At 42.3% G+C, this 132,264-nt stretch overlaps 6 protein-coding genes, 1 long non-coding RNA gene and 1 other non-coding gene across 11 annotated transcripts; 4 read left to right on the forward strand and 4 right to left on the reverse strand.

Moving 5' to 3' along the window:
- Positions 1-7,827: 7,827 nt before the first annotated feature.
- LOC138967051 (actin-binding protein IPP-like) lies at positions 7,828-19,707 on the reverse strand. 3 transcript variants are annotated; one of them, XM_070339507.1, is made up of 8 exons: positions 19,501-19,707; positions 18,705-18,993; positions 15,577-15,705; positions 14,250-14,941; positions 12,083-12,281; positions 11,297-11,517; positions 10,095-10,443; positions 7,828-9,559 (listed from the first exon to the last, which is right to left on the reverse strand). In XM_070339507.1, the coding sequence occupies exons 2-7, from the start codon at positions 18,973-18,975 to the stop codon at positions 10,219-10,221; spliced, it is 1,737 nt and encodes a 578-aa protein (XP_070195608.1). In that variant the 5' UTR covers positions 18,976-18,993; positions 19,501-19,707; the 3' UTR covers positions 7,828-9,559; positions 10,095-10,218. The 3 variants fall into 3 exon arrangements, with proteins under 3 accessions (XP_070195608.1, XP_070195610.1, XP_070195609.1); XM_070339509.1 differs by having other exon boundaries at positions 7,832-9,559; positions 12,089-12,281; positions 19,501-19,705; XM_070339508.1 differs by lacking the exon at positions 7,828-9,559 and having other exon boundaries at positions 9,591-10,443.
- Positions 19,708-24,186: 4,479 nt separating this feature from the next.
- LOC138967052 (S-phase kinase-associated protein 2-like) lies at positions 24,187-58,059 on the forward strand. The gene is made up of 10 exons (XM_070339510.1): positions 24,187-24,280; positions 30,893-31,322; positions 32,894-33,044; positions 40,410-40,518; positions 41,473-41,587; positions 42,028-42,080; positions 44,624-44,758; positions 45,258-45,356; positions 50,857-50,984; positions 52,150-58,059. Exons 1-10 carry the CDS (start codon positions 24,195-24,197, stop codon positions 52,503-52,505), a joined length of 1,662 nt encoding a protein of 553 aa, XP_070195611.1. The 5' UTR covers positions 24,187-24,194; the 3' UTR covers positions 52,506-58,059.
- Positions 34,148-34,266, forward strand: LOC138967869 (5S ribosomal RNA). Its single transcript, XR_011456046.1, has one exon. It is a non-coding gene; the product is annotated as a 5S ribosomal RNA (ribosomal RNA).
- A 1,351-nt stretch (positions 58,060-59,410) lies between the features above and the next one.
- Positions 59,411-80,220, reverse strand: LOC138967061 (protein KRI1 homolog). Its single transcript, XM_070339519.1, has 18 exons — positions 80,093-80,220; positions 78,650-78,726; positions 77,996-78,095; positions 77,521-77,647; positions 76,416-76,514; positions 73,875-73,959; positions 73,581-73,670; positions 73,141-73,250; positions 72,376-72,490; positions 71,210-71,305; positions 70,619-70,789; positions 69,882-69,969; positions 67,365-67,489; positions 65,634-65,742; positions 64,836-64,990; positions 64,374-64,438; positions 64,059-64,154; positions 59,411-63,077 (listed from the first exon to the last, which is right to left on the reverse strand). The coding sequence occupies exons 1-18, from the start codon at positions 80,208-80,210 to the stop codon at positions 62,426-62,428; spliced, it is 2,478 nt and encodes an 825-aa protein (XP_070195620.1). The 5' UTR covers positions 80,211-80,220; the 3' UTR covers positions 59,411-62,425.
- A 230-nt stretch (positions 80,221-80,450) lies between these two features.
- On the forward strand, positions 80,451-92,489 carry LOC138967063 (GPI ethanolamine phosphate transferase 2-like). The gene is made up of 12 exons (XM_070339521.1): positions 80,451-80,802; positions 81,797-82,006; positions 82,365-82,553; positions 82,867-83,008; positions 83,489-83,695; positions 84,377-84,591; positions 85,651-85,917; positions 87,326-87,819; positions 88,223-88,417; positions 88,768-89,188; positions 90,637-90,818; positions 91,236-92,489. Exons 1-12 carry the CDS (start codon positions 80,464-80,466, stop codon positions 91,459-91,461), a joined length of 3,087 nt encoding a protein of 1,028 aa, XP_070195622.1. The 5' UTR covers positions 80,451-80,463; the 3' UTR covers positions 91,462-92,489.
- A 29-nt stretch (positions 92,490-92,518) lies between these two features.
- On the reverse strand, positions 92,519-103,293 carry LOC138967067 (uncharacterized oxidoreductase YjmC-like). Its single transcript, XM_070339547.1, has 11 exons — positions 102,982-103,293; positions 101,891-102,079; positions 100,975-101,036; positions 100,744-100,797; positions 99,728-99,826; positions 99,006-99,071; positions 98,259-98,328; positions 97,782-97,900; positions 96,950-97,045; positions 94,703-94,813; positions 92,519-94,362 (listed from the first exon to the last, which is right to left on the reverse strand). The coding sequence occupies exons 1-11, from the start codon at positions 103,289-103,291 to the stop codon at positions 94,315-94,317; spliced, it is 1,224 nt and encodes a 407-aa protein (XP_070195648.1). The 5' UTR covers positions 103,292-103,293; the 3' UTR covers positions 92,519-94,314.
- LOC138967072 (uncharacterized) lies at positions 95,079-96,236 on the reverse strand. Its single transcript, XR_011455835.1, has 2 exons — positions 95,336-96,236; positions 95,079-95,296 (listed from the first exon to the last, which is right to left on the reverse strand). It is a non-coding gene; the product is annotated as an uncharacterized lncRNA (long non-coding RNA).
- A 4,967-nt stretch (positions 103,294-108,260) lies between the features above and the next one.
- LOC138967053 (holocytochrome c-type synthase-like) lies at positions 108,261-117,477 on the forward strand. 2 transcript variants are annotated; one of them, XM_070339511.1, is made up of 7 exons: positions 108,261-108,411; positions 109,746-109,968; positions 110,506-110,653; positions 111,180-111,300; positions 112,795-112,881; positions 114,793-114,946; positions 116,521-117,477. In XM_070339511.1, the coding sequence occupies exons 2-7, from the start codon at positions 109,747-109,749 to the stop codon at positions 116,647-116,649; spliced, it is 861 nt and encodes a 286-aa protein (XP_070195612.1). In that variant the 5' UTR covers positions 108,261-108,411; position 109,746; the 3' UTR covers positions 116,650-117,477. The 2 variants fall into 2 exon arrangements, with proteins under 2 accessions (XP_070195612.1, XP_070195613.1); XM_070339512.1 differs by having other exon boundaries at positions 108,271-108,411; positions 109,741-109,968.
- Positions 117,478-132,264: the final 14,787 nt, after the last annotated feature.

Raw genomic sequence — 132,264 nt, forward strand, 5'->3', positions numbered from 1 at the left:
GATGAAAGTCAGTCTTTGCGTTTCTTCGACAGCAGGATTTAATGGAATCTGAAGTTTCTCCATTCCTCCTTAGTTTCATGGGAAAGGTCTGCCTTGCTGTTCTCGCGGTAACCAGATATGTGATTGTTGATCATCTCAGCGAATGACGTATATCGATGGACTGACAAAATTATGATATGGCGTATCTCACTCATGATAGTATTTGGGCTTTCTCGTGTCCATTGACAAAGAATGTCTAAGTCTTTCAAGAAGGGCAAACTCCTCCTGGCCTCATATTCAGCGGAAAGGTCTGACATTACGTTCTTGTAGTTATCGTGAATGTGTGTATTGATTACCTTTAACATCATTAAATATCAATGTCTTGTACTTGTCTTGGGTGTAAATTTGGGTAAACTGAAGGCGTATCCGCCTGCTAAAATTTTCTTTTCGGAACATGTATCGACAAGAGAGGACGTGCAAGGTACATGACTGCACATGGTAAACATCTACAGGCCTCCTCAGATCAACGGAAAGAGGTCTTACGATTTTCTGATTTTGCTTTGAATGTGAATGTTTCATATCTTGTGATTTCTGAGAACCCTTTTGCCTCCAGAGGCAGGAGGAATATTGACGTTCTGAGTGACTTACGAAGTACTTAATATATTTCACCAGGAGGGCTTTTGGTGTTTTGAGTGGATCACGAAATAGTGAGTATCATTCGGCCCACTTGAACTTAAAGAGGCCCTAGGAACAACGGTTGAACGAAGCCTGCCCATCAAAGGGTTGAAATATGCTGAAAGTGAAAATGGGCGTTGAAGGCCTGTGGGCCTACTTACATTGACGTGAGTCCTGCTATAGTTCAAGATGCCTGTATCTCGTAATCGCTTGGTGTAGCTGAATCTAGATTAGATTAGATCAACAGAGCACGCGTTTTACTTCACAAAATTAAATTAATGGGAATGTATAACTGATAATGCTGGAATAGTAAAAAAACAAAAAACACTCAAGGTTGTGTCAGCTAGAAGCTTGTTCCTATGCCAAAGTTTCAACGGTGATCGTCGCCGGGTGTAGCCTGTGCGAGTGCGGTGAACGCCTGGCGTTGTAGCGGAAGGTCCATTTTGGATGTCAAAATTCAATTTTCCGTGTTTACAATTAAACCGATGATACCTCTATAAACTTCCGTTTCAGAGGATTTCAAAATGTTTCAATGATGTTCGTGGGTTAAATAGTAAACGTTCGGTCTCGTTTGGAAAGTCCTTTTGCAATTTTAAAATTCAATTTAGTTGTTACTTTTTTGTTTCTTTAATACTGACAATACTTCTGGAATGCGTTACAAGGAAGAAATCCTCATTTATACAGATTATTTGGTGTTGTGCGTAGATGTCAATGGTTAAAACGAAACGTCTTCGTGAACTCCATGAGACAATAATTACTGATGATGCATGACCAGGAAGCTACTCCAGATACGGACCCTGCCCTGGGCTGTTTTTGTGTGCTTAAGTGGTTTGACGAAGGTTGCTTATGTGAAGGAATTAACGCCTATTCCTGTGTTACTTGCAATTCCTGTCAAGTCCTGTGAACTCATATTTGGGAGACACCGGTTGCAGAAGGCCAAGACTGGAACCCCGAGGTTGTCAACAAAACTTACACACAACACAGACTGCTCTGCAAGCAAACGTTTCGTCCACTGCAACCACGTGAAGGTGATAATTTGCCTGGTCAAAAAGAGAACCATTACTAAAAAAATAAACATAAAATATATCTACACATTAATAAGATAAATGTTTAAATGTAACGTAAACACTTGCTGAAAATCAAATAATCATGGTTTATTACTAACGTGAACAATGCAATGTAGACATTTGTTGAAATTTAAATAATTACAGTCTATTACTGACGTGAACTATATAACTGCACAAACACTGTCAAAAATCATATTCTGCAATCGCTGAGATTGACGAACCCAGTTCACAGACATTGATAGTCACGGTAGCCAAATAAAATCGGCGATGTCTTTTTGGCGTTTCAACATGCGATCCGACAATCACAGATTGGGCTACTTTACCTCTCAATTGTTAGAAGAAAGGAGTTCAATCAACGTTCGTACCAAAAAGAACATTTGTCTCTGGTGATGTATTTTTAAACAAAATACAAAAAAAATTAAAACAAGAAGAGCAAACGCTCGATCGAGTCACTTTCGCAGTTCTGAATATTATATGAGGCATCAGATGGACAGGAAGAAATTGCTATTCACAACACAATGCATACCTGAAGAATTCAAGACATACCTGTGACCTTGAAAAAGGTCAAAGGTCACCAAAGCAGACGTCAAAGTGTAGAGGTCACTGGGAGTCACGTTCACATAAAATTTGAGCCCGGTCACTTTTATAGTTTCCGAGAAAAGCCCAACGTTAAGTTGTGTGTTGCCGAACAGAAAAGGCTAGTTATCTCCCTTGTTTTTCTGATAACGTTCGTAAAAGGCTACAGATGTAAATACTTTGATGTAAAGAATAATCCTACAAAGTTTCAATCACATCCGATGAACTTTGTCAAAGATATAAAATGTCTAATTTTTCCTTTGACGCTGACCTGTGACCTTGAAAAAGGTCAAAGGTCAACGAAACCATCGTTAAAGTGTAGAGGTCATTGGAGGTCACGACTAAACAAAATATGAGCCCGATCGCTTTGATAGTTTCCGAGAAAAGTCCAACGTTAAGGTGGTGTCTACGGACGGCCGGCCGGCCGGACGGCCGGCCGGACAGACTAACACTGACCGATTACATAGAGTCACTTTTTCTCAAGTGACTCAATTAAAAATAAAACAGATAAGGAAATGTCTGTGTGACCTCAAACTTTTTTGTATAGCACCTCTCTCCCCTAGACCACAGCAGTTGTTATGTTTGTCAATATTTCTACAGTATCGACGTCAGCTTTAAAAATAGTCTCTGTTTTCACAGACAACCTAGGAAATTGAGTTCCCGTGGATAATACCAGAGGCTAATGACTGCATGAACCTTCTCCTTTTCGTCCCTCGGTGAAACGCTGGTGCCTCGCGATGCCATGTGTGATTGATGAGCACGTAAGGTCTTTTTGTGTCTTCGGGGATCGATCGGAAGCCACAATGAAACACTTGGGAATTACTGAAACTTGTGTAAAGAAATCAACCTCTGACCCGATCGTGCGTGCGTGCGTCCAGTGCATTGAACAAATACATACAAAAAGGGGAAGAGAAATGGGGGATGGAATGACGTAAAGAAGCGCAGGTCTGACCCAGTTTTTGTTCTAAAGGGGGTAGGGTGGGGGTTGCAATGAAATGCATCCCATGGAAATTGCCATAACTCGTTTAAAGGTACGGTCCTTCTCGTGAGAAGTGATCGTGTACATGGGATAAGAGCATCCATCCACTTGGGCATACACCAAATAATCAAGTCTGACTGCTTCGTGTGAAGAGTAGGATTTTGCACCGAATTAATATCACAGATTGATATAGGTGTCAATTTAAAATTAATTCAGCAAAAGATTGCCACTCTGCACAAAAAGCAGTCGTGCAGACTGTAAATGTTTGGGGTATGTGTCAAAGTATTAGGGTGCTGTTGTTGTAACTTGTAAGGGCCTGTACTCATTATTTGTGGAGATGTACACGAGGGCAGTACCTTTAAATAAGTGAGGTAGTGACCAACTTCTTGAAAACTGCAGAGAGTGCGAACCCTAATGTATTGAAAAATAGCATTTAACGAGGGCTACAATAAAACATTGTTCTGTTCCCGAAACGTGTGTACAGTATTCAAATTGTGACCCGGTTCTTCGTAAATGCGGAGGGTGAATGTATAATGCGGTCCAAAAAAAAATATTTAACTAGGGGCAAAAAGACTTTAGCCTCGGAGGTACTTTGGTTTATAATAGTCCTGGTCGTTTTGTTTTTGTGGAGTGTGTTATAAGTTCACATTGCTGAGCTCACGATTGCGTGGTAATCTTGTATTTGAATATGTTGCTTTCTTCACCCTGTACTTGAAGTGTGACTAAATATATAGTGTTTTTTGCTGTTTGAGAAATATACGTGTCTACCGTGTTTGGTCCAGAATTTAAGGCCTTGTTTACGCTCTGGAAAGTACCTGTTATGTGTATTAAGATTACGTATGAGCTTGTGTTGAACCAGTCTGGTATTGCTAGGGCCTTAATTTCTCAAGCAGGAGTCTAACTGCTTGAAAAGTTGTGTTACACACATTTTCTCGTGTGTTGTCATTGGTACAATGTGTTGTCATTGGCACAATGTGTTGTCATTGGCACAATTTGGTGTCATTGGTGCAGTAAATGTGCGTGTGTTGCGTTTGTCTCCATAGTGTTCTGGTGTCATTAACAAAATTGTTTTTGTATCTTGTTATGTTTGCATTACTGCTTTCATCATATTTGGAAATTTTGGAAATCATTACTCTCACGATGATTTTTTATAAATGTTCGGACACTCATTTTATTAATGAAGAGAGGACGTGGGATCATCTGTGATTAGCTGGTTTTCCTAAAACTACAGAGATGTTCTTATGTTTGTGTGTTACGATGGCAAATTAACGAATATATAGCTGGCTGGTTCATTCTTCGTTCGCATGTTCGGGTCGGTGGTTAGTTAAGGATTGGCTGGCTGAGGAAGCCATTCCGTAAAATAGTCATATCAGGTTTATTTTTCATATAGCATAGTTTGTACCATACAGTCAAAAACGATCTGTAAATTCAACAGTATTTTGTGATAGTATTAATTTGTTTGTTTGTTGGTTGGTTTGGTTCGCACTAAAAAAATAAACGATTGAAAGGGTTTCCACCTGAGATTGTATGCTATTCGAGAGTTATCTTTTCTTAGTGTTCGTGTGTCTAATGTGTTTTTTCCACTTTGAAAAGGTAGAAAGAAACGCAAACATTGTTGTAAAGATATTTCCAACTTCTTCTGTAAATAGGACTACAATGGGTTTATAATACCTTGTTATGTGTAGCAGTGTTTTTTGTTGTCATAATGCGTACACACGTTCACATTTTACGAAAACGTTTCATTCACGGTTTTTGATCATCATCTGGTAACTGTTCGAGTGAGTTTGAGTGCATTTACTGTTCGTACATGTGGCTAGGTTTACATAAAAGAACGTGGAACTAAGTTTAAGTGTTTTTTTCTGACTGCGTTTTACGATCGGATTTAACATACATTCCTTCCCGTGTAAACAATGTTGCTGACCATCTCCGATCCGTCGAGAATTTTACGTGGGATAATGTCATCCCTCCTCTTGGACGCATCCTAAAAAAAAAGTATTTAATTATGTTAATCAAACAAATAAATTAAAATTTCCCCAAACAAGAAGAGCAAACGCTCGATCGAGTCACTTTCGCAGTTCTGAATATTATATGAGGCATCAGATGGACAGGAAGAAATTGCTATTCACAACACAATACAGATGTAAATAATTTGATGTAAAGAATAATCCTATAAAGTTTGAATCAAATCCGATGAATAGTTTCAGAGATATGATATTTCAATTTTTTTTCTTCAAGACATACCTGTGACCTTGAAAAAGGTCAAAGGTCACCAAAGCAGACGTCAAAGTGTAGAGGTCACTGGGAGTCACGTTCACATAAAATTTGAGCCCGGTCACTTTTATAGTTTCCGAGAAAAGCCCAACGTTAAGTTGTGTGTTGCCGAACAGAAAAGGCTAGTTATCTCCCTTGTTTTTCTGATAACGTTCGTAAAAGGCTACAGATGTAAATACTTTGATGTAAAGAATAATCCTACAAAGTTTCAATCACATCCGATGAACTTTGTCAAAGATATAAAATGTGTAATTTTTCCTTTGACGCTGACCTGTGACCTTGAAAAAGGTCAAAGGTCAACGAAACCATCGTTAAAGTGTAGAGGTCATTGGAGGTCACGACTAAACAAAATATGAGCCGGATCGCTTTGATAGTTTCCGAGAAAAGTCCAACGTTAAGGTGGTGTCTACGGACGGCCGGCCGGACGGCCGGCCGGACAGACTAACACTGACCGATTACATAGAGTCACTTTTTCTCAAGTGACTCAAAAATGACCTTCTTCTTCATGTGTGGAGGAATGTTTTATGAATAAGTTTCGTAAAATGACACCAGTGTCAATCATCTGAAAATCGTCACTCTGAACAGGAAGCAGCCAGGGTTTTGGCCAGGTATGCGCCCAATTGGAAACCATCTTGGACACCCGGCCAGTACTGAAACTGGCCTTGGCAGGGAACGATTCAAGGGGGGGCAATCTCAGTCATCTCAAAGAGGGAAATCCAAACGTAATCCGCCTTGTTCGATTGTATGGGCTTGGACGATAGAGAAAAATAAGAAAAGCAAAAGCTGGAGTCAGTCTGGACGAAATTGCTATCAAGAACGCAGAATTGATTTTTTCTGAGTTTTTTTTTGTTGCCGTAAGCGCCATGTACTGAAGCACTGAATTTCTCATAACTGCTGTTCACAATGCGGCCGCAGTGAAACCAACAAGGGGCCTCACTCTGGAGAGTTTCCTGCTCCGATAAACATGGCGCATACGGCAAAAAAAAAACTCAGAAAAAATCAATTCTGCGTTCTTGATAGCAATTTCGTCCAGACTGACTCCAGCTTTTGCTTTTCTTATTTTTCTCTATCGTCCAAGCCCATACAATCGAACAAGGCGGATTACGTTTGGATTTCCCTCTTTGAGATGACTGAGATTGCCCCCCCCTTGAATCGTTCCCTGCCAAGGCCAGTTTCAGTACTGGCCGGGTGTCCAAGATGAATTGGAAACATGCTTATTCCATGTAAAAGCCCGAACATATGCGATACCGTGTGATGAATGATTTACGCGGGAAGGATGTTACTGTATATGCGTGTTGGTGAGTTTGCGTGCATTTCGATCAATTCATTAACTTGTCATGGTTCGATGAGTACTTATCCAAGGTGTATATAGGCTTGCCAGTTCAAGTATTGATTGTTCTTTCGCCGGCGTCGCTGTTCGTCGCCGTTATCGCTCAGTGCCGTGTGAAATGTTACGTGTATATATTATTCGTGGAATGCTTTCAATCATTGTTATTACGCGGCACGCGCCGGGATTGTTTACGCTTGTAACTTCTGCAGGCTGAAACTGTCACACGCTTACGTTGTCAGATTATAAATTACATGTGTTTCATCCTCACCATTGTCAGCGTCGGATGTAGTGGTTGATTGATATGAATAAAAACAATGGAAACGTCTCTGTTGGAGTTCAGTTATCTTTAAATCTGTGGTGGAGAATGAGAAAGTAACAAACAATAATGAGAGCGAATGATACTCTGTGTGTGTGTGTGTGTGTAGTGTGCCGGTGTGTGTCCCACGGTGTGTGTGTGTGTGTGCGTGTGTGTATGCCTTGCGTGAGTGCGTGTGTATGTTTGTGGCGTGCACGTAAAAGAGGGCAGCGGAGTTTATAAGGAAGCAAAAAGTCTTGAACTGAACAACTCTTCCAATAGTAAAGATCGTTTGGGTCTACACTTGGAGCAGGGGAGATAACTGCTTTACATGCTCCGTTTTCCGAATACTTCAATGCGCGCCCCTGAATTTGCGAAATCCTCTGCACACCAACCACTTTAATAGCACTTAAATCGACATTTTCTTGTGGCTTATTTGTCATTCCGATATGCGTGCATATTGAACTACACCCAATACACAACACCCACTTACATATTTGAAAGTATAGGCTTTTATCTGTCGCACAGAAATGTCTTCCCAGCTACATGGGACTAGCCGATATGACAAGACAACTTTCTCAATGTGCGTGTCACGTGTGTGTGTGTGTGTGTGCGAGTGAGTGAGGTGTTTGTGTGTGTGTCTGTGCATGTGACTGTGTGTAAGTGTGTGTGTCCGTCTGTGCATGTGACTGTGTGTGGGTGCGTGTGCATGTATGTGTGCCGTGCGTGTTTATTAAGTGTGCAAGAGAGGCAACAGACATAATTATTATGCCAATCACTACATGCAACGACTCTCCAATCAGTATGAAAAACGTTTTGTCAGCCACACAATTAATGAAAGGGAGATAACTGCTTTACGTGTTCTGTTCTCTCCACACTTTGATACATGCCCCTGAATTGGCGTAATACATCCAACCACTGATCACGCATTTAAAATACATATTTCTGAAATGCATATTCTCCACATATCCATTCAATCATTTTTCAGAGCTTCCAAACTTCCAAGTTCCTGTTGTCAAATTTGCTATGTTAATGTATCATTCATTATGAGAGAAGAGCGGGTTATATGCCCTGTTTGATTTGAAAGCTTTTTGCCAGGTTTGTAATTCTAGTTTGTTTGGTGGTGTTTTTTTTAAACGTGGCTCTTTTCACCTTCAGCTCATAAAAGGCGATGAATCCATACCAGAAAAAAAAAAATACATCCCTGCTGTAATTTCATTTCCATAAGAAATTTAACAACCACAAAATGTTTCAGAGAAAAAATAAAGAGCTGTAGATCAAAAGGAAAAAGTTAGAGGAGACGTTAAATGCAAAAGAAAGTATTTGGGATGCTATCAAATTTGTAGCATCCGTTTTCTGGATTTCAGTTTTTCAGCTACCCATTAAAATTACCTTTCATCCATCAAGCTCAAATTACAACACAAAAATGGAAACTTTTGCAAGAATTTGTTTTTCTCAAATATCCAGTTTTATTATCACCTATCATGTCCTTACTACCAAGAACATACGTCTCCAGTGGTAGTGTAGTTTGTATAAACCGTGCAATTCAAATTTTCCACAGAGTAAATGCTCACCAGAAGGTTGTTAAATATGGACAACACAAAATTAATATCCTACTCCTAGTTAAATTTCCTGTAAAATACAGGAATACAATTCGTTCATGCTCATGGGGCACAAATGTACGACATGAATTCACATGAACGCAGAAGAAGAAGAAGAAGACGAAGAAGATCGCCTCAATCAAATGTTGATACACTATGTGCCATAACATGCACAACACATACATAAAACATGTACATATGTACCAAACAAACAACTGATTTTCTATGTCAGGATAAATATCACAACATCTCTGCTTGGAAATGACTTGCCTTTTTGTTTAGTATTGAAAGTATCCAAGTTTTCAGTACTGTACAGCATAAAGACATCAACCAACTGTTTCACTGATAACAGCAGGAATGGCATAAAATACATGCCATTAGCTGGCAAGCAACCTGACAGTTTACAAAATAATGCACATTCCCTTCATCATGCCAGCTCATACATACACACACATTGTGTGTAGTTTACTCACTTTTCAGTAAGAAACTTGGTCTTTTAGCCTTGATATCCGAGTATTAGGCAAGTTCAAATGTAGCTCTAAAGACACATGAGAACCTCTTATAAAAAAAATATATGCATGAAACACGCATGTCGGTGTAACCAGTCTGGTTTAACAGGGGTTAGACTCTCTTGTAATGAAAAACAAGGAAATCCCTTCTTTCTAGGGGGAGTTCGGGGGCATGCTCCCCTGAATTTTTTTTAAATGGTACATTAAAATCTGTGCAATCTGGTGCATGCTGAGACTAAAATTCTACTCGTTTGGATCAGGTAAAGAAGACATTCTCCTCACTCTCCCCCCCCCCCCCCCCCCACCACCAAAAAAAACCCACAAAAAACACTTTCACACAACAATGGTAACATTGTAATGGTGCATACTAACGTAATGAACCATGTAACCACACTCCAATACTGGCAATAGTATGATCCAAGTGACGCCCCAATGCACTGAAGCTCAAAATGACAATTAGTTATCAGGAGTTTTCAGTCAGCACAATTTAACTCTCAAGCCTCCAGTGTTCTGTTCCATCTTCACTTCTCTCCGTATCATTCAGTCAACAAGTTATAGATACTGTGATGAAATGGGACGCGGAAAAATAGATTACCCCAGCGGAATTTGTAAGTTGTAATCCGCGGATTCGCGGAAAAGTCCCACCCCTGGTTTAAAGAGAGCAAGTTCGGAAGACACCCACAACTTACAAGCCATGGGCACAGGTGTTAGAGCCTGAAGCTCCTTCTGAGATTAATTTATCTATCCAGACATATACACGTTTGCATGTATCCTGTCAGGTATGGAGGCAGCAGGATGAGGAAGGCATCCACATTTGACAAGCAACAGCTTTATGCATAAAAGCCGGAAGCTCTTTCATCTCAGAGATTCTTGCATGTTTCTGTCTGTGTCACTTGATGATTTAATCAATTGTGATTGCACAATCTTCACAGATGTTCAGAAAACAAAGGCAGCCGCCTCACATCGGCCAGTCTGTAACTTAGGCTGGAATGACCAGGAGCCTGTCTGAGGGTTGTAGCACTCAACCGTGTCAAGAGTCAGCGGAGCGGCACACTGGCCTGCATGGCTGCGACCGCCAATCACGTACAGCATGCCGCTCACCACCACACAGGAAGGACCTGCTCGACTCACTGTCATGGGTGGCAGCTCTGTCCACTTGTCCTGGAAAAAAATGTAGAAGAAATTTTTGAAAGCACATTTTACACTTGCAGCCATTAAAAAAATAATGTTTCACAGCGCTGGAAGTCCAAAAAATGGTGCACTGGCCTTTGGCTAGTGCTTCTCAAAATTTACTAGCCAGAGAGCAAATTTTACTCGCCAAACCAACCATTTGTTTCAGCAACTTTACTCGCATTTGGCAAGTAGATTAACATTTCTACTCGCCAGTTACATGTTTGTACTCGCCATGGCGACAATAACACTCGCCACTTTCAGGCCTGTTTCAATCTGATATTTGAGCAGGCTATGCCATATCATTCTTTTAACTTCAAGTTACAGTGCCATCACTGTAATGTTTCAGTACTTCACTAAATTTGTACAATGACTCTCGCGATACTGTACATTCTTCACAAAAACCTCTCACCTTGAAGTCTGTCTGCAAATAAGAATTTCTTGTGGCATGCTAGATATCGGGATCTACAGTAAGTCTTCCAACTGTACCCTTTCTGGTACTTGAATAAGTTCTGAAACTGGAATAGGGGTAACAAAACTAAAAAACAATTCAGTTTGCAGAAACAGAGGCTTATCATTTCTCACTATAACCCCTGCACCGACTTTTCAAGACTCCAAATGCCAGAGAGTAAGTTTTGAAGGGCCTGGTATAGTGGTAGACAAGGATAACTCGTCTGATCATGTGTACTCTGACAAACTCCACATTCCTTGCAACTCACACAAAACTACCCCTACAATCTCCCACAGATTTGAATAGCTATTGACCACTTTTTTTAAAAGAATTTTTTTTTTTTTTTTAAATCTGCCAGAGGAATGACATCAGTAGTCACCCAAAAATTCGTACCTCTTCAATGGAATATCTTTCAGCTGATGACAGGGCTCCATCATATTCGTTCCAGCCACCAACAACGTAGATATAACTCTCAAGTCCGGCTACACCAACGTGAGCCCTGCGTTCACTCATGGAGCATAAAGTCTGCCATTCCTGTGTGACTGGGTTGAAACTCTCCAATGTTTTCATCTCCATGCCCATTGCATTCAACCCTCCAACCACGTAGACTAGACCTGAAAAATGAATCACGAATCACTGTTAGTAAAGATACAAAAAATAAATCACAAATCACTGTTTTGACGTTACTAAAGGAATAAATCCATTCAGAATTTCAAAGTCTATATGTCCAAGAACAGTCGTTCTTAACTTACAGGTTGTCTTCAAAATGGAAGCAACTTTACAACGTGCTTAAGAGTGAATCTGAAAAATGGTTGCAAAACTATTGGAGCTTTGATCGAGCAACTCGGCCTCAAATGCTAGATTTCAGGGAAATAAAACTATGAATTCACGCCCAACCCATCATGCACAAACTTGATGTATCAGTCTAACCCAACTTCACACACCCACACACACACAACACATGAAAAGCACTGGAGTAATATTCTGAAGAGTAAGCTGACACATCCCAGGGTTTCAAGGACTGACTCCAAGACCTTTCTACTGGATGTAATGTAAAATAATTACAAAACTTTTAGTCAATACTTGACTTAACAGTAAATGTGAAAACCAATGCCACTTTCTACAATATTCAGCCAGAAGGCTATGTGTACTCATCGAGAATAGTTCACCATGATATACCTTTACCTTCGTGTTGCACAACCCCCATAGCAAAGCGAGGTGTAGGCATGTGACCCAGCATACTCCAAGTGTTTGTTTCTGGATCATAGCGCTCAAACGTATTGCCGATTTCAGCCCCAATCCAGCCACCAAAGGCATAAAGGTAATTCCCATGTGCGCACAGACCTAACCCATACCTAGGAAGCACCATATTCTGTACCTGAAAATAAAAATGGCTGTTAATAAATCATTCTTTCTTTATTTGGTGTTTAACGTCGTTTTCAACCATTCAAGGTTATACCGCGACGGAGGGAAGGGGGGGAGATGGGATAGAGCCACTTGTTAATTGTTTCTTGTTCACAAAAGCACTAATCAAAAAATTGCTCCAGGGGCTTGCAACGTAGTACAATATATTACCTTACTGGGAGAATGCAAGTTTCCAGTACAAAGGACTTAACATTTCTTACATACTGCTTGACTAAAATCTTTACAAACATTGACTATATTCTATACAAGAAACACTTAACAAGGGTAAAAGGAGAAACAGAATCCTGTAGGGTCTGGGTGGCCGAGTGGTAAACGCACTTGCCTCGGAAGCGAGAGGTTGCGAGTTCGACCCTGGGTCAGGGCGTTAGCAATTTTCTCCCCCCATTCCTAACCTAGGTGGTGGGTTCAAGTGCTAGTCTTTCGGATGAGACGAAAAACCGAGGTCCCGTGTACACCACATTGGGGTGTGCACGTTAAAGATCCCATGATTGACAAAAGGGTCTTTCCTGGCAAAATTGTATAGACATATATAAAAATGTCCATCAAATACCCGTGTGACTTGGAATAATAGGCCGTGAAAAGTATATACTCGCCTAACACGCTTGAGATTTACTGGCCGATGTGAATGCGTGATATATTGTGTAAAAAATTCCATCTCACACGGCATATTGTAAACGCCATGAGCCTCCCCTCTGGGAGGGTATGTGCGTAGAAATACTCACTATAATAATAATAATAATCCGTTAGTCGCCTCTTACGACATGCTGGGGAGCATCGGGTAAATTCTTCCCCCTAACCCGCGGGGGGTTTAATAAATTATGAAAGTATCGTCATATCCAGTATCAAATAACAAACATGCTTTTTGATCCATTCATCTTTACCTTAACAAAATGTCTGATAGAATTCTGACTGGGGAAAAAAGGCATTATGCAGCCCCTACCACTCCGTAAGACAGTTTCAGATATATATGTAATTCAGTCTTTGTGAGGGATTCTATTTAGAGAAGATTAATATGCTGTGCTTCAGTTTAATAGCATTCGGACTACACAGTTCGGATGACATGGGTCGTGTACAACCCATACTTTCCAAAGAAGGATTCAAAGTAAAAAGCAGGGGTCGTACACGACCCACGCCATCCGAATAGGGATACATAAACGTGTTGCCGCCTCTTTAAAAAGTATGGGTCGTACACGACTCACACCATCCGAATAAGGATAAACAACGTAAAATTCCTTACGTAATTCCATATGGGTCGTCCACGACCCACATGATGCACATCATCCGGACTGTGTAGTTCAAATAACGTCATCATTTATTTGTTTGTTTACAAAGATAATCTTTCAAAAGTTGGGCAAGGGGAAGCAGGCATGGGAATTGAAAAAAGTAAAAAAGGCTGAAAATTTGTAAGTAATGGCAAAGTCGACGGCGCGAAGAGCCTAGCCCTGCTAGGGGAGTTCGGGGGCATGTCCCCCCGGATTTTTTTTTCTCCAAAGAACCCAATTTGTGCAATTTGGTGTCCTCTAAACTCCAAGTTTGCCATTAAATTCAGTTTTTAGAACCATTTTTGCTTCCCCCATTTATTTTTTCGGCAGACACTTTTGCTTTTTCAGCGGAACACAAAATAAATGCGGCGGAAATTTGCCTTTCGGCGGACAATTCCCATGCCTGGGGAAGGTCTCAATTAAAATCTCAAAATAGTTGCAGAGATAAACAGACGATTTTGTCCATGAAGCACGGTGAAGGTTAAAAGAATTACTCCCTGTGTGCCATTCTAGGTTGTGATACAGTCTTTAGTGAACAGATCACTTTCACAGACATACTGTTTGGGAAACAGAGTTTCTGACAAAACAAAACTCTGGCACTCATAAATAAAACAGGAAATACGTTGAGGTTGAGCAACATGACGAAGTTGATATTTTACCTGTGACCACGTGTTTGTGACAGGATCATAGCGTTCCACAGTGTCATAGATCATACAGTCACTCTCGCCACCAGCCACGTATATACATCTGTTAAGAACAGCCACACCGTGACTACTGCGCGCATACTTCATGGTCGACACTTGGTGCCAGTGCTGGTAAAAGGTGTCATACTTTTCCACTGATGCTAATGTCTGCGTGTCTGTCCACCTGTATCCTCGTGTGCGGCAGTAGCCTCCCAGAACAAACACATACTTCCTCGCAGATTTGCGAGGGTGCAGCAAGTAAGGGCGCAAGTGCAAAAGTTTTAGCTCTGCCCCTAATTTTTGATCCAATCGAGACTCATGAACTATCTGAGTAACAGCCTCTCGCAAGTTTTCATCATCAATATCTTCGACCATGGAATCAACATCTTTTTGGCAGATCAGTGGAAACCGCACCGGGTTTAACACGTCTGTCGCATGTCCAACACGACCTTGAACATCATGCTGAAGCCAGATCAATGCTGCTTTGAGAACCTGAGCCTCCGAGTCCACTTTGAGTAGCTCACTGTGAAGGATGTGAATTAGATGTCTCCATTCCAATCTTTGGAATTCTGGCTCTGAGATCACCTGCAAGAAGTGATTCTCCATGAACCTTTCGGCTGCTTCTTGCACATCTTGTAGCTGGTGGAGTTCTGCCAGCAAGTAGATTCCTGAAAAACAACCACAGGTATTCATTTATTTTATTTTTTGTATGTTATGTCAGTGCTTCTAGATAAAGCCACCACATAAGTATGGGTAGAGCAGTGAAAAAGTCCACTGATCACATATTTTAAGCAAATTCATCTTTTACATACAGTTGCCTGCAATATGGCTATCTCTACAACACATTTTTTCATTCATCCAGAGATTGCGCCAGCTTAAAAAAAAAAAATTTAAGTATGGCATATGGGACAGGGAAAAATTGTGTGAAGGAGCAATATGTTTGCGAACTGACTTTTGAAAGTCGGAAAAATTTTTTGTTAAAGAGCTGTTTTCATTGCCAGAGATGCAATGAGTACAGAACAGCAGCTGCATGTGTATTTGATTTGTCTGAAAGCCAAGGTATGCATTTTTCCACCCACGATTACCATTGGAGAGAATAAGAGGGACACTATTTTTGCATACTTTTGCTTTACATGTCCTAATGAGCAAATTTGTGTCAGTGAATTTTCAAATGGGTCAAATAAGCATAAATCTTCTGTAAACATGATCACTGTTCATCCAGATGACACATGTTCAAATATATTTCATTCCCAAGCTTTCTGCAAGTACACAGAAATATAAAGAGTAACATGAAAGTTCTCACCAATACTGTTATCAGGAGAAAGTTGCTGTATCAAGAACTGCCTGCAGATGGTAACTACTGGCAACAGTTGTAGCATGTCTGCAGCTGCCAGGATTTCTTGACAAGTTTCTCCACATACTTGAATGTGCCCTGTGAAAATATATACAACCCATCAACAAAAGATAACATTCAAGGCACTAGTGCTGGTATTATACTGGCATGCACAGTAAATTCCATGTAAGGCTAAGGAACTCCCTTAAGCTTGTCCTTAACTGGGTGAAGTCGACTACGCAAAGCTGGCCGCACAAGGCTATGTTTTCAATTAAAAAAACCTTTGCGAAGTCTTCACGCAGTCAACTTTGGGCTGAATTGGGGACCGCTTTTAAAGTTTCTGTCCTTACACTTAAGTGTGGGCTTGTACGAATGTGTGTGTGCCTACCTGCCTGCCTCCATTACTCACTAAATTACTGCCTATGCTCACGCATGTGTGGGCGTGCACTTATAAAGTTCTGTTTTTTTCTTTCTTTCGTTTGATCTACACCTCGGAAGTGAGGCCAGCTATGAAATCTCTCTCAGTTTCCCCTTTCTTATCTAACCCACCTAAAAAGATACTACATATTTCCATTACTTTGATCAGATTACATATTACACGACGTAGCAACAAATATTTCCCACACACGATAAAAAGACACAAATCATGCAAGACAGTTGTCTGCCTATATAATCTTTCTGTGCAGTCAATATGTTAGGCGCGTTTGATCGATCTGCGCGATCGCGCTGCGCGTTTGGTGGATCAATCAAACGCGCACACATCGATCGATGTGTGCGCATTTGATCGATGCAAAGAATAGGCTACAAAGAATACAAGAATCGTTAAAACGCGCAGCTCTTATACTTGCGCATTTGGACGATCTGTCACAAAGTAAGTCCCTACCACACACACACATCGCACGCCGGAAGTGAAAAGTTTCAAATACAGGAATGTTCCGAAATATACCCCAACAACGTTTTTGATTTGTTTGTTGTCAGGCCTCTCAATCTTTCAAACAGTCTCTCTCTCTCTCTCTCTCTCTCTCTCTCTCTCTCTCTCTCTCTCTCTCTCTCTCTCTCTCTCTCTCTCTCTCTCTCTCTCTCTCTCTCTCTCTCTCTCTCTCTCTCTCTCTCTCTCTCTCTCTCTCTCTCTCTCTCTCTCTCTTATGATCTTATTCTTATATTACTATTATTGCGTGTGTCTGCGTTTCATCATAAAAAGTTTGTTCCTATGTATTCCCATTTCGATTATAACCATTTTGCTTAGATCAGGACTAGATGGAAGAAAGGTCCTACGGACCTAATGCTATCTTTCCTGTAATAAAGTTCTATGTTTCAATGTTTCTCTCTCTCTCTCTCTTAGTCTCTCAGTCTCTCTCTCTCTCTCTCTCTGTCTCTCTCTTTTAGTCTATCTCTCTCTTCTCTCTTTCTCTCTATCGCTCTCTCTTCTCTCTCTCTGTCTCTCTCTCTCTCTCTTAGTCTCTCTCTCTCTCTCTCTCTCTCTCTCTCTCTCTCTCTCTCTCTCTCTGTCTCTCTCTCTCTCTTAGTCGCTCAGTCTCTCAGGATCTCTCTCTCTCTCTCTCTTAGTCTCAGTCTCTCTCTCTCTCTCTCTCTTCTCTGTCTCTCTGCTCTCTGTCTCTCTCTCTCTTCTCTCTCTCTCTCTCACACACTTTCTCTCTCTCTCTCTCAGTCTCTCTCTTAGTCTCTCAGTCTCTCCCCCCAATCAGTCCCTCCTTCCTCATCTCTGTCCATTCCTCTGACATCTCATGAAAACAGCTGAACTTTTAAATCATTTGCTATTAAAGGACAATTAAACACTCAATGAGCTAATACATGTGAAATGGATGATCAGGTGCAACCTCGATGCATATATACCTGTGATGTGATGTCTTTGAGGTAGTCTAAGTGTTTGGTACAATATAATCCCATTTTTATATTTAGTCAAGTTTTGACTAAATATTTTAACATCGAGGGGGAATCGAAACGAGGGTCGTGGTGTATGTGCGTGTGTCTGTGTGTCTGTGTGTCTGTGTGTGTGTGTGTGTGTGTGTGTGTGTAGAGCGATTCAGACTAAACTACTGGACCGATCTTTATGAAATTTGACATGAGAGTTCCTGGGTATGAAATCCCCGAACGTTTTTTTCATCTTTTTGATAAATGTCTTTGATGTCGTCATATCCGGCTTTTCGTGAAAGTTGAGGCGGCACTGTCACGCCCTCATTTTTCAACCAAATTGGTTGAAATTTTGGTCAAGTAATCTTCGACGAAGCCCGGACTTCGGTATTGCATTTCAGCTTGGTGGCTTAAAAATTAATTAATGACTTTGGTCATTAAAAATCTGAAAATTGTAAAAAAAAATAAAAATTTATAAAACGATCCAAATTTACGTTTATCTTATTCTCCATCATTTGCTGATTCCAAAAACATATAAATATGTTATATTCGGATTAAAAACAAGCTCTGAAAATTAAATATATAAAAATTATTATCAAAATTAAATTGTCCAAATCAATTTAAAAACACTTTCATCTTATTCCTTGTCGGTTCCTGATTCCAAAAACATATAGATATGATATGTTTGAATTAAAAACACGCTCAGAAAGTTAAAACAAAGAGAGGTACAGAAACGCGTGCTATCCTTCTTAGCGCAACTACTACCCCGCTCTTCTTGTCAATTTCACTGCCTTTGCCATGAGCGGTGGACTGACGATGCTACGAGTATACGGTCTTGCTGAAAAATGGCATTGCGTTCAATTTCATTCTGTGAGTTCGACAGCTACTTGACTAAATATTGTATTTTCGCCTTACGCGAGTTGTTTCTTCTTTTTTAAAATGTCTTACAGATTGTTGTTTAGACACTTATAGCTAGGCCTACTTCCGGTCATAACTTCCGGTCATTGCCAGCAGACGTGTGTGTGCGTAGTATGGTGATTTGTGAGACGGATCGTCCAAATGCGCAAGTATATAAGAGCTGCGCGTTTTAACGATTCTTGTATTCTTTGTATTGATCAAACGCGCACACATCGATCGATGTGTGCGCGTTTGATCGATCCACCAAACGCGCAGCGCGATCGCGCGATCGCGCAGATCGATCAAACGCGCCTAACAAATACACTCACCAGAATACACAAATTTAATGAGATGCTCAAAAGTTGTGGGAGAAACATCGTGAAGAGTAATGCTCTCAGTTTTGGCTTCAGTCAGGCCACACATGAACATGGCTCGGAAGTATGGACTGGCAGCAGACAGCACCAGCCTGTGTGCAGGAAACTCCCGCTGACCCACTGCCAACCGCACATCACAGAAGCCATCTTCCTCCCACAGCCCTCTCAGACTGTTTAACAAAGAGGATGGATATTCCTGTGCCACGCTTTTTTTCACTGCCTCCATGTCCCGAGCAGGTTTTCACTGAAAACAGACCAGGAAATACACAATGAAACTACATATGGACATGACATGTACCCACACTTTATTCTCACCCAGGAGAGAAGAAAACATTATTCATTTATTGGTAATATTACTTCCACTCAACCAGATACAGTGAGTGATACATACTACTTGCTACCAGGGAGGGGAGGGGCCAGGTTTGGCAGTCCCGAAAACGAGAACCAGCACTAACATGCAACTACCTGTCAAAATAGAGGGGTTTTTCAGCCTGTGCTGACAGTTACCTCGGATAGTACAGTCGGTAGTGCTGTAGTCTGTAAACCATGGTCCTTGTGTTAGGGATTCACAGTAAAACTAAAGTAATGCTGTTTATATGCACAAGCTAGAGTACGAGTTCAACACAAGAAACTTGGCAGTGTAAGAGTTGGACCGACAACGTTTCGATCGGATCATGCATGTTGGTGCACAGTCACCGCTGCACTTTGAGCGATTTACAAGAAAGCAGCATCAGTAAAGTTCTACACTTACCCGTCCAGAATGGTGGTCGGGTGACGTCTGCTCAAAAATCACAAGTTGTGGAAGTTACTTCCCCTGATGAGCCTTCTGCAACTATATCTCCTTTCCCGTTGCAAATGCTCATATTTCTTTTGTCTTTTCTTTTCATAATTACTACTTCATTTTGCGTTGGTAAATTGCAACATTTTACGTTCTTCCTTCGCTACCCCCAAAAAATAGAAATCTGACAATAACTTGCGCAAAAGCCACAGACGCCTTTAGCTGATAACCAAACAGGTGCGCCCAGGACAGGAACAGAATCTGCATGATACCAATACTGGTTTTACCTAAATGAGAATGTGTTGGACAATGACAATAACAATTCTTTATTTTTCGATGGTAACAAGAATAAGCATAGATATGCTTTTTTGCATCTGGCCCTCGCCCTAAAGAGAGACTAATCTACTACTGCAACTACTACTAAAAACTCATTACATGAATACATAATCATTGAGAGAGAAAAGAATAAAGAACAAGACGCGTAACTTAGTCGAAATTACTACATTTAGTCAAGCTGTGGAACTCACGGAATTAAACTGAACGCACTGCATTTTTTCACAATGACCGTAGTCTGCCGCTAGTGCAAAACGCAGTGAAACTGACGAGCCTGTTTAGCGCGGTAGTGGTTTCGCTGTGCTGCATAGCATGCTTTTCTGTACCTCAGTCTCTTCGTTTTAACTCTCTGCGCGTGTTTTTAATCCAAACATATCATATCTATATGTTTTTGGAATCAGGAACCGACAAGGAATAAGATGAAATTGTTTTTAAATCAATTTCGGAAATTTAATTTTAATCATAATTTTCATATTTTTAATTTTCAGAGCTTGTTTTTAATCCGAATATAACATATTTATATGTTTTTGGAATCAAATAATGATGAAGAATAAGATGAACGTAAATTTGGATCGTTTTATAAAAACATAATATTAATTACAATTTTTAGATTTTTAATGACCAAAGTCATTAATTAATTGTTAAGCCACCAAGCTGAAATGCAATACGAAAGTCCGGCCTTCGTCGAAGATTGCTTTACAAAAATTTCAATCAATTTGATTGAAAAATGAGGGTGTAACAGTGCCGCCTTAACTTTTACAAAAAGCCGGATATGACGTCATCAAAGACATTTAACGAAAACAATAGAAAAAAAAACGTCCGGGGATATTATACCCAGGAACTCTCATGTAAAATTTCATAACGATCGGTCCAGTAGTTTACTCTGAATCGCTCTACACACATTCACACACACACAAACACACACACACACACACACACACACACACACACACACACACACACACACACACACACACACACACACATACATACACCACGACCCTCGTCTCGATTCCAAAACTTGACTAAATGTAAACAAGTCGCGTAAGGCGAAAATACTACATTTAGTCAAGCTCAGTCGAACTCACAGAATGAAACTGAACGCATTGCATTTTTTCCACAAGAACGTACACTCGTAGCATCGTCTGTCCACCGCTCGTGGAAAAGGCAGTGAAATTAACAATCCAGAAAAGCGCGGTAGCGGTTGCGCTGAGGAGGAAAGCATGATTTTCTATATCTTTATTCTTTTTAACTCTCTGAACGTGTTTTTAATCCAAACATATCGTTTTATTAAAAAAATAATTTTAATTACAATTTTCAGATTTTTAATGACCAAAGTCATTAATTAATTTGTAAGCCTCCAAGCTGAAATGCAACACCAAAGTCCGACCTTTGTCGAAGATTGCTTGGCCAAAATTTCAATCAATTTGACTTGAAAAATGAGGGTGTGACAGTGCCGCCTCAACTTTTACAAACCGCCCTGATATGGCCCTTCGTGGTCGGCTGGGCGTTAAGCAAGCAAACAAACAAACAAACAAACAAACTTTTACAAAATTCCGGATATGACGTCATCAAAGACATTTATCGAAAAAATGGAAAAAAAACGTCTGGGGATATCATACCCAGGAACTCTCATGAAATATTTCAGAAAGATCGGTCCAGTAGTTTACTCTGAATCGCTCTACACACATTCACACACTGCACACACACACACACACACACACACACACACACACACACATACACCACGACCCTCGTCTCGATTCCCCCCTCTATGTTAAAACATTTAGTCAAAACTTGACTAAAGTGTAAAAAGGAAACAAAAACAAAACAAACACAACAACAACGTAAGTTTAAGAACATGAAGCGCATTATATAGAAACTGACATTGTAATTTAAAATGAAGTGTTCTTCTTCTTCTTGTCGTTCGCTAAGGCCAAAAAAACAACAGGTGTGGTTACGGTAACATAGCCAAAAAAAATAGGGTAGGTAGGTAGGCAATCACTTTTTTTTTTTTTTAACTTTTTTTTCTAATGTGTACAAATTAAACCTACTTGACAGGGAAATAAGTGTGCGACTCGGGCGCTTTCGCTTTCATTGCGTTTTTTGTACTGGGGTTTTTTTTTTTTTTTTTGACAAATGTAATAAAAAGTTATAGGATCGGCCCCTAAAAATAGGGTAGGTCGGGTTACCGTAACCACACCTATTTTTTTTTTAGGCCTAAATGAAGTGTTCAAGACTAGGTGCAAAGCAATACTGAAGAGCAAAATGATAAATGCAAATTCAGCATACTTTACGATACATTAGCTCAGCAAGACCCCCCGCGGGTTAGGGGGAAGAATTTACCCGATGCTCCCCAGCATGTCGTAAGAGGCGACTAACGGATTCTGTTTCTCCTTTTACCCTTGTTAAGTGTTTCTTGTATAGAATATAGTCAATGTTTGTAAAGATTTTAGTCAAGCAGTATGTAAGAAATGTTAAGTCCTTTGTACTGGAAACTTGCATTCTCCCAGTAAGGTCATATATTGTACTACGTTGCAAGCCCCTGGAGCAATTTTTTTATTAGTGATTTTGTGAACAAGAAACAATTAACAAGTGGCTCTATCCCATCCCCCCCTTTCCCCGTCGCGTCCCCTTGAACGGTTGAAAACGACGTTAAACACCAAATAAAGAAAGAAAGAAAGCTCAGCGGAAACTTGCGAAAAAAGACCTTGTTTTGGACCGTTCAGCCCGAACACATTGCACAAGCCACATGGAAAAACCATTATGCACGTGCAAGCACTGCTGTTTATGTGTGAGATGCTGTCACTTGCTTGGCTTTTTGAGAAGACATACCACCAGTATTAGGCATTATCTGACAATGCCTCCACGACGAAAATTGAACGAGTTTGAGAGGGGACGAGCTGTTGCATGGTTCCAAGATGGTGTCCCCAAGCGAGAAGTGGCCAGGCGACTTCACGTGTCCATCCCGGACATTGTCAGACTGATTCAACGTTTCACAGCCACTGGGAGGGTCCAGGAAAAACCTGGGCGACCAAAGAAGACAACTCCACGTGAAGATCGTCTCATTGAATGACTAGCCTTGCAAACAAGAACAGTCTCTTCCGGCATTATTCGAAGGCAGCTGAGGGTGGCTACTAACACTGACCAACATCAGCCAGCAGACCATACTGAATCGCCTTCATGGGTTTAACCGGCTCCGTTCCGGCGGCTCGTCGCCCAGCTGTACGGCCACGCTTAACTTTCACTGAGCCCATAGGGCAGCACACCGCGCCCTCTGCAGACGTCACGTGAGGTGGACACGTCAGCAATGGTCCCAGGTCCTGTTCCGTGATGAATTACGCTTCACCCTGAACCGCCAAGGGGAACGCTACATTGACGCCACTGTCCAAGAAAAGGTGGCCTTTGGTGGAGGTTCTGTAATGGTCTGGGGGGCCTTCACTGAGATAGCCCGTGAGGTGGAGAGACAGATAGACAGACAGAGGCAGTGAGTGAGGGGAGAGAGACAGTGAGAGACTGACTCCGTCTCAGTGAGAGAGAGGCTAGAAAGACTGACTGAGACAGTGGAAGAGAACAGAGATCAGTTTATCTTCCAAGGGTAATCGAGTCGAAATAACTGAGCATTTTCATACTTGTTTGCATCAAACCCTCACACAAAATAGAAAAACACAAAAAATAACCATCTTTATTGATATTCGGCCGAACCAAAACATAACACACATAACCAGCGTTACTAATATTGAGGCTAACACATGATCATTGCCGGAGCGGTGATGAACATAATTATGTGTGTGCCGGCGGCAAAAACAACAACCACAACATCAACAACAACTACAACAACAAACAACAACAACAACGACAACAACAACAACAACAACAACAACAACAACAACAACAACAACAATATAACATATTAGAAGAAATCCGGCGAGAGTAATTAATTCATAATATCATCAAAGTTTATTATTTGTTTCTGGTAATGTGCTTGGCAATGGCTATAGTTGATTCTCAAAAGAGTTCCGACATTTCTTTATTTTGGAAGGTAACACTCAAGAGGAAGCACAGATACGCGGCTTTTTAGCATCTCGACCCTCGCCCGGAGATATATTGAGAGAGAGAGAGAGAGAGAGAGAGAGAGAGAGAGAGAGAAAGAGAAAGAAAGAAAGAGATAGAGAGACCAGGGACCTATAGTATATTAGGTCTATGGAGAGACTGAGTGAAGACCGCGAGCGCCCAAATACAAATCCGACTGGGTATTTATAGAGTCGTTCCGGTTCACCTCTTTTCTCGTTTTGCGCGAGATTTCAAGCGCCTGCAGTGAGAATGGCGACTCGATGGCGCAAAATATGAAGATGGGGAAAATCAAAGGTTCCAGAAGACTTTCTAAGGAAACTCGGAAGGAAAATCTTCCTTATTATGGGTACTGCATACTCTTTACTGATATTCTAGCTGACTTTAAGGCCAATCTATACTTGATTTGCTTATTTGAATGTGATTTAAATTTTTGTGTGGTCGGTCAGCGCACTTGCTTTATTCCGGTTGCGCCATGATTGTTGACTTGCGTTAGCCAACTTCTGTGCACTTTTAAGGCTGGTGGTGGTGGTGGACCTTGATTATTTGAGGAAATTTGTTGGATGGACAACATCCATCATGATTTATTTTAATGAATTTTGCACTGATCGCCCCAGGCTGCGTCCCAATGCGTCGTTTGGGCATCGAATGGAAGCGTCACCAATTCGTCATGTGTTGTTTCTTGGTCACTTTTTGCACTTGATTCCTGAATGATTTAGATTTTTGGTCCCACACCAAAAAAAAAAAAAAGAACGGTCTCGAGAGATATGCACGACTTGATATTTTTCAACTTGAGTAATCTAGCTGATGCTGTACCTAACAGTATACTGTATAGAGACAAAGTGTTGCTCGCCCCGCCAACCCCAGGATTTTCCCTCTTTCTTCTTGCTGCGATGCCCGCAGAACCCCTCCGCGTGGTGGTGCCCCAAGACACCTTGTACGTAGGGTGCTAACAAGAGTTTGTTATTCTTGTCTGTCTGTGTTCTTGAGAGTTTTCAATTCTTTCTTTATTCAACAAAATAAATAGACCTTTTCGGTATCTGAGCAGCTCTCGCGAGACACGCTCTTTGTTATGCTTTGAACATCGCGAGAACTTCGAACTTTGGCTTGTGCAGCTCGCACGAGATCGCTGTACCGCATGCTTTGCTATGCTCTGAAGTTTGCGAGAGATTACGAGAGCTTGGAATACCGATAGGGTCTGTATCGTTTTGTGTTTGCGTTAGTTGAATGTTTATGGACGCATTCGCTCCGGGTTCCATGTACAGAAACGGACACTGCAGTAACAGTTGAAGAGATAATGGCTTCACTTTATTGTTTGGCTTCTAGGACATCTTGGCGGTAACATCGTACAACACTGCGCATGTCTCGCGCGTACATTCACACACATAATAGTGACGTAGTTCACAGTCTATTAATATGTATCATGTGACGATCACATGATAGCAATATCGACACATCCCCTTTTCTTTACATAAACAAGTCCAAAGACTTTTACTGTCCAAACTTCACGGGAAACTGAATTCTCTGCACATAAAATTCTCATTCTCACCATAGTCCAATAGGCTGAGATTATTTTTACGCCTAGATTAATTTCACACATTCACACTGACTGGACATCTTGACTAGAGCATCATTTCACAACTCCAATAATAACAACACATTCTCTCTCTGGACAATGAAACTTTACTGGACAATAATTCAACGCCTTGAATTAAATTTATCACATTCGCTCACAACGCGGGACATAAACAATACCACCAAATGTTTACTTTCTTCACTGTCTATCTTTTCTCTTCAAACAAAACACACAAACAACAAATACTGAACTGTCTCCTACAGTCTTCAGTCTTTAGGTTTTGACATAGTCATTCAGGTAAGCTGGTGGTTTAACCTGACGTCCACGAGAAGTGGTTTGACTTTGACCTGTGTCTGTTTTACCTGCGGTTTGTGACTTCATGAACTTGACTTTGATGTGTTCAGTTTTCTTTTCATTTGGCTGAATCTTCACAGGTGTTTTATTTTCAGGTGTGTTTGTCGCACTCACAGGAGTACTGACTTTGGTCACCTGAGTCTGACTATCAGCTACTGCTCTGTAGTTTTTCACTGCTTGGTCATTTAGCTGTCTCTGCCTATCAAGGTCTGTTTTTCGAGTGATTGTCTCCCTTGGACCAGTGTTGGTCAGTGTTTCTCCAGTTGTTCTGATTTGACGCCTGTTGCGTCTGTATGCTTTACCATTTTCTGTGTGCAGTTTGTAAGACCTGACATCTACCTGTTGCTCTACTTTTGCTTTTGTCCAAGTTTTGCCTAACTTCACCCTCACGGTTTGACCTGGCTGTAGGGTTTCTAGTTCTGCTGTACCTTTGTTATAGCACTTTGTCTGTTTTTCTTTTCTTTTGATCAGATTGCCAGTCACGTTTGTGCACGTCTGCGGTTTTAGCAGAGTTTTGGCTGTAGGAATTCTGGTTTTGGTTCTTCTGCTGAACAGTCTTTGCACTGGAGAGGTTTTCATCACCTCCGATGGTATGTTCCTTAACTCTAGTAGAGCCAAGTATGGATCTGTTTTGCTTTCTACAGCTTTCATGATCAGAGTTTTTGCTTGTTTGACCGCATTTTCTGCCTTTCCGTTGGATTGCGGATAATATGGCGAACTGGTTATGTGTTCGAATCCCCAAGCCTCAGCGAAATCTCTGTATTTGTCTGAGCTATACGGCGGACCGTTATCAGAGATGATCTTATCAGGGATTCCATGTCTGGCTAAATGGGCTTTTGTCTTGTAGATGACTTCTTCTGCTGTTTTGTTCTCAAGGCGATCGACTTCAAAGAAATCAGAGTAGTAGTCTACCACTACCAGGTACGACTTCTCTTGAAAGTCAAAGAGATCACACCCTAGCGTTTCCCAGGGCCTTTCAGGTATTGGGTGGGAAATCATGGGCTCTTTCTGTTGGTTGCTTTGGTGTGTCTGACAAGTTGCACATTTGCTCACCAACTTTTCTATGTCTGCGTTCATTCCTGGCCAATAGACCAGTTCTCTTGCCCTTCTCATGCAACCCTGAATCCCAGTATGAGCCTGATGGAGCAAGTGTAGGACTTTCTCCCTCATTTCTGTTGGTACAATGATCCTTTCTGCCTTGAAACAAAGACCGTTCTGAGTCGATACTTCCTCTCTGAATGGAAAGTAAGGTTGAAGACCTAGCGGTAAGCTTTGTCTCGACTCAGGCCAACCTTCTTGTGTTATTTGCATCAGCCGACACAAATCTTTATCACGTTTTGTTGCCTCTTTCAACTCTTCGAGTCGCCCTTCAGACACGGACACATGCGCGGCCATGTCAATGCACTCGATTTCCTGCTCTATTTCTGTCTGGAAAATCTGTTCGCTCTTCATTTTCCCTGCTTTGTGTGACCTGACCACAGCTCTGCTGAGCGTGTCAGCGAGATACATCTCTGTACCTTTCTTGTACACCACAGTGTAGTCAAACTTTTGCGTTCTCAGCAACATGCGTTGCAGACGTTTTGGCGCTGCCAACAAGGTTTTGTTGTGAATGGGAATCAACGGCTTGTGATCCGACTCCACCTCAACATGTCTACCATACACATAGCGCTCGAAACGTTCCAGCCCGAAGAGAATCGCAAGCATTTCCTTCTCTATTTGCGCATAGTTGCGTTCAGTTTGGGTCAGCGCTCGCGACGCGAACTGTACCGGTTGTCCATCTGACAACAAACACGCCCCCAGACCGAACTCAGACGCATCACACTGAAGAGTAGTTTTCGCACCAGGGTCAAAAAATCGCAAAACCGGTGGTTCAGTCAACATGCGCTTGATCTCATCAAACGCTTTCCCGTGCAGGTTCTCATCCCAGCGGAAATGCACGTCTTTTTTCACCAGCTCACGCAGAGGCGCTGCGACCTCCGACAGACGTGGTGCAAACTTCTGGAGATACCCTACCATCCCCAGAAGTCTCTGAACCGCCGCTTTGTCTTCTGGCTGCGGAAACGACTTGATTGCATCGACTTTCTTCATGTCACACTTCAACCCGTCCTTTGAGATCACGTGACCCAGATACGAGACCTCAGTTTTCCTGTACTCGACCTTCTCTTTGTTCAGTTTGATGTTCTTCTCGCGACATCTCTGCAAGAACAACCGAACGTTCTGGTCATGGTCTTTTGCTGCTTCTTTCTCTGTGTCTCCCGACCCCCACACAATGACATCATCATGAACTGCGAACACGCCCGGCAGTCCGTTCAGCGCATCATCGACACGGCGCTGAAATTCCTCTGGACATACCGACGCACCGAACGGCATTCTAGTCCAGCGAAATTTTCCGAAAGGGGTTTCAAACGTTGTCAAGAGACTGCTTTCGTCGTCCAGGACAACGTGCCAGAAGCCATTGCGCATGTCGAAATGCGAGAAAATCTTTGCGCCTACCATCGACTCTAACGCGTCATCAATGCTCTTCATGGGGTAATCATTTCTTTTCAATGCCTTGTTCAAGGGTTTTGGATCTATGCACAACCTAGCCTGACCATTGGGCTTCAACGTCACAACTACGCTGCTAATCCAATCAGTTGGTGTGTTCACTGGAACGAGGACCCCTAACTCAAGCAGACGATCAATTTCTGCTTTGACCTTCTCTTTGACAGCTATGGGCCACTGACGACATGGAAGCTTCACTGGAGGAACCGATGGGTCTGTTTCAAACGTTAGCTTTCCGTCCAGAGCCCCAACCTCCCCTTTGAATACGTCATCAAACCCTGTGAGAACATGCTTATCCCCTGTGCCTATGGCTGAAATGTTCTCGACATTGACCGTGATCAACTGCATGTGTTGGCTTGCTCTACAGCCCAAGATATCCTTCACTTTGGCGTTCACTACCACAAAGCGCACTTTGTAGCTTTTGCCGTTCTTTGGATTGACCACAGGCAGAATACGCTCACCTAGAGGAGTTACTGGTCTTTTGTCATACATCAACAAGCGTTTGTTGCTTTTGGTCAGCTTTGTCAACGCTACGTCTCCCGTCACAGTCTTGTACGTCTCTACGGACAAACTGTTGATAGTGGCTCCACTGTCAAGTTGCAACGATGTCGTCACTCTGTCATGTCCAACAAGCATTTTTGCATGCACAGATTTATCAACATCATCAACAGACAAAACATGTTCATCATCATTTTCACTCATCGTCAGAACAAAATGACCATCATCATCATCACTCTCTTCATCAGACATTTCATGCACTTGCCTATCTGAGCTTTGTTTGCACTGACGAGCAAAATGGTTTTTCTTTTTGCAACGATTGCAAGTCTTGCCATATGCGAAACAGTGTTCCTTGCCTTTCTTGTGCGATTTGCCACAATACACACACGCTTTCACACCACTGTCTCTTTCGCCCATACCTCTACCATCATGACGATCATGCTTCGACTTCGGGGTAGCACCCTTGTCCTTCTGACTGTTTGTCTTTTTTCTCACATGCACACCGACACGATGTAGGGCTTCATCACCAGCCATACTCTTGGCCTGCTGGGCTGCTGCCTCACTCACTCTGCAGATCTCAATGCACTTTTTCAAAGTTAGACCTGACTCTTGCAAGAGTTTTTCCCGAACCGTGTCATCTGACAGTCCAATAACGACTTGATCGCGTAGCATCCTTTCTTCGAATGTCTTGAAGTTACAGGAGCTAGCTAGTTGTCGGAGTGCTCCGATGTACGTGTCGATCGTTTCCCCCTTCTCTTGCTTTCGCTGGTGAAACTTGTAAGTCTCGTAGACTTCTGATGTCTCCCCCACACAGTAGGCTTCGAACAAGGGAATTATCTTCGTAATTTTGTCCTTGTCGTCTGCAGCCTCGAAAGGCAAACCTTCGAACACGTCCCTTGCACCATCACTGAGACAAGTCTTGAATACTGCGGCTCGATACTTCTCATCCTGAGAATCAAGACGCGATGCTAGTTCGTATGTCTCCCACGACCGCTTGAACTTGCGCCAAGTCGCCTCCAAACCTTGTGCTGAAAGCTCAAGTCTCTGAGGTAACGGAACTTTGACGGTTACCGACCTCGGCTGCGCTGCTACTCCGTCTTCTGCCATGATGATTCTGACACCATGTATCGTTTTGTGTTTGCGTTAGTTGAATGTTTATGGACGCATTCGCTCCGGGTTCCATGTACAGAAACGGACACTGCAGTAACAGTTGAAGAGATAATGGCTTCACTTTATTGTTTGGCTTCTAGGACATCTTGGCGGTAACATCGTACAACACTGCGCATGTCTCGCGCGTACATTCACACACATAATAGTGACGTAGTTCACAGTCTATTAATATGTATCATGTGACGATCACATGATAGCAATATCGACACAGGGTCTATTGCAACAAGGTATTACGGCCCATCAAACTCCAACATGCCACTCTCCTCACGGGCGGCTATCAGCATTCATTCGCCAGCCTAATTTTGTTAACGGTCTTACTTTTATTTTTAATGTGCTTTCTATTTTTCGCGGTTTTTTTGTAACATCAGTTGCTTTAATTTATTTTAAAGCAAGTTCTCCTCATAATACTTTAATAGAGATCTATGCTGGTTTAGAATCAAAAGCAAAAGTATAGAAACAGCCTGGCCGCAGTGCGAATGGAACATCGAAAGTGCATCAAAGACAGGAGCCTTGTTCTCATGTCACTGTAGTATACTGTATAGAACATGGCTTCGTTTTTGCAGGCAACAGAAGTTTGCGGTGTGTGTATAGGTTGGAAACTTAATAATACAACCGAGAGTTGCTTTGCATTTTGCAAGAATTTTCACTGGCCAGTCTGGAGACGTGCTACTGCTAGCCGGTTTCTACCAACCCTGCAGAATTTTTACTCACACCTGTCGGTCGGTCAGCCAATTTGGCTATCCCAGCATGTATACCTGTCAAGAGAGAATTATTATATTTATGTATCTATTATTTGTTTATATTTGTCTATTTTTGTTCCAGTAATAGACGGACCAGCACAGGCCACCCGACAGCTTCCACCTCCCATCAATTATCAGAAAGCATGGCCGACAGCTTTCTGGATGACTCTTCCATGGCCATGTCAAGTTTCTCCACTGACGCTGCAAGTGCAATGTCTGCATCCTTTCGACAAAGCAGGGGACCATGGAACCTCAACTCACTTTGCGAGGAAAATGGCATCACTCCTCTCCCAACTGAGGACGAACCAGATGGCCACGCTCTATTCTCAACAGCCCCAACTGTGGTTGCGCCAGTAGTGGGGCCACAAATTGCTCGATCATCTTCTTTTTCAGTGTACACCACATTATCAAGTTCTACTATCAGTATCACAACTAACAGCACCACTACTCAGCTGCCTCATGTCACACCATCGCTTCAGAGAAGGGAGTCGCCAGTTTTGGATGTTCCCTTGGTATGTGACAAGTGCATCTGTGCTGTTGTGTTCCTTTTGGTTTTCTCCTTTGTATTACAGTGGAACTTTGAGACAGCCAAAAATCTTTTTTTAAATCAAGTCTTCGAAAGCTCCCTTTTATAATGGAGGTAAATTTGCAAAGGTTTTGAACAGAAAATCGCAAAAAGCAAGGTCTTAAACGGACCAGCCCCCGTAGCGCAGTGGTTAGCGGGCCGGGAGGTCATGGGTTCGAATCCCATCAGGGCCATGTGGGTTTTTCGGGCTACGGCCGGCTCCTACCCAGAGTGGAAGTGCTATGGTTCCAATGGGAAGGTTAGGATCACACAGCCGAGTGTCATTCACATTCACTTAACGAATGCGACTTTGAGGGTGCTCAGGTTCTGTACACCTGACCAACACCGCAGGTGCGGCAGTTCTCGGGCCTCTGGTTGACACCAGGATATATTATGACAGTAAGCGTAGAGTGCTGTCTTAATATCACGTAGTCTCAAGCCAAATTGGAAATCCAAAGCATCATTATAATCATCCTCATCTCATTAATCATCCAAAATTATAAATTGTCCTTGCTCTTGTGGTCCTTCATGCCCGGAGCTCTCATGGTGACCTAGGTCTCAGTGTTCCTGTTCGATCCTTTCCTGAATAGTAGTTCTGCTGTCAGTCTTCAACGTGTGACGTTCTGGGGGGTCGACGGAGGGACGTAGTGGCGGTCTGCTCTCTGGAGGGGACGCTCACTCAGTCTGGCTCCGCGACACAGTCAATGTTGTTAGTAGGGGGCATAGTAGGTAGTGGGCTGCGTCCGTTAGCTCGGAACAGACCCACTACTAAACACCGTCGAAGTGACTCGGCAGAAGTGCAGTGTCATCTTCCGAGGGTAGCCTACCGCAGCGACCCGACATCCCCCCCTGGAGCGTCTGTAAAATCGACAAGTCTGGCTGCGGAACGCAATTCAGATGTGGACTGAGCAGGGACGGGGCGGTGTGAGAGCACAGGTGTAAGGACAAAGAAAGAAAAAGTCTTAAACGGGGGGATGGGGGGGGGGGGGGTCTCAGAGGGGGGGTTCCACTGTAATACTATTATAAATGTATTCATACATTACATTTTCATTGTCAGTTGTTATTGTTACGGCAAGTCAACAACTCACTGTTTCAGCTGTAGTGTCAAAAAAATGGTCCGACGTTTCAAAAAGCAGTAGTGTACATTAAAATCTGTTCTGACAGGAAATTCTTTTCTTACTATGTACAGGTCTGTGACTGAGTATGAGATTAGAAATATTAAGCAGAAGAAGGACTGTTCGATTATGCTGGACTGACTTCACAGTTTTCCGGTTGAATTGGCAGACTTTAATGTATGAGTATGTGTGTATGTTTTTCCTCTTTTAATTTTATAGAACTTCTATGCTGCAGAGGTAAGTAGAACTGATGTCAGGAAAAGCGGGCTGCTGTAATTCTTATACGACCTTGCTTAAAATTCTGATTTTGATCTCTTGTGCATGAACATTCTTCATCTTTTTCTTTAAAATATGAAACTGAGAATGTTGAAATTCGAACTGAGAAATGAAGTGTGCTTCACAGGCGCCGAGAGTTCTCGTCAACAGTCAGCGAGAAAACTGTCCCAGAAACCATGCACAGTCAGAAACCGACCCCTCTTCCATCTTCTTTGGTATGCTGACGCCACCTCGCAAAGATGACTTGCGTCCAAATCATCATTTTGTCACAGGTCCAGGTAAGAACAGATACTGGTGGGCTGGGGGCTTCTGCAGAGAGCAGAGTCGGTCTTTTAAGTCCCGGAAAGATTGAAGATTCACACGTTGTAGCATACAGATACTTGCACATACATGTCAATATAACACTTACCTCGACAGTACTATTCTTGCACATTATCTATTATAGGCCGAAAAAATTGGACAAAACGCTGAGTGGGTACAATTATCTCCCATAACCATGCGCCACCGTGGATCCCAAGCACTGTCCGAGTGCTTCCCCCTTACAGGATGTAGGTGGCGCGTCCTCTTTCTTTTTTCGCGCGTGTCAGACCGGCTGTGTTTCTGCTACGCTCCCGGATTATTTTGGACTAAGAGGCTCCTTTTCTGTGTGGACTATCACCTGTTGGATTATTGTGTGTTATTCCACTTCTGGCTTGAGGCTACGTTGTGTTTCCTTCAACTTGTGCCTCCGTTTTTGTGTGGCGGACTCGGCGTGCCTCCCGTCCTACTTCGTGGTGACCGGTCGTCTGCTTCTCGTTTCGCCGCATTCACTTGAGTATTGACCTAAATTTTCTTTGAATTTTGTTAATTCTCGGTCTTAAGGGTACGTACAGGGCGAGGTAGGATGTCTCGTCCTGTTTTGGGCTCTGGTTCTACGGAACCAGAGTCTGCCGGGGGCAACCCTTCTCCGGGCGCCCAGCGTCATGTTTTACGCACGGAGAAGGGGATCTTTCGGCGCTCCGACTCTCCCTCCCCAAACGCTTTGCGTTTGCGGCGAGGGAGGGCGGAGAAAGCCTGTTTGAGCAAGCTCAATGCGAGCTTGCTCAAACAGGCTGGGCTTGAGCCTGGGACTTCGGGCGGGGCTGCGCCGTCGAAGGTTCGGGGAAGGTCGAGGGGAAAGAAAAAGCTTCTTTCTCCTTCTCCTTCAGTGGAACAGGCTTCCCCCCCTTCGACGCCGTTGTCCGGCCCTCGGTCTCAGGCTTCAGCTCCTCCCGGTTTCAAGCCTGGGGGGAAGGTTTCCTTCTCCCCCCTGGCTCGAATCCGGGGGCAGGTCGATTCCCAACCCTCTTTGGGGGTTGGTGAATCCGATCTAGGGGCTACTGGAGAGACTCAGGTTTTGACAGCCAACGGCCATACCACGTTGAAAACACCGGTTCTCGTCCGACCACCGAAGTTAAGCAACGTCGGGCCCGGTTAGTACTTGGATGGGTGACCGCCTGGGAACACCGGGTGCAGTTGGCATTAAAATCTTTCTTTTTCCGGTGCCTCTCCTGTGCCCTCCTCGGTTTCCACCGCTGTGGAAGCCAGGAGGGACACGGGTCCTCCTCTGAACTCCCTCGCTGGGTCGTCTGCTGCTGTTTTGACAGTAGTTTCGGCCTCCTGGGGGGGGAGATCGGAGGAGATGACGGGGTCTCTGAATTCCCTCCCCGCTGGGGTTGGGATGCGAATTGACCCCGTTCAGGGCGGTCCTGTGGGGGCAGGGGTTTCAGGCTTCGTGCCTACGACCACTGCTACTACGGTTCCCTCTGACGTCCGTGTGACTGGTGGCTGTCCCTCTTGAAACGCTCCGGCCGACTAGTTACTGGACGTGGAGGTGTTCGACAGAACGTGGTACTTCTGTCGAATGGTCAGGGCGACGGGAACATTGTTTCTGTTGCTCAGACCGACACCTCCGACCGGACCGTCTTGACCCCACGCCATTCCTTAGCGTCTGGTGTTCGGGTGACGGATGGTCCGGACCAAGGGTCCGGAACGTTCCAGGCTTACGGGTCGGGATCGAACCGGACCCACGGGTCCCGACTGGACTTGACCTCCGGGTTTGGTCCGGACGGGACCCATGGTACGGGACCGTACGTGCGGGACAGTACCTCTGGCCCTTGCCGGACCCCCCGGACCTACGGGTCCGGATGGTACGGTACGGGACCAGTGTTTCGGTCGGGACCGGACCACCCGACCACCTCTGTTGGTCTGGGTGGTCTGGCACCGAACCGGAACACACCGGACCTACGGGTCCGGAGGGTACGGTACCGGACCAGTGGTCCGGTCGGGACCGGACCACTCGACCAACTCTGTTGGTCCGGGTGGTCTGGCACCGAACCGGACCATGCCGGACCTACGGGTCCGGATGGTACGGTATGTCCACGTCCGGACCGAGCCACCCGAACACTTCTGTGGGTACGGATGGTTCGGTACCGAACGGGAACGGGACCTCCGGATGGTACGGGACCGGACCGAATCTACGGGTTCGGATGGTCCGGTACCGGACCACCCGACCACCTCTGTTGGTCCGGATGGTCTGTCACCGAACCGGACCATACCGGACCTACGGGTCCGGATGGTACGGTAGGTCCACGTCCGGACCGAACACTTCAGTGGGTACGGATGGTTCGGTGCCGTACGGGACCTCCGGATGGTATGGGACCGGACCACAGGACCGGAACACCGGACCACCCTACCGGATCGGTCCGGACCACCCGACCACCTCTGTTGGTCCGGATGGTCTGGCACCGAACCGGACCTACGGGTCCGGATGGTACGGTATGTCCACGTCCGGACCGAGCCACCCGAACACTTCTGTGGGTACGGGTGGTTCGGTGCCGAACGGGACCTCCGGATGGTGCGGGACCGGACCGGACCTACGGGTCCGGATGGTCCGGTGCTGGACCGGTGGTCCGGTCCGGACCGGACCACCCGACCACCTCTGTTGGTCCGGATGGTCTGGCACCGAACCGGACCATACCGGACTTACGGGTCCGGATGGTACGGTGTGTCCGGACCGAGCCACCCGAACACTTCTGTGGGTACGGATGGTTCGGTACCGAACGGGACCTCCGGATGGTACGGGACCGGACCGGAACACCAGACCGGAACACCGGACCACCCTACCGGACCGGTCCGGACCACCCGACCACCTCTGTTGGTCCGGATGGTCTGGCACCGAACCGGACCTACGGGTCCGGATGGTACGGTACGTCCACGCCCGGACCGAACCACCCGAACACTTCTGTGCGTAGGATGGTTCGGTGCCGAACAGGACCTCCGGATGGTACCGGACCTACGGGTCCGGACCTACGGGTCCGGATGGTCCGGTGCGGGACCACCCGACCACTTCTGTTGGTCTGGATGGTCTGGCACCGAACCGGACCATACCGGACCACCGGACCTACGGGTCCGGATGGTACGGTATGTCCACGTCCGGACCTAACCACCCGAACACTTCTGTGGGTACGATGGTTCGGTGCTGAACGGGACCTCCGGATGGTACGGCACCGGACCGGACCACCCTACCGGACCGGATCGGCACCCCCGACCGGACCGGACCATTTCTTTTCTGATCAGACCCGATGGGTTCCTGTTCAGTCTATAAATGGCGGGGGTTCGTTGGCTGGGCTGACCCAACAGTCGCAGGGTTGTTGTTTTTCTCCCCCTTCGGCTGCTGGAGACGTTTCGTCTTTGGGGCAGGGGTCTTCGCGGCCTCTTGCTTCTGTGGGCGTTTCTTCACAGCCTGCTTCATCGCTTTCGGCTCTTCCCCCTCAAGCTCCCTACACTCCTGCTTTTGAGGAGTTGTCGGGAAGTGAAGAGGAGAGTGAGTCGGAGGACGATAGGGAGGAGGATCAGGGTCGCCCTGAGGTTAACACTGAACCTCTACCCTTGCCGGTTTCTGATGGAACTTCCGAAGCTATGCTTCGTACTTTCCAACAGTACATGACAGACATCACGCGGCGTCTTGACGTCACGGATGCCTCTCTTAAGCGTCTGTCGTCTAGTGTTGACACACAGGACGTGGACCCGGGGTCTGAGGACGAGAGGCAGGAGGCTCGTCCTCGCACAGCTAGAAGGACGTTTGAACAGTTTCAGGACGTCCTTCCCTGAGACGCCCTCTCGTCCTTTGAGTCCGCTTCGGCCCGGGCGCGGGAGGCTCACGCCGCGTCTGCCGGCGGCTCGTTTTATGAACGATCCGGCCGCCGGCAATTCGCGTTCCACCCTAGTCTAAGTGCCACGGTGGAAGCGGCAGCACATCGCCTGAGGAGTACAGATTCACGTGCAAACGCGACCTATGTTCCTCGGGAGGACGCGGGTTCAGTGCCATGCTTTCCTTCGGGAGGCGCACCTCCACTGTTTCCTCGTGTCCAATCTGTTTCGTCCCTCCCTTTTCCCTTTGACTCTCGAACTCTCCCTTTCCAGACTTCGAGTGTTTAGGGTGGGGCTGACGGTGATGTGTTCGTTGGGGAGGTGCCTTCGGTCAAGAAGGTGGAACTGAGCTCTGCTTCGTTCCACAATCTTGAGGCCACCGTTTCTTCCACAGTCGAGGCCCAATCACAGGCCTTGACATGGATGAGCACGCTGTCCACACTGTTGGACCCTCCCAATCGGGCAGAGTCCGATTCCACTCGGGTCCTTGACACGGTTCGAGTGGATCGGGCTTTGCATGCCGTGCGATCGTGCGTGACGTCTGCGGCAGAATTGGCCATTGGAACACGGGTCCACTTTATTGGCCCTGTTCCGTGATCATTTTCTGCCTACTTCTATAGTGCCTCCGGATATGAGGAAGAGTCTGAGGAACACGTTTCCTCAGCCTTCTTCCCTCTTTCATCCGGACACTGTTCGTTCTGTGGTGGAGTCCACACGCCAGAGGAACACTGATTCTCTGATGGTTGGCCTCGCTGCTTCGGCGACGGCGGCGGGGAGTAAGAGAAGTGCTACAGTCACCTCCAGCTCCCAGCCTCAGAAGAAGAAGAAGAAGCCAGTTTCACTGCCTCCTTCTTCCTCCTCTTAGACGCCTGTTGCGTTCCCAAGCAAGACGAAGGGTGCTCAGACAGGTAAGGGGAAGCAGCACCACCAGGGGGGGTGGTCGCAAGCCTGCGCCTGCCCGCCAGCAGAATTTTCAGTGAGTCCCGGCCCTACGTTGACGCCCCCTCAAGTTGCCCCTCTTTCGTCCGGCGGTTCCCTTTTTTCGGGCCCGCGGCATGTGGGGCAGACTGGTCTCCAACCAGTTTTTCTTGAGGGTGGTGTGGTCGGGGTTTTCTCTACCGCTGTCGTCACAACCTCCATTGTCCGCTCTACCTTGGACGTTCCCCCCTCCTCGAGAGCCTGCCAGATGGCAGGCTCTTCAGGACGAGGGAACTCGTTGGTCGAGAAGAAGGCGGTCTACCCCCTTTCTCAGCCTTCTCTGGGGTTCTGCTCCCGCCTGTTCACCGTCCCCAAAAAGGACGGCCGGTTCAGGCCGGTGTTGGACCTCTCCACCTTGAACTTGTACCTTCACAGGTGCAAGTTCAAGATGGAAACCCCTTCGTCGGTCCGGTTGGCCATCCGGCCAAACGATTGGGCCATGTCTGGGACCTCCAGGATGCTTACTTCCACATCCTGGTGGCCCCGGGGTACCGACATCTGCTCCGGTTCGTTTGGGAGGGCACGGTGTTCGAGTTTCGGGCCCTCCCATTCGGCCTGTCCTTGGCCCCTCTGATTTTCAACGGGGACAACAACACCACATGCTTAGCTTACCTTCGCCACCAGGGGGGCACCAATTCTCGGTCCCTCTCCCTGTTGGCGGAGGAGATTCTGCTCTGGTGCCAGACCAATCAGGTCCGGATGTCAGTCCAGTTCGTTCCGGGGAAACTGAACGCCCTGGCCGACATTCTCAGTCGGGGCGATCAGGTTCTCTCCACAGAATGGACCATCGCTCACAACGTTCTACAGCGTCTGTGGGCAAGGTGGGACCGTCCTCTGATCGATCTGTTCGTAACTCGATTCAGCGCTCGGCTTCCCAGGTACGTCAGCCCCTTTCGAGACATGAATGCGTTCCACTTGGACGCATTCACTCTCTTGTGGAGGCTCCTCGATGCTTACGCCTATCCCCCGACATCTCTGATTCCGAGGGTGCTGGCAAAATATCTGCAGGAACGACCAAGACTGATTTTGGTCGCGCCTTACTGGCCAACAGCTCCGTGGTTTCCAGATCTTCGCGGTCTCACCCACGTAGACCCTCTACCTCTGGATCTGGACGGGGGAGGTCTGCTCCAGCCTCGATCATGCCTCCCTCATCCACGTCCAGAGAGTCTGTGCTTGACCGCATGGCTCTTGTGCGCTCCAAACTGCTTGCACTAGGATTGCACAAGAGTTCAGTAGAGTTTTCCTTGAACGCTAAGAGGCGATCAACTAATCAGCTCTACGACTTACGCTGGAGAGCTTGGGCCACCTTCGCCTTGTCCAAGGGGATAAAGCCGCTTTATCCCTCAACACAGGACTTGGCCAACTTCCTGGTGGAAGTGTATCAAAAGAAGAGTCTTTCTTCTAAGACTCTTCTTGGATACAGATCTGCCATCGCTTCCACGATTGCGGCCGCTACTGGTCGCAGAACTGAACACTTGATCAGGTCCTCCCTCATCGCTAATGTCCTTTCGGGTATTAGCAATGCAGCGGTGTCTAAACCTCGGGTTTCATTTCCCAAGGGGGATGTCTTTCTGGTCCTCAAACTCCTGCGTAGCAATGAGTTTGAACCCCTGGCAGGCATCAGTATCAAGTTGCTGATTTTTAAGACTAATTGTTCCTCATCGCTTTAGCCACTTGCCGTAGACTCAGTGGTATTCAAGCTTTGAGTGGCCTGGACTTTGACATTGAGTTCACCACACAGCAGTGGTTGCTAGCATGGTCACGTCAGTCTAAGGTATGTTTCTTGGGTATATTTTCTTTTACGGTAGTACTGTTCGAAAATTGCCTGGGTATCTTAATCCTTGGATTTAAGTGATTTTGATTAAGGAGTTTAATACTCTACATATCACCCTCACACCACTCTGGTATTCTGTGCAAGAATAGTACTGTCGAGGTAAGTGTTATATTGACTGTAAGGCTTCTTTTTAAGCCTACTGTCTATATGATACTTACCGAGACAGTACTATTAGAGTTTCCCTCCCGCCTCCCCTCTTGATATGTTATGGGCTTTTTGAGGGTCTGCAGCTCATAAAGAAAGAGGACGCGCCACCTACATCCTGTAAGGGGGAAGCACTCGGACAGTGCTTGGGATCCACGGTGGCGCATGGTTATGGGAGATAATTGTACCCACTCAGCGTTTTGTCCAATTTTTTCGGCCTATAATAGATAATGTGCAAGAATAGTACTGTCTCGGTAAGTATCATATAGACAGTAGGCTTAAAAAGAAGCCTTACAATTTTGAGGATGTCTAAATAATTTTGATCAACATGCTAAACAATTTTCTGTCCGCCCTAAAAAGTATCTGTTTTGGGTTGATGTGGTTTTTTTTCTCTTATGTTTTTTAAACAAAGTTTTGTTTGTAAACGGAATGGGTATCATAGTTTCATGATGGCAAAACAGTTGTTACGGCTTATCCTAAGCTCTACCTAATCATATCTTGTTATGTTTTCTTTCAGATTACTTTGAGCACATATCAGAAGAAGTGATACTGCATATATTTAGTTTCCTGACTCGGCCATCCTTAGCAAGGTGCATGAGAGTTTGCAAGAAATGGCACAGAGTGGGGTAAGTATGATAACCCTCACACCATTTCTGTACAGCACAGCTGGTTCTGATAAGATGTTAGAAAAAATGTCTGTTGATGTTCCTTTGTGCATAATGATGGAAAGTTGTTGCTTGAATATTTTATTTATTTACGAGGATTTATATCGCGCACGTATCTCACCACATAAGGCGACTCAAGGCGCATGTTACCTATTAATGCCGTGTGAGATGGAATTTTTTACACAATATATCACGCATTCACATCGGCCAGTAGATCAACAGCCTATAGGCGCTGCATCCACCTTTCACGGCCTATTATACCAGGTCACACGGGTATTTTGGTGGACATTTTTTTTATCTACGCCTATACAATTTTGACAGGAAAGACCCTTTTGTGAATCGTGGGATCTTTAACGTGCATACCCCAATGTAGTGTACACAAATACAGGTTCTTCCATGTTCCAGATCATGTTCACAAAATGTATTCTACATATATTGCTTCTAAAGTTTCACAGTTTGTATGATGTAAAATAATACTTGTAAACCTTGTGCTTGTACTTAAGTTGTAGTTGTGGATAAGATGTCCAGTTTGATAATCCTGTCAGCAGATCAGTATGTCCATGATTTCAAATAATGACGAGTGTGTCAGTACTTGATTGAAAAAAAGAAAAAAAGTGTGTCAATTGAATGAATGTGTCAGGTTTGTACTGTTAAAAAAAACAAAATTTAAAAATAGATTGAAGACGTGATACTGCTGAATAATTCCACAGTCCCTTGAAACAGACTCAGACATGTAGACCTAAAGCATTTGAACTTTACCTTGCCATAAATATAATGTTGAATGAGAGCTTGCTTAGTTTTATGTATGCTTTTTTCTGTCAATCTTTTCGGGAATGTCTATCTATTTATTCAGCTGTATGTTTTTGCATCTTTGGCGGTAAAGATATTTAAAATGTGTTGTTTTTTTAAATTCAGGAGCGACGAGTCACTTTGGAGGCGGGTGGACTTGGCGCAGAAAACAGTCAAACCCAGATCCCTTGGTCAGTTAGTGAGAAGAGGAACCACACACCTAAGATTGGCCAAAGCAGAGGTAAGTAAACCTGCGACTGTTCAAACATTCTAGTCTAAATCTGTCCTTTCTGTACACGCTGGTCAAAGTGCTTTTAGTTATGCGCTATAGAAATCTCCTTAATAAATAAATAAATAAATAAAGCTGTTGGACGTTTGGGATTATATGTGAACCATCTTTTCAAACCCATAGCTAAAACAAATTAAGACAGTTCACCGTGCAATAGTCAAGATTTTCGTTTGTGCTCCATCGATTTCATTTTGATATGATAAGAAAATGTTTGTTCATAATACATAAATATGGACAATTTTCCCTTTGGGCACTATAATGCATTGCTTTTGAAACAAAAACAATGATTAGATGAAGAGTGACTATTGTGATGTTTTAGGTAAGACTAAGAGAGCCACTGTCCTAGTTCATCCTTTTGAATTTATTTCACATTGCGTTGTCGTTTTGTGCAGATGAAGGGGCGCAGAATCAAAGATATTTACGGCAGACCTGAAGAAGGACCAAGGTAATTTTCGTATTCATCAGACATGGGATTCTTCCGTAAAATTACGGAATTCCGTAAATTTTTAGGCTCCAGGGATCATTCTTGAGATTTGTGCAAATCCGCTGAGAAAATTTTGGGGTATATGTAGGTATAGACCCAAGTTTTTCGGCCGGTCCGCTGATCGTGACGCTCCATTCCATACTATTCTTGAACGGTTGGTTCCTAAAACGGTCAGACTGTTGCTGGTCGATCTGTATGGGAACGCGCTCTGTGTCTTTGTCTCCTACAGTCACCGTTTCAACGTAGCTATCGGGGATTCAGTATAAGCATACCGTATGAGAATGATTCGGCGCCATTTTTACATCGCTTCGAGCCACTTGCCAAAATGATGAGGAAGCTAAAGCGAGACGAAACCGTTCTATCCCGGGAAATTGACCAGCAGAAGTACAAGAAAAATCTCTGGAGATTCGACTGGCTCGATGAAGTTGTATCATTGAGCTGGAAATACGAGAAAGGCCAGAAGACACAAGACGTGAAACTGAAAGTTGGCGATGCTTTTGCTAAAATCAACTTGCCGGGAAAAGCTCAGTGCACTTTGTGCAACGATGTTAATGTTATCAACTACGGTGCCAATGGTAAGACTGCCCTCAAAAGCCACTTGAAAAGCAACAAGCACCTGACTATCCTGAAAACCCAGTCGTGTAATCAGTCACTGGGGTCGTTTGGCACCGACAAGGTCAGAACATTGAAACCACACCGTCACACGCCACCACCCCCCCCCCCCCCATCCCCGCCTCTCTCTCTCTCTCTCTCTCTCTCTCTCTCTCTCTCTCTCTCTCTCTCTCTCTCTCTCTCTTTCTTTCTCCTCCTTATTTTGAGTCTTAGCGTAAAATTAATTTGAGAAACATGGGAAGGAAGAGAAAGGGGGGGGGGGGGGGGGGGCTATGATTAAGCTGAAATATGCATTTCAGGGCCATTTTTGTGTGTCTAAAACACTAAAAACCTTCAGCTTCTGGGGGCTTCGCCCCCACTAGACCCCAACCTTTTTTTTTCCTTAATTATCACTTTTTCTGAATCCCATGTCTGATTCATTGTTATGCCAGTGTGTAGTTAAAAAGGGCCGAAAACCAATAGCTTCTGCTTGACATGGGTTGGTTATGCACCTGAGTGACTTCATTTATTCCACTGTGAAATGAAGACAGTAGAGCAGATTGTAGAAGCACACATAGTTTTAGTACAGTGGAACCCCCTAGTTTTCCAGATTTCTCATTTAGCTTCTGTAAAAAAAAAAAAAAATTTTTTACATGTTTTTATTTCTTTTTGGTACACGACATCAACATCAGACAGCAACATCAAATAGCATCAACCATACAAAACTATGCATCTTCCAACAACAACAAAATTAATTAAAAAAAAAAGAATTAATTTAAAAATAAAAAAATTTAAACCGGGAAAACACACTAAAGCATACAATCACACAGCCCATATTCAATACATTTCTAAATTATGTAAACAAGCTCTTCGTCTCCTTTTTACATTTAGTCAAGTTTTGACTAAATGTTTTAACGTAGAGGGGGGAATCGAGACGAGGGTTGTGATGTATGTGTGTGTGTGTCTGTCTGTGTGTGTGTGTGTGTAGAGCGATTCAGACCAAACTACTGGACCGATCTTTATGAAATTTGACATGAGAGTTCCTGGGAATGATATCCCCGGACGTTTTTTTCTTTTTTTCGATAAATACCTTTGATGATGTCATATCCGGCTTTTTGTAAAAGTTGAGGCGGCACTGTCACACCCTCATTTTTCAATCAAATTGATTGAAATTTTGGCCCAGCAATCTTCGACGAAGGCCGGACTTCGGTATTGCATTTCAGCTTGGTGGCTTAAAAATTAATTAATGACTTTGGTCATTAAAAATCTGAAAATTGTAAAAAAAAAAAAAATTTTTTTAAACGATCCAAATTTACGTTTATCTTATTCTTTATCATTTTCTGATTCCAAAAACATATAAATATGTTATATTCGGATTAAAAACAAGCTCTGAAAATTAAAAATATAAAAATTATTATTAAAATAAAATTTCCAAAATCGATTTAAAAACAATTTCATCTTATTCCTTGTCGGTTCCTGATTCCAAAAACATATAGATGTGATATGTTTGGATTAAAAACACGCTCAGAAAGTTAAAAACAATAGAGATAAAGAAAAGCGCAACTACTTCCCCGCTCTTCTTGTCAATTTCACTGCCTGTGCATCGAGCGGTGGACTGACGATGCTACGAGTATACGCTCTTGCTGTAAAAATGCAGTTAGTTCAGTTTCATTCTGTTAGTTCGACAGCTTGACTAAATGTTGTAATTTCGCCTTACGCGACTTGTTTATGTTTCTATTTGATTATTTTGTAAAACTACTCTTCTGTAAATATTGCTCCCTTTTTAGGCTCCCTTCTTTTTGAGACCTGATTTCTCAGGGTTTTAAAAGGGGGTTTCCACTGTAATGTTCTCTTGTACCCAAATATCTTTGATAGAATTATTGTCACCAGTGAAGTGTTGCTTCTGATTCCAGGATGAGTCGCCTTCAGTACCTTGACCTGAGTATGGCCTCAATCAACAAGGAAATGCTGGCCGACATCTTCGCTCACTGCAAGCAGCTACGCAAAGTCAGCCTGGAAAACGTCCCTGTCAACGATACCGTCTTCCAGTGAGCATCACGTTTTGTGGCTGTTTAACATTGCAGGAAAATTGGCTGGTTTATGTTTTCAGAAATTGATGAAAAGCATTATGAGAGGAAGCTTCAGTAACAAATGTATTTGAAAATGGAGTTGTGCGACATTTTTATATATTTGCTCATTTACAATTACATGAAGACTCGAACAAATCAGATCACAAGCATACGTCCACCATGGCTTGAGGGCAGTTCTGTACAATGGAAACTTCAATTGATCATGGTAACCTCTCTGAAAAAAATTGTAGACCTTCCTTTCTTCATTTGAATGACTTTGCTTATGCCAGTTATGGAAACTACGTGATGGAGGAAACTTCAAACTTCAGTTATTCAAATAATAAAACCTTCCTGAAAAAAATTGAAGCACCTTCATTTCTTCGTTTGGACCGCTTTGTTAATGGAAATATTTTGCAAATGTATATTTGACTGCTGCAACTCTACCCTTTAAACATGTATTTTGTTTATTTTTGTCCAGCTTGCTGTCGGAAAACACTCACCTTGACACCCTGAACCTAGTCATGTGTCAAGGTGTGACCGCCAGTGGACTGATGCCTCTCTTTGCTCACTGCAGAATGTAAGTACAGTGTTCCCCATCTTTACAATATTGTTAAGTATGATACCTGTAGAAGAAGAAATGCTTGAAAGTTGAGAGACAGCTACCGGCTTTAACTTGTGATGAACGTTAAGGCCTTCCTTAATTGAGCCCAAAGTTAACTTTGCTTATACTTCGCAAAGTCATTTTACTAAAAATTAAGTTTAAAAAACAAAAGATCTGTACTCACCGATACAAGAATTAAGTGCCAAAGCTTTGTGCAGTAAGCTTCGTGTAGTAGACTCTACGAAGTCGACTTCACCCAATTAATATCAGGCTTTTCGGGGACTGATGCATTGAAGTACAAAAATTGGCTAAATCAATATCATACGAATTCAGAATGTAATCATGTATATGGGTCATTCTCAGAAATGGTGGTACAGTGAGAGTGAGAGGGGTGACACATTTGAAATCATGAAAAAGTAAATTAAAATTATTTCTACCAAGACTTTTTTCATCTGAATCTATTCCTGAGACATTAAAGCATTGTTGTATGTTTATAAAAATGGTTTCTATACGTTGGTGTTGTTTTTGTGTGCTTTTCAATTGCGAAGTTCGGCCGTTTCCGGATCGCCGAAGCGTTACACGACTTTCGTGATCAACGATATGTTCAGTCTCATGGCTAAATGCAAACATGCAAACACCAACAAATTACTGCAATCGACAGTCAGGACTTCAGTATTGGACGTAGCAACACATCTTTGCAAAAACTCACGCTGAATTTGAAGTTAGGGGCTTCGAACAAACAATTTTGAATGTCGTAACGCATCGTTTCCAGACTCGACGCCCGAACATCGGACAGCAATGTGCTCCATGACTTTGCCACATCACGGCTATTTTTAGCTCTTTGGCGCGCAGGAAGTTCGAACAAGAAAATAGTCCTTTGAATCACAGCCAAATATTCACAGAAAACACCAGAATCATATCATTTGCTGAAACTCATGGCGTCGTTTCCTGACCTACGTCACGACTGAAGATGGTTTTTACTAAATTGTCGAGCCTGCAAAGCTTTGTCACAAACTTACACACCGCGGTTGGCGACAATGTAGCGTCGGAAAGATATCGAGTGCAACAGTTTCTCAACGCGCGAAGTTTAGCGGCAACAAAGTAGCCAAGAAGTTCTCGTATCTTCTGATCGTCGATGTTCGACATTCAACAAGTACTTAAAATGGGTAATCTGAACGCAACAGGAACTTTCAACAAATACAGCAAACTCTGACGAATTGTGTTTTGTGTAGTTATTTTGGGTCAGACAGGTTTTGCCGGCAAGAAAGGCCAAACAGTGCAGATTCATGTCTGTCGCACAGGAACCGAAAGTGGTTCAAGCATTTCGTTTCTGTGTTACAACATTCACCTTAGTCAGTTCCAAATGTCATTTTTTTACCAATATTAGTTGAAGTCCTTACCTTTCATAACTAGAATGCGTTGGGTAGAACACAAAAATACTGCAGAACTGATAAAAAATGCACAAAGGATTGAAGGCTTAGGTGGTTTAAAGTTGGAATTTGGTTTCCATGTTACAACATTCATCACGTAAATACAACACTTTAAAACGTCTCTTATTCAGCAACCAATTACTCTTTTTGTCTAATTTTTGCATTATTATGTATAGCAAACAATAGACTTCATAGTAAAAACAATTATTTTGTATTTCTTGACACTTTATTTTTTACTTTGTATGTAACACTTTGTACCACCATTTCTGAGAATGACCCATATATATACATGGGTGTTACTCTTCCGGCTTTTGCCGGATTTCCGGTTTTTGAAAAAATCTGAAGCCGGAAATTCCGGTTTTCGTTTTTAAAAAAAAAAAAAACAAGCTTCGTTTCGCTAAGTTGAAATAACGAGCAGCGGTTCCGATCCGACTTTTGACACCGGTTCGCGTGCTTTCTCGGTTCGCTCCCTTGGATTTGCCGCCATCTTGCTTATTATGATTTGGTTTCGTCGGTGTCCAGAAACTTTCTTTCAAACTTGAGCATTTTGCTCGATCAAAATGCCTTACATCAGTGATGATGTCGATCCTTCTAAACTTGAAAAACTAGAGGAAGGTGTTACAAACAAGTGGAGGTGGGAATGGTTGTTGGAAAAAAAAACGGTGATGGTGAGGAATATCGAACCTGGCTGAAGAAGCTAGATTTGCCTGGAACGAGTTTCTGCATCTTTTGCTCCAAGACAGTGAAGCCTTGTTTCTTGTCAGACATTTTTCGAATGCTCTAGAATTTTTTTTGAATTATTGACGGTGATTTTGCTTGGTTGATTTGGACAGTAAAGTATCCCATTTGTATTATTTTTGTGGACTTTTTTTGTTTCTGCTTCTTTTCTTCTTGTATGGTTTCTGACTGTGAGAATGCTGGAAATGGCCACTATATGCTTTCATTTTGGCAAATTTGCTTCAGCTTCAGGGGGGCGTTGCCCCCCTGAACCCCCCAACGGGGCGCTGCCCCTGTGCCCCGCCGGGGCCTCAGCGGCCCCTGGACCCCTGCCTTTCAGGTTTTTTGATTTTTCCCATGTATATATACTCTGATAATTACTCATTGCTTCTGAAGAAACTCTACAGAGATGCACCGTACTTTTCGGACTATAAGGCGCTGCCGTGTATAAGGCGCACCCCCTACTTTTAAAAATAAAACTGAAAAAATCCTAGAATAAGGCGATGCCATGGATAAGGCGATGGTGTCGTGCATAAGGCGACGGCACAAAAGAAAAAAAAGAAGAAAAAAACATCGTACGTAGGGAAAAACAACATCAATGATCAAACATGGCGACCGCTCAAAATCAGCACGAAACACTGTTTCAAACAGAAAGTCAGGGAAGAAGATCAGCGGTACCTCAATCGTCACTCGTTGTCGTCGTCGTCACTCTCATTCCCAGAAAATCCAGAGAAATCTGAACCCTCAGAGTCTGAACAAAAGAAGTTCATGAAAGCCGCTGCTGACATGGCACCCGAGCGGTCCCCACCCGTCGAAGTCGAGGCTCCAGCTGTGTCCTCATCTTCCGGTTCGGTATCGTCGTCTGCTACAGCGTTGTCGGCTTGACCGTCTGCTTGGATGATGCCAGCTTTCCTGAAGCCGTTGACGATCGTTCGTGTCGACACCTCCCATGCCTTCACAACCCAGGTGCACACCTCTGCGATGGTAGCACGTCGAAGTCGTCCCGTTTTTGTGAAGGAGTGATCGCCTTCACTCATCCATGCTTCCCACAAGCCACGAAGATGGGTCTTGAAGGGACGATTGCAGGAGATGTCGAGGGGTTGGAGATGCTTGGTTGTTCCTCCTGGGATGATGACTGGCACAGAGTTCAGTTTGCCGACTGCTTCCTTCACGTTTTTTGTGATGTGTGCTCGCATGCTGTCCATCACCAACACAGACTTGGTCCTGCGGAAGAATCCGCCTGGACGTTTGCTGTAACACTGCCTCGGCGATCAACATTGCTTGAATTGTGTTCACTTAACACTATTGTGACTAGCACTGCCACGGCGTTTACGTCCTGCCTGCCCAAGCTTGCCACCAAGAAACTTCCCAAAAATCAGTAACTGTAAAGAAATCTGTCTAGCAAGCTTGAATTAAGTCCAATCACCACCAAATTTTGTGTACTAATTCAAAAATGGATGCCCAGTTCAGTCGTGCTATTTATAAGTTTGTCACGCGATTTGTTTTAGCAAAGGGGGATGAAAGGGGGGTGAAAGGGGGATAATTTGTGTTTTTTAACGGTTTTTTTGTGTGTGTTTTATTTTCTACTGCTTTTTGAGTCACTTGAGAAAAAGTGACTCTATGTAATCGGTCAGTGTTAGTGTGTCCGGCCGGCCGGCCGGCCGGCCGTCCGTAGACACCACCTTAACGTTGGACTTTTCTCGGAAACTATCAAAGCGATCGGGCTCATATTTTGTTTAGTCGTGACCTCCAATGACCTCTACACTTTAACGATGGTTTCGTTGACCTTTGACCTTTTTCAAGGTCACAGGTCAGCGTCAAAGGAAAAATTAGACATTTTATATCTTTTCTCGGAAACTATCAAAGCGATCGGGCTCATATTTTGTTTAGTCGTGACCTCCAATGACCTCTACACTTTAACGATGGTTTCGTTGACCTTTGACCTTTTTCAAGGTCACAGGTCAGCGTCAAAGGAAAAATTAGACATTTTATATCTTTGACAAAGTTCATCGGATGTGATTGAAACTTTGTAGGATTATTCTTTACATCAAAGTATTTACATCTGTAGCCTTTTACGAACGTTATCAGAAAAACAAGGGAGATAACTAGCCTTTTCTGTTCGGCAACACACAACTTAACGTTGGGCTTTTCTCGGAAACTATAAAAGTGACCGGGCTCAAATTTTATGTGAACGTGACTCATTGTGTTGTGAATAGCAATTTCTTCCTGTCCATCTGATGCCTCATATAATATTCAGAACTGCGAAAGTGACTCGATCGAGCGTTTGCTCTTCTTGTTTTAAAAGTTATTTTTTAACAAAGTATCATAAATAATGTTATAACCAAACAAGGTGTAAAACCTATGAATTAGCTGAAATATTGTTAACATTGTACACAGAAATAAGGAGACAGTACAAAGAAAAAAACAAGCAAATCACGCATTCACTCACAGCATCCTGACTAAAATGAAACAAAACTGTTGATCTAACACTCACCAAATGATGTCTAGGTAATCCATATTGAATATAAGTCACATTTTCACAACAAAGTACCAACTGTACACCTATGAACAATTCCAAAAGGATTCGAAGGCTCCAGCCATCCATTGTTATCAGTGCTGCCACGCCCCCATAGCTCCTGCACGATTCCGAGATACATGTTCGTCTAGCAGTATCACCGCCAACCACGTGTAGTTTGCCGACTCGTACTAGCAACAACGGGACTGTTTCTTCCTCACTTTCACTGCTTGTATCGCTTTCGTGAGGCGAAAACGATACGTCCGAATCATGCTCTACGGGATCCTCTAGGTCCAACATCCGGAGAATCTCCTCCCGAGACAAGGCTCGCCTTTGATTCATTTTTTTCCCTCAAAAACGCACACAAATCAGGCGGATTTGCAAATGGCAGAAGGGGACGCCAAGTGTATCAAGGGAAACAACTCAATTTATTTGCAAGCTTCAAAAACCGGGAAGCAATCACGAGTCGTGTACCCTCTATGGCTGGTACTGAAAAATGCGCGTCCCGTCCATGGGCGTGTCAGCGCTGGTACTGATTTATCAGTGTCCCGTCGCGAAAGTGTTAAATGGTTGTTAGTTGCTCATTGATTTCAAGTTCACAGTGCTCGTGAAACCTATTTTATCCGAGAATAAGGCGATGTCGTGTATAAGGTGACCCCACAATTTTAAGTGGAAAAAACCCAAAAAAGTATCGCCTTATAGTCCGAAAAGTACGGTAAGTGGTTGGCTAAACTCTCAGTGAACATCGAAGTGGAGAATGTCAAGTCTATTGAGCGTTCATTTAATAACTGTTGATGTATTTTGCTGACCACAGGTTGACACAGCTGAACCTGGCATGGACAGGAATGGACCGTTCGTGTGTAGCGTACGTGTGTGGTGCCGTGCCACCGTCCATGCGGCTTCTGAATCTCAGTGGCTGTCGAGAGGCCATCTCAGATGAAGGTGAGTAGGTATTGTTTTCATTTGTAAGACATTCTGGTTCAATGCATGGAAGCAGAAAACCAGGAATGGGAAATGTACTCGTTTTTCATGTTTAAAAAAAGATAGGGGGGGAAAAAACAAGTAAATGACAGATACATTTACCGCTACGGTTGTCACCGTACTGCACCCCAGTACTCCCAGATCACTTTTCTCAGTTCTCATCCCTAGAAAACACATGGATGCATGTGGCTTTTATAAGAATTTCAGCAGTTGTCAAGGATAATGACCCAAAACGTGACTTACGACCGAGCTTTTTGGGATAATTTACGACTTTTGCGCATATTTCGAGCAGACGAAAACACAACATGGCGGCTCTCGCTCCTCCAACTATTGCGAGAAGAAATAAAAAGGAAATCTCGCGCGCGCGAGATCCTGATACATCCGGTTTTTTTCTGCACGCTATCTTGTCACGACGACTGTCTTGTTGACAAACGAAGATTCGCGAAAGAAAAGCGCCGACTCTTGAGTAGAGAGCTAATAAAGTAATCGCTAATCGAGCGAAGTGGCAATCCGCGGCGACTTCCTTGGGAGTCGGGAATACGAAAATCCTGTGTGTCATCAAGGATAATAAGGACTCGGTGTTATCTAGATGGTGAGAAGGATAGCGAAGCGAAAGTACGCAAAGAGAGGAGCCTGTACGAAGACCTCAACGATCGTGGTCAAGTTTAGCGATGCAAGGCGACGAATCACTCATATGAGCGGAAAGATGATTCGGGAGAAAAGTCATTATGCTTTCTATCGAGTTAGGACATTCGGATTTTATTGGTTGCGCCACAATGTCAAATGTGCTTCACTCAGCGGGGAGCGAGCATTACGCCATGAGCAAATTTTCTTTGAAATTTGAGTTCAAGTTGTTCTGCTGTAATGTGTTTGTGTGTGTGTGTGTTTTGATATGACAGTAAACTGCAACTGTGTGTTTGTGTGTAAACATGACAGTACATACACTGCAACCAAATTCATGACCGACCGGCCAAAAACTCAAACCCCCCTTTTAAGACCCCCCCCTTTTTACGACCTAATTTTCAAGGTTTTTCCAAAGTCGTAAACAGGGGGTTCTACTGTAATAATTTCAAAGCTCAACTCAGTTATTTTGTTATCATTTAGAACATAAATTCTTCTTCTACAGATGTGGAGACGCTGTGCACAAGATGCCCGCACCTGTATGAACTGGACCTCAGCGACTCCTTACGCTTGACCGACCTCAGCATCGACATCATCCGCCAGAACCTCCGCGAACTTCGACGCCTCTCGCTCAGTCGCTGTTACAGTATCCTTCCCAGCAGCATCGCTATGCTTCGCTCAATTCCCAGGCTATCTTCGCTCAACATCATTGGCATGCTGTCAAAAGAACCTATCGAAGAGCTGCAGGAAATCCTTCCCAAGATCCTCCTGAACAAGATACCGTTTTCCACCATCGCTCGGCCAACCTGTGGGCCGAGACGAACGAGCATTTGGGAGCAGCGCGTACGAGAAACGTTGTAGCTCGTAGCTTGAAAGAGAGATTTGTGTGAGGTTGTGAGCAGGTGATTGACAAGTTTTTGTCTCAGCATTTTAAACAGTATTTATTGTGTGTGTGTCTGTCTTGGTTTGTTTGGTGGTTGATGGATTTATGTGAAACTGACTATAAAATCAGGTGTGCATTTTTGATGAGTGGTGCTTTTTTGACTCACATGCGTAGCAAAAGTGAGTCTATGTACTCACCCGAGTCGTCCGTCCGTCCGTCCGTCCGTCCGTCCGGACGTCCGTCCGGAAAACTTTAACGTTGGATATTTCTTGGACACTATTCAGTCTATCAGTACCAAATTTGGCAAGATGGTGTATGATGACAAGGCCCCAAAAAACATACATAGCATCTTGACCTTGCTTCAAGGTCAAGGTCGCAGGGGCCATAAATGTTGCCTAAAAAACAGCTATTTTTCACATTTTTCCCATTTTCTCTGAAGTTTTTGAGATTGAATACCTCACCTATATATGATATATAGGGCAAAGTAAGCCCCATCTTTTGATACCAGTTTGGTTTACCTTGCTTCAAGGTCAAGGTCACAGGAGCTCTTCAAAGTTGGATTGTATACATATTTTGAAGTGACCTTGACCCTGAACTATGGAAGATAACTGTTTCAAACTTAAAAATTATGTGGGGCACATGTTATGCTTTCATCATGAGACACATTTGGTCACATATGATCAAGGTCAAGGTCACTTTGACCCTTATGAAATGTGACCAAAATAAGGTAGTGAACCACTAAAAGTGACCATATCTCATGGTAGAAAGAGCCAATAAGCACCATTGTACTTCCTATGTCTTGAATTAACAGCTTTGTGTTGCATGACCTTGGATGACCTTGACCTTGGGTCAAGGTCACATGTATTTTGGTAGGAAAAATGTGTAAAGCATGTGAGTCGTATGGGCTTTGCCCTTCTTGTTCAGTCTTTACATGTTTCAAGAGAACAACCCTCTTACCCTCTTTGTGTGACTTTGAAGAAGTTCTGTGTTCTGCCTTATTTTGTGAATGTACATTTTTGGCTTTTACACTCAAACAAACTGCCGTGTCTGTCGCTTGATTTCAGTCACATATGTTTGTTTATTTAGCACACTGTTGTAAATGACACATCATCCAGCCTTGATGAGGGGCTGCACTGTTCACTACATTTGCTCAATTGATTGAATTGCCATGAAGTTGAAGGGACCAAACTGCTTACTCTGATCTCAAAAGATTACAGTAAGATTTATTTCTTTTTGTCAATTTTTTCCTGTGAACATGTTTGACGTTACTTAATGTCTATTTGTGAACTTTTGTTTCATTCCCTTTCTGATTCATAATTTATGAATAGTGGCAGAGTGAGAGTGGGGGCACCACACCCAGGTCCCAAACACCTAAGAAATTCTCAGAGCTGCACCAAACGCAAGAGAATGATTATTGTGGGTTTCCAATAGATGATAATACTACTGTGAGGTTAATTTAGATCAGTGTCAACTGCCAGCCCCAGTAATCAAATGTATTGTTGACTGCACATTTTTGTGTGTGTGTGTGTGACTTGCAATAGTGTCATTTCCAGTTGGCGCTTCACTTAGGCACAGCAAACTCACGGAATTTTTTATATTAGTCTCATCTTTGTTTGGAATATGATTGTGAATGCAATTATACAAAGGAAAGTCTGGCTTTGAAAACTATGTATGTGTCATTTAATGTGCATTTCATTCCAGTTTTATGTTTACTGTGTTCTCTGCTTTACCATTTTTTTAAAAGGTTTCTCAGTTTTGATCAAAGTTTTATTTGTGTGTAACAGAGCAGGGCAATTGTTCTCAGGCGATACCAAAGAGGAAATCAATGTTGTTTTTTTAACCATCATGTCATTTTACCAAGAATGCAGTTTTAAGGATGATGGCTTGGCTTGTATCTTTTGTAGGTTATCACTGAAGAAGAGAAACCACTTTGCTTTGCAAATGTTCAAATCAGGTCCCTAATGGTAATCTGAAAAGCTCACATTTCAACACCAAAACATGATTGCAAGCAACAATATATTTAGAATGAAATGAATCATGTGGTGCTGTATACTCTAAAAATTGTTATCATGCATGAACAAAATTGTCTGAAAAGCCTTGACCATGTAGAAAAGAACCAGTGAATTCTTCAAATGTCTTTTCTGTCAGTTAATACACAATGAAATAGAGCCAGATGAGCATAATTTGCAAGCATGTATCTGAATGTTCATGTTGGTGATTGTTACATTTGTATTTTATTGATAAGTTCTTTGTAAAGAAAAGAAAATAATTTAAACAAACTCGTAAGATGGTTTGTTTGTGGTTCAAGTGCAAACACAAGTTTTAACCATATCTAGATTTGGATCGGCTGCTCTGTTATAGGGGCACTTTTAATTAATCCTGATGGTTTTAGACAGTTTTCATGAGGTTATCCATAGCTATAATTCACAAAGTCTTGTCGTTAGAATAAGTGTTTTACTTTTAGTGTTCAGCTTTTAGACTTTGAACTGAAGTTAGGTTTTGGATGCTGTTCATTTTTCACTTGAACTGAATGATTTGTAATGTTGATAAGTGTCAATAACCCTAATTGGTAATAACATTGATATTTGATCTGACTTTCAATGTTGGGACCATGACAATAATGTATGATAATGAATTTTTCAGGCATGTTTGTGTGGCAAGCAAATTGAAAGGCAAAGTCCTTCCTGTGTCTGGAATGTTGAGCCCAATCGTTTACACGGAAAAGACTGTCATTCGGCTCACCATCTCATTTTGGGTCAGGTAGAAGGTCATCCACCCCCCGCGGGTTAGGGGGAAGAATTTACCCGATGCTCCCCAGCATGTCGTAAGAGGCGACTAACGGATTCTGTTTCTCCTTTTACCCTTGTTAAGTGTTTCTTGTATAGAATATAGTCAATGTTTGTAAAGATTTTAGTCAAGCCGTATGTAAGAAATGTTAAGTCCTTTGTACTGGAAACTTGCATTCTCCCAGTAAGGTCATATATTGTACTACGTTGCAAGCCCCTGGATTAAGTCCTTTGTACTGGAAACTTGCATTCTCCCAGTAAGGTAATATATTGTACTATGTTGCAAGCCCCTGGAGCAATTTTTTGATTAGTGCTTTTGTGAACAAGAAACAATTAACAAGTGGCTCTATCCCATCTCCCCCCCTTTCCCCGTCGCGATATAACCTTCGTGGTTGAAAACGACGTTAAACACCAAATAAAGAAAGAAAGAAAGCAATTTTTTGATTAGTGCTTTTGTGAACAAGAAACAATTAACAAGTGGCTCTATCCCATCTCCCCCCTTTCCCCGTCGCGATATAACCTTCGTGGTTGAAAACAACGTTAAACACCAAATAAAGAAAGAAAGAAAGCAATTTTTTGATTAGTGCTTTTGTGAACAAGAAATAATTAACATGTGGCTCTATCCCATCTCCCCCCTTTCCCCGTCGCGATATAACCTTCGTGGTTGAAAACGACGTTAAACACCAAATAAAGAAAGAAAGAAAGCAATTTTTTGATTAGTGCTTTTGTGAACAAGAAACAAGTGGCTCTATCCCATCTCCCCCCTTTCCGCGTCGCGATATAACCTTGAACGGTTGAAAACGACGTTAAACACCAAATAAAGAAAGAAAGAAAGAGGTCATCTCACCACGGAGACACATACCAAAAATCAACATCCTGGCTACTTTCTGTGCAGAGTGGGGTTTTGTTTTATAAATTAATTTATCAAAAGCCACAAAATTGATTCAGCAAAAAATTCCAACTCAGTACAGGAAGCAGCCTGGTATGTGTCCAAATGGACGGATCTCCTTAATCTTATCCAATGTAAAAGCCTGGGGAGTTCAGAGATGGTAGAACTTTTTTTTTTAACGGGGTGGACTGTGCCGTTAAAGTTCATGGGGAAAAAAAGACATGTCATATTTGACCCCGCTTTTTGGTTTGAACAATTTGAATTGTGTCACCACATACTAAGAAAGTTTTTTAAAAAAGTTGTGAATCTAACAGTTAGAGTTAGTTTTCAGGTTGGAGTTTGTGTTAAACTTTAAGATGTTATTTTTTCAATTCAGCCTAATGAGAGTAATGATAGTGTTAATAATCCTGATTGTAATGTCGATTTGATTTTGATCCATGATAATGATCACGGTGTTAAGAGCAGTGACTGTTGTGCTGAATGCAGGCAAGTAATTAAGGTTACCTGTTACTGCTGTTCATAGAGGCTTTCCTGCCAGAATTTTTTGGCATCTAATTTTTTTTACCGCCTGAAACATGGCTTAATCAGATTTCTTTAAAGTTCGAACGTTGTCTGTTTTACTTGTAATATGTACCCCGTACTATGTATCATAGTTTTAAGCACTCCGGTACAGTGTATTGTGAGAGAAGTTGTGTAGTTGTAATCCCTCTCAGTGGTATTGCTTTGCAAAGGGAATCAAGAGGTACTCTTTGTCACTTGTGCTTACATGTGGGCACAGTGATTTGTCAAAACTGATAATACAATATCAAATTAAATGCAAATTGCAATAGTTTTATTTGCCTTCATTGCATTGTTCCATCATAAAATCAGACCAAAACATAGTTAAGACTGTACTACACTTCATCATTAGCTAGCTATGAGGCAGGTGCTTGTTAGTCTTCTAGAGCTTGCTGCTTGTGTGTGATTAGACATGTTAGTGTTAATATTATCAGTCTTGATTTTTAGTGTTAATATTATCTGTCTTGATTTTTAGTGTTAATATTATCAGTCTTTATTTATTATTTTTTTAAAGCTTGAGTGCCAGTGAGAGTCACTGCAGCAGATTTGTGAATGAGGTGGGTAGTGTAGAGTGTTATTATTGAGAGCTTACTGGTACTTTGGAAATGAAGCCTGTCTCCAGTGGAGAGTGAATTAACATTCATGGACTGATCAAGCAAGCCAACAGTAAAGGAATATGAGGCCCCAAAACATATGATGTGCTTACACTCACTGACTCAGACTCTTGTGTAACTTGTAAGCCTCATTTAACGGGTATTGATTCCACGTGCTTGGCATGCAAACTTAACATGTCTTGATCATTACTGGTGAAAACTTGAAGGGTCTGTTGTGGATAATACCAACTTGTCCATTAGATTTTCCATTTTAATGTAATATTTTAATGAACGATAAAGAGTTGTTATTGTTAAAGGGAATTATGCAATTTGTGTGCGAGAACATTTCATTCCGAGGATTGTGGATGGTCACTGTTGCTATGTATGAGAGGATGTCTTCTGTTCCACAACTATCACAGTGGACTCGTGTATAGAAAGAACATAATTCTCTCAGAACTCGGTGTTCACGTACTTGCAGCAGAATCTATTCCTCAAGCTTTAGTTGGGCTGTCAGTGTCAGTTTTGCTTCATACTTTTCTCAGACCCTGGAAACCAGGCAAGCAGTACCTGTTGTTTTTTGTCACCAGCTTAGTGCAGGGGCTTACTGGAAACTTGCATTCTCCCAGTAAGGTCATATATTGTACTACGTTGCAAGCCCCTGGAGCAATTTTTTGATTAGTGCAATTAACAAGTGGCTCTATCCCATCCCCCCCCCCCCCCCCCCCCCCGGTCGCGATATAACCTTTGTGGTTGAAAACGACGTTAAACACCAAATAAAGAAAGAAAGTGCAGGGGCTAAAATAGGACTCTAAGCCTGAGAGACATCTGGCTAAAGGAAATCATGACCAGACTAGAACAGCCACCCTCAAGGGTGCATTATGGCATTGGATTACTGGATGCCTAAATACATGCTTAAACGAAAAAGCTAACTGCTTTGTCAAATACTTGTTCATGTCGCAATTTCAACTTTTCCAGAATTATTGTCAAATGCTCGGTCATGTCACAATTTCAACTTTTCCAGGATTATTTTCAAATGCTCGGTCATGTCACAATTTTAACTTTTCCAAGATTATTGCGCTCACAGGACTGCTAGTGGTAATGCTTGCATTCCTGTTAAATTCTTGAGCATTAGTCTTTATAACCATATTCCTGAAAATGATTCCAGTTTTATTTTTTCTCATTTTTTGTATGTTTACCTTTTTGTGTATTGTCTGTCTGAAGTAGAACTCAAAAAAGCCATAATCATGTATTCTCTTTGTGTAAAGTATGGTTATGTTTGTCTCTTATATATCTCTGAGTAACTGAAAATGTGAATGTGTGAACCTCATGAGAGGCGATACTTCAACAACCAAAAAAGCAGCATAAATAGTTGATACTTGAACTGAGTGTCTCAAACATTAAAAAAAAAAAGTGTTTCAAAATAAAACATGAAAAAGTTCTGAGTTGCTTTTAAATTAGTTTGAGTGTGTGTGTGTGTGTGGTTGTGTGTGTGTGTGGTTGAGTGTGTGTGTGGTTGAGTGTGTGTGTGGTTGTGTGTGTGTGGTTGAGTGTGTGTCTGTGGTTGAGTGGTTGTGTGTGTGTGTGGTTGAGTGTGTGTTTGTGTGTGTGCTTGAGTGTAAGTGTGTGTGTGTTTGTGTGTGTGCTTGAGTGTAAGTGTGTGTGGTTGAGTGTGTGTGGTTGTGTGTGTGTGGTTGAGTGTGTGTGGTTGAGTGTGGTTGTGTGTGTGTGGTTGAGTGTGTGTGTGGTTGAGTGTGTGTGGTTGAGTGTGTGTGTGTGTGTGTGTGTGTGGTTGAGTGTGTGTGTGGTTGAGTGTGTGTGTGGTTGAGTGTGTGTGTGGTTGTGTGTGTGTGTGCCTGCACTGCACGTGTATGCATGCGTGTTTGTTAGCAACTTCCCTGTAGTTTTTTTGACTGTGTCATAATGATTTTAACAACAAACTGTCTACTGATATTTACAACTCTTGTGAGGTTTCAATAGTATCTCTGCAGTAGTTCAACACACACTTTCAACAGGTTCAACAAAATGCAAGCATCCACATTAAACTTTAAACTCAAGAGTAGGACACCAAGCTTTCTTTATTCATAACAGCTTGCCTTTAAACATGTGCAGTTTCAGTCACACCAAATCTTTATCACATTTATAGTAAGAGTTAACTTGAAATGCTTCATCACCAGGCAGACTGCACATATTCTCTCACATTCAATCTAGCTAAAAACAACTTTCAAACTACACACATTCACAAAATGCAATTCCGCATTATTTCCCAGGAGTATGCCCCTAATGGTTTTACCATGAGGGCGTAAAACAAAACTTATCCAACATTATTCATAGGAACATCATATTGTGCATTTTAAGAATTACAGCATACCACATTATATTCAAGTTATAACCTCTAGCAACGTTGTTAATGTACTTCTCATTCTTCACCCAAAATCAGTAAGATTAACAACTGACATGACATTTTTTTTTAAATTACTACAGTGGTACCTGCCATGAAAGGACACCCTTGGGACCAGCCAAAAGTGTCCCTCCATTGCAGGTGTCCTGTCATGACAGGTATATTTTGGTAGAGATAATAGACAAATGGACAACATAAAGTGTCCTTTAAAGGGAGGTGTCCTCTCATCGGAGGGGCCACACATTACAGGTTCCACTGTACAACTTTCCACCTCCCCATCCCAAAATTCAAAGCTTACCCATCAACACCTATTGCAGATTTACTGAGGATTATGTTGCAGCTCAATCTGCTCATTGTGCATTACAAACAGTCATTCCATCAAAATCAAATATCTGCTGCCCTTCCAGAGTGTAGTTTACTTTCCTTAAGTCTTAATCATTTCAAAAGTTTATCACCAGAGTCAGTAAGTACAGTGGAACCCCCCTTTTAAGACCTCCACAAATGTGAGAAAATCACGTCCTAAAGAGGAGGGAGTCTTAAAATGGGGCTACATTTACAGAGGTCATGAACAGAAAGTCTGAAAAAACAGGGTCTTAAATTTAGGGGTCTTAAAAGGGGGGTTCAATCGGGAGGTCGTGAGTTCGAATCCCGGTCGCTGCCGCCTGGTGGGTTAAGAGTGGAGATTTTTCCGATCTCTCAGGTCAACTTATGTGCAGACCTGCTAGTGACTTAACCCCCTTCGTGTGTACACGCAAGCACAAGACCAAGTGCACACGGAAAAGATCCTGTAATCCATGTCAGAGCTCGGTGGGTTATAGAAACACGAAAATACCCAGCATGCCTCCCCCGAAATTGGCGTATGCTGCCCGAATGGCGGGGTAAAAACGGTCATACACGTACAAATCCACTCGTACTAAAAACATGAGTGAACGTGGGAGTCTAAGCCCATGAATGAAGAAAAAGAAGAAAAAAAAGGGGGGTTCCACTGTATATGTCTGGTTCAAGAAGAAAAGTGACACGGTCATGCAACAGTCTTCTGTTTACTCCTGCTTGTCAGTGTTCTGCTTGATCCTTTATGTGTCTGGTTCAAGAAGAAAAGTGACACGGTCATGCAACAGTCTTCTGTTTACTCCTGCTTGTCAGTGTTCTGCTTGATCCTTTATGTGTCTGGTTCAAGAAGAAAAGTGACACGGTCATGCAACAGTCATCTGTTTACTCCTGCTTGTCAGTGTTCTGCTTGATCCTTTATGTGTCTGGTTCAAGAAGAAAAGTGACACGGTCATGCAACAGTCTTCTGTTTACTCCTGCTTGTCAGTGTTCTGCTTGATCCTTTATGTGTCTGGTTCAAGAAGAAAAGTGACACGGTCATGCAACAGTCATCTGTTTACTCCTGCTTGTCAGTGTTCTGCTTGATCCTTTATGTGTCTGGTTCAAGAAGAAAAGTGACACGGTCATGCAACAGTCATCTGTTTACTCCTGCTTGTCAGTGTTCTGCTTGATCCTTTATGTGTCTGGTTCAAGAAGAAAAGTGACACGGTCATGCAACAGTCATCTGTTTACTCCTGCTTGTCAGTGTTCTGCATGATCCTTTATGTGTCTGGTTCAAGAAGAAAAGTGACACGGTCATGCAACAGTCATCTGTTTACTCCTGCTTGTCAGTGTTCTGCTTGATCCTTTATGTGTCTGGTTCAAGAAGAAAAGTGACACGGTCATGCAACAGTCATCTGTTTACTCCTGCTTGTCAGTGTTCTGCATGATCCTTTATGTGTCTGTTTCAAGAAGAAAAGTGACACGGTCATGCAACAGTCATCTGTTTACTCCTGCTTGTCAGTGTTCTGCTTGATCCTTTATGTGTCTGGTTCAAGAAGAAAAGTGACACGGTCATGCAACAGTCATCTGTTTACTCCTGCTTGTCAGTGTTCTGCTTGATCCTTTATGTGTCTGGTTCAAGAAGAAAAGTGACACGGTCATGCAACAGTCATCTGTTTACTCCTGCTTGTCAGTGTTCTGCTTGATCCTTTATGTGTCTGGTTCAAGAAGAAAAGTGACACGGTCATGCAACAGTCATCTGTTTACTCCTGCTTGTCAGTGTTCTGCTTGATCCTTTATGTGTCTGGTTCAAGAAGAAAAGTGACACGGTCATGCAACAGTCTTCTGTTTACTCCTGCTTGTCAGTGTTCTGCTTGATCCTTTATGTGTCTGGTTCAAGAAGAAAAGTGACACGGTCATGCAACAGTCATCTGTTTACTCCTGCTTGTCAGTGTTCTGCTTGATCCTTTATGTGTCTGGTTCAAGAAGAAAAGTGACACGGTCATGCAACTGTCATCTGTTTACTCCTGCTTGTCAGTGTTCTGCTTGATCCTTTATGTGTCTGGTTCAAGAAGAAAAGTGACACGGTCATGCAACAGTCTTCTGTTTACTCCTGCTTGTCAGTGTTCTGCATGATCCTTTATGTGTCTGGTTCAAGAAGAAAAATGACACGGTCATGCAACAGTCATCTGTTTACTCCTGCTTGTCAGTGTTCTGCTTGATCCTTTATGTGTCTGGTTCAAGAAGAAAAGTGACACGGTCATGCAACAGTCATCTGTTTACTCCTGCTTGTCAGTGTTCTGCTTGATCCTTTATGTGTCTGTTTCAAGAAGAAAAGTGACACGGTCATGCAACAGTCATCTGTTTACTCCTGCTTGTCAGTGTTCTGCATGATCCTGTGCTTTGTGTACTTGAATTTCCTTGGGTCGACGCCTAACGCTATGAGCCTCGACTCGCTGATCATGTCGCCTGCCTGATAGCCCTTATTCTTTGGTTTGCCGTCCCCTTTCTTCTTCATCTTCTTTCCTTTTCCTCTCTTTTTCACCACCTGCGAAGGCTGGGAACTGACACCCTGTGGGTTCTTCTTTTTCTTTTTCTTCTTTTTTATTTCACTGTTTGTTTTTTCTTCCAGTTCTGACGTCTGACTTGATTCTGGTTCTGATTTTCGTTTACCTTTTTTCACTTTGATTTTCTTGGGACTGGGCTCCGACAGTTCACTTTCACTTGAGAGTTTCGCCTTCTTTTTCTTTTTGTTTGGCGATACTTCAGATTCTGTTGACTCGGCAACCACAGGCTGCTTTTCTTTTCTTTTCTTCTTTTTCTTTTTGGGAGACTGGCCAGAGTTTGAGTCTGGAACACTGCGGCTGTTTTTGTTTTTCTTGGGAGATTGTTCTATTTCAGTCTCTTCTAAGCTGACATCCACTTCTTCGTCCATTTTGTGCTTCTTTCCCTTTTTCTTGGAAATGACTTGGTTGTCCTCCTCCTCTTCTGCTTCTTCTTCTTCTTCAGTTTCATCACTGCAAAATACGTGTGAAAACTGTCATGAAATACTACTCCAGCAAGATATATGAATACAAAAAAATCCTCAACGCACACTTGAAATCTTCTATTTGGCGTGCACTGGCAGAATGCACACAAGAAATATTGCCCAAAATACACTGTGAGGAGATTGTCACAGATCTAATATTTTCTAAAACAACGAACTGAAACCACAAATCCAAAAACAGATCGACTACTTTCTTTCTTTATTTGGTGTTTAACGTCGTTTTCAACCATTCAAGGTTATATCGCGACGGGGAAAGGGGGGAGATGGGATAGGGGAAAGGGGGGAGATGGGATAGGGGAAAGGGGGGAGATGGGATAGAGCCACTTGTCAATTGTTTCTTGTTCACAAAAGCACTAATCAAAAATGTGCTCCAGGGGCTTGCAACGTAGTACAATGTATTACCTTACTGGGAGAATGCAAGTTTCCAGTACAAAGGACTTAACATTTCTTACATACTGCTTGACTAAAATCTTTACAAACATTGACTATATTCTATACAAGAAACACTTAACAAGGGTAAAAGGAGAAACAGAATCCGTTAGTCGCCTCTTACGACATGCTGGGGAGCATCGGGTAAATTCTTTCTCGTCCCAACCAATATATGGGACTCCCCCTAACCCGCAGGGGGCAGATAGACTACTAACGTTCCAAAAATCAGAATCAAAATACAAGAAAGGTATGTTATTGGAACTTAAAAGAACTTGACTGTGCACTTAAAAGACCGCTGGGTTGAAGATCAGGGTACGTAACGTTTTGATGTGTCATAAATATAACGTTCCAATAACATACCTTTCTTCTTTTTTAACTGAAACCACACACACACACACACACACAAACACACACACACACACACACACACACACACACACACACACACACACACACACACACACAAACACACACGCACACACTTCTGACTAATGACAGACTACAATCAATCTGCTGAACTCACATGGGTTCCATTAGAGAGGGCAGAATTTTCTGCTTTTTCCTCTGCATCCTAGCCTGCTTGTATTTGCGCACTTCGTACAATTCATCGTCTTCATTCCTGCACAGAAAAGAACAAAACCACTGATAAACAAAGCAAAAACGGTTGAGCTTACAGAGGTTTGGGGAGTTTATTTCCCCCAGTTCTCTCCCCCCCCCCCCCCCCCCCCCCCCCCCTACTGAACATTTATTCATTAGCCTGCAATTCACCATGTTTTTACGACACAATTTTATCACTCTCTCATCATGTCGAGAAACAAACATAAAAAGGTATTCTTACCTAAACTGTGTGATTTTCTTCAGGGCGGCCCAGGCATTCAGTTCCTTCTCTGGACACCTCAGAATCTGAAAAGAAAGGTCACTGTTGTCATACTTCTGCAACTTCCATTTTGAATGTTGAACTTTGTTAGGAAAGACATCTTTCCCGTTCTCTTTACAAATGACTTGAAACCTTTATAACTCCATGAAAGATAGTCTTTTTACCCCGTGTTTCTGACCACACTTATGTGTGTCTGTGTAAATATTTATGGTGTGTGTGTGTGTGTGTGTGTGTGTGTGTGTGTGTGTGTGTGTGTGATTGTGTGTGTGTGTGTGTGTGTGTGTGTGTGTGTGTGTGTGTGTGTGTGTGTGTGTGTGTGTGTGTGTGTGTGTGTGTGTGTGTGTGTGTGTGTGTGTGTGTGAGTAAGTGTGCTGCATGCGTGAGTGCCAGTGCGCGTGCATGTTTATGTCCGTGTTGACTAACCTCTTCCACACTCAATCCGTAATCGTTGGGGACAGTTTTGCGATATCTGAAGCGACACTTGACGTCACCGGCGATGATGTCCTCACAGTCCAGCTTGAAGTACTCATCCAGGTAGTCGCCAAAGGGGTGGTCACTTCCCTCATACTTCTTGCACACTGTCAGGAGCATGAGAAAACAAGAATCAGTTCCATCATCATCATTCAACAATCATTCAACAATTCATAAATCATCATTTAACAATCTGATGTTAATAAAACAAATAATAAGATCCATTATTATGTCACTTATGCTCTCATATTGAGTATTATCATGAGCATACAGGGTTTTGCTCCTCACTGAGTTCAACTATAAGAGCAAGCAGAAGCATTCTGATTTTAATTCAAACATAAAGTGTACATATAAGTTTTTAACATCAGTAAGTAAATGCATAAACAGAAAAACTCACACAGGCTCTTTTTCTATCATGAAAGCAAAAAAATCACAATGGAAAAATTCACAATCATATAACAGGATGGCATATTTCACTTGTTTACCTTGTTAACAGAAAACATCAAACATTGGGACTTTAATAGTATCAAATCACCGACATGTTAACGCCTGAAATTGATTGTTAAAAAAATTCTGCAGATAACTTCTTGACATAGACCACTTTCCTTCCCCCCTCAAAACCCATACTTACCCCAAGTTGTTCAACTGACAGAACCCAACCAATAATTAATTAACTGGTAAAATAAATGCAGAACAACTTTGCCCTCCACAATTACAGTTAGTTCTGTTTTGGAAAACTTCAGAACATACCATCATCGAAAGCTGGCCTCTTCTTCTCCATCAGTTGCTTGAATTTAGATTTCTTCTTTTTCTTGCCTGATGTGTAGGAGGCTTGTGCCGGGTCCCAGTCAGCATCCATCTGTGATGTGCAAAATGGGGATACATTTCAAGAGGTTATACACAGAAAATTTGAGAAAGCAGGGTCTTAAAAGGGAGGGAGTCTTGAATACATGAATTTGCCTGTCAAATGGTTGTGTGATGTGTCTAGTGTGTTGGCGAAGTGTTTTGTGCTTGTCACCTCTCGCTTTCAGCCCTCACCGCTGGCTAGCACCGTCCTTTTCAGGACAACGCGAAAAGAGAGCAGCTTGCGTCAGCCTCTCCTGCCAGTACATAACCTCTCCACAGCAAGCCCTCTGTAGTGCCTCCATCGTGGCGACAGGCGTGAACTGGGTACCGAAAGGCCCCAGGCTGAACTACAAGGACTCGGAGGAGGTTGGCCCCTAGATGTGTGGCATGCAGGCCCACCGGCGTGTGGATACGCCCTGGTGCCCACGAACCAACCCCCAACTATGGGTTAAATAGCCGGGCAGGACAGGCTCGTCAACCCTGGAAGGCAGCTGTCCTAGCAGAAGATCACTCCAAAATTAAAACGAGGGCAGAGGAGGCTCACTATCCCTGCAAGGAAACTCCTCTAGGAGAAGGACCACTCCAAATTTAAACCCACGTAGTCCCCCGAAGACGGAAGACATCGGCCATTAGGCGGGGAGCAGACCGGATGTCTACGCTTACTACGACGAATACATGAATTCTGAAAATAACTCTGTCAGGCCGTGAAAAGTAGGATATGCGCCAAAATGGCTGCGATCTGCTGGCCGATGTGAATGCGTGATGTATTGGGTAAAAAAATTCCATCTCACACGGCATAAATAAATCCCTGCGCCTTGAATATGTGCGCGATATAAATTGCATAAAATAAAAATAAAAAATTAAAAACATAAATCCCTGCGCTTAGAACTGTACCCACGGAATACGCGCGATATAAGCCTCATATTGATTGATTGATTGATTGATTGAGGTCTGTATGGGTTGTGGGAGAGTGACCATTTCTTGTAACTTGTCCACAAACCCGACAGAGTTATTTAAAAAAGACACGTCTATTCGGGGGTGTTCCAGTGTATTAAAACAAGGACCACAAGACCTCATAAACTTATTAATCTATTTTTTTGCAGATACAAGTGACTACATACCTTCTGACAATATATTCCACTGTAAAGCAGAACAGGAAGGTGGGTTATACGATAATGTTTACCCCTCTGTGAATTTACTATCACAGGGAAAGCCTGTGTCTCTTTGTCTGCCTGTTTCATTTATCTGTAAAGGTTTCCTTGGGTTTGGTTTGACAATACATTCACTGAAAAACACACCAGAGACAGTAAAAAGATTCTACTTCACTCACAATCTCAACAGACAGAGAGAGAAAGAGAAAGAGAGAGAGAGAGAGAGAGAGAGAGAGAGAGAGAGAGAGAGAGAGAGAGAGAGAGAGAGAGAGAGAGAGAGAGAGAGAGAGAGAGAGAGAGAGAGAGAGAATTTGTTTTGATATTGTCATCCTAATCTTGACTATTATGAGTGGACTATTTGCGCCTCGATATTTTATTTATGTTCTTACGTTTTATGTTGTTTATTGTAATGCTGTATACACCACACCTGAGTTTCTCCTCGTTGAGATAACAAAGTTCTGTCTATGTCTATACACATACTTACGTTAAAGTCTGCATCCTCATTACCATCGGCAGAGGTACTCGCTCCTTGCTCTGAGTTGCCAGCTTGCTGTTCTTCATGACTGGCCCCCTGGCTGCTTGAAGGACCTGTCCATTTGTCCCAGTCCTCTGTAACAACAGTAAATGCACATCCATAATTGTGACCCTCCAGCACGGAATGAGTCGCATGTCACCTTTGCATGATTTTTACATTTTTACATTTTCTTAAAGAGTGTTTTATGCTCTATCCAGTGGTGAAACCTGTTTTAGAAAAGAGCGAAAACTTTTGGAGTTATAAGCCTGTGACTAAGGTCACACTGATACCTGACACCTCCCGGGCGTATATTAGGCCTAGCCCAGAACCGCGTGAGGTGACATCCGACTCGTTCCGTGGTGGATGGTCACAATTGTGGACTGGGTGGCCGAGTGGTAACGCACTTGCGCTCGGAAGCAAGAGGTTGCGAGTTCGACCCTGGGTCAGGGCATTAGCAATTTTCTCCCCCCTTTCCTAACCTAGGTGGTGGGTTCAAGTGCTAGTCTTTCGGATGAGACGAAAAACCGAGGTCCCTTCGTGTACACTACATTGGGGTGTGCACGCTAAAGATCCCACGATTGACAAAAGGGTCTTTCTTGGCAAAATTGTATAGGCATAGATAAAAAATGTCCACCAAAATACCCGTGTGACTTGGAATAATAGGCCGTGAAAAGTAGGATATGCGCCGAAATGGCTGCGATCTGCTGGCCGATGTGAATGCGTGATGTATTGTGTAAAAAAATTCCATCTCACACGGCATAAATAAATCCCTGCGCCTTGAATATGTGCGCGATATAAATTGCATAAAATAAAAATAAAAAAATAAATCCCTGCGCTTAGAACTGTACCCACGGAATACGCGCGATATAAGCCTCATATTGATTGATTGATTGAATTGTACTGTTCAACCTGCCACAGCGACCAATAATGACCACCTGTCCTCTTCAACCACCCCCACTCCCAAGGATCACCAATGATGTTTTCTATATGATTTACCTTTCTACAGCGACCACCTGTCTGTATTAAGCACTTAAGTGGGTCCCTTGGACAGGTTGGAGTGTATCTTCAAAGAAAAATAAGAAGGAAAGGCATCTCAAAGTTCTGTAAGTTAATGTTCTACTAAAACCTATTTGTATCGTTGCTGTAAATGTCTCATGACACACACCAAATGTACACATATGCACACACAGAGGTAAACTCATGGGTGAAAGCTATGAAAATCAAATTGACTGAAAATTTTTTGAGGCAGGGGTCCAGGGGCCGCCCAGGCCCTGGCGGGGTACGGGGTAGGGCCGAAAACGAATTTTTGCATTATACATTGTGATTTTGTGGCCTTTCCTGGCAAAAAAATACACTTTTTGTCACTATCATGCAGGTCAAAAAAAGACCTTCAGATTCTAATGATATGGTAAAAAGGGTAAACAAAATCAAAACAATTCACAGAAGTAATCATTTTTCTTTTGTATCTTTTCACACTTGCATCTTCCAACACAACGACACAATTGATAACAATTAACATTGACAACAGCCAATTACTAAATGAAATAGAAACTGAACAACTGAACAACTGAAATAAAAGTTCGAAATATTTAATTATAAGAAGCAAACATTGCCAGACAGGCATTGAAATAAATGATGAAACAGAATGTCACACATGCAAACAGCATGATGTAGCACTGCACAAAGTAGCAACTAAGCAGTAGCATCTCTTATAGTGCAAAGTTCTCAAGGAAAAGCACTTGAGTTTCAAGCACCAAACTTATCACACACAGTTTTAGTTTCATGAACTCCAACCAGTCCCATCGCCATTTGTTGGCTAGACCAGCATCAATAAGATCTGTCCATGCGTTTTCCGTCAAAACCGGTATCTTTGTCGCAGAAATCGTGTCACCACTTCATAATGCCTGCCAAAACGCGAGAACTTTTTTTTTATCGTGATGCAGAGCAAATCCGAAAGCGAAGAAATCTCACCTACGGGGTTTACCGCATAGCAGTTCAAAAACGCGTTCCGATTAAAAATTAAAATTTTTTTTTTTTTTTTTTGAATAAAAATTGCGGATTGACGGAATTTCCGTCAGACTTATTTTCAGATTGACGGATTTCAGTCAATTGACGGGCTACTTTCACCCATGTAAACTTAGTTCATAATACATAGGCTACATTTACGTTAGTCAAAAAGTGCTACAATCGGAAAGAGACAATCAGAAGTCATTTGGACCAATGTTGTTTAGTTTTAAATGCACATAAAAATAAAACTGAGCTAAAGATGACAGTGACATTAAAGTGCCTCCGTCTCAAGCCTTTTTTTCAACCAGACCAACCATAAAATGGCATGGTCTAATTAAAATTTGAACGAAGTTGCTCAGTAAAAATAATGCAAGCAAAGGAGACACACAAAAATCTACAAGAACATATCAATCTGACTACTATCTCATACGATTTCAGGAGTGCTTTTATGCACAGATTGAATTCACAAAAAAGCCTTACCTTCATCACCGAAATCATCATCATCATCATCCTCAAACTGTGGCTTTTCAAGTTCTTCACCCTCATAGAAATCATCACCAAACTGATCCTGAACAAAAAATGACAAAGGGCACTGTGAATGACTTGAAAGCAAGAGAGAGAAAGTTTGGTACAAAAACTCTAACTTGTTGCAAACATTAACAATTATTATGCTTTTCAAAACATGACCTATACTATGTCCATAAACTTCAGCTGCGATTCAAAATTAAACCTCCTATCGATATAACCACTATACCATGGCTTCATGCCCTCATACATAGTATAATTCTACTGCACACGTCTATGCAGTCAAAGCTATTAACCATGACAATGTTTCAAATTAGCTCAACCAACCAGTTTCAGGAACCCCCCATTTGAGGAACCTCCTTTTTAGGATAAGCCCTCTTTCAAAGCCTTTTTTCCTGATAACCCAGAAGGGCTGGAAGGGTGGAGAGTCACCATACAGTGATTCCCCCCACTCCCCTTTTAAGAAACCCTGATTTGAGGCCCCCCCCCCCTTTTTTTTTAAGACTACCTGATTTAAGATTCAACTTATCAAGACCCTGTTTTCTCAGATTTTCTGTTAATAACCTCTGAAAATCCAACCTTTTCAAGTCCAGATTTTCTAAGAATTTTGGAGGTCTTAAAAGGGGGGTTCCATTGCAGCACACAGAAAAACATTCTAGAAAAGTGGAAACAGCTTCAACCCTTCATCTAACCTGCATCATCTTTTCATGAGCGGCGGGATCAAACTCCTCCTCCATGTCCTTGGCAGAGAAGACAACGTCAGGGTTCCCCGTCACCTGCTTCAGCTGGTCCAGCTTGTCCAGTATCTCCTTCCTCTTCAGATTCTTCAGCTGTCGAATCTCTTCCAGCTTGCTGTCTTTCTCCTGTAAAAACATACACAATACAATGTAATGTTGTTCCAAGTATCTCCTTCCTCTTCAGGTTCTTCAGCTGTCGAATCTCTTCCAGCTTGCTGTCTTTCTCCTGTAAAAACATGTGTAAAAACTGTGTGGGAGATCGGACAAAAACATTCAGAACAAAATATGAAATGATTCCAGTCTGCAGAGGGTCTCTTTTCAAGTGCTTCTATCTCCCCCAGCCAACTGTACTTCTCCTGCAAAAAAGCAACTACAAAACAAAATACATGTATGCAATGTGGATCTAGTCTGTCAAGAATCTCTTTCCTTTTCAGTTTGTCGGCTACTGAATCTCCTCTCGCTTTCAGGCAGATCAGCCGTGCCAGGAATCAGCACATATATTGTTTAGTACCCATTATATTTTTTTTAAAAAAGATCAAAACTAACCATCTGTTTTCTCTCTTTTATCTCCTGTCGTTTGCTTGCCCTCTTGTTCTCCTTCTGTCGCACTGTGTTTCCTGGATTACGCTCATATGTCTTCACCTGAAAACAAAAACAGGCAGGTAAGTTCAGTGGAACACCCCCCCCCCCCCTTTTAAGATCCCGTAATTTAATTAAGACTCTCTCCCTTTTAAGACTTTGTTTTTTTTGGGTATTATTTTTTTTTTGGGGGGGGGGGGGGGGGGGGGCGGGGATGTAGCTCAGTCGGTAGCGCGCTGGATTTGTATCCAGTTGGCCGCTGTCAGCGTGAGTTCATCCCCACGTTCGGCGAGAGATTTATTTCTCAGAGTCAACTTTGTGTGCAGACTCTCCTCGGTGTCCGAACACCCCCCGTGTGTGCACGCAAGCACAAGACCAAGTGCGCACGAAAAAGATCCTGTAATCCATGTCAGAGTTCGGTGGGTTATAGAAACACGAAAATACCCAGCATGCTTCCTCCGAAAACGGCGTATGGCTGCCTAAATGGCGGGGTAAAAAAACGGTCATACACGTAAAATTCCACTCGTGCAAAAAACACGAGTGTACGTGGGAGTTTCAGCCCACGAACGCAGAAGAAGAAGAAGAAGAAGACGTTGTTTTCCCAAACCTCTGTAAATGTATCCCCATTTTAAGACCCCCTTCTTTGTGAGACCTGAATTGATCAGATTTGAGTAGGTCTTAAAAGGGAGGTTCCACTGTACACATTAAAGAACAAAGTAAATACACCTGACCAGAGACACTTTGTTTGAATGGTGTACACAATAAGTATTGATCTGCTTCAGAACATAAATTCTGTTTAATTAGCACACTTATGTGTGACATTTAACTGGATTTTTTTTTACACATCCCCCCTCCCCATACCCTCCCCCGCACCCCCCCCTACCCAAACCTCACCTTAATAGACAAAAAACATGTAGTTTACTTAACTTTATTCACACATAGGGTTTTGAATGATGGCAAAACCCTTACACACACACTGATCAGCTCACGACACATTCATTATCAATGCTGAACCCTCACCCCCTTGGCAATAGTCTGTATTAGTATCAATTAGTTATTTACAAAAGCACAGTTAAAATTAATTCCCGCCTCCAATCCTACATTTACACACAATCACACCACGCACAACATACAAAATCGTTGTCAGGTTCTTCAAAGCGGAAGTTGTATTTGTTTTCAAACTCCTCCTGCTGTTCAATGGCCTCTTCATCATCGTGAAGCTCAGCCATCTGCTGTTCATACCAGTCCCTGCAATGAGGGTAATAGATGCTCTTAAAATCGCTTTTGCAACATGCTCAACATTCTAGAAATTGACTGAACCCTCATAATATCATGAGCTTTAATCTTTGAGAGGAAGCACTGGTGACTGTTCAAGATAAACGATATATGAGAGAGAGAGAGAGAGAGAGAGAGAGAGAGAGAGAGAGAGAGAGAGAGAGAGAGTTGTGTGTGTGTTGTGTGCAAGCATGCATGCGAATGTGTGTGTATATATATGTATTATATGTATGTGTGTGTGTGCGTGTGAGTGTGCGTGTGAGTGCCTGTGTGTGCTAGTGTGTGTGTTCATGTAGGCTTGGATCTGTGTGTGGACATGTAATTATTATGTATGTGTGCGTGTTCATGGATTCAAGATATTACAGAATTTGACCATTTTCAGGATTCCATATCCGTACAGGGAGAATTAAGTAAAAATTGTGCTGGCAGGTGTAGCACATCATTGTGCTTTCACAATGAAATTATGTCAACTGTGTAAAGCAATACTGATATTATCTTTTCTTGACATACGCAAATTCCATAAAAATGTTAGTTTATCCGCTACTGAAAAAGATATTTAACCTAATGTATAAGTGAAAAATACATCCACTTCAAGACATTGTGCAAAAACACACCATACTTACTCATCTTCAGGTTTTGTTTTGCTGCGGAATCCTTGCCCCAAGACAATGTTCCACAACTCTTTATCATCTTCATTCACGTCTGGACGAGAGTATATTTCTCTCAGTGGAGCCTACAAAAACAGCTCTACCATATTAACCTGTGATCAGTGTATCTTATGATATTGCATATAAATAACAATCAAAGCAAGTAGTGTTTCATTCACCTGTTGCAGCACACGTACCAGACAAAATATTTAACCTGAGAGCAAATACAGAATAGACTCAATAGAGAAAGGTGTATGTACAAAGCATGATACTATGCCTGAAGTACTAAAAACCTGGCATAACATTTAAACAAGGTCTGGTGAATTTACTGTTTTAGCAGCATCTTTTGTTTGGAGTCCAGACTTTCCAATTCGGGTTTCAGAAACATGATTTAAATCAAGAAAATGTATACAAACCAGTTCTTGTGCGATGTCTTTATCTTTTTGAAGGTCTGCCTTGTCTTTTTCTCCCCTCAGGAACTGAATGTACTCCTCCTCTTCTTCTTCCTGCAAAACAAGAATGCATCAGATAAAAATTTTTTATTCCATTTCAAAAACTGATTGGAAAAAAAGAGTTGCATTTTCTTTTCAGAGATCAAGATTGAAATATACATTACAATGGACAAACACACGGATAGATGGACAAACAGAAATATACACACACATGCTCACATACCAACACACACAATCTCTCTCACTGGCACATGTTACCTGTTGTCTTCTTGTCTTAACCCGTGTTTTCAGGAGGTCTACTTCTTCTTCGTCAGAGCTGACATCTGCTAGTACACCTGTGATGCTGCACACAGAAACACATCAATCAAAATCTTGAAACAAAGGGCAAACATGTTAGCATACTATCAGACAGCAAAGCAACAACAAAACAAAGGACTTTTTGCTATAAATACATCAATTTCTTCAAACTGAAAAATAAAATAAAATAAAAGTGGGTGTGGGTCTGGTAGCTCAGATAGTAAAGCATTGGCTTTGTCATCCTCGGGTCACTGAATCGAATCCAGGCCAAGACAGACCAACTTTAAGTGATGGATCTGAGACAGTATCCATGTCCCACCCCTCTGTCTTAGATGTGTCACAGAAAAGACCTCAATCATTCTGCCGAAGAGCATATGGGTAACTCTTGTTGCTGTTGGCATTCCACTGAGCAGAAGTGATCCAAATTTCCCAGCAATGGGATAATAAAGTATCAAATAAATAAAAAAATGGAGTAATGGAGGTCTAATTACCCCACTTGAGATAGCCAAAAGGTTCAAGGAACATTAAAGGCACAGTGCAGCTCACAGCCTTCGTTTTGCGTTTTTGTTGCAGCTGAGTGCATTTACAGTTCAAAAATCTTCCTATGGTAGTAAAACAAACCCAAAACTACCCAACGACGACATCTGTGAAGCTCGACAGTTTCTTGTTCATGCGAGTGCATAAATTAACCTAGTTATTACGTGGTGTTTGGTCGGAGTTCGATTCAACTGAGTGATTCCGGCTTCCATTTTGTTATACACAAACTCATGATGACGTCTGACATAGTTAGCTAGTGACGTGTCTTTTTGTGCATGATGTGGTGATTTACCTGATCTAAATTTAGATCCAAAAATAGGTCAAGACCAGCCGGGTCCGAGTACGAAATTAATTCGTAAAAAAATTGCAGTTCTTGACTCTTTGGGTGCAAGTCAATGAAACTTGGTAGTTCTTCTAACGGATAGCTGCCTGAGGTATGACTAAAAGCCCCAGGGGCTCCGTGCACCTGGATTTGACAAGTTCAGTACCTTTAAAAACCATCAACTAACAGGGTTTAACCTGGGAGAAAAAGGCGATGGGACATTTGTCCCCCTCAACCAAATTCCGATGGGACATAGTCAAAGGCAAGAAACGCCAAAGAGGCCTGTACGCATTTTTCACCAATGATACAAAATGGTGCAATATATATGGTGCCCAATTAGCTCCTATATCGTATTATCCATGTGTGTGTGTGTGTGTGTGTGTGTGTGTGTGTGTGTGTGTGTGTGTGTGTGTGTGTTTGTGTGTGTGTGTGTTTGTGTGTGTGTGTAATCCAATGTAAAGTGTACATTTTGTGGCGTAGTGGTACGTAATCTCAATGCGCCCTTTGACGCACTGAAGGGAATTGTGATGGGACATTTTCAGATTTAATGCGCCAATGGCATACCTGTCAAGTCCTACGCATTCTGCGTAATTCTTACGGATTTTCGGTATTTTTTGGGTCCTACGTCGTATACCTCAAACCATACGCATTTTCAGCATTAAAAAAAAAAAAAAAAAAAAAAATTTTTTTTTTTTTTTTTTGCTGGCATGGACTGCCGTTCATTCATTTCTGAGGAGGAGCTTGCACCAGCCACACAACAGAAGTTCTGGCATGATGTGCGCCAGTTCTACATGGCCTGTGTGAGGAAAATGTTGAATAAATTTCCATTTGACAGTGAAACCCTGCAACACCTTCAAGTGCTGGATCACAGTCTGGGAGCTGACACACTGACTGCCTTCTTACAGGTCAAAATTAACTCTGATGCATGCTGCCATGATTTTAAGGTGACTGGCAGCATGATTGACAAAGCAAAGATTTGCACAGATGAATACAACAAAGAACACAAGTGACAAGTGACAAAAAAAATGAACGAACAAGAGTGCAGTGTAAATGTATTACATGTAGTGGTAAATAAAGAGCAGTTTGTGTAGAAAGGAATTTATGTGTTTTACTTTTAGTTTGCGAAAAACAATCTGATTGGTTTAGTGTGTATGCGTGAGAAGTTGAATTTGTGCGTTTAACCACATCCTGATCCACGCATTAACTATGGTTTTTGATCCCCAACTATGGTTTCTTATGCCATTTACTATGGTCAGAGGCCAAAAGTACTTGACAGGTATGCAATGGCGCAGGGCGCACTAGTAAATGAAACCCTGAACAAACCACCGCCTGGGACACTCACTGGAAAGAAGATTTAATGCACAACTAGTCGAACATTGAGACAGAGATAAACTGGTGGCAGGGTTAGGGATGAAAAATGGTGACATCCAGTGATACCATATAGCTGGCAAGAGGAGTGAAAACATTGCTGGGAGGCATACGAATAAAGGAAAGAGGATTAGGAGGATTCATGCTCCTGCTCTACATGCCGGTTAAGTTTGCTGGACAAGCCTTCTTCCCCTGGTTGTAAACTAGACAAGAATGAAAAATCTCTGATCTCAAAAAACAAACAAAAAAAAGGATAAGAAGTGGAATGCGCTCACCTCTTTTTAATAGCATCCTGTTCCTCATTGTAGCTTGGACCCTGCATTTTTTTCTGCATCTCTTCATCCTCCTCGTCATCGTCACTCTCACTCAGAATCCTTCAAAATCACAGACATGGAAAGACATATATATGATCACTCATATTGCTAAGACAAAATGATGTCAAGGAATAAGTTTGTGAATTGAAAAGTACCGTATTTTCCGGGTTACAAGGCTCTACAGCGCATAAGGCGCACCCCCTTCTTTTAAAAAAAATTGTAATCCAGTCACCCATTGGGCGCAGGGGGCCGATAGGGCGCACCAAAATTGAAAAATATCGAAGAATGAAAATAAGCCGCACATCAAAGGAAGAACACAGAGTGGAAATATGTGTGCTCTGTGTGTGCGGTGAGATCAAAGGCAGGTCCATTGTGATAGCTGGGTTGCCTTGTTTATAGACACTGAGCTTCTTCCCAGGGGTCAATGACCCAGTTTTAGCTATGAGAGGTGGTTCCCCTGTCATATCTTCTTCTTCTTCTTCTTCTGCGTTCGTGGGCTGAAACTCCCATGTACACTCGTGTTTTTTGCACGAGTGGAATTTTACGTGTATGACCGTTTTTTACCCCGCCATTTAGGCAGCCATACGCCGTTTTCGGAGGAGTGTCATATCTGAGAGAGGAAACACTTCCTGCACCAGGGTCAGTGACCGAGTTTAACCTACGGGGCGGTCTCTTTGATGTCTTGAGAGGAAACTTGGCCAGGGTAGTATCTAGTAGCTGAAACATGCATTATCACAAGTGGTTTGACTGGTACTCGGGCGGTCTCTTTGATTTTTTTCGTATTTCATACATGGATTAGGCGCTTCGTTATACAAGGCGCAGGGGTCAAACTCGAGGAAAAAAGTCGCGCCTTATGACCCGGAAAATACGGTACTTCAAAACTGCTAAACAAATAATGAAAAATACATGTGCGCAAAGTTAGCACATACACGAACACTCTTTTTTCTCTCTCTCTCTTTCAGCCTGATGAAATTTCTTATAGCATCTCCAGAACTAAAAGCTCATTTGAGTCATAAAGCATAAATATGGAGCATCTTCCAGAGGTTTATAGAACAAGCATACTTACCCTCCCTTTTCTGTGATCAGTTTTCTTTCAAAGTCCTTCATGTACATAGGTTTGTCCTCTTTCTTTTTCTGCTTCTTTGATGATGGCCCCTCCGATGTGTCACCTTTGCTGTCTTCCTCCTTGTCGCCTGAGTGAACAGAGACAAACATCTGATGTCATACAAAGAAACAACACACATGAAATGAATTTCAACTTGTAACCCCAAGAAAGAAAACAAAAGCAAAATAACATAAAATTTCAGAAAATATACAAAGAAGCTGGACTAGCTTTGCACTGCATTACTTGGCAATGACATGTAAACTGCGCTACTCCTCAGCATGTAAAGCTGATGAAAACAAGTGGGAAAATGTTTGCCAGCCCACCACTACATGTTTCGTTTCTGGCTGTTTTGCCACATTATTTGCTAACATAAAACAAAAAACATAGTTCCATGATTTAAGAAAAAAATGGAAAATCCTTAACAGCAAAATCTTACTGTCATAAAACTTGACATCCTTCTGATAAATGCGAGGGTCGTTGCTCCGCACTGCAGCCAACACCCGATACCAGCTTTTGTCCACAGTTCCAGTGAGAGCCTTGAAACAAATTGAAGCACAAAATTAACAGAACATTTTAAAGTGAAGTATATATTTATCAAAAAGGGGAAATGAAATGCAGAATAAATACATTTATTATACAAATATTTACATGTTATTTTGTTAACATTCAATCTTCTTTTATATTTTGTGTTTTTCTGTAAGTGTAACTTACGTGTTCTTGTTTCTTTAAACATTGATATTGTTGTTTTCCATTCCAATGCACAATGCTACCTGAATTCTAATGTAGCAATCTCTTCATTTTTACTTTGTTTTTGTTTTTTCATGGAAAGAGAAATAAATTAAATAATTGCTACAGATATAATTATGACTATGAAAAATGGACTTCATTGCCAAACCTAATAGTTGCACTTACACCATTATACTTGAAGTCTAAGAGATCATGACACAAGTAACTAAACACTTTAACGTTGAACAAAATAAACCTCACTTTCCATAAAAAGTAACTGCATCCCTCTTCTTGCTGATAGCTTGTTCATTTCTACCCTCCTCAGTTCAATCAAAACCACACCCAATTTAATTTCAAAACATACCTCTGCATCTTCATCCTCATCCTCCTCAGAGCTGCTGGAATCATTCAGGTCAATTTCTTCTCCATACTTCGTTTTCACTATTAAACAAAAGTTTTAATAATAAAATTAGGATAGGAAGAAGGGAAAATGGGAAGCATTTCCTTTAGAGAGTAGGTTAAAGGCATGTTGTTTGTGTAGTAAAGCCTGCATTAGGCCAAAAAAGAGAATATCTACTTCAGTGGTTGTGACCTTTAACACTAGGCCGTAGCCGGAGAACCTGCGAGTCAGTTACGGAGCCCCCAGTATCGGGGACCGGCACTCTCCACAAGCTACCTTTATTTGTTGAGGTCCGATGGGTCGTTCATTTAAGATTTTCTTCTAAAGTTCAATTCAAAGAACTGTGGTCTTTGCTTTTTGGAGAAATATTAATGGAGATCAGTTTTAGACTAAGAAAGACTTGTATTTCGGCAACAGCGCGATCACTGATGAGCGACTGACCCGTAGAGAGAAATGCGGTTTGCTGGGGTGTAAGATACATAGGTCGGAGTGACTCATGAATGCAAAACATATTTATGCTTTGCCATACCTGAAACAAATTTGTTGTTTTTTGTTTGTTTCCATGTAAATAATTTATTCACTGCATTTTGTTAACTAAGATTGCTCAGTTCACCCTAGCCTTGGGACCACCGACCAGTGATTCACGTTGCTTGGTTCACGGACAAATCTGTTCAGTGATCAATACCAAATCAGTGACTCACTGACTTGTGAGCTTTGTTGTTGCCATCTCAGTTGGATCACTGAAATGCTTTGGAATAAATAAGAATAGAGAAAAAGAAAGGACAGTTAAGAAGAAAAAACTGAAACAAATGAAAGAAATTAAAAAGAATTTTTTTTAAAATCATGAATGACATGATGGTAGGGCTTGAACCAACGACCTCACAAACCGTAGCACAGTTCGCTAACAACTGATACCTGCCAGGATAGGGAAAACTAGGAAGGTCTATATTTTGTGAGATACCAGAGACTGCATGCCGGTTCTCGAGCCTGGGGGCTCCGTAAGTAGTAACCGACTTGCCGGTTCCCACGCCACTTCGTAAACACAATAAATATAATGCAGGAAAATAAAATTGAAGAAGACATTCTTCTTCCTTGACCTCCTGGCCTGTCAGATTTGTGTTCATCTGAAATTGATGGGCATGACTTCTAAGTTCTAACCTAACAGTGAGAGATAAGAAGACCCAACGCGATAAAATTAGTGAATGTATCAATCCATCACATACACGAACTCTAAAGCGACCACAGCTGAACACGACTGGAATTTCTGCTACTGTAAACTTCAGCTGTGTACACATGCTGATGCTGACACATTACAACTTCAACTTGTTCAAGGTTTGCAATCTTTGCTCTTTATTTTGATCTGCTGTGTATCGGACAGAAGAACCCCAACCAACATAATTTACGTACATTTCTGAAGTTCCTCGTTTTGTCTCCACGTGGAATATTTCTTTGCATAGTCTCTGTTTATTTCTAACTTGATATCCTCTTCGTCATCTGACTCAATCAGAGACTTTTTGGAAGCCATGCTGCCGGAAGTGTGGTGTCACAAACTGCGCTGTTTAGAAACTCGAACCAAATGCGTACCACACAGTTTAAAGAAAGCACAATTTCTTAGTTAGTACTGAATTAATTTTGTAATCATCATGCTTTAAACATGAGAAATACGTTGTACATTGGGTATCCAATACAAAATATTGCAGTTTTATTATCATCATAATAAAACGTTTCCTGTTTCGTTTAAATACCAATCCTAAAATGTCCGCGGCCATGAAGACAAAATGAAAGTGCATAGCAGAAGTTTGTTGAACATTTACTGCTTAGCAGTTACACTTTTCAGCTATTCCTTGTTTCTGAAATGTTACTTCCCAGTGAAACAAGGACTGAGTGGCAATACTTCCCCAACAGATGTTACACCTGAACCAGTTTCAGGTCGAAATGGTGTGCCGAAGCCAAGCTACAGCCGATTAGTGTTGATGGTGATTGACGCGCTGCGGACAGACTTTGTGCTCGGAGAGAGAAATGACATGCCTTTCACACAGCGGCTACTGTATGATGGCCGAGGTGTCTCCTTCGCTGCAAAAACCCACCTTCCCACAGTCACTCTGCCTAGAATAAAGGTACTGAAATAAGGGCGAGATCTGAATTTGAGACCATATAATCATAATGAAAATACTAAAATAGTCTACCATTTACAACCTTTTGCCAGAAAGTTACAACAGTATTTCTTACAGTGTAATCACAAAGGATTTACCAGAGTACTATTGCGACATCCCCAGTTTTCCATGATGAGCACACAAAAGAGTGGGTAGGCTATACTGCGCTGCATGTATGTGGGTAAAATAAAATCATGAGTTGATCGACTGGTCAAGGTCAAGGTCAGCTCGAAGGCACCCTGACACCGGTCCCAAGATCCACCAGGGGGCACTCTACCAGACTACAGGTCCCCCAGCCCCGCACTGACTCCCACAGAACGTTGTTCTTTCCGTCAGCGATCTGCCGCTGGAATAACATCCCCAAAGAGGCCTGCATGGCTCAGAGGAACCAGCTAGACCATTAGCACCCCCTGTCAAAGTTCACCACCCACCCACCCACCCCGCCCCCTACATTACATTCCCCCCTCTCCAGACCCATAAGAAATCAGTAGTAATATAAATGTATTAGAATTAATCTATTGCTTTTGTTCCATATTGTTCGTCCTGTTTTACCGGGGCCCAGTTGCTACCCTAGGTAGCTCTGTGTGGTAGGCTTGCCCCACAGCCCAGGGCCTGAAACTGGGCACTAGGGCGAATCACAAAAAGCAGTAGCTTGCCTACAAACCCACCCCTGTTTTGATTTTCATAGGCACACTATCTTCTTTATCTTTCACTCCAGGGATCTTAGGTGCACCAACAAGTGAGGATAATTGCCCTGTATAAGGATTCCCTCAATTCGAAGAAGTAGACGTGGGTGGGTGATTTGCTATTGGCAAAAGCTTTACACTCCAAGTGTATACAGGATCGATAGGTCTGTATACACTCCGACAAAGTAGATTTGTTCAACAAATATTAAGATCATTTGTGTCTAACGTACATGTGCTTGATGTGACTCTTTATGAGTAAAATTGTGTTGCAGGCCATCACATCTGGAAGCATCCCAGGTTTTGTGGATGTGGTGCTTAACTTTGGCTCACCTGCACTGACCGATGATAACCTGGTAACACAGCTGGTGTTAGCAGGCAAAACATTGACTTTCTTTGGTGATGACACATGGCTCAACCTTTTCCCGGATCACTTTGAAAGGGCAGATGGAACTACTTCATTTTATGTTGCAGATTATACTGAGGTAAAGTAATCCTATCCTAGCTTTCCACTGGGAAAAAGCGACCCGAATTTCCTTCAATGGGACAATAAAGTAATATGTTTTGCAACATCATGTGTCACAGTTTAGTTTTGGTCTTGAAGTCTAAATTTAGTTTTGTCTCATTGACGATTTAAAAAAAACGAACAAGGTTGATGATACTGTTTGTCGATTTGTATCTCATATTACTTACTCCTTTGATTGATTTTGATTACAATCATAAAGATTAATGATACTGTTTGTGTCTGTATGTAATACTACTTCGTCCTTTGATTTCCTTCTTTGCAGTCATGAATTAATCTTTGCTTTGTTCTGTGCATCACATACTTTCTTTTTCCCTCAGGTTGACAACAATGTAACACGACACCTGAGCAAGGAGCTGTCAAGCGAGGACTGGGACGTTATGATACTTCACTACCTGGGGCTGGATCACATTGGACACCTGTATGGTCCAGTCAGTGACCTTGTTCCCCCCAAACTCCACGAGATGGATGCTGTTGTCAGGCAAATTTACACCGCTATGAAATCTTGGGTACAAAATAGTTTATTTTCATGGCTTGTTGACTCCTCCGAAAGCGGTGTATGGCTACCTAAATGGTGGGGTAAAAACAGTCATACACATAAAAACCCACTCGTGCAAATAAAACATGAGTGTACGTGGTCATGGGAGTTTCTGCCCATGAACAAAGAAGAAATGGCTTGTTGACTTGTTAACTGGTGTATTTCATCAGCAGACAGAGATGAAATTTGTGTTAGACTTATAAAGCAATTAGCAAGGTCAGCATACAATATTTTTTGTTCAATGAATATTTTGTTTTTATCCGATTTCCACATTTTTCTCACAGAACAGTGATCCACCAAGCGTGCTTGTGATCTGTGGTGACCACGGCATGAGTGACCAGGGGGGTCATGGGGGTGCCTCACCAGGGGAGATAAACGTTCCAATCATCATCCTCAGCCCTCACGCCCTGTTTCAGCAACAGAAAAGTGTGTGAAAAATGTGAAAACAGTTGCGCTTACTTTGTTACATGTGTTAAATGTGATAATGTAGATGAACACTGAAAAATAGAATGCGATAGAATACCAGATTTTTGGCTTCAAAAGATGCTAACAATTTTTACTGAATTTTGAACAACTGAAAGGATGGTTTAAGCTGGGTATTGAACTTCAGAGTGATCATTGCGATTTTGAATTGTGCATGATCATCCCTGATACAATTGTTAGATTTACTGCTCTCTGTATTTTTTCTTGAACCAAAGAATCAATCTGTTACCTCTGATTTAAAAAAAACCAAACTTTTCCTGAATTTATTTGTGAAATGACACACACTAGGTACAAGGAACAATAGGATGAGAAAATAAAAATAGAAAATGTGTGGGTTTTTGTTATTACAAAAAATGGTTGCTAGATGAGTAAAATACTGTTTTGAATTTCTGAAAGACTGTATTTCACAATGATTATTTGTAGCTAGAACTCGAGGACTCCAACAGATAGACTTGTGTCCAACACTGTCAGCTTTGATGGGTCTGCCCATGCCAAAAAACAACTTGGGGAGAGTGGAGGTGGCAGCCTTACCTGAGAGTACACCTCTGGTTGACAAAGTGAGATTCCTGCAACTGAATGCAGCTCAGATTGCAGAAATTCTCAAGGAAAATGTGGACAATATTGAAGAAGGTATGTAAAATGCAGCCTGCTGTTGAAGTGGTTGTTAACGTTAAACAGGGTAACAAAGAACGCAGGAAGAATTCCAGTACAGGTGCTCTTATGGATAGTTTTATTTGCATTTGAGATTTTTCTGTTCTTACAACAACATGTTTACATAACTCTGGGAAGGAAAGTGAACATGATGTTTCTGATAATAATGAATAAACTACACCCTTTCGGAGTCTCAGGCGAGAGCAAATCTCGCGTCACGAGAAAATCCGCGCATTGCATGCTGGGATTGCAAATTGTACCAAACACGAGGTCTTCAGAAGAGGTACATTGCCGATTGCGTTCAAGTTTTCCCTCGTAAGCTCTTATCTCTTTGATATTTCTGTGGTTTTTGTCCCACAATAGTTTCATGATTTAAGCGGAATGGATCTCGAGTGTGTTTGGTACAACGGAGCGCCTCCTGCCGCCAAAAATGTGACTAGCCGCTCATGCGCACTCGAAACTCCGAAGGGGTGTATTTAAATTACATTGATAGTTCGTAAAGCTAGTTTTACATTTACTGCCATTTTTTATTCCACATCACAGGATTTTTGTTGATACTATACAACTGTTTTGATGTGGGTTTTTCAGCCCTTTATTTGTTATTTTGTTCTGTGTCGGTACTCTGAATGAACATGATTGTCTAGAAAATTGCTGTTGCAGATCAAGCTTATGTCCTTCATCAAGATGCACTTGCTGTACATGCTTCGTGGATGTCATTACGAAATTCATCCACTGCTGCATCATGGGAAGCTGTGGGCGCCAGGGTGTTGATGGGATACCAGGATGCGGTGGAGAGAATGTCGCATCGTATCAGTCAGACTTCCACCAGTTATGACATGTATGGCATTGTTGTTGCCATTGGTTTTCTTTGCATGGTGAGGGAAGTTGGGTTGTGAATGCAGCCAGCTGTTATTTTCTTCTACATCCTTATTCTTCTTATTTTTCCTATTATGCATGCCCCCTTTCCAGCCCCTCGCTCTGTTCACTTACCCGCCCCCCGCCCCTCTCCTGCAGCACTCACACACACACACTCTCACATTTGCTTGGCATAAGTTATTATGTTCATATGTTTTGGTCTTCTTTCTTTGTAAGGTTACAGGGCTGTACCTCAAAATGTGTTCAGTCATTTCGGTTGTTTTGTACTGGTTGTTCATTGCAGTTGGCAGCTTCATGTAATCTAAAGCGTTATTCGGTCAAGATCCAGTATGGGTGGCCGAGTGGTAACGCACTTGCGCTCGGAAGCGAGAGGTTGCGAGTTCGACCCTGGGTCAGGGCGTTAGCAATTTTCTCCCCCCTTTCCTAAACCTAGGTGGTGGGTTCAAGTGCTAGTCTTTCGGATGATACGAAAAACCGAGGTCCCTTCGTGTACACTACATTGGGGTGTGCACGTTAAAGATCCCACGATTGACAAAAGGGTCTTTCCTGGCAAAATTGTATAGGCATAAATAAAAATGTCCACCAAAATACCCGTGTGACTTGGAATAATAAGCCGTGAAAAGTAGGATATGCGCCGAAATGGCTGCGATCTGCTGGCCGATGTGAATGCGTGATGTATTGTGTAAAAAAAATTCCATCTCACACGGCATAAATAAATCGCATAAAAAAATATAAAAAATAAAAATAAATAAATAAATCCCTGCGCTTAGAACTGTACCCACGGAATATGCGCGATATAAGCCTCATATTGATTGATTGATTGATTGATTGATAGAACATCAGACATTTTAGGCATACGCCATGTGTAAGTTATGTCAGTCAGTGAAGTAAATTTTCCATTTGTATGTAATATTGTAATGGACAATAAAGTGCTGATATTGTTATTGTTATTGTAATTGTAATTCATGTAAAAACTAAGATTTTTTCCTAAATGTTGTTTTGGTTATAATTCCAGATCTTCTGTCTGTGAATTTAAGCTCTGCATTTTTCTTTTACAGAACTTGCTAATTCAAAGTCTGGCATACATAAACAAGGAAGATCCAGCCATTATTCATCTTACAACTGGATGGGTTTGGGTGATTCTTCTACTCATGGTGGCCATCTTGAGTCATGTGACCCTCTGTACAAGTCAGCACAGCAGCGACATCATGTGCAGTACATCAATAACCAGTCTTGCTGTGCAGCTGGCTGTGTTTGGAATTCTCATTATCAACTGTGTCCTGGGTGGCTTGCTTGGGTCCTTGGTGGTGAGGAATGCCTTTAAGGTATGTTATAGCTGTTGGTCTTTCTTCTGTCAGTCTGTCTATCTGAGCGTCTGTCTGAGCCTCTGTCTGTCGATGACTGTCTGACTGTAGGGTAGGAAAGGGGATAACAAAAAGTTGTTGAATCAAGAGAGAGTAGAGATGTAACATGCAGTCTTTTGAATATTTTGGCTCAGTTCTTAGCATGCCATCATCAAATCATTACATGTAGTTGAAACGCCTGTGTGGAGAAACAGTGAAGCCTTCTGTGTTTGAGGCACAGTGGGTGTTACTAATTCCTACAAAACTATGTCTGTATATGTTTTGGAACTTTAAGGCTGAAGCAAGATTGAATTACTTCATTTGAGTGAGTCGCTTTTTCGGTCAAGCTCCAGTATGACAGAACATACAGACTTTTAAGGCATACGCCATGTGCAAGTTATGTCAGTTACTATAAGAGTAATCCAGCCATTTTGCAATCAATTCATTCATTTGTCCCAAAGTTTCACAGGGTTAATTTAGAATATCACCACTATCTACTACAGTAAAACCTGTCAAATAAGGACACCCTTGGGACCAGACAAAAGTGTCCTTATTCTGCAGGTGTCCTTATTAGACAGGTGCAAGTAAACGCGACAACGTCAAGTTGAGAGAGAGAGAGAGAGAGTACTGCACATGTACATGTACATTTATAAGAAAAACAGAAGCTGTTTAGATTAAATAGAGAAACATTTAATATTGACTGTTGTAAAACAAGTTTAAAAACTTGTGATAATGCATGTTTCAGCTACTAGGTACTGCCCTGCCTTTGATCTGGCCGCACACACAGATTTCCACTCTGTTAAACTCGGTCACTGACCGGTCACTGACCCCGATGCAGGAAGTGTTTCCTCTCTCAGATATGACAGGGGAACCACCTCTCATGGCAAAAACTGGGTCATTTTGGTGTGCCATATCGGCCCCCTGCGTCCAATGTGTGACTGGATTACAATTTATTTTAAAAAGAAGGGGGTGCGTCTTAGATAACGAAGCGCCTTGTCACCCGGAAAGTACGGTATATGACTTATTATGGACCCAAAATACGTGTCCGCGTCCGTAATGCCGAGGTGGCCGTAACGTACAGGTGTTTTACAGTGTAAAGCAGTCCGTGCCGAGACTGACTGTCCATATTCTGCGAGTGTCCGCTAAGTCCAGTGACCGTATTTGACAGTTTTCACTGTATCTAAATAATGATGTAAGTACAATGGAACCCCCTTTAAGACCCTCCAATTTTAAAACTTCCCCCATTTTAAGACCTTGCGTTTTCAGTCTTTTTGTTCATAACCCCTGTTTTTAGACATCCTCCTTTTTAAGACCAGATTTTTGGAGGTCTTAAAAGGGGGGTTCCACTGTATTATGTCTGACTTGCCTTGTTTGGCTTACTCTGCTGCAGGGTGACAGAAAGCCTATGACCATGCTGGAGGTGGGTCTGGTGGGATGCACCGTTTTCCACTCTCTCTCCCTCCTCTCCAGCAGTTTTGTGGAGGAGGAACATCAGACCTGGTACTTTTTCTCCTCCTCCCTCCACACCCTCCTCCTCCTCCACCCCCTCTCCATCCTCATGACTCGATTAGGTCAGCCAAGGTCAACAGAGTGCGCAGGCGCTTCAGCGGAAAATCGCACGGAACGAACCTCCGACAGATTTCAGGTTTCTTCTTCAGACAATAACTTTACAAAAATTAGAAGCAAGATCAGGAATGAAGAAGGTGATATGTCACAAGTAGTAAACACACCTGTGGAACGTTCAAAGCAGATGAGTGCAGAAGAGTGTGTGAAGATGGTAGCGAGTTTGGTTGGGATTCTGTTCTTGATCCGAATCCTGCGACGCTGGAACCAAACTGGAAACAAGTGGTTGGATGTTCCGGATGTTGGAGACTGGCTTGTAAGGTGAGGAATATGCACTTTTTGTAGTCGTTAAGATTACAGGTAAAACTGCTGCTTGATCATGGCAGATCAAAGTACTCTCTAAAGGAAAGCTATCAGTGCGAAAGAAGTTTATTGAAACTGTGCATAATGAGGCTGGTTTAGCTGAATCATTGATGAGAGAAACCAAACCAAAAACATTGTAGACAAGCAAAAGCAAGTAAACTTCCCCAGTACAAATAATTACTGTGACAGTTGTGATTATCCATGAGATCAAATCAAACTTTCTGTGAATATTTTCTTGTATTGGAAAAATGGTCACCACATCGAAGCTGTAACATTTGATTAAAATAGGGGTAAAGAAGTTTTACTTTCAGTTCATTTGCGAAGTGGTTTCAATTTAAATTTGATTATGTGTGTACTGCAGGCCAGAAAACAAGAGCTATCTATCTGTGATAGTCTTATTGTCCCTGCTGTGCCTATGGACCACTCGCCTTCGGACTTTGCCAGGGATCATTGGCCGACTAACGTTTGCTGGAATGCTTATATCCACCTACCTGTCCAAGGCAACCTCTGGTGCTCTAATTCTGCCGTCCATCATAACAGATTTTGTTTCCTCACAGTGAGTTTGGAGTGTCACTGTGTGTGAGTCTCTATGACTGTCCATCTGTCTGTCTGCGTGCCCATCTACCTGTTTATATCTGTCTCAGTGTCTGCCTCTATCTTTCTGTCCTACTGTGTGTGTGTGTGTGTGTGTGTGTGTGTGCGTGCGTGCGTGCATGCATGCGTGCGTGTGTGCGTGTGTGTGTGTGTCCCTGCATACAAGCATAAGTGTGTGCGAGTGAAAGTGCATCTTCAAGTTTGTTCACTTTCACCAAAATGCTGCAGAAACACAATGATCTAAGGAGTCTCTCCATTGAAAGCACACACCCATATTGTATACAGTACCTTCATTATGTTCTTGTGTTTCAGAGGAGTGCTGGAAGCCAGGATTGCCTATTTCTTCATCGCAGGACTTCTGGTCTGCAGTCTCAAGTACTCACCCACCAACACCACAGACAACTTTCCAGCTCCTCAAAAACGCACTGACAACTTCTATACAGATTGTATCAGAAGTGATTCTCAGTCAACCATTTCAAGCAAGGATCAACAAGATTTGAGTCATCCAGCCAATCAGATTGTAGACAGACACAAAGGTTTGTGGGAAGGAGTCCAGGTGGCGTGGTTGTCGGTGATGTGTCTGCTGCTTCGTCCTCACAACGTTGTGCAAGTGGCGATGGTGTCCATGGTGGAGATGTTAACTTGTCACTTTGTGTTGCCGTTTGTGAAGCTGTCTCCTCAGTGCCTGGTGCTTTACTGTCTGATGATGGGTCAGGCTTCTTTTTACTTTCAGGTAAATCTTTCTTTCTTTTTGTGCACTGTGCAAAGTTTGTAACTATTCTTTTTTCTATGAGTGGCAATGTGAATCCCATGCTTTGCAAAAATCCCAAAACAGTAAAGACCACTGGGTCGACTTACTGTAAATGTAACGTTTTGTTTTGTCAATAATTAAATGTTCCAATACCATACAATTCTTGTTTTTTGATTCCATGACATTCACAGTCACTTTGGTGTGGTTTTTCACTTATGCACCTGATTTCACTGCAGACATTTGTCTTCCCAATGCCAATGTAAATGTTTAGCTTCAATTTCTATGCAGACATCTGATCACAAGTTTTGCCAGAGGATAGTTCAAAATGTATACCTTTTGTAAATTTGTATGTTCAGTGACGTTGTATCGTATTTGGATAAAGTGTTCCTTGAACCTATCAAGCACACGGGGAAGAACAGCTAAAATGTGTGACCAGTAGCTGGTACTTGTACTTTAAAAATGTAAGATCGGTAGTAAATACAGTCGAAGCTGTCCATAAGGACCACCCAAAAATGGTCTTTATAAACAGGTGGTTGTTATGGCAAGGGGAATTATGTAGGGGAAAACTTGATGGGGATCGTTTTGGGTGGTCGCAATGGGCAGGTGGTTTTTGAGTCACTTGAGAAAAAGTGACTCTATGTAATCGGTCAGTGTTAGTCTGTCCGGCCGGCCGTCCGGCCGACCGGCCGTCCGTAGACACCACCTTAACGTTGGACTTTTCTCGGAAACTATCAAAGCGATCGGGCTCATATTTTGTTTAGTCGTGACCTCCAATGACCTCTACACTTTAACGATGGTTTCGTTGACCTTTGACCTTTTTCAAGGTCACAGGTCAGCGTCAAAGGAAAAATTAGACATTTTATATCTTTGACAAAGTTCATCGGATGTGATTGAAACTTTGTAGGATTATTCTTTACATCAAAGTATTTACATCTGTAGCCTTTTACGAACGTTATCAGAAAAACAAGGGAGATAACTAGCCTTTTCTGTTCGGCAACACACAACTTAACGTTGGGCTTTTCTCGGAAAAGTGACCGGGCTCAAATTTTATGTGAACGTGACTCATTGTGTTGTGAATAGCAATTTCTTCCTGTCCATCTGATGCCTCATATAATATTCAGAACTGCGAAAGTGACTCGATCGAGCGTTTGCTCTTCTTGTTATCAAGAGGCAGTCACTTGATGGGGATCGTTTTGGGTGGTCGCAATGGGCAGGTGGTTATTATCAAGAGGCAGTCACTTGATGGGGATCGTTTTGGGTGGTCGCAATGGGCAGGTGGTTTTTATCAAGAGGCAGTCACTTGATGGGGATCGTTTTGGGTGGTCGCAATGGGCAGGTGGTTTTTATCAAGAGGCAGTCACCAAGGCAGGTTCGACTGTACTTTCACTCCCTAGGACCTCTCATCTCATTCAAAGCTATCATGTGTGCAGGGCAACTCCAATAGCCTAAGCACAGTGGACGTTTCAGCAGGACTGACAGCACTGTACGACTACCAGCCAGTGATCATAGGCCTTCAGATGACCATGTCCACCTATGCTGGCGTCTTCTTCTGGCTCTTCACTCTCTGCAAGTACATCAGTGTTGCTGCACCATCCTGCCATACCCAGAAATGGTATGACATATTGATATTAGCTGCTATTCGCAACATGCTCCATTTAGACTAAAGACACTAATAATGCATTTGTTGCAGACAGGCATTCACACAGAACTGCACACATCAGTTTTCTTGATGGTCACTGTAGTTGCCTAGTGTGTGTGTGTGTGTGTGTGTGTGTGTGTGTGTGTGTGTGTGTGTGTGTGTGTGTGTGTGTGTGTGTGTGTGTGTGTGTATGTATGTATGTATGTGTGTGGTTGTTAGTGTATGTGTGTGTTAGTGTATGTGGGTACATGTGTGTGTGGGTACGTGTGTATGTGGGTACGTGTGTGTGTTTTGTGGGTACATGTGTGTTTTGTGGGTACATGTGTGTTGGTGAACATGTGTGTCTGTCACTCTGCTCAGTTCTAACAGAATATTTCATATGTGTTGCAGGTTGTCCGACACATATTCAGAGCTTTGCAGCTTGGCTCTTCTGAACCGTGCCTTGCCTCTAGCCGTCTACACAATTCTCGTCACTCTTATGCGCTATCATCTGTTTGTGTGGACTGTGTTCTCACCTAAACTCTTGTATGAAGGAATGTTGTCACTTGTTGTGTGTGGATTTTGCGTATTGTGCCTGTTAATGGAAAGAAGTGTGAACAAGATCAGCATTGTGTAGCCCTCCATTTTACACAGAAATGTGGTTGTTTTTGTACATGTACAGTACGCTAAGCTACTGTGAGTGAAGTCTTATTTTCAAGCATTCCAAACGTACTCCTGAATGAAAGTTTCACTCAGGAACCAGGGACATACAAGTTTGATTTTGGGATAAACAAAGTATGAAGTAGAGTGCCATTGCTGAGGCTTCTGTGTATTCATACGGTGCTGTTGTTCCGTCTGGATGCGTGTGTGTGTGCGTGACTGTTGCATACACAACTGTCAATGCTTATATGTTCTCTCTCTGTGAGTGATGGCTTTATCTGTGTGTGAGTGTGTGTTACTTTGATGGTTAAAACATGTCATGCAGTAGTGCTGTATACCGGCACGGTTGGCCTAGTGGTAAGGCATCCGCCCCGTGATCAGGAGGTCGTGGGTTCGAACCCCGGCCGGGTCATACCTAAGACTTTAAAATTGGCAACCTAGTGGCTGCTCTGCCTGGCGACTGGCATTATGGGGTTAGTGCTAGGACTGGTTGGTCCGGTGTCAGAATAATGTGACTGGGTGAGACATGAAGCCTGTGCTGCGACTTCTGTCTTGTGTGTGGCGCATGTTATATGTCAAAGCAGCACCGCCCTGATATGGCCCTTCGTGGTCAGCTGGGCGTTAAGCAAACAAACAAACAAAGTAGTGCTGTATATAGTGCTGTAATATGCATAAGTTTTATGCAGAAAATTGTATTGCTACATATCATTTGTTAAATTTGTTGTTCAGCTTCACTGTTGCCATTTTGTCTGTACAGTATTTTTTTTTTTTTTTTTTTTCATATGATGGACAGTTTTTTTGTTTTTTTTTCTCTTCATTACAGTTACTCTATCGTTACAGCTGTTTCATTCACCTTTGCTATGTCTAGTAGTTTGTGCGTTTGTGTACAGTATTAAATAAGAAAGTTATCACAGTTGCAATTTTAGTTATGAATCTCCTTGTTTGATTGTCTTACACAAATTTCGTTTAAAAAAAGGAAAAGTAAACCCCATACAAACACTTAAATCTCATTCTGAGTATGAAAAGGTGAGAGAGAGAAGTCATGTTTTCATTCCAAAGTAAATTTATTGTCTCCATCTTTATCTCGTGCACAATGCACATCACTATACTTATTTATTATCACAGGTTACATCAAGTAAAAAATCACCTTCATTTAAATTCACCTTCATCAAATACTACAGTAACATTCAACACATCATACACATGAGATCAAGAATTCATTCATCATGTATATATATTAATTTTTAAACTTTCTGTCAAAGCCAGCATCGTGCTATTTTTAGTATGTAGTATATTTATTGCTTATGGCTGCTATCCCTAGGGATAGCGTGCAGTAACAGAGTTGTTCTACCCAGTTTTTTTCGTTGCATGTATGTATTCCTGTTTTCCAAGCCCTGAGACTTGTAAGCTGTGAGCCTGGAATCTTTATCATGCGCAAGCATGCACACAAGGGTGTTTGGACACATGAAAGAGTCTGCACAAAGTTGACTCTTTGAGATATTTTCTTTGCTGAGACCCGGATTTGAAATCATGGTGATAGTGATAAAGCCCTGCACATTGTAATGAGGAAAAACATTTGTACAATTAATATTGCATTACAAGAATGACACCCGGTCCATGTGGAAATCAGATAATTAATACCACAAAAAAAGTTGTAAATTATATGAATTTGACCTTCGAATTATTAATACCACAAAAAAGTTGTAAATTATCTGAAATTGACCTTCGGATACACACACAAAAAGGTGATGAATTTCAGCACCTAGAACAATTTTAAATACATGCACCCAAAAGTCTCTGTCTTTGAGAATATGAGCAAACGTAAGTATATACTTACTTTCTTCTGTTTAATAGGTGAAAATAAAGCACATCAATAAGAATCAAAGTAATACATGTATACACGTTTTCAAATTTAGTAGTTGAGCACCATTCCGAGTTTGTCAAACAGATGACTGTATACAAGCTAACTAACAGTATAGATGCAAAGAAAAATGAATCACTCTAAATGATTACTGTCACTTTAAATCATTGATGATGGCTACGTGAGTAGATGTCTAAAATACGTGATCAAGAGCATAATCATACACATTGTTTCCTTGATGTTTCTTTATCTAGAGATAAAACGCAGGCATGGGAATTGTCCGCGAAATAAATTACGTTTCAGCAAAAATAAAAAATTGTCCGCGGCAAAAAAAAGGTAAATTAAATTATATGTATACTATTGTCTCTTAATTCATTATTTGCTTACACGAGAACTATCAAAATATTGGTCTAAAATGCTAAAATTTGTTTTCCTTCCGGGGGGCTTTGCCCCCCTGGTCCTCCCAACGGGACTCTGCCCATGTGCCCCACCAGGGCCTAGGCGGCCCCTGGACCTCGGCCTATTTTCAGAGTTTTTTCTATTTTGGAATTCCCATGCCTGAAAAAGGTGATGGTTTTGCCATGTTATAGCCTATCATGACTAACATCTAACAGTTCAAACTACTTGCTGTGGTTTTCGAACAAGTGCAACATCCTTAATGACTAAAACTAGCTTAAAAATATTCAAAATAAATTCACACAATCAGCATGAAATCACTGATGTCTCAAATAGCAAAACCTATCACATCTATACCCCAAGCTATCAGCTAATGACTAACACCAGCTTAAGATATCATTGATTAATTCATACAATTAGTATAAAATCACTGCATTGTCTCAAATAGCAAAACCTATCAAATTTAAACACCAAGCTATCTGCTGGTCAAGATTTCCATATTCATCTGCAATCAACTGCATATATGTTGTACTAAACAATGCTGATTAATGCTCGGAAAGCAGAGGGAACTGATCACAGTGCCTTCATTGGTGTGACTTCAAGCTGTTCTGCCAGTTGTTTCTGAAAGAAAGACAAAATCAGAATTATTGTCAAGGTTCAAACTTCTGTTTGTGAATTTTAACAAAAAGTTGACATTTATGATGAATCTTCTCATCCACTTGAAAATATGCACGCATACCCACAGAAACCCCACTTCAATTTTGTTGTCACCATTGTCTTATTTTGATCTTTTGTGTGTGTGTGTGTGTGTGTCGAAGGGGGGGGGGGTGAATCTCTTCTGTGTTTGTAACAATATTCAATTTTGCCTGCAAAACTCTTTCAAAATCCTCTAATTTCAAATAAAATCTGAATTGTAGGACACGTACATTGCAAAAAGGCAGAAAAAGATGTCAGAACTTACTCCAAACTGTATCTGATTTGGGTGATAGGGTATCCCGCTCTTTCTCCGGCACAGTTCCATATGCTGTCTCTCCGGATCACCAGCCACCAGCACGGACTCTTCTCCTGGCGCCTAAAAATAAACACTCTGCAGGTTTAAAGGTTTGAAGGTTTAATGAATATCATTGGCACTCTTGGGGCATGGAGAGAAACAATTACACACACAAAAATCACAACACACAATTCTTCTTTCAACAACACCTGAAAAACTCTTTGTGCTACAAATTAGACCCAATTTCTTGTGTATGTGTAATGGCTTCTGATTTGAACAGAGTTATGTTTACTGTGAATCGTTAAACATTTTAGATTTGTTTTCATACAGCCATACATTCTTGCACTTAGAATTTCAAACGGAATGAGGCAGAGCGATGTTAAGATATCAAATAACCAAAGGGAAGTAATCGCTCTTAATGCATACGACATGTGTAATAGAGTAAGCGAGAGTTGTACGGAACCTTTTCTCCTGGCACCTGAGAGAATAACAAGCATTGAAATGAACAAGCGACTTTCATCCTCAAACAAGAAGGGCAAAGCCCATACGACTCACATGCTTGACCTTGACAGCAATGACATCATACACTAAGAACTGCTTTACACATTTTTCCTACCAAAATACATGTGACCTTGACCCAAGGTCAAGGTCATCCAAGGTCATGCAACACAAAGCTGTTAATTCAAGACATAGGAAGTACAATGGTGCTTATTGGCTCTTTCTACCATGAGATATGGTCACTTTTAGTGGTTCACTACCTTATTTTGGTCACATTTCATAAGGGTCAAAGTGACCTTGACCATGATCATATGTGACCAAATGTGTCTCATGATGAAAGCATAACATGTGCCCCACATAATTTTTAAGTTTGAAACAGTTATCTTCCATAGTTCAGAGTCAAGGTCACTTCAAAATATGTATACAATCCAACTTTGAAGAGCTCCTGTGACCTTGACCTTGAAGCAAGGTAAACCAAACTGGTATCAAAAGATGGGGCTTACTTTGCCCTATATATCATATATAGGTGAGGTATTCAATCTCAAAAACTTCAGAGAAAATGGGAAAAATGTGAAAAATAGCTGTTTTTTAGGCAACATTTATGGCCCCTGCGACCTTGACCTTGAAGCAAGGTCAAGATGCTATGTATGTTTTTTGGGGCCTTGTCATCATACACCATCTTGCCAAATTTGGTACTGATAGACTGAATAGTGTCCAAGAAATATCCAACGTTAAAGTTTTCCGGACGTCCGGACGTCCGGACGGACGGACGGACGGACGGACGACTCGGGTGAGTACATAGACTCACTTTTGCTTCGCATGTGAGTCAAAAAGGATGATCACCGCAAGCTCATATGCTCATCATTCTCCAAGGCACTCCAACTAACACCTACGTACACAGTCATATACAAGAACCAGCTTTTATTCTCGACCGGACTTAGTCCTTAGATCAAGACTGGTTTTGAACAGAACAAACACACACATTGTTACTGGGTCGCCTCGAAAGTATCAGTTAGAATTTCAAACGGAATGAGGCAGAGCGATGTTAAGATATCAAATAACCAAAGGGAAGTAATCGCTCTTAATGCATACGACATGTGTAATAGAGTAAGCGAGAGTTGTACGGAACCTTTTCTCCTGGCACCTGAGAGAATAACAAGCATTGAAATGAACAAGCGACTTTCATCCTCAAAAAAGGATTCTTGTATATGACTGTGTACGTGCCTTGGAGAATGATGAGCATATGAGCTTGCGGTGATCATCCTTTTTTGAGGATGAAAGTCGCTTGTTCATTTCAATGCTTGTTATTCTCTCAGGTGCCAGGAGAAAAGGTTCCGTACAACTCTCGCTTACTCTATTACACATGTCGTATGCATTAAGAGCGATTACTTCCCTTTGGTTATTTGATATCTTCTTGCACTGTTTCAAGCACAGAGGCGTTTTTTTTAAGAACTTCCACTATTTAAAAGAAAGAAAACTCAATGTCTCCTTTTCATGCAAGAAACGTTCACTATGATTTGTTGTGTGTGTATATATATTTATTTTTTAATCCTTAACCACCACAACATCACCAACCCCAACATGAACAGCAACACTTTAAGTTGAGCAAAGCTCTTCTGAATGTGAATTGGGATGCACACCAAAAAAAAGCAAAATCATGTACAAAAGCTTCAATGTGGAAAAGGTGTCTATTGATAATTTAAAATAATCATCTCATACTGGTGGCAGAGTTCGACAGGTGTGCATCAAGTCAGCCATTCTGTCCCTGAAGCCAGGAGCAAAGGACTCTGGATCGATGGCCAGGAAGCACTGTCCCTAAAACACAAACAATGATTTCAAAAAGTGTACAACTGAAGATGGACATGTTTACCAACAAATAATTGATGCACATTGTTGATCAAATAAGTAATGCTAAAATGAGCATTACAAAACATGTTTCTCCTTTTTTTTTCTTTTTTTTTAAGGTCACTGTATCAATCCTGCACATGAGCGCACTATACTTTTTGATGAAATGTCATTTCTAACATCCACATTACATGTAACTTGATATCATGCAAGTCATCAGTCTTCTTCTTCTTGTTGTAATCAGTCTAAATCCCAAAATGTTCACAGATGCAACTAAATTTACAATGTAAGTTTTACGTTAAGGGAACCAAAAAAGTAAAAATAAACATCACAACAGACTACATAGTACATGTACTGCAAAATTAAATTTTGCAATCTTGTAATTTTCTCTTCCGTGAACAAGCTACACAAGGCAACCAGGGGCACCAGTAATTTTCCTGAGACCCCTCTAAAAAGAGGACACCTGTAAATAAAGAACACAGCTTGCTGACCACAACTTCACACCACTATACCTGACATAAAAGGACACCTCAACTCTAGGGACGCTTTTGGTTAATTAAAAACATCTCTCAATATTGACTCATGTACCACGGTCCTATTTTTCCTTTGATCAAACACGTAAAAACCCACTCGTGCAAAAACATGAGTGAACGTGGGAGTTTCAGCCCATGAACGAAGAAGAAGAAGAAGAAGATGTATGGCATACCAGATTTGCTATCCTGTCAGTGTTTCTCCACTTGCGGATGTTGGGGCCGTAGTCAGCGTCAGCCATGATCCCACACAGTATCTCCACCAGCATCGCCAGCCCGTATCCTTTGTATCCACCTGTGCAAGATAATCTTATTTATATTTGCCATGTTCTTCCATCGGGAACTGTCCGCGTAAGGAATGAAGTATCACAGAGCGCATTTTGCAGTCAGTAGCTTGATATTACCATAACTTCTGAATATAAATATGGTCTATACCATCCTGAAGAGGTCAGCGATAGGCTGACAAAATATTGATGAAGAATTTACCAAAAATGGTTTCTGTTGTTTTCATCCAGTTTTTGAGTCGCACCCATGCACCTCTCTAACCTTATACACACATGCACAAACACACATATATATGCACATGCACATGCATACACACACACACACACACACACAAACGCACACACACATTTTTAGTGTGACATTTATACCTGTCATTTCAGAACCTCCCAAGGGCATGAGTCCTCCTTTATCTATGACAACCTTGGGATCATTGCTTTCCTGAAAAAGAATGAATGTATAAAACAAATTTATCCAGTGATCGACAAGAAGAAGAAGAAGAAACAAATTTATCCAGACATTGACAGCCACAAGAAGCATATAATGTGTCGATTTGTGTTTCGTATAATGTTCACTATGTATTTTATATTTTGTAAGCGCCTAGGGCTATATTTAGATTAGGCGCACAAATGTTCATAATAATAATAATAATAATATAATAAAAATTTCAAAAAACTACAAAAAATACAGTCGAACACGCCCTGGGGAGTTATGCATGGATGGCGTGTAAACGTTTAGGCGGCATGTAAACAGTGTGTGCCGCCTACCGCCAGTTACACAGTATCTGCACGAGTGGCGTCTACACGCATGTACCGCCGAAACTGGCAACATAATTTAGACGTGCTCTCAAGGTCGTCTAAATGAATTAGTCACCGATTTAAGCGAACAGAATGGCCACTTTCATGCTTTTCCACCATCGAAGTCGACGAGTTTTTCGCCGTCATCGTTTGTTGTTGTTGACAGAATGCAATCTTAGGAAGTGCTGGACGAAAAATAGAAGTTTTTGCAAGAATTTTTTTTTTTTCCCCTCAGTTGCATACGGGGGTAAAAACGGCCATACACGTAAAAACCTACACGTGGGAGTTTCAGCCCATGAACACAGAAGAAGAAGTTCTTACCTTTCCCTGCTCATCCACTCCCCAGCTGTTTGGAATGGGAATCTGTTTCCTATCATGTAGTTCAATCTGAAAATAATATGCTGATATCAGTGATAAATGTTAATGAACATCAGCAGTAATAAAGAAAACAAGTATCATTTCCTGCACTCTCACTTGCTTTTAATTTCTCCATTCATTTATCTACAGTGGTACATGTACCTGCAACATGAGGCTCCTCACACCTGTCAGGAGAGAACATCTTCTGTTGTCCCTTTGTCTATTAACTTTACCTTAATGTACCTGTAGTAAGAAGACACCTGCAATGATGGGGCCATTTTTGTTGATCCCATTGGTATCCTTTGATCGCAGGTACAACTGTTTATTTTTTGTTTATTTTTTATTATTCCTTTTTGTGTGTTGTTAGTAAATCACTGATCAATGCCATTTTTTCCTCAGCTGGTCAAAAGAAAAAATACTGTTATACAAAATCTCCCCCCCCCCCCCCCTCCACTCTATCCCCTTCAACAAAAAGGTAAAGATCAACTGCAAACACTAATTGACACAGACATAGATCAACACCATATTCAACTAATTTTAACACTTTCAACACTGTTGCTACAGCTTTGACACTTTAACTGATAGAGCAATAATCTGTAAAGCAAGGACACATCTGAGTTCCGAAGATTTAAAGAATTTCAAAGCCATTTCACTGAATTCTTGAGTTGAAAGAAATGTGCACTCACCTTGCCAAGAGCTACAGTGGTGGTTGCCATGTCCAGGACAAAGTCATCTCCTGGTTTTGCTGGTGCTGCTAGACTGATGGGGTTAGTTCCCAATGTTGGCTGAAATATTGGTGAAAAGTTGTCTTAAATGTGAAAAATTACCTGTCTGGAGTCCTGACATTTTATGACTAAAACAAAGTTCAACAAACTTGACTCAGTGGGCTGGCCTTCAAAGTTTTGATGTGCACAAACTTATCATTATCATACGTTCCTTCACCTTGCAATGGGCGGTTCTGGTGAGGTTATGCCCCTTCTTTCTCTCGGCTGGAAACAGGCGGAACCTCGCGGCAAGATCACATGAATTGTCTCGCACTATCACCCCAGAAGCGCTCATTGCTGTACAAAGGAGTACAGCTGTACCTGCTGAAGGACACCGTTTGTTGTCACCTTGTCTATTATCTTGACCAAATATACTTGTCATGAAAGGACACCTGCTTTGTAGGGACACTTTTGACAGGTCCCAAGGTTGTCCTATCATCACAGGTACCACTGTAGCATCCAACGTCAACAAATAGGTTTGGGAAAAAAGAACCTGCCTTACTATCTGTACACGGGGCGGGGATGTAGCTCAGTCGGTAGCGCGCTGGATTTGTATCCAGTTGGCCGCTGTCAGCGTGAGTTCGTCCCCACGTTCGGCGAGAGATTTATTTCTCAGAGTCAACTTTGTGTGCAGACTCTCCTCGGTGTCCGAACACCCCCGTGTGTACACACAAGCACAAGACCAAGTGCGCACGAAAAAGATCCTGTAATCCATGTCAGAGTTCGGTGGGTTATAGAAACACGAAAATACCCAGCATGCTTCCTCCGAAAACGGCGTATGGCTGCCTAAATGGCGGGGTAAAAAACGGTCATACACGTAAAATTCCACTCGTGCAAAAAAACACGAGTGTACGTGGGAGTTTCAGCCCACGAACGCAGAAGAAGAAGAACTATCTGTACACAAATTGATGCTCACTAGTGAGATTCTTTTGACTCACCTTCTGCCCTCGAGTTGGTACTGACAGTGGTGAAGTGTTTGTCATTGACATCCCCTGCAACAAAAATCACAAATCGACATTCGGTTTATTTTTATAATTTGTTTTGTACCCCAAAACCATATGAATGCCTCAGCACTGCATATTTTAATGGTAAACATATATATACATGATAAACTCAGTTTTATTAACTAGACCAGCTCAAGGCTAAGTTTTACAAAGTTTTCTTCTCACCAGCAAACCCTGTTCACTAGCTTGCATAGCGTACCATCCTGCTATTCCGTAATGGTTGGAATCTGGAACAACAGAAAACACAATATGAAAACAGAACCTTGAATTTATCTTCGTCATAAATAGGGAGTTCCACTGTATCAACAAAATGAAATTGGAAAAAGCCAAGTTAAAAGTACCTTCCACCCCGAGTAGATCATCTTGTAAACGAGTATGGCTTTTCCCCAGCTACAACATAACTGAACAATCTAAAAAGTTGTCTGTCTGACAATTTGTCTATCTCTCCTCATGATGTATAGCAGCATTTTATAAATCAATCAATCAATACATCGCGCGTATTCCATGGGTACATTTTTTTTTAAAGTTTTTTTTTAATGCAATTTATATCGCGCACATATTCAATGCCGTGTGAGATGGAATTTTTTTTACACAATACATCACGCATTCACATCGGCCAGCAGATCGCAGCCATTTCGGCGCATATCCTACTTTTCACGGCCTATTATTCCAAGTCACACGGGTATTTAGGTGGACATTTTTATCTATGCCTATACAATTTTGCCAGGAAAGACCCTTTTGTCAATCGTGGGATCTTTAACGTGCACACCCCAATGTAGTGTACACGAAGGGACCTCGATTTTTTGTCTCATCCGAAAGACCAGCACTTGAACCCACCACCAAGGTTAGGAAAGGGGGGAGAAAATTGCTAACGCCCTGACCCAGGGTCGAACTCGCAACCTCTCGCTTCCGAGCGCAAGTGCGTTACCACTCGGCCACCCAGTCCACATATAAATGACCTATGCATAAAATAAAATAGGCAATATCCTTCACTAAACATTATGTTTTTTACACACATTAAAAATGTGTTCCCCTGCCTTTCTTTTACTATTTGCATAACCACCCGTATCTAAGTACTTACTTTTTGCAGTCACAAGTCCAACACCAGCAGTTTTTGCTTTGCTGATAGCCAGCTGCATGCTGAAGTCTCCCACCACTGGTCCCAACAGGTTGCACCCATCAACATGAGCTGTTGCTGCACGTTCACTGAGAATCTTGGGTTCACAGTCACTCACTGTTATTCTCGAAGATATGTCATGGACATACATGTCTGGAATAAAGGAGGATCATGCAACAGACAATTTACGGCTAAAAAAAACATTCTCAACAAAAACTCTGTGATGTTGAACAAGTCATCTTGCAGATTAAATGCCACAGCTCTCCCTCTCTCTCTCTCTCTCTCACGGGCGGGGACGTAGCTCAGTTGGTAGCGCGCTGGCTTTGTAGCCAGTTGGTCGCTATCAGCGTGGGTTCGATCCCCACGTTCGGCGAGAGATTTATTTCTCGGAGTCAACTTTGTGCAGACTCTCTTCGGTGTCCGAACACCCCCGTGTGCACACATGCGCACGAAAAAGATCCCACGTTCACAGCGAAAGTCTCAGGGCTTGGAAAACACAACGACACGCATACATCATCTCTCGTCTCTGATTATCATGATCGTATTTCGATACTTTGACGAGACAAACCCAATGCTGGTGTGTCGAAGAAGACAGCCACAGCGGGCTTGTTCGAATCAAAGTATCACACCATATCTTCAGCGTACCAATACCTGTCCCAATATAGACCAGTTGGTCTAAGAGGACGTTAAACCCTAATAGTCAGTCAGTCTCTCTCTCTCAGGATGTGTCCATGTGTGCAAAAATCAAAGGATTTTTATCATTTCCTTATGAATCTGTGTTTGCCATTGTCAAAAAATGAAAACTGTTGTGGACCTCACTCTACATTACTTTCTACAGTTTTGGGTATTTGATTTCCCCCCCCCCCCCTCCCCCCTCTAACCTGCCTCAAAGAGCATCTCTCTCTCTCTCTCTCTGAGACTCTCTCTCTCTCTTACCTCATAGCAGCACTCAAAGCAAGAACGCCAAAATCAGCAGCAACAACCACACACACACACACACACACCCAACCACCACCACCACAAAGCAGCACAAAAATGTCTTATCTAGAACAAACCTAATCTGTTCAACCCATGGCTGTAATGTCCCCTATGATCAGCTGCAACCAAATTGCTTGCCAAACTCTTGGCATGTGCAGACCGCGTGCCAACTTTCGTCATACAATCTTCGATAAATCTTTCGACATCTTGAATCTTAACAACTGGCCAGTCGTCTGACTTGGTGCAGAAACTTATTCTAGGTGGATAAAAACTTGCGTTCTTTGCAACTTTTGCTCGTAGCAGCCGACACATTCGCACAGCCATTGTTGGGCGCAAAGTAAGAATCCGGGGCAGAGTTGGAATAATCGGGATTTCCCGAAACCTCATTTGATTTCCAACAAAGCGCCGCATTTCTGGAAACGAGCTGCCTCGTTCTAGAAATGGCAACCATTCGACTGGCACACAAAAGTATACCCTTTTCACAGGTCATGAATAAGGTATATGAAAAAGCAAGGACTTATACAGGGGAAGTCTTGAATTGAAAAGCCATTGTTGCGACCCATCTCGTCATCGGCGCTTTTCGGAAATGACCTGCGCTTTGTTGGAATTCCAACAATGGCCGCCATTGTAGGAATTCCAACTTTGCGCTACGCGATTCTAGAAATGTACCGCGCGCATAGTGAGAATTCTGCTCTTTCTTAGAATGCGATGTAAAATGATTCAAGTCATGATGGCATATGATGATCCTTGTGTTTTAAAGTGATCAATGCTTAGTCTTGAAAAAGCAGATGCATTGTATAACGCACCAAACCAACCGAATTACAAAAAGCAAAAACACTTTTGATAACTTCGGCGGGCTGTAACAACACAGTTGAACGACCCATCCCACTCGACCAAAACGCACCAATTTTACGTAATTTTTAACGTTTCAGATCTTACATTTTACAACAACAAAAACACAACAAGAGTGTTCCGATATAACTTTTCACAGGTAACTATCGATTGTAATAATTTTTTACTCAGATTATAATTATATATTAAACTCGTGTTGCGACCCATCTCGTCATTGGTGCTTTTCCGGAAATGACCTGCGCTTTGTTGGAATTCCAACAACATCGAACGCAGAAGAAGAAGAAGTTGGAATTCCAACAATGGCCGCCATTGTAGGAATTCCAACTTTGCGCTACGCGATTCTAGAAATGTACCGCGCGCATAGTGAGCTGTTGAATTCTGCTCTTTCTTAGAATGCGATGTAAAATGACACAAGTCATGATGGCCTATGATGATCCTTGTATTTTAAAGTGATCAATGCTTAGCCCTTAAAAAAACAGATGCATTGTATAACGCACCAAACCAACCGAATTACAAAAAGCAAAAACACTTTTGATAACTTCGGCGGGCTGTAACAAACACAATTCCACGACCCATCCCACTCGACCAAAACGCACCAATTTTACGTAATTTTTAACGTTTCAGATCTTACATTTTACAACAACAAAAACACAACAAGAGTGTTCCGATATTACTTTTCACTGGTAACTATCGATTGTAATAATTTTTTACTCACGGTCTTAACTGATTATATATTAAACTCACACAGTCTCTATGGGCTGCAGAGACAGCATTACGTCCCTTTACTGAGCCTATCTTGTCACTGCATGGTAATCTAGGCTCTTGAAACGTGATGTGCAAGTCTGTGCGCTATATTGATGTGATTGATTGTTGCAAAATGTTGATTCAAATTAAAGATGATTTCAGCCAGTACCGTATAATCCATAGCAAACGCCCACCCCCCCTCCGCACAGATTTCGGGTAAAAGTAGGGGGTGGGCGTTTGCTAGGTATACACCCCTTTGCAAGATAAAGTGTCATCACATTTTCACGAGAAAAAAAAGTGATAAAAAAAAAGGTGATACAACCATGTGATTTGTGCAATTTTAATGAAAAATAAACACACCGTTTGTTTACACAAATTAAGATCAACGATCTGGGATAGAAAAAAAGAAGAACACAAGTGACCTTGATTCTTTAAATTCTCAGAATAACGTCAGCACAAACACAGTTTCTTCTCTTGTTTGGAGATCTGGTCGGGTTGATGATCCGTGGCTCATTCTAGTCCTTCCAAGTCAACATCATCGTCTTCACTGTCGTCTCTTCTTCTTCTGCGTTCGTGGGCTCAAACTCCCACGTACACTCGTGTTTTTTGCACGAGTGGAATTTTTACGTGTATGACCGTTTTTTTCCCCCGCCATTTAGGCAGCCATACGGCGTTTTCGGAGGAAGCATGCTGGGTATTTTCGTGTTTCTATAACCCACCGAACTCTGACATGGATTACAGGATTTTTTCGTGCGCACTTGGTCTTGTGCTTGCGTGTACACACGGGGGTGTTCGGACACCGAGGAGAGTCTACACACAAAGTTGACTCTGAGAAATAAATCTCTCGCCGAACGTGGGGACGAACTCACGCTGACAGCGGCCAACTGGATACAAATCCAGCGCGCTACCGACTGAGCTACATCAGTCCCCGCCCCTCACTGTCGTCTCCACTCTCAGCTTCTTCTGGAGCATCTCCATTGCCGTGATTGCGGGCAGGATAGCGCCGATTTCATCTGGAAACCACTCAAGTATTTCATCATCTTGGGAACCGTCCATGGCGTTTGAAATTGCGCACCTGAGAAAGGACGTAATGATCGTTTCAGGTCGTATGTTCTCCCACGCCCTGCTGACCCAGTTGATGACGTCTTGACTTCCAGGCTGCTTGAGGTTGCCAGCAGCTGTCGGTGGTCTTGCTTTTCCCAGTCCATTCAACCAAGCAGTCTCTGATGCCATCTTTATAAGGTTTGGCAAAACCGACATCGACTGGCTGGGCTAAAGCTGTGCTGCCTGCAGGCACAAAGACCAAGTCAACTTGCTGTGCGGCAACCGCTTCTCTGACTTCCTGGGTCTTGTGAGCTCTGTAGCAGCCCAGAAGTAGGAGGCGACGCTCATCTGCTGGCCTAAGAACACGCTGAATCCAGGTCAGGGTGGTGTTCCTCGTCATCCATCCATTTGTGGATGCATACAAACGCACATTGTCTGGTACTCTCAACTGGGGTAGGACGCGAGGTGGAATGTGCCCGTTTCTCTCCCGAAAAAAACACCCAAAAAACCGGGGTGGGCGTTTGCTAGGTAGTGACCCCTCTGCACAACTTTTGGCCCAAAGTGGGGGGTGGGCGTTTGCTAGATACTGGGCGTTTGCTAGGGATTTTACGGTAGTAACAAACTAACACTCTACTCTGAGAAAAAAAATCATTGTGTTCAAAATAGATCGAGACAGCAGCAACTAGCTAGCTGCATGCGCTGAGTGTCACTGAGAGAATTGTTACACAGTGTACCCCCCCCCCAATTCAAGACTTCCCGGGCCCTGTATAAGACCTTGCTTTTTCATACACACCTTATTCATGACCTGTGAAAAGGTATACTTTTTTGTGCCAGTCGAAGGGTTGCCATTTCTAGAACGAGGCAGCTCGTTTCCGGAAATGCGGCGCTTTGTTGGAAATCAAATGAGGTTTCGGGAAATCCCGATTATTCCAACTCTGCCCCGGATTATTACTTTGCGCCCAACACTCACACAGTCTCTCTGGACTGCAGAGACAGCATTACGTCCCGTTACTGAGTAGGCTCTTGACACTGCATGGTAATCTAGGCTCTTGAAACGTCTGTGCGCTATATCAGTTGATGTGATTGATTGTTGCAAAATGTTGATTCAAATTAAAGATGATTTCAGCCTGCTGTAACAAACTAACACTACAGTACTCTGGAAAAAAAAATCATTGTGTTCAAAATAGATCGAGACAGCAGCAACTAGCTAGCTGCATGCGCTGAGTCATCCTGAAGTCAGGTCAAAATGAGTTCGGCTCATTCTCTCCCTGACAGGATGCCTTGAGTTTCCTTGTCAGGCAAGGAAGCCGATTTTTTTTTTAACATATTTAGAACTTTTTGTAATCTCTATATATATACGACTTGTGTCTCTGTGTGTGTGTGTGTGTGTGTGTGTGTGTGTGTGTCCGCGATGCACGGCCAAAGTTCTCAATGGATCTCTTTCAAATTTGGTGGCCATATTAAGGTTCACCCCGGACACAACCTGGTCGATGAGATATTTCAACACGTGCTCTCAGCGCGCAGCGCTGAACCGATTTTGGTTTTTCTCTGGATCCATTCCCAGTAACTCTTCCTTATTTTCTCCAGTGTTTTCAGCCGCGTTTATCTCCCTTCCTCCGTGCGGTGCGCCGGCAAAGCCGGCGTACACCCGGCATAGCCGGGTCCCCGGCGCAGCCGGGTATTCGGCTCGACTTCTTCCCGGCGCAGCCGTACCCGGCGAAGCGGGTATTCATCTAGTTATTGATATAAGCAGATTCGCGATCGTCGATAATGATTTTTCATGGTGTTTTGTAATTTTTAAATTACAAAGGAATTGATATGTAAGACAGTTTCAAGCAAGCTATTTTTTGCGGCTGTATTTACTGTGCAAACAACTCTAAATATGGCAAAAGTGTCACGTGATAATCAACCGTTTGGTTTCGGCGCTCACTGGAGCAGACGTTTTTTTCTGTAACCAGTTGACAGTGATGAAACCATATATTACGGTCTCCTTCTAGCAGCAGTCCCAAAATTTCGACTTGTTTTGACCTTAGAACTATGTCTTTATCATAACTGTGAAGAACAGAACGGAGATCACTGTCGAAGTCGGCCAATCTGCAATCCGGCATTTACGTCTCGCGAACACTGATCTCAAATTTAGATCAGTGCTCGCGAAAAACATATGGGAGATAACTCTGTATTCTTTTTTTGATAGATTCGCGTATGACTGTAGCGTCCGGACAGAGAGACACTGAACTGGCAATAGCCGTGGAGCGATGCTTATCAGAATGGCGCTGAGTGTCACTGAGAGAATTGTTACACAGTGTACCCCCACACCCCCAATTCAAGACTTCCCCTGTATAAGACCTTGCTTTTTCATATACCTTATTCATGACCTGTGAAAAGGGTATACTTTTTTGTGCCAGTCGAAGGGTTGCCATTTCTTCTTCTTCTTCTTCCATATTGTGACCACGTTCATTTAGGCTGACCATTATGTCACATTGTGGAGGGTTGCAGATTCCAAAGAGTGGGGGAAAAAAAAAAAAAAAAAAAAAAAAAATTTCTAGAACGAGGCAGCTCGTTTCCGGAAATGCGGCGCTTTGTGGGAAATCAAATGAGGTTTTGGGAAATCCCGATTATTCCAACTCTGCCCCGGATTCTAACTTTGCGCTCAATAGCCATTATGTAGAATGACGTCCCTTCTTTATGCGTGTGCTCTTTGGCGTGAAGTTACCAAACTGAAAAACTACGCAACCGGAACTTTAAGGTCAAGGGTGAAGGGGAACGAAACACACGAGGAGATCCGCACAAGAAAGGCGAAGGAGGGATTTGTTTACTAAATTGCTGCTCTGTTCCAACTCATTACTTGATATCATCACAGAGAAAAGGTAACAAATTCAGGAGATTACAACTGATATTAGAAAAGACATCATTTGATCCCGTATTTTGATGCCTTTACGAACATTTTTCTGGTGGATTTATGTGTCCGTTATTTAATTTCCAGACTTTTCGAGCCCTTCACACTATTTGAAGGGTATCAGAAACATTAGAATTGGCCTGTTGTGAAACTAAAATTCGCAAATGCTGTAAAGAGATTATATTAATAATTAATCTGCACACAGTAAGCCTGTATATATTTTATTTTGTTCTTTAGCCACCAATGTTTTCATTGCTGAAGTTGACATCGAAAGTTATGAAACAGTCAAACTATTTATGTTGTTATTGTTAATGTTAGCTCGTCAGGAATTGAACTTACAAGAGAAGTGACCAAAGATGATTCAAAATACAGAGAATTAGCGACTTTTTACCCTTTGTAGATCTATTGTCTGAAAGAAAGTGTGGACAAGTGGTTATTGAATACCTAGCCCAAAGTTAGGCTAGGATAGCAACTGATCAAAAGATCAGACAAAGGCTCAACAGCCTAAGTACCAGTCTGTCAACATATCATATCATATCATATCATTAATTCATATGAAGCATGTCATTGTCAGTCGTGCAGTAGGCCATTATATCCGTTATGAATCTCATCAGAGATTCTCAACATCATGTTAGGCCCCCCCCCCCCCCCCCCCCCCAAAAAAAAAAAAAGTCTGTTTATGGTAACATAGGCAAAAGAAATAGGGTCGGTAGGTCTGGATTTTTTTTTTCTAAAAAACCCCAGATTTTTCAGTATTAAACAATGGCGACTGCACGTGAGAGGGAACAATAAAGAGACGAAAGAGCAATGTACTCACGTTAAAATGACGAACACGGAACGAATAACAGCGAGTTTTCGACCTAAGGGTCTTCTTCAGGCACAAAAACACAAAAGTACACACACAAAAAAGAAGAAGAAAGACGATAGAACAGATAAAGAGGAGAACAACTGCACTGCACAAACCAACAAATGACAATTTGTAGGTTATTTTGCCAAAAAACAGACTTTTTTACAAAAAAATCTTTTTATTTTTTTATTTTTCCCCCCTTTTTCCCAAATGCCAAAAAAAAGTCTAGGGTCGCGCGAAAAAATAGGGTCGGTCGGGATACTGTAAACAGACTTTTTTTGTTTTTTGGCCTTATGTAAACATGGTCAGTATTAAACTGTTAAATTAATGTTGATTTTGTGTTACTGACCTTAAATAGATGGGTACTGTCATTCTCAATAATTAATTTTGCACTGATGCCATTCCAGAATACAAAATAATGAACACTTTAAGCATCTTTCTGTGATTTTTCAAAGTAGGATGGGAGCAGCAAACACCACTGCAGCAGCGTCTGCAGCAACCTCAGCGCAACCGCCCAGCAGTTGCCCTATGCACCAGCAGAATGCTGCACCACAGCCACCTTCAGAATGCCCCATGCACCAGAAGACAGCAGCTGCACCCACTAGTGGTAGTACCACCATCATCAGCGAATGTCCCATGAGGCAGGGTACAGGCCAGGAGGCTTTCAACACAGACAACATGGTTGGTGTTACTTGGTGAATTTTGTCAATATACGATGCTTGGAAATAACTCTGCCAGGATTTTGAAGCGGTGTGGTAGACTAAGAGCCTCTTTTAGTTATACTGATACAAGCTTTTCAAAATGAGGCGAAGCAAGTACCATGCTGCCGATCGTCTTTAACCTGCAATCGGGACGAATAACTAACGATGATATGTATGGTATGCAGTGTGTACACAATATGATACCCTTTTCTTTTGAAAATATTCTCATCGGAGTTCACAATTCGTTGCGGCAATGATTTCTGAAAATGTGTTTTGATTGAGGTCATGTGGGTTTGGCTTAAGGTCGCGTGAGTTTAGGAAAACACACATCTTTTCCAAAAACTGTCAGTGATCAACAAGCAATAGGCAGCGAAGCGTGGCTTCAAAGGAAAAGGGTATCATATTGAGTGCACACTGCATAACATACACATCAGAGTTAGCTATTCATGCTTGTGCATGAATGCATGTCTATCTGTACTGCAGAGTACATCTCATAATTATAATGTTTTGCATGCAGATGCCAGCACCCAACCAGCGGCCTGCTCCAGATCAGCCATTCGCGCTGCCCACAGAGCGAGAGAAGTCTACCATCCCAAAGTCTGGTGTTGATGAGAACTGGGTCTACCCTTCACAACAAATGTTTTGGAATGCCATGCTGCGCAAAGGTACATTGTGTTTATAACTCTGGTTCATGTATCTGTAATGTTAAAGCCAGTCGCTGGAGGAAACATTCATGCACCTTCCACTGTCCCTTGGCCTTGGTCTATTGTTTATTTTTCTGAGTGATCTAATTCTCACTTCTTATTTGTTAATCCTTATGAGTGGGAGCTATAGTACAATAGAACATTATCTAAGTGGTCTGCCATATACAAGGCTATGTTCTTTATCATTGTGCTTGTCCATTTTTTGTGGTTGCTAGTTCTCAAGTCCAGGGCCTGATAGATGATTTCGATAAAATTTATTTTTGGTTCTTTGATAATTTATCCTGCCCCTTTCTCAATCACAACTGTAGACAGTCGCTAGAAACAGACACAGTCTGTATTTTTGTTGGACACCACATGTTCACTTAATGTTTTGATTTCAGATTTTGGTTGTTCAGATTTTGTAAGGCTTGTGATTTTGTATGACACAAAGTAATCATTCCAAACTTATTCAGTAGACAAACAATATTTTTTTGAATGTGATAACCAGGTTGGCGATGGAAGGAAGAAGATGTGAATCCCAATGACATGGACCACATCATCAGAATTCATAATGCCAACAATGAACAGGCGTGGCAGGAGATTCTCAAGTGGGAGGCTCTTCATGCAGAGTAAGTGGAGAGACCATGTCATTGTGAGGGGTTAGCTTTCTTCACAGTTTGTCATCTCTCTCTCTCTCTTTCACTCTGTTTCTCACTCTCTCTGTCTCTCTGTCTAGCATTTTCTCTCTCTGTGTTCTGAGCGAAGAGTCGGAGGGGGTGAGAGGGGAGTAGACCTGACTGTCTTACTATACCTGTCATTTTTGTTAGTGGGGGGGGGGGGGGGGGGGGGTATTGACCTGACTATCTATTTATACTTATCACTTTGTCTGTCAAGCATGTCTGTTGAGAGTGGGAGCAACTTTCTTCTGGGATTTAATCTGACAGCCGTGGGAATGAGTGTAATGTAAAAGTTTCTTTAACGCCTGCATTCCAGCATGTTGATACACAGTTACAACAGAGTTACTACAATTCTGAGTGACCTGCTGCAGCGAAGCTGGTCTCGGCTAAAAATAACTTGGTCAACATAGGTGGGGTTCAACATAGGTGGGGTAGAAAGTGTTAAATTGGTTGATTGGCCAGTTGTGGTACCGTGTGAGGGAGTTATCACCATGTATTACATCTTTTGTTCTTTCTTCTTTTTATATTTAGTCAAGTTTTGACTAAATATTTTAACATCGAGGGGGAATCGAAACGAGGGTCGTGGTGTATGTGCGTGTGTGTGTGTGTCTGTCTGTCTGTGTGTGTGTGTGTGTGTGTAGAGCGATTCAGACTAAACTACTGGACCGATCTTTATGAAATTTGACATGAGAGTTCCTGGGTATGAAATCCCCGAACGTTTTTTTCATTTTTTTTGATAAATGTCTTTGATGACGTCATATCCGGCTTTTCGTGAAAGTTGAGGCGGCACTGTCACGCCCTCATTTTTCAACCAAATTGGTTGAAATTTTGGTCAAGTAATCTTCGACGAAGCCCGGACTTCGGTATTGCATTTCAGCTTGGTGGCTTAAAAATTAATTAATGACTTTGGTCATTAAAAATCTGAAAATTGTAAAAAAAAATAAAAATTTATAAAACGATCCAAATTTACGTTTATCTTATTCTCCATCATTTGCTGATTCCAAAAACATATAAATATGTTATATTCGGATTAAAAACAAGCTCTGAAAATTAAATATATAAAAATTATTATCAAAATTAAATTGTCGAAATCAATTTAAAAACACTTTCATCTTATTCCTTGTCGGTTCCTGATTCCAAAAACATATAGATATGATATGTTTGGATTAAAAACACGCTCAGAAAGTTAAAACAAAGAGAGGTACAGAAAAGCGTGCTATCCTTCTTAGCGCAACTACTACCCCGCTCTTCTTGTCAATTTCACTGCCTTTGCCATGAGCGGTGGACTGACGATGCTACGAGTATACGGTCTTGCTGAAAAATGGCATTGCGTTCAGTTTCATTCTGTGAGTTCGACAGCTACTTGACTAAATATTGTATTTTCGCCTTACGTGACTTGTTTCTTATTCGTTTTAAAATGAAGTGCATGAGGATTTTTTCCTGCAGAGAAGGAGGTGAACTGCCCAAGCTGAAGAGGTTTGGGGGCAAGGCTCAGGACTACTCTCCAAGGGCTCGCATTCGAAACTGGCTTGGGTGAGTTGAGAATGCATTTCACGTCAAGCCTTGGTAGTTGTTGTTCATTGCCATTCATGGATTCATTCAGCTGTAGTTTGTTGAAGTCATGTTATTAAAATTCGTTTGCAGCACTCAGTAGGAGGTCTGTATTTTGGTAGACATCTGGTATTTTGGGGGGATTAATCCTCAAATTCAGGTGAAGTCCTTTGGCTAATTGTGGTTGGAGAGTGTTGCCTCCCTTAGATCATGATCCTGAACACACAGGATTATGAATAGTTCACCAAAGCGTTTGCAGAACTATTGATTTTTGTGTGTTCTACGGTATTGATTGCTATCATTTCTTCCTCGGGTGAAAAAAATTCTGTTGTTTGAGTTTGAATACAGTTTTGATTTCATTGTTGATTCAGGCTGCACGATCAATATGCAACATACTGAGATACCATTCCGGCATTCTTTAAAAAAAGTATTCAAACAATACTACCGATTCCAACAGCCTGGGTGGATTGTATTGATTTTACTGTGCTCTGCTAAGCAAGGGACATTTAATGGAACGGCGGTCACCAACCATTCTTTATTTATGCTTGGTTCCGGGGTGCTGTAGTGCATTGCAAAAGGACTGGGTGGCCGAGTGGTAACGCACTTGCGAGAGGTTGCGAGTTCGACCCTGGGTCAGGGCGTTAGCAATTTTCTCCCCCCTTTCCTAACCTTGGTGGTGGGTTCAAGTGCTAGTCTTTCGGATGAGACGAAAAACTGAGGTCCCTCCGTGTACACTACATTGGGGTGTGCACGTTAAAGATCCCACGATTGACAAAAGGGTCTTTCATGGCAAAATTGTATAGGCATAGATAAAAATGTCCACCAAAATACCCGTGTGACTTGGAATAATAGGCCGTGAAAAGTAGGATATGCGCCGAAATGGGTGCGATCTGCTGGCCGATGTGAATGCGTGATGTATTGTGTAAAAAAAATTCCATCTCACACGGCATAAACTTAAATCCCTGCGCCTTGAATATGTGCGCGATATAAATTGCATAAAAAAATAAAAAATAAATCCCTGCGCTTAGAACTGTACCCACGGAATACGCGCGATATAAGCCTCATATTGATTGATTTGATTGAAAGGTCATTTAGTTTGGAGTGGCACTTTGGCACATAAAAGTGTGAATGAATATCCCCAGGGAAAGCACATGCACAAGCTAGAATTTTCTAAAGCAATTATTTAGCACTGAATTATTAGCATGTGTTAGGTCTTCTCTTTCCAATAAGCTGATCCAGCAAACACGTTGGAGAAATACTTATAAACAGATATGGAAAATCAAAGGATTTTAGAACACAATACCTGCACAGCATCAATGCTTTAAAATCAGATGATTACAGGACATAATACTTGAAGACATCTGTTAAATCAAATGGCACAGTTGCAACCTGGCTTTGAATGTAGTGCAGATCACTACCAGTAACACACCTGCTCATCAAGGCATGTGTACATGTTTCACATAAGTGCGCTCATGCACAAGTGCCCGGACATGAAAAACACATTTGTACAGTTGGTACCGTTGGTGTTTTTTTTATTATTTTATTTTTTACCAGAAATGCATTCTGAAAACAATTGTGGTTAAACTTGTTCAAACTTGCCTTGCGGAGGTGTTCCTAACAATCAATAACAGCAGCAGATTTATTGGTAAGCATTGTCAGAGCACACATTTGTGTGCAGGAAAGTTTGAGCAAGTTATTTAGTGATCTGCTATTATCTTTTTTTGTTGTTTACCTATGTACACCTTATCAAAATAATAGTTAACAAGTGTTACACAAAGTGGTGTGCATGTCATCCTAATCTTTAAGTCACACTTTTTTCCCTCTCTCTGTGTATGTAACTTTTGAATCATTTCAGATTTTCAATACAAAATAGTACTTCTAACTTTGTTGCAGGTATGAGCTGCCATTTGATCGCCACGACTGGATCATTGATCGCAATGGACAGGAGGTGCGCTACATCATCGACTACTACGATGGTGGGAAAGTTGACAAGAGAAACTACCAGTTTACCTTGCTGGATGTCCGACCTGCACTGGATTCTTTCACGGTCAGTTACACGGCTCTTTCTTTCTTTCTTCTTCTTCCATTTCATCAGTCTTGAATATTATGTGTATCATCAGCCTGCTATGCAGCTGTCTATACTTTGCGTTCAGTGTGACTTGATGCTGCTGCCCTACATGGCAACCGGCATAACGGGCAGTAAGTAAGTAACTTGATGCTGAGAAAAGTGTTCTGTATCACGAGTATTATTCAAAGACTTTGCCAGACCTTTTAAAACGGACACTGATCTTGATGCAAACTGTTGCTATGAAGACATGGGTGCAGCGTGACTGTAAATTCAGCTGGTTGTTTCTTAGATTAATTCCGGAAATAACTCTGTCGGGTTTGTATGGGTTGTGAAAGAGTGAGTATTCTTGCTTTTATTGAGGCAAACTTTCCAAACATGTTCCTTGTCCACGTGTTTTAGACACGTCCTGCGCTAGTGTTTTGCCTATAATGCTATGTGGGAAAGTTTGTCTCAATAAAAAACGCTCGCGCTGGACCTGAGTACTCTTCGGACTGGCTTGCTCAATAAATATAAATGTTTGGAATGTCTGTGGTGTGAATGTTGGTTTCTGACCAGAAATGCAGATCTATCTCTGGCCGATTCATAGATTCAACCTACAAACTGCGACCTCATCTGTGATCAGATATGTTTCGACAAGCATTAAACGGATGAAATTAACCACATGCAGTTTATTCTTCAGAAAAATGCACACAAAAAATGGGTTGGGTTCGGTGATTTGTACATAAACGTCTTCCTCGCGATAGATTCGCTTATTATTTTGTCTTATGAAGCCGTCATCAACACGAACACAATGATTGCAGAAGCAAACTCTGTACCTACACGACCGAGACACAAGACTGATTATTTCACAGCTGCAATGAGAATAGAGAACAAAGACGTTTTGGGTAAGCTTACTCACGTCAGGTCTTCACTGACAAGCTAGGAACAGACGGAAAATTCCGAACAAAAGTAAATGACGTCAAAGTCTCTTTCGCTTTGCGTGTAACTTTGTCATGACGTATTTTTGTGTGACGCGTTCGACTGTTCTATCAGGTCAATGGCTGCGTGTTGCCCCGCCGGTGTGAACTCCTCCTACGGCCAAGTCGTTTTTGTGGTTTATTTCGCATTTAGGTCCCAGGTAACATTATGAAGTTTTAATACGATCAATCGGACCTATTATCAAGTTAGTGTATCAACTTTTGAACGAACTGCGCCCAGTAGTTTCCCAGCAATAAGCTGTTAAGTGGAGAAAGACAGACAGACACACAATTAAAGTCTGCTGAGCCCTAGTACTAGCGTACTCGGGGATAAAATCAATAGTATTCACTCTATCCCAACCCATGGAAACCCTACAGAGTTATTTCTCAACATCGTCTATTCCAAACTGCTTATAAACGATGACGTGAACGTGCTCTGAAAATGGAAAGATTTGTGGGTCTTTTTCTGATGGTATATGCAGAATAGGATTAGAGTAACCTTGACACAATTGGTTTTATTTTAATGACTGCCAATTTGCATTTCATTGCTTTTGCTTTTGTAGACTGCATGATAAAATGTTGCTATTTATGTCTCAGGCGTTTGGTGACCGAATGAGGGTGTGGTATATGAGAACAACGGGAACTGGTTCTGACGTCAAAACACCCTCTGCTGGTCAAGCAGTGCCACATCCACCCGCCTCCGATAGTAACCAGCAGTCATCGTGATCTGAGAGACGGTTTTCTTTCCCCCATATCTCGCCCCTTCCCCTTCCTCTTCCTCACCCCCCCCTCCAACCCTCACCTCCCATCCTCTTCCCATTCATTCTCCAGCTTGCTAGTTCATTGTCTTTGCATTTGGATCCATGTCTAAAGATCATCATTTTCTCTTGTTGATCACCCTTCTCCCCCACTCCTCATTTATTTTTCAAAAGGCAAAAGAGAAGAGCTGTACCATTTTTCTGGTATATTTGCTCACAAAATTGTACTTTTGTTTTCAGCAAAATCACTAAGAATCTGAGTGGGTATAATACTTTCATGAGATTTGTGCAGTAAAATAAGCAACAAGTTCATGTCATTCGTATTATTAAAACATGTCTGTAACAGAATTGTGTGATATGATGTGACTACACAATTCATTGTAGTATTTTTATTTTCAGTGTCCATCAGTAGGGATGAAAGTTCCCATTTAGAAATCTGGAATTACTGAATTAAGAATTGGTTTCCTGATTGTTTTTACATTTTTTCAAGTTTTTTAGATCACCTCAGAATACTTATTTCATATATGTTTTCACAGTCACTTTCGTAGAAAGCTGCTAGTGTTTAGTGGACTCATTTAGTGGCTTTCATTTTGCTATACATTTAGACTTGAATGAAGAGCTGCTTTATAGAACTACAATGTGTTATGTTTACCCATACATGTAGTGAAACATATGTGGATATTTATTTTTTGTGAATAACATTGTGAAGATGATCTGTACATAGGAATTTATTGACAGTATTTTGGATGGTTATGATGAGTGCGTGAGTGATGAATAAAAAGTACATGGAAAAATACGTGTGTGTGAGTGTTTGTGTGTGCCAGGGGTGGGCTTTGAGAGGGGGAGAGAATATGTGTCTTCAAAATCACTGGTGTCATTGTGATGGATTTCTCCGTGTGTGTGTGTGTTTGTTTGTTTGTTTGTTTGCTTAACGCCCAGCCGACCACGAAGGGCCATATCAGGGCGGTGCTGCTTTGACATATAACGTGCGCCACACACAAGACAGAAGTCGCAACAGAGGCTTCATGTCTCGCCCAGTCACATTATTCTGACACCGGACCAACCAGTCCTAGCACTAACCCCATAATGCCAAACGCCAGGCGGAGCAGCCACTAGATTGCCAATTTTAAAGTTTTAGGTATGACCCGGCCTGGGTTCGAACCCACGACCTCCCGATCACGGGGCGGACGCCTTACCACTAGGCCAACCGTGCCGGTGTGTGTGTGTGTGTGTGTGTGAGAGCATTGAGACTTTCACATCTTTGTCTCATTTAACTCACTCTGTTACGGGATGTAGTTGAGATTTTGCACAATGACTGGGTAAAGATGTAGCAATACTGCCCAAAACGGGCATCAGAACACCTTTAGGCTTCCTTGACTCCAAGCTCTGCTTTTTAACACATCGCACTTAGAGCGCTGAAGACCAACATCACGCATTGCATACTGAGAACAGTAATCAAATGGCAAAGAAGTTAGTTGTTTGTACGCTTTATCATAGACACAACCAAAAATTCACTATTAGATTAGCCTATTGGTCTTTGAAGAGTACACAAAAACAATAATGAACTGTGGCTATGGTCACCCAGCTGTCTTCTGTCAAAGACAGTTGGCTTAGCGAAGTGGAGCTGGGAAGACAGACAGGAACAAAGACGACCATGTCAGTCAAAGTACTTTTTGCTGATGTTATCTCCTCTGTTGTGGACTGGATGGAGAGAAAAACTTGTATGTCTTTGTGTGTCCACAATGATAGTACAGTGAGCCCTCACATCATTATCAACCCAATCATCAGTTTATTATCTTATTCCATCGATTTTCCAACCAGCTACATATGCCATAGGCAAACAATGGCGGGGATATAGCTCAGTTGGTAGCGCGCTGGATTTGTATTCAGTTGGCCGCTGTCAGCGCGAGTTCGATCCCAGGTTCGGCGGAAATTTATTTCACAGAGTCAACTTTGTGTGCAGACTCTCTTCGGTGTCCGAACCACCCCCCGTGTATACTACATTGGGTGTGCACGTTAAAGATCCCACGATTGACAAAAGGGTCTTTCCTGGCAAAATTGCTTAGGCACAGTTAATAATTGTCTACCATACCCGTGTGACTTGGAATAAGGCCGTGAAAGGTAAATAATTATGCGCCGACATGGCTGCAATCTACTGGCCGTATAAAATTTCATCTCACACGGCATCACTGCAGAGCGCCTAGAACTGTACCCACGGAATATGCGCGATATAAGACTCATTGATTGATTGATTGATTGACAATAGCTACTTTGACACTGTGTATTTTTTTCCACCAGTGTCCCATGTCTAATCTAGGTCCCATGTTTGTTTTTGTTTTTGTTTTTTTGTTGTTGGGAGGGGGGGGGGGGGGCTTTATTTTCACTGGCTCACTAAGTTAAACCAACCGATAGACGCTACACTTCCAGACTGTTAGGCCGACAGATTAATTGAATGTTTTAATTACACTTCACCGGACTTTATTTCTTTTATTCTTTTAGGGTAGCCCTAAAACTCCTGAGTTCACTGTCAATCAATACTTGTGGATTTCTGTGGCTGAGACAGTGAAACGTGGATCGTCAGGGTTTTTTTTCAGTACAGTTGTTCCAGCATTGTTGTGCGTCCCCTCCACTGAATGACAAGTCACCTGCAAATAAATAGATAGTTGGTCAAGACATGAACAGCCTCTTTAAAAGATCGGCGCCGCCAGATTTCTACCGCCCCGCCGGTTTAACGGTGTAACGGTGTAGGCGGTATAAAATCCTGAGCAATGTGCTGTGGATGTAGTCGTTCTGGCAGGTTAGTCAGGTTTTTGCAGTGTCTTGTGTTTGCTGTTGCAGCTGTTGGGATTGCTTTTTTGCACTGCGAGTACGCGCAGCTTGATTTGTTGTCGATTGGTCCGGCAGTGAATCTGAGATGACTGGAAACAACACCAGGAAGGATAGTGTTTTTGGCTTTAATGAGTTTTGAAGGATACCGGGCCGGGTGAGATTGGTGGTGGTGGGGTGGGCCCGAGGTGGGGTGGGCCCGAGGGGAGTTGAAGCGGTAGGCTGATGGCGGCTACTTGTGTTATGTGTGTGTTTGTGTGTGTGTGTGTTGTTATGAACCTTTTTGGACTGAAGCCATACGATGACATTCATGAAAGCCCCTGCCCGTAACGTCTCATCGGTTCAAACGACCCCGACCCCCTACCCTCGCCCCCTCCACCTTAAAAAACTTGATAACAAAAAAAACCCACATGACACACCAATGCACACACACACACACACACACACACACACACACACACACACTGAATAACCCGCTAGCAACCACAAACACACACCGAAAACATTAAAACAAGATATCAGTAACTTTACACCGGTTTGTGTGCTTTTCACCCTAACATTTCACGAGAGACAAACAGCAGCTGCTTCGGGAGCAAACAAAAGCATGTCTTCATTGATTTTTTTCTTTTAATGTTTGCTGTACTGTTACTGAACACTTTCTCTGGACAGAATCTTGACTTGTGCTATTAATCAATCATTTTGTACTCACCGAACAGGTGATTAATTTCTTGCATTTCCTTGGGTTCATATTATATATACAAGTTATGAATATCATATATCATGAGCTTTAATATTCGAGAGGAAGCACTGTTGATTGTTCAAGATAAACGGTATATGTGTGAGAGAGAGAGACTGAGAGAGAGAGAGAGAGAGTGTGTGTGTGTGTGTGTGTGTGTGTATGTGCATGTGTGTGTGTGCGTGCCGCTTCTCCGGCTGTGCATATGTGCATCTCTGTGAATAGGTGCATTTGTTTATGTCTCTCTTCTTGTGTTATGGTGTGCCGCATCCACGTAGGTCATACAATAAAATACCACCACCACCCCAAACAAAACCCGGCTGTTAAAAAATAAAAAGTATCCACCTCTAACAAGTAAGTGCTCCGACCCCGCTTTTTATTTTTTTATTCAGCCCTTCGGTCGTTTCGATACCTAGTCTGCAACGGGTTCTCAACACGAATCTACCTTGAATTCCCTTTAAAACAGCCCAGGAAAATTGTCGACGAAAATTGATGATTTTTCTCGGACATCTTTATAGCCGCTGATGCTATAGGCCCACCGGTGCAAAACTCGGTGGAGTGCCGTCTTGGTAGGAGTAAAGATGTATGTAGGCCTACATGTGCATATCAGTGCAGAGGTAATTATGAAGATACAGAAGCTGTAAAATGCATGTTTACATCGTCGAAAGACTTTAGGCAAGTCACAGTGAAAGTTGATGAGTTTGTCAGACCTGTGTGGCACCACAAGCTCACCGTCGTTAAATGGAAATGTGCTCGTAGTAATCATCAATGCGTTTGTCAGTGACTGACAACATACACGAACGATAGCAGACAACTTCAGTGACAATCAAGAGCGTGCACACACACACACATACACACACACACACTGGCACACACACACACACAAGCAAACCCCAAAACAAATAAATGCCGTAAGCTTATAGGTTTAAAAGTATCGTCGTAACATCAAAAGATAAATAATCGGTTTTTTTTTTTCATCAACAGAAGTGCTAACTCAGTGCAAACATTTCACTGGTAAGGGGTTTAGTAAGAATTCCGTGTACGACATATTATTATTATTATTATTATTGTGATCATTTTTTTGCGCCTAATCTAGATATAGCCCTAGGCGCTTACATATTAATTTCTGCCGTTTGAAATGGAATTTTTTACAGACAGACAGACAAACAGACATTTTTTACACACAATATATAACGCATTCACATCGGCCAGTAAAGCTCAGTAGCCTATTAGGCGAGCATTCACCTTTCACGGCCTTTATTCCAAGTCAAACGGGTATTTGGTGGACATTTTTATCTATGCCTATACAATTTTGCCAGGAAAGACCCTTTTGTCAATCGTGGGATCTTTAACGTGCACACCCCAATGTAGTGTACACGAAGGGACCTCGGTTTTTCGTCTCATCCGAAAGACTAGCACTTGAACCCACCACCTAGGTTAGGAAAGGGGGGAGAAAATTGCGGCCTGACCCAGGGTCGAACACGCAACCTCTCGCTTCCGAGCGCAAGTGCGTTACCACTCGGCCACCCAGTCATTATGATGGACTTGTTCAAACATGCCGTTCAATAGAGGAAGATTCGTAACAAGCTGCACATGAACATAAGAGTTTTACTCGAACTTCTTCGTTTGTTGTGACTTGCCTGCAATTAAGCAAACACAGGCACCCCTCTCCTCTCTCCTCCACCCCCGCCCCTCCATTCGCTAGATCCGAGTCCTCCAAAACATGACACCCACCCCGCCTTCACTAGTACTGAACAACCATTAGCCAAATAACTCATATTGTTTCTGCAGTAAAACCAGTGGTGCATGGTTGTGTGTGTGTGTGTGTATGTCAGTGTGTGCATGTGTGTGTGTGTCACTGTGTGTATGTGTGTGCCAGTGTGTATCACTGAGTGCGTGCGTGCGTGCGTGCTGTGTGTGTGTATGTTTGTGTGTGTATGTATGTGTATGTGTGTTTGTCAGTGTGTGTGTGTTTGTTTGTGTGTGCCAGTGTGTATCAGTGCGTGCGTGCTGTGTGTGTGTGTGTGTGTGTGTGTGTGTGTGTGCCTGTGAGTGCAGTGTGTGTGCCAGTGTGTGTGTGTGTGTGACACCTCAGTGTCAGTGAGTGTGCTTGTGTCCATTTGCCTACATGTGCGTCTCCGTGTGTGTATCTGCAGCTCATCAGCGCCGTACCTGTCGGCAGTGCCCTTTTCTTCCCACAAAGCTTTTTCTTCTCACCCTTTTACCTTTTCACAGGCCTTCTCTCACCTTTTACCTGGCATGATTCTTATTGATCACATGCACGTTGCCGGTTCTGCGGTTGAGTGATATTTTGTTGTGAGTAAAAAAGGCAGCGCTGAAAACAAAAGTGCGTTTCACACACTCCTGCACACGAATGGAGGGGTTGGCACAGGCGGGTATTCAGTGACATGTTTTGTCAATACCGTCTGTGAACCGAAACTGTGAATACACTGGATCGGTTAATTTGAGAACGTGGTAGCTAAGCCGGCTTGAAAAAAAAAGGAATTACGAAGTACTGAAACTGTATGTCGACAGACGCAAGCAGAAGTGGGTATTTGTATGTGTACACTGACTCTACCCCCCCCCCCACCCCTCCGCCCCACCGACTCCCCCACCGTGACCCTTACCCCGCGCCTGCTCCAAGCAACCTATCGCCAACCGGAGGCCCACACACACGCACACCTACGGCACACGCACACACACGCACGCACGCAACTGAGCACGCTCGCACACACACACACAGCCGTTTGGCTCATAACCATTACACGTGTAAAAAAATGATTAGTACACGTGTAATAAATAATTAATACACGTGTAATTAATGATTAATACACGTGTAATAAAAATGTCATACACGTGTACGAAATGATTAAATACACGCGTAATAAACATTTCTTACACGTGCATGAAATATTTATTACACGTGTATTTAATCATTTCTTACACGTGTATGAAATATTTATTACACGTGTATTTAATCATTATGCTATTCCATAGCATAAGAAAAAAGATAAATTACACGTGCAATGAGAAATAAATACACGTGTATAAATCATTTATTACACGTGTATTTATGATTTATTACACGTGTAATGGTTATGAGCCAAACTGACGGCTTACAGCGCGCGCACTCACGCACACTTGAACGCATAAAACACACACTCATTCTTCAGGCTCTCTCTCTCTCTCTCTCTCTCTCTCTCTCTCTCTCTCTCTCTCTCTCTCTCTCTCTCTCTCTCTCTCTCTCTCTCTCTCTCTCTCTCTCTCTCTCTCTCTCAGACGGTTTGTAATATTTTCTGGTTTCATCTGCGGGGAACAACCTTGGCGGACTCATTTTAGATAAAGCGACATGATTTCAGCATTTTCTGGACAGTTAAAGGCACAGTAAGCCTCCCGTAAACCATCACAGAGCTCCCCGAGCGTCTAAATACAGTACAAGCATACTTCCATTTGAACGCTCACCGAACAGGAACATCCTGGCTGCTTTCTGTCGAGCGTGAGACATTTTCAAAGAATTTATTTTCGTAGACTTGTTCCGTTAACAACAACGGCGCCTCGTTTTTGCGCTAGACCTAACTTTTAAAATCTAAATAATAAATTGACAGCTTGTTACACAAACATTCTTTAATCATAAAAGAATTCGTTTTTCATCAAGACAAGATCAGAACAATTCGAAGTTGTGAAAGTTTAAAAAAAGAAAAGCCCGGAAGCAGGGTCACGCAAGGGTCGTAGCAGACGACGGCCGGTTTATCAGTGCAAATCGCCGTTCCTCTCAACAGTCAAAAGCCATCGCTAGAGTTCTTGTGAACCACAGCCGTTGTTTCGTGCATAAAAAAAACGTGCTATTGTAGATAAGCTCACGTCGAGTCGCATTCAAATGACTAACTATGACGACTGCATTGTGAAAAGGGAAAACTGGATCACACGGGTTCACGATGGCTCAGGGGTAAGATAAACCACGCAAAAATAAATTCTTTGAAAATTGTTCGCTCTTTACGGAGGGCACCTAGGATGTTCTCAATTGGTGAGTGTTTAAATGAAATGGTGTTTGTACTGTGTGTAAAAGCCTGACCGTATCTGTGATGGTTTACGGGAGGCTTACTCTGCCTTTAAATCAAAATAAACTTCTGATGCCCCTTTCTTGAAACACGCAGGTCAGACAGTTCTTTGTCAGAGTTATAGCTATCATTAATGATGAATGAAACCTTTGCGCAACGATCAAATCCGATTGATTTTTCTCACTGTATTTTTGCAGGGTATTTTTTGCAGCCTTCCGCATAACTAGGTCAGTTAAGTGCCAAAGATAATTTCGAATCAAACTGGGCAGCAGGTATCTTCACAGGCAGCCGCCGTGTACAGTATGTCTCAACCGTACAACTGTGCCCTATCATAAACCGGAAAGTATGTAAACTACGTTTGTTAACCGTAAAACACGGTGCGCTATCCGCGTGATAACCCGTAGAATATGTGTCGGTCTTACCCGTAAAACTGTGCGCTATCATAATATATATTATACCGTACGCCGGTGACTATAATTATGTCGTTGTTAACCTTAAAACTGACTGTGCGCTATCATAATGATATATACCGTAAGATATAATTATATGTCGTCGTTAACCGTACAAAGTGTGCGCTATCATAAGCCGTAAAAGAGTTGTCACGTCTTTGAAAACCGTAAAACTCGGTCGTTGAGAAACTGACAACCTTTTGCTACAGCTAAGCTTCCTAGGACGACTATTGATTTGGGAATTTCCCAGTGGGGTGGGTTAGGTGTCGACTGACACAGCTGACCAAATCTGTGTACACAGCACCACTGTGTACACAGCACCACTATCATTTTAGTTAAGGAGAATATTGTGATTGACACAACAACACACCGCGATTGAAGACACCAAGGCGGTAAAGACTGTGTGAGGGGCAGGTGGTGCACGTTATTACTTATTGTAACAAATCTAAGCAACTTGTTGTATATATAGTGCTTGAGAAGCAAACTTGTTCAGGGACGATTAGCACCATCTTCTCAGTTAAAATGACTTGTTTCAAGATTTCGCGGTTTAAGCCTTAAACACGTATTTTTGTACAAATTAAGAAAAAAACGTAAAACCCGAAAAGAGACCCACAATCTACGTCAAATTTTCAAGCATGTATACACTCATTCGTTTGAACTCTCGTGCTTCTTAATAGGCCTACTGACTCTGTCACACTCATAGGACAGAATCTGACCACAGGCGGAAGGTATCGTCCTCTGGACTACTACTATCACAGTAGTCTTTCTGTGATAGTAGTACATGTAGTCCAGTGGACGATACCTTCCGCCTGTGATCTGACCGAGGAATGCAGTGAAACAGAACCAGACAGGTGTGTACAACGAGCAACCGGTGTAACACGAGAAAATTACTCCCACGAGATTTTTACTCCGGAGTAAAAATGTCGTACGAAAATTGTACTCCCTTCACGAAAAATTTACTCCCCCATAACACGAGAAAATTACTCCCCACGACAGGTGTGTTCCGAGTCACATTTCGGTCGAAAATGTTACTCCCCAGACGAATAAATAACGAATAAATTATTCCACCCTAACACGAGCAATTTACTGCCCACGCCAGGTGTACGCAACTTTTACTCCCCTGTCCCCTGGTGGAAGGGGTGGAGGGAGGGTAGCGCGACATTTGTTTGCGCGAGATCACGTATTGGCATTATCCCTTCGCCCGCATCTCATTTTTGCGTACGAGATTTTTACTGGAAGTAAACAAAATTGGGGAATCAAAATTTGGTGGAGGGAGTAATTTTTTCGTGCCTTGGGGAGTTCTTTTCTCGTACGAAAGGTGTCCTCGAAGTGAGAATTTCGTACGAAATTTTTACTCCGGAGTAAATATTTCGTGGAGTAAGAATTTCTTGTTACACTGGCACACTTGGTCGGCTGCAGAGAGGCCTGTGTGGTGCGTCAGCCATTGTTTGGTCGTATAACCCAAACATTTTCCAGAGTAGAAAAAAAACCGATTACGAATATATAATACTGTATATAATACTGTTCGTCCTGAACAATGTTGCACTCAATAAAAGTTGCTTCAATTTCTTTTAATGATAAAAAAAATGACCACCGCTGGTCCCTCAGCCGGACTTTACTTCAAACTTTAAAGGAACAAATATTGATCATTCGGGGAGCAACGGGATAATTTAGCAGCAGCAACAACAACGACAACAGAAACCACAGAGACATCAACACCAACCGCAACGACAACAACAGCGGCGACTTGAAAGGAAGAAGAAAGGTCAAACTGAGGCAGACAGAGGTGGGGGACTGAGGAGGGGGGGGGGGGAGGGGGGCTCAGGGGGAGAGACTCGGAGAGAGAGAGAGAGAGAGAGAGAGAGAGAGAGAGAGAGAGAGAGAGAGAGAGAGAGAGAGAGAGAGAGAGAGAGAGAGAGAGAGAGAGAGAGAGCACCAAAACAAAACTCAAAACAAAAAAACAAACAGAACTTCATTTTCAAACAAACATACAAACGGAAAAAAAACAACCCAACATGCACAACAGCGTGTGTCTGTCTGTCTGACTGTGGGTGCGTGCGTGTGCGCGTGCGAATACACAATGCGTCTGAGTCTTGGAGTAAAATCATAATGGTGTTTTCTGTCACGCAACATATTTGCAAAAAGTCCCCCATGTTGTCTTCTGCGTCTGTTTCCTCCCAGCGGGGTTGACTGGCATCTGTAATCAAACAAAGTGTCTACAACGGTAAAAACAACAATCAGCTGTGTGTGTGTGTGTGTGTGTGTGTGTGTGTGACCCTCTCTTGCTCTTCTAGAAAGACAGACAGACGCACACACGCACGCACGCACATACTCACCCCCCCCCCCCCCACACACACACACACTCTCTCTCTCTCTCTCTCACGTCACACACACACACACACACACACACACACCGTGACACACACACACACTCTCTCGGCTCTATCTCACACGTCACACACACACACACACACAAGCATATCCTTCACTTCACCCTACCTCGTTACTTCCGCCACAATTCCCTCGCCCTCACAGACCCACCCCATCTCTCTCAGTCAATTCTCATACTCTCCTGGCTCTATCAGTTCTGATTAATTGTCTTTGTGCAGGAAGTCTATAAATTTTTCACGCTGTGAGGAAAAATTCATGTACACTACAGGCTTTCAGTTCCTATCGGTCTTCAAAGGTTATAGCCTATGGGCAAAGTAATGCGTTATCAACAAGGTACAGAAAGAATGAAAAATCCATAATTGATAAGCTACAGGCGTAATAAGCTATATATGAAAACAAGCTAGTGTTCGATTGCTCATGCTGATAAGCTTGCAAAACAACTGTTCCATTCGGCTGGATTTTGTTACGAACTGAAGAGAGAACTTAGCCTACTTGTTGCAGTTTTGTGTCGGCCATAAAAATTGGTTAGAATAAAGAAACTTCACAATTAATTGTGGAGAGAAAAAATATGAGATAAACACACAGAGGAAAACGTTTAACATGTATATGTAAACTAAATCAACAGAGATTGGTTCTCTAAGAAAGAGAGAGAGAGAGAGAGAGAGAGAGAGAGAGAGAGAGAGAGAGAGAGAGAGAGAGAGAGAGGCCGGAGAGACTGAGAGAGAGAGAGAGAGAAGGGGAAGAAGGGGAAAGGAGGGAGAGAGGAGAGAGAGAGAGGACTGAGAAGAGAGAGAGACAGAGAGAGAGAGACTGGGAGATGGGGGGGGGGGGGGGTAGAGAGAGAGAGTCAGCTCAAAGATCTTCCTGGCTCTTGCTCTTAGCGTATTCGTAGCCTGGAATATCAGCTGGTCCCGTTTCGATACATTTCTGATTCATTAGTTGTGTGCGCCATGTAGATAGCAGGTTGGAGAAGCGGATTGTAAATTCTGTGGAAATCAGTGAACCTGAAACAAAACGGGCTTGGCACATCTAAACACCAGACGTTTCCAATGTAGGCGGGCCATTTGTTACCATCATCACCCCTAACCCCTCCCCCTCCCCCTCCGAGTCCTGCACCACCACCACCCAACCTAGCTCCCCTTCTCTCTGGTAGTTCTACTCACCCCAAATCGTCTCAAAACAGTGTAAAAACGTTCAAACCGTAAGAATCAACAAAAGCAATCGTGTATTCTACACCGTCTCTGACAGCAGTTGAAATACAACACAAGGAAATAAAAGAAAATGGTCTGCCATCGGAGTAAGCAAGTTCAAGACATTAAAAATAGTTCGAAACCTCTGAACCTAAAACGTAACTGAATTGACACATATCGGCAGTAAACCTCCCAATGCAGGCCAATTTCCATCTTCATCATCATCATCTTCATTCTCAGAGTCCCCCTCCTCTAACCTCGACTACCCCCCCACCCCTTAACCACCGACCATAAATATATCCACAAAACAAAAACCGGAACGCTCGAGCTGTAAGAATAAATAAAAGCGCTTGTTGTTGAACAAAGGCAGAGAGTCGCGGTCCTTAATGACAATGGGTGACTATCGATTTGTACCCGTGGGCTGCTCCGCGGATAAAGATTGGCCTGATAATTGTCTGGCCCCCAAACCCTGCGCATCTCTTGTTGATGTTCCACGCATGACCAAGTTATGAGATTTCAACGGTTGCGAGAGAGTCAGTGGGGGTGAGTGGTGAGTGGAGGTGGGAGGCCGGGGGCGAGCGGCCGGGGGCGGGTCTGAATTCGACCCAACGGCCTCGGGAAGATCGGACTACGCACACTCAGTGGAGAAAGACAGAGATACAGTGACTAAAACACCTCGGAACAGACACACAGGCAGAGACAGAGTCAGAGACATATACTTACAGACCTACATACGCATACAGACAGGCAAACCGTCCGGCATACACGGCAGACACAGATACACAGGGAAAAAACACACACACACACAAACACTGTGACTGCACACACACATACGCACACACACACACTGACACACAAACACACACCGTGACTGACACACACACACACACACTCACACACAACCATTTCACGGTATGGCCGCCACCTCATCAGTCCCCGGCCTCAGCACCGTTGAACGGCCGACCCGTCTTGGATTGATGACAGTGCATTGTCACTCAGTTTCAGCCGCATCAGTTGCAAAGTTCAAGTCGACTCTCAGTAATTTTTTTCCAGCTTTACTGATTGTATAGCCTATCCGAAGTTCGATTTAAATGTTTTTGACATTTTGAAGAAAAAAGTGTAAAGAACAAGAAATTCCTCCGAGGTAGGAAAAACACCCCCGTTGGTCAAAGGGAAATAACCATTCTCACTGCCACCAACTGAGAAGGTTATTTCCCTTTGACCATTAATATGTCCCTCTATAAGTCCTTGTAGAATCTTAATCCACCAATAACTCCCTATGAAAACGACGTTAAACACCAAATAAAGAAAGAAAGAATAACTCCCTAACAGTGTGTTTGACTGGTCCCAATTTTTGTAAGGACCGTCTCAGGAATGTATAGAACCTGTTCACCAAGTTTGGTGACGATCGGTCCGTTCATTCTTGAGCTCTATATGCGAACACAAACAACCTATACACACCCCTAAACCGGGGGTGTAAAAATAAAGACCAGAGGGGAGAAAAGCGGAAAAGATGAGCAAAGTGAAATAATGGTCACAGTTTAAAAGATGAGGAGAGTAAAAACGCAAAAATCGAATGGTAGTTCACAGTTTAATTATTCTTTCTTCAATCAAGAAAAGTTAGTTACATTTATTTAACGTTCCACGGCAGCTTATTTACTAACGTACCAAACGAAACATCATTTACGCGGGTTAGTGATTAATGACATGAGATCAGTAACGCCTTCAGTTCGCCGGACCCGCTAACTGGGCTTTGAATTGGACCATAAATTATAGTGGTATTTGAGTTAAACACAATGTTTCGATAAAGGTTTTTGGCGTGGTCTGGTTCCCAATCCCACAAATTAGTATTGTTTTTCTCACGTAGGCCCATACTGTGATCGAACTGTGCCAGTGTATTGTGACAAGTGGTCCGAGCGGCCTTATAGAAATAATTATGAGACAGATAAATCTCCCTAATTTTCCAGACACTAGTATCCAACTGTAAAAAACAAAAAACAAAAATAACCGATGTGCCATTTAAAATGTTTTTGTTTGTTTGTAACAGTATACCCGGCCTTGAGTCAGTCAGTTCTGTTAGGCTCGGAAAGTCAGTCATACTACAGCAGTACGGCCGGAGTAAGAATTTCGTACGAAATTTTTACTCCCAGGAGTAAATTTTTCGTGGAGTAAAAATTTCGTGTTTGTAACTCCGGAGTAAAAATTTCGTACGAAAATGTTACTCCCTTTACGAAAAAACCACTCCCCCATTACACGAGAAAATTACTCCCCACGACAGGTGAGTTCTGAGTAAACATTTCGTACACAAATGTTACTCCCCAGACGAATAAAAAACGAATAAATTACTTCACCCTAACACGAGCAATTTAACTTCCCATGTCAGGTGTACGAAATTTATACTCCCTTGTCCCCTGTTAGTCTTGGTGGTGGAAGGGGTGGAAGGGGTGGAGGGAGGGTAGCGCGACATTCGTTTGCGCGAGATCACATTATTGGCATTTCCCCTTCGCCCGCATCAAATTTTCGCGTACGAGATTTTTACTGTAAGTACAAACAAGTCGCGTAAGGCAAAAATACAACATTTAGTCAAGTAGCTGTCGAACTCACAGAATGAAACTGAACGCAATGCCATTTTTCAGCAAGACCGTATACTCGTAGCATCGTCAGTCCACCGCTCATGGCAAAGGCAGTGAAATTGACAAGAAGAGCGGGGTAGTAGTTGCGCTAAGAAGGATAGCACGCTTTTCTGTACCTCTCTTTGTTTTAACTTTCTGAGCGTGTTTGTAATCCAAACATATCATATCTATATGTTTTTGGAATCAGGAACCGACAAGGAATAAGATGAAAGTGTTTTTAAATTGATTTCGACAATTTAATTTTGATAATAATGTTTATATATTTAATTTTCAGAGCTTGTTTTTAATCCAAATATAACATATTTATATGTTTTTGGAATCAGAAAATGATGGAGAATAAGATGAACGTAAATTTGGATCGTTTTATAAATTTTTATTTTTTTTTACAATTTTCCGATTTTTAATGACCAAAGTCATTAATTAATTTTTAAGCCACCAAGCTGAAATGCAATACCGAAGTCCGGGCTTCGTCGAAGATTACTTGACCAAAATTTCAACCAATTTGGTTGAAACATGAGAGCGTGACAGTGCCGCCTCAACTTTCACGAAAAGCCGGATATGACGTCATCAAAGACATTTATCAAAAAAATGAAAAAAACGTTCGGGGATATCAATCCCAGGAACTCTCATGTAAAATTTCATAAAGATCGGTCCAGTAGTTTGGTCTGAATCGCTCTACACACACACACAGACAGACAGACAGACACACACACACACACACACACACATACACCACGACCCTCGTCTCGATTCCCCCCTCTACGTTAAAATATTTAGTCAAAACTTGACTAAATATAAAAATGGGGAGTAAAAATTTCGTGGAGGGAGTAATTTTTTCGTGCCTTGGGAAGTTCTTTTCTCGTACGAAAAATTTACTCGGAGTAAGAATTTCGTACAAAATTTTTACTCCGGAGTAAATTTTTCGTGGAGTAAAAATTTCGTGTTACACCGGTACTATCGGGTGTGTTCTTTATACACTGATTTTAAAACGTGAACAAGTAATACCTAATACTATGTTTCGGGGTTCGATCGTTTTCTTTTAGTGTGTTTTCGTATCACTGTCGTTTTTCACAAAAGAGAGTAGTAGGTCGGTCCTTATTCCCCTCCTCAGATTCACTGACACTGTGACTGTGCCTGTACTGTGAAAACATGATTTGATTGAGCGGAGCGTTTACTATTTTGTGGGATTGGGAACCAGACCACGCCAAAAATCTTTCTCGAAACATTGTTTTTAACTCACGAAACGTTTGCAATTTATGTGATAAAAAGTATATTTAAAAAAGAAGAATTGATAAGAAAC

Source organism: Littorina saxatilis, linkage group LG5 (assembly GCF_037325665.1).
Source record: "Littorina saxatilis isolate snail1 linkage group LG5, US_GU_Lsax_2.0, whole genome shotgun sequence".
NCBI lineage: Eukaryota > Metazoa > Mollusca > Gastropoda > Littorinimorpha > Littorinidae > Littorina > Littorina saxatilis.

Excerpts from the sequence above, each read along its gene's own strand:
- LOC138967051 (XM_070339507.1), bottom strand. The coding sequence starts at position 18,975 with ATGGAGGCAGTGAAAAAAAGCGTGGCACAGGAATATCCATCCTCTTTG. Across the intron at positions 11,518-12,082 it reads TGTGCAACACGAAGGTAAAG|GTCTAGTCTACGTGGTTGGA; the intron begins GTATATCATGGT and ends TTCATTTTTCAG. Across the intron at positions 10,444-11,296 it reads AAAGATATTCCATTGAAGAG|GACAAGTGGACAGAGCTGCC; the intron begins GTACGAATTTTT and ends ATTTTTTTCCAG.
- LOC138967052 (XM_070339510.1), top strand. The coding sequence starts at position 24,195 with ATGGCGCAAAATATGAAGATGGGGAAAATCAAAGGTTCCAGAAGACTT. Across the intron at positions 31,323-32,893 it reads CAGTTTTGGATGTTCCCTTG|GCGCCGAGAGTTCTCGTCAA; the intron begins GTATGTGACAAG and ends TGTGCTTCACAG. Across the intron at positions 33,045-40,409 it reads TCATTTTGTCACAGGTCCAG|ATTACTTTGAGCACATATCA; the intron begins GTAAGAACAGAT and ends GTTTTCTTTCAG.
- LOC138967061 (XM_070339519.1), bottom strand. The coding sequence starts at position 80,210 with ATGGCTTCCAAAAAGTCTCTGATTGAGTCAGATGACGAAGAGGATATC. Across the intron at positions 77,648-77,995 it reads GGATGTCAAGTTTTATGACA|GCGACAAGGAGGAAGACAGC; the intron begins GTAAGATTTTGC and ends CTGTTCACTCAG. Across the intron at positions 69,970-70,618 it reads CTCATGAAAAGATGATGCAG|GATCAGTTTGGTGATGATTT; the intron begins GTTAGATGAAGG and ends TTTTTTGTTCAG.
- LOC138967063 (XM_070339521.1), top strand. The coding sequence starts at position 80,464 with ATGAAAGTGCATAGCAGAAGTTTGTTGAACATTTACTGCTTAGCAGTT. Across the intron at positions 80,803-81,796 it reads TCACTCTGCCTAGAATAAAG|GCCATCACATCTGGAAGCAT; the intron begins GTACTGAAATAA and ends ATTGTGTTGCAG. Across the intron at positions 90,819-91,235 it reads TCCTGCCATACCCAGAAATG|GTTGTCCGACACATATTCAG; the intron begins GTATGACATATT and ends TATGTGTTGCAG.
- LOC138967067 (XM_070339547.1), bottom strand. The coding sequence starts at position 103,291 with ATGAGGTTTCGGGAAATCCCGATTATTCCAACTCTGCCCCGGATTCTT. Across the intron at positions 102,080-102,981 it reads CCATGGGTTGAACAGATTAG|ACATGTATGTCCATGACATA; the intron begins GTTTGTTCTAGA and ends CCTTTATTCCAG. Across the intron at positions 101,037-101,890 it reads TGGACTTGTGACTGCAAAAA|ATTCCAACCATTACGGAATA; the intron begins GTAAGTACTTAG and ends CTGTTGTTCCAG.
- LOC138967053 (XM_070339511.1), top strand. The coding sequence starts at position 109,747 with ATGGGAGCAGCAAACACCACTGCAGCAGCGTCTGCAGCAACCTCAGCG. Across the intron at positions 112,882-114,792 it reads CGCATTCGAAACTGGCTTGG|GTATGAGCTGCCATTTGATC; the intron begins GTGAGTTGAGAA and ends ACTTTGTTGCAG. Across the intron at positions 114,947-116,520 it reads CTGCACTGGATTCTTTCACG|GCGTTTGGTGACCGAATGAG; the intron begins GTCAGTTACACG and ends TTTATGTCTCAG.